Here is a 144,179-nt window from a genome sequence, read left to right on the forward strand (position 1 = left end):
TAGCACGACTTCACCGAGAAACGTTCCTAGTCAGTGAACACTCACTGACAATGGCAATAAACTACTTCTGATTCTGATCTGATTCTGAAAACAGCCTGCAGGTTATTAATTCTGCTACACTTCAGCTAACCTGAACATGGGCTATGAATGATCAATTATGGCCCTTTAATTTTCAAAGTTTGCATCATGTTGATGAGTATTGGTGCTAAAGCTAAATTGAAATGCTAAGGCATTGCAGTAAAAGCCCAGTTTTAATTAGAAACTTTTAGACGTGCCTTTTTCCAAATTAGAATTCAACTTAAATTTAGCTCTTTATTAATGCTGCTTGGATAATTCATTTTTTACACTACCATTAGTTCAAATCATCGCACACATTGTTCTGAAATGCATGCATATACAGTGAAAAGCTGTCTGAGCCTCATATATTTGGTGACATAAATAGACAAAGGTTCAGTTCCTTGCCCAAAGGCACCTCAACAATGGTCAGGAGATGAAATTATGCCTCTCCAGCCACCGGCATAGTTCCACAACCAGTTATTGTGGTCATGGCATTGTGCTGTTGTGATATTTGAATGGTATACGGACCCTCAATAATGATGCTTACAATTACTGGTGCAGTACTTGCTGCAAAAAGTCCTAATGTTTTCTATTACCTGTGATAGTTTAGATGCTTTATAGGTTTTGTGATTAACAAGCAATACTAAATCGATAGTGTACCAATAGACATCTGGCCCAGCATGTTGTAGAACAGACTTCACATAGCTTCTGTACCATGTATGTGTGCATACATAACTGTCCGAGGAAGAGAGATGGGGAGTCTCATAAGGCCCGTGAGTTTATTCAGTGGGCAGTGCCGATAGAAAATCACATTATGACAGGAGGTACCGTCAAAAAGCTCTGCCTCGTGGTCAGATAGAAAGATAGACTATTAGTTAAAATAAATTACAATCAGAAAACCTTATTGATGGATTATTACTGTGACTCGATGTCCCATCATGGTACACTCGAGACATGGTGTACTACTACTACTATACTTGCGTCTTGTCCCATGAGGGGTTGCCACAGCATATCAATCTTCACCCCGTCCTCCCCAACACCAGCCACTCTCATGTCCTTTAGTGAAAAGGTGTATCTAGCTTAAAACGGGTGGCATGAGTGGTCAGCGTCCGCCACTGGTAGCAGGTTACTTCAGGTGGAGCAGCCTGTGACTGTGTGGTTATTGACTTTCAGTATTGAAATACAATACTTAGCAGTTCAGTTACACCGTCAAAGGTGCCTCGCGCTCGGTTCCCTCTGGACAAACAGCTTGCACTCTTATACCACCTACTTTTCTCTCTTGCTCTCGCTCTTGCCACTCAACCGGTCAAGCCATATGGCTGCCCACCATGAGTCTTGGGTTCTACTCAAGGTTTCTGCCTGTTTCTGCCACCTTTGTTCCGTAAGAGCAGATCTCTCCCTGCTCTACCTGGAAAGTGTCTCAAGTTAACATTTTGTTGTAGGATCTGGTGCTATAAAAATACAATTTAATCTAATTGAACTATACTCTTCATCTCCTTACTAAGAGAGAGAGAGAGAGAGAGAGTAATTAGCAAGGGCTGCAATATGCCCATGACTGTCTAATGATGTAATCTTGTCAGTTCCATCAGTGCTTCACCTAAATGTATTTTGCTACAGAAACAAGACTCCACTCATATTGCTGCCCTTGTTCAATGAAGGGTGAAAAACGTGGCCCAGTGATGAACTAGCAACTTGACCAGGATGTACCGCGCCCACTGCCCATAGTCAGGTGGGACGGGCTCCAGCGCATCCTGTGACCCAGATTTGGATAAGCGGCTGAAGATGAGACGATTACTATCTCCTCATCTTCAATTAGATAAGTGAATGAATGAAACGCACTCCGCTGCTTATTGAAGCACTGCTCGATAGCTCACTGTAAATAGGTAACAAACCACAAGGACCACTCTGTGGCCAGTTTGTGACACCAAGCTCATTGGTTTGTGCCACTGACTGGAGGATGTATGGGAGAGCTTCTTAGTTTCAAGTGTAAGCTGTCACAGAAGTTGATCGAACATTCATTCCTTCTCGTGAACTGCAGGGGCTTACACCAGATTGCATATTTATAAGCTAATGAGAAAATTCTTTTTCTACTTTTTGAACCTAGTAAGGTTGTCAATTACACATAAACTGCATAATCTGTAAGGATGAGGCATGCGCCATGAGCAGAAGAATGAAATGTTAGAGTGGATCTGAGTCAATGAGAGAATCAGTCCATTGTAGTCACTTCTTTTATCAGTGCAAGATTTATTAATTATTTTTTTTAGATTAATCAATATTTATATGAAACATAAACATATTAAAATAGTGGGTTAGGTGTCAGTGTAAGCAGATCATTTTTGGATTGGGTCCTTCATTTGTTTCTTTCCCTCTCACTGAGAACTGAACATTTGGATGATGATTACATCAAGGTTGAGCATTGTACATGCACAGCCCTTTGGTCCAATGTTCCTTTCAAATATTTTTGGAACAGCTTTAAGCAGGGCACAACATTTTCCAAACCATTCAAAGGCCACAATTTCACAACAAAAATACTCAGTAAATAAGCGAGTGCTTGCGGGTCAGCAGCCATGAACAGCCTTGGATTCTCTATTTCCAAATACACTCTGTCCTTCAAAATTTTTGTTCTTTCGTCCCGCAGCAAAAGACTGGAGTGAATCCTGAAAATGCGATTTCATCATAGTTTTAAAGAATACTGCCGCAATTCATTACTATCATAACTTACTTATCATCCAGCAAGTATTTCATTCATATGCAGAATGGACACCTCAGGGTAACATTTCAGTCTTATTATATGATAAGAGTCTTGTGGTTTGCAATGCCTGAAATGATTCAGGCCCAAGAGCATCGTGGGAAGAAGCAGAAACGGGAGGGATTGTGAAAATGCTCTTTCTTCCATCTCCCTGTCCTCCTGGTGCATCAGTTTCCAGGAACGTTCTTTCACAGAGGATATGCCATGGCTTGAAAACCTGTGCTCTGATTTAACATGCCTCCCTCCTTCTTTCCGTGTGGGGAAGGGCAGGTACTGCACAGCAAGAGCCCCGACACCAAAGCAGCAGCTCAGCATCGGGCATCAGAGGTAGCAACCTCTATTTCATGTCCCCATCTTCGTGGAATAAAATGTGCAAATGGGAACCATTCACACCAAACCAGTGTATTCAGCTTCAGTTGAGCCAGGCACAGGTGTGGTGCACACTATTGACACATGATCTATTCTCTGCACCAGGGGAACGGATTCTCTGCTGTTTCAGAACATCTATTTTTAATAAAATCCGGTTTCCTTGAGTTCTGTATTTTCCTCTCCTGTCAGTCTCCAGTTGTCTGCCCTCTTATTGATCTTTCACATTGAGCCTGCTAAGTTGTCCTCATTCCTGTCAGTTATGGATTTCTTACAAGTTTTGTTTTTATTTTTTTTAATTGAAAAATATCACTCAGTAGGATCTTAATGGCTTGAACAAAAGAAGTGACTGCAGTATCCCGGCGGTCTCCCGGCCCCCTAAATATGACTTCCCTTAAAATGAAATAAAAGAAAAAAAAAATACAACATCTGCACAACGTGTGTTATGGGAATACGTCAGTATCAATACGCTTAGAGGAGACAGAGATGCAGTATTGTACAGAGACCAAGCAGTAAAGTTAATGGAGTCTGGGGTTTCACACTTTTTCTTGATTAAATCACATATCACCCACCACAACTACCTCGTCAGCGTCTGTTCTGACTTTTCTCCTCCTTTGAATGGCATTAATGGAAATGCTATGTGCGCTTTGGTGAACGTCAAGCAATGCATTAAGAAATCAGTGTTTTTACCAGTAAAAGAAATTGATATTTCAGAAATGAAAAGTATGAAATGTCTTGCAAGGAATGCAGAGAATGTGGCTTCTGGAATCCTTTATGTAGGAATAAAAAGGATATTTGTAAAATGTTCTTTAACACTTATGATGGCTGAGAAGATGGAATCTTCAATTTTTTTTATATCTAGCTACTAGTTAATGCCCTGTTGGATGCATCATCTGAATAATGGAACAAGAATAATACTGTGCCACTGAATTCTGCTTCTCTCATCCATCCACCATCTGGATGTGCTTCATTATCTCTTAAGGTTATATGAATGGTCAAGATGCCTTGTTGTTTTTCTAGTGCTTTTTTTGAGAATCACTATGTAATATATTCACCCTCCAAATGTGACTCTCGGGACTGCATTGGTCCATAAAAGGCTAATTAGAATTGAGTGCACTCAGTCTTCAATACAGTAGCCATTGATGCATTTGAAGCAGTCGGTAAGCATTTTATCCTGCCTGACTTGTAACTTGCTTTAAATGGGGAACATGCTGTTTTATAATGTCAAGATCTTTGTTGAACACATTTGGAATATGAAACTACATTTGAAATATAGTATCAGTCTTTTGTTTCTGAACTTTAAACCCACGTTCATCAGCATGCATATTTTATTCATCCATTCATTGTATATTGTCCTTGCCAGTATATGCTACATAAACCACATCTGAAACGTGTATTATAAGAGCAACTTATTCTAATAATTTTTACCTCTACTGATGCAAATGTTGGTGTTCAGTTCCAAACACATGGTGGTATAGTCTAATAAACGCATATATCAGTTTTATTAAATGGAAACGTACATTAAAGAATATAAATTGATATGACAAATTGAAGATCAATACTGAGATTTTACATTTTACACTTGAGAAACACTCAGACATACAGCACGTTGTAAGCTATCATTTTCATTTTAATGAATAAACCAAAACTAAACACACTTTTCATAATTCTGAACATACTGTTGTGGACTTTTGCTGCTGTGTTGTGATTACAAGGAGTAAAAGTCACCACCTGAGGTGCAAGTCAAAATGTTCTTTCCTCTGGTATCGGCTGCAAGTATTTAAGGCCACGTGGATAAACTGCTGCTGCTATGAAGAGCAGTGCACCTTGTGACATGGATGGAGCATTGTTCTTACTAAGCTGATGGCAGAGTGGCTGAGGCACCCGCATGGGCTAAGCTCAGTGAGGGTTTAGAGATTTAGAATGTGGTCATGAGATGACTTGGGCAGAGCGATTAGTCTCAGAGATCCGTAACTCACTCACTTTAAGTTTGAGAAAGTTTTATGTTTAGTTCACCATTTTGTCGTAGGCTGCAGTTGAATTCACTATCGACTGTCCTGCACGTTTATATTTCAGCTCTTTATTGTAATTAATATAATTTTATCAAGGTAATTATAATATTGCTTTTTTTTTTAATGACTGCAGATAATTTAGGTACTAACTTATATTGAGTGCTCTCTCATCTGTTGTCTGTTTGGTCAAATTGTTTTCTTATATATTCTGGTAAACAAAAATATCAACATTTTGACGAAGTTGATGGTTCACCCCACTGCTACTTTTTCATTTCATCTCATCTTTTTCCACAGTTAGAGCTTCACTTCCTGCAGTTATCACTTTTTTATGCTGGATAATAAAAGCCAACAGCCCATCACTGCCTATCACTCATCCTGCTCTTTTATTTATATCTAACAGCCTGTATCAAACATAATATGTGAACGCTGTTCCCTTCATATGGGAGCTCTAACTTAACCTTATATCTGTATTCTAAAATGCAGTCCCAAGTTGAATTGTCTTGTGCTGTGGTTGCAGAGAGAAGTACAGGCCTATGCAGAAACAAAATGCAGCAAAATAAAAAATGAAATGAACAAATAAACAAAACGGTGTTCTTGGTTCCTTTGTCTGGCTTAATGCATATGGTTGTATTAATAACAAGATAGAATTTGTGTCTCCATGTTCAGTTATCAGTTCTTTTGTGGCCTCTAACTGGAATCCCTGTGGTGATGACGTTGTCATTGTTATTTCTGCATTGTTGTCTCATGTGTCTTTTGTGCTTCTGCTGTTGTGATGCAGCTGTAGAAATTGGTACTTGCTTGTCAAAAAGGTAGTAAAGCTTTGCCAGCAATGCCTTTGTTCAATAAAAATATTGTATATTACACAATGTAGATATTTTGCAGGCATTTGTTAAACTCATAATTTTCAATCTTTGCAAAGTAGAAGATTAAAGTCGGGCAGCAATAGTTGACTTGTCTGTTACACAAATATCAGATGTATTCTATACTGTTCTTCATTATAGTATAATATATTTATTAAGTGTTTCATAATCATTAATGTTTATCGGCTCTTTATATCAGCAGATGTCCAAGTGTCAAAGCATATACTGGAGCCTTATTTTCTCTTTCCTCTCATTTCTATTTCAAACAAATATATTTTAGCCTTCAAAAAGTACATCACATAAACAGGTGTGTACGGTTATCATGTTCAAACCATCCTCACCCATCACAATAATCATGAGAGCACTTCAGGCCTGCATTAAATCTTTCATTTGCTGCCAGCAACACTGCAAAAGGAGATAATGGTGTTTATGAATTTTCCCATTAGGGCCAGCCTTTCCAGGCGAAATACCCAGACTACCATCCCTACCTTCATGATGCATGTTTAGCATTGATGCCAGTCAGCTCTGCTCTCTTCCCCGCGGAGATTATGATATAAACAACAAGATGGGATTAAAATAATGAAAAAGGGTCATAATTAGAGAAACCAATTGAAAAATAATGGTGCAATAGTTTTTCCATTTCTGTGTCAAGTGGACATTAAGATTTCACGGCCACCCCCACGCACACAAAGAGTTCTCATTTAGGAATCACTCGGGTTATAATTGTTGTCACACTCATATCGCCCTACAAAATAAAGTAGTTTGGATTTAAAGGCAATTCAAAATTTAAGAGCAATCCTTTGGTTGTTTACTTAATTTACCATTACCAAAACTGTCAATGTAAATACATTTTATATTGTTAATGTAAATAAGGATTGCATTTTCAGCTTCAGATAGATGTTTCATCACAAACAGTGGGGTGCATGTTATATATAGCAACTCAGCCTGAAAACACTCGGTCTATGTAATGGAGCAGTTCAGGCCAGAATAAAATGGGAAATGTGAAAAATTGTAAATCAGTTGAGCCTTATTTGTTAAGATACTTACACTTACGCTTTGCATGTCAATTGTTTTTTTTTTTTTAACATCATGTTCTCTTTAGCTCCAGGTCATCATCAATGATTCTTGACTCATAATAGCAGCATCACAACATAAGTCCTGATCAAATATCATATATAATTCTGTTGGTGCAATGCCTGATATGATTTCAGATACCGGTACATAGTTTAGTATATTTGATAGCTGAGCTTATTCTGGTTGTTGGCCCAACCCCTTTTCTCTGTTCCCCTGTTCAATTCTGTGATGAGACTATAGCGTAAAGAATACAACAAGTCTATTATAGAATTCAGTTGTAGTATTTAGGTTCAGTGTACCACCCTAAAACTTTCTGTGGCCCTCTATCACAACGCAGTAGAAAACAGGCTATTACTGGTGTCCAAGGGCCACTAATATAAAAGAAACAAACATGCAATTTGTTAATATAATAATTCATTCTAATTAATATAATTCTCAGGCTGCACCAGACCTCTTCCTCAGTTCATTTTCTGAATACATTAAGTTAATTTATTCATTAAGATGATTTAATTCATTCATAACATGCTCATAATTTAATTGATGATCACTGCCTAATAGTAATCAGTTAATGAAATGTATTCCTCTCTTAGGTGAGGGGCTAATGCAGACAAGGACAGAAATGAGGGTTTAGTACCGTATAAGCTGTTGGCTGGATGCTTCATTTCATTCATTTCGGTATTTCAGTAGCATCTAGCATCGCTTAGCATCTCCTCAGTCAAGCCTCTCGCTGCTGATTTCCCAGTTTCCCTGGTAATGAATTACAGTGCACTGCCCTAGTAATATATTATATATAATATAATAAATATTATTCATTCCCTAGTTTTGAGTTGCATATTAAAGTTGAGCAGCGAGTCTTCCGTTGCCGTGAAAGGCAGATTACATGCTTATGGGGCTACCAAGTTAGAATGAACTTGCAGTCTCAGGTAAGATGTTAGTGTGAGGTAAACCTGTGAGACTTTTTTGTTGTTGTTTAATCTAATGAGTGACGCAAAATAACATTGGTATTTCGGGTTGATGATTTTGCTCTGTGTGGTACTGGCAGCTTGATGTTGTTGTTTATGCCAAGCTCAAAGCCTGCCAAAGCTTTTTTCAGCGATATTTTACGAGTCCCATGTTGATAAAAAAGCAAAACAAAAGCGTACAGCGTTGCAGCATCATCATGTTTAACTAAAAAAACACCATCTGCTGAGAACAAGAATTTATTTTCCAGGTTATCGGAACATGAATCTCTTCTCTTGTGATTCACCAACTCACTTCTGAACAGCTGGGGGTTGATAGATGTTGTGCAGCTGTGGTCACATGAAATGTGATTTCTTTTGTAATTTCTTCAGCAATGTCTTGGATATATGTGTAATAAATGCAACCCTTGTGGACAGAGGATGTTTTTGTGTTGACCAAATTTTCCTAGCCATAGACCTCAAAGTGGTTTTAGAGTTATATTTCCACTTACTCTTATTCTTATTTATGTCATTGTCCTTGTGTAAAATTTAGAATCTAGCTGCAAGAATCCACAGAACTAGCACGTGTGTGTTCACATTCACACTTAAAATAGAAATATAGATGCAGCCTCCCCCCCCAACTGAGCTCACCAGAGCTGTGGGCCTTTGGCTGTATGAAGTATACACCTAGAAAGAGACACACGCGGTTAAATATGCAAACTACACAAAAGGGGTCAGTTTTCTTGCTGTGGGAAATGATCGAGTGCCAATCCTCTGCCAATCAAATGAGTTTCTTCTCTTAAAATAATTCTAAGACCATGCAGTTTATTTCCTTTTTGTTTTGATTCATTATCCATTCAAGGTCTCTCAAATCATTTAAGATGATCAGTATGGGATACCTAAAGTGCAGCTTATTTTCAATCAAGCATTGACAGCTACTCATTGTTCTCTTTGTTCCTGAAAAAGGGGCCACGTTGTCTCCTGGTGTTTTAAGTATAAGCAAAAGTCGACCGTATTGTGGAAAGACAGCATCTCCTAATATTTAATTTGTGAACCCATGTCCTTCTAGCATCGAAAAGGTTTTACACTTTAGATCTTCACGTGGTTTATAGTGTTTTTAATTTGCTTCTTTTATCAATTGGATGACACTGTATGGCTCAGTAATTTCATTGAGTTCACAGTTTTCATTAGCAGCACTGCAGATAGGATTTTGGCGGGCGACAATGGCGAAGCCAATGAGAGATGACTGTCGTCTCTGTGAATGAGGCGCTTTGTTGTTCGGCTGTTAGCCTTAGTTGATTATTCCAATAAATTCAGTGACACCAACCACTTTCCACAACCTATATCCAAAACAAAATGTGTGATAAATAGGCTCTGTCAGTTTGTGTTTTTGGGTTGAGTGTATAAGATTTTCTCTAAAGATGTTGAAGACTTCGCCCTAAAAATAACTGTCATTCTAAATTCTCATTTGATTAACTGCTTCCAACGTTCATAGTGACAAATTATAGTGATTTTCATATCTGACAAATTGTTTCACTTCATTAATAAATAGCTTTTTTTAACAGAATTATGTATTATACAGGAGGTATTAGTGATATTATCCTCTCTTGTACCACATCTGTAAAATAATCCAGTTCTGGGTTAGGATTTGTAATCCATCCATCCACAGTCCTTTGCTTTAAGCATCATTTTGGTAGATTCTTTGTGTGATTTGTACTGTCCTTTATAAATATAGGGAATTGATTTCAAGCAGATATGACTCAAAGTCTGGCTTTCATGAAATCTGAAACATTCAGGATAAGAGATTGTTGAACTGGTACATCCGTCAGATTATGTCAGTGAATCTTTGTTTTTCTGCTTCAAGCCCTTTTCGTTCTGCTTCAGTGGGTTGACGGCGCTATTGCATTTTTAAAACACAGTGTTTTTATGCTGACCCAGTCAGAATTTTTCTACTGCCAGCTGTCAAAGAAAAGCCTAATCCACACCTCCACTTAACATTTAACTTCATCGCTTGAGTGGTTACAGTCTCAGATTCATATCCAATTTCGGCTGCATTTCTGAAGTGAAGAGATGCATTTTGACACAAAGCAAGATAATTAACAGGGAAAAAACCCACAATGCTACACAGTAGCAGACAGCCTTGACATGAAAACTATCCATGCAAATATTTGTAGTTCATCGATATTTACATTCAGAGTGCTTTTACTATGCATCACGTGTTTTGTTTTGTTCTTCTCCCTTAAACCATTTTCAAATGTGTTCAACAAAAAAAGTCATGTCTCAATTTAAAAGCATTCATAACAATATAAAAAACAGCTAAATCCTGAGCGTAATTTTTTTTATCACATTTCTAATTTCAAATTGTGAGTTAAAGGTTTTCGCCTCACACATGACAGCCCATCAACATCCATAATCTTCTTTTTATTAGCCTTGTGAATCGTGAGCTGGAGTTTTCTTACCTCTTTAAACAATAAATTCCAATAAAAATGTACATAATGTTTTTCAGCCTCGGGAAACAATGTTACTCCTGAGTGGGATGTTGATGCGATACATGTCTCTCTTGTTCTATGTGCTGCGAGCCATACACTACTGGTCATATTATTTGTTCATTGTGATTGTTTGGTACTTTGTAACTGTGAAATTAATAACTCAACCAAGTATTAAATTACTTTTATTTTCTAATTTCCATTTTGCAAAGAGCAGTAAATTATTAAGACACAATCATTTTACCTTTGGCCTCATAAACAGTTCTCTTTATTCTGACATGTCTGTCCGTCAACAACAACACACAAAGAGGACCAGAGGGAACGAGACATTGATACTGGATGAGAGATGAACAAAGTAATGCAGAGAAAGGGAGATAAGCTATAGGGAGCACTTAAGGGATAAATAACTGCATCTTCACTCTGTATAATCCATAAATGTTATTGCCTCGTTCGCCCCCTCACCTTACCCAATACCCCACGCCATAATTCACTTTTTCCCCTCACACCAAGGTGATGTAATGGCAAAGGGATGCTGTACAAATACACTTTATAGAACTGAACTGCTCAACTTCGAAGGAGTTGGGCTTAAATTGCTTTTACATTATATGCAGTAAGATAGAGCAGAGTGTTTCAGAACTGTTGACCTCAGACTTTCATCAAGGCGGTGCCTTCTTTTGCTGAAAGTACCGACGTCTGCTCGCGGTGTGACTCATGGAACACCACGAGAGGACTGAACGAGCGTTGGGTGTGTTGGATACATTTCTCTTTGTGTGCTTTTTGGCTAGCAGGCTGCTCAGTTCCTTGCCTCATTATTTTCTCAGGGACTCCGCTGTTAGCCTATGCAAATGTGACGCAGTCTTCCCAAGTCAACCAGGATGAGATATGGAGTCGGCAGTGGACGGAAATAATTTTACTCTTCATGGAGTTTTCAGATGTGAAAGGGATCAGAGTGGTCTCACCCTGCCCTCTTAAGACGTACGAATGTGGGGAATCAAATCTTTCGTCACATGTGAACACCACTGAGAGTCAGATGGCGAGGGAAGAGAGATAATAGGAGACCAGTGTGAAATCTTTCTTCAATGACAAAAGAATGCAGCTGTCTGTTGTTTGGATTCAATGACGTAACGGCTGTTTGGGTGTGTGTCTGCACAGTTTCCTAAGAAAGCAAACGTGCACACTGTGTGTGATAAAGACACTAACAGACGAAATAAAGGAAATCAGTCCTGGAAGTGTAGAAATGCCCACAATAATATTTTGAGTTTGCCAAGCAAGCTGTGATATGACTGCTGATGCTAGTGTGAGCTGTCTCCGTTAGCATATTCAATAAAACACGATTTCACGGCTTATCGCCTCTGATTGTCGGCTCGTGAAGAGGTGTGACATCAAATAGGGACGGAGTGAAGCCAGGAACCTTTTTATTCCATGCACTGACCCCTTCCTTTCCTTGAGCTCAAATTGAGGCTGTCATGGTGGAACCCACGAGCACGGCAACATGTGCAAATCACATATTGAGCCACGTTATGTATAAAACAGTCCAAAGCCTGAATGGCAGCAGCTACCATACGATCTGCTAGGTTATGACGCATCAGTGTGTGATTTTGCCATGTTTTGCTAAACGGAACTGAAATTGAATGACCAAATAGGCAGATCATTCTCTCATTTTGAAGTGCTGCTTAACCAAGTTAGAACAAATGTCAACTTGATATTAACACATTTTCATCAAAGCTGCTGTACGGTAACCATGTACCAGGAAAACGTTCGAAAAACGCCATGGTGGCAGGATTAGAAGGATTTGCAATGTTATTGGCAAAACAACCAAGCGAGCAAGGATAGATCCCATCTCAATGCCTACAGCTGAAATGGCAAAAAATGAGCAGCACATTTAATGTTGAACATGCAGCGTCCTCTGGTGTCAGGGTTAGAAGGTTGGCAGGGGTTTGCTGCGTTATTAACGAAACAAACAAGCAATCAAGGGACCAATGATAGATCCCATTTCAATGCTGTAGGCTAAAATGCAAAAATGGATTCTCCCTCTTATTCCCGTCCCGATTTCACATGAAGTAAAATTCCCAGCCACAAATTCAATATAAAAATATTGTAAAAATGGTCAAGAAAACATTGTCAAATTACATAATTGCTGTAATCCCATTTAAATCCAAGTGTGGAAAATCGAATCATTGTTGCATTTCAATTTTTGTGAGTAATCCATAATTAACTCTACATTTCCAAATGATTCATATAATCCAGTGGATTATGTTATTCTCTGTAAAAACAGTTGGCTTGTAAGAACAATGTGTTTTTGAAAAATATCAACCTAATTGTGTGTGTGTGTGTGTGTGTTTTACACAGCTGTGCATATGGGTTTGCTGTAGGCTTACTGAGAAATGAGTGAACAATCTTCTCTCTTGCTTTGTTTTTTTTTTGGTCCAGGTGGGCAGGCCATAACGCTTGACTGAAGATGCAGCGGGGGTGGTGGCTCGTCAGGTGGCTGGGAACTGGAATGGCACTCCTGTCTTTGCTCACACACGGCTGGGGCCAGGCCACAGAAGGTATGAGCAGCAGCACTGAGGTGAACCCCATCAGGCCTTCCTTTCTTCACTGAACTCTAGCTGCCTGCCCGGAGGAAACGTGTAATGTGTGAGGCTGTTTCTCCCCAGTGTCAGAAAACCTCAAATATCATTGATCAATACTGATATTATCAAAATCTATTGATTTGTGTTTGTTTGTAAACTTGGTTTGATGAGGGGCTCGGTGCCACACCCCTCATCTCCAAACCAACCTTGTTCTGCCCACCTTGAGGCACGCCTTGACTTTTGGCTCTGTCAGTGCTGTTTGTTTATTTCCATCCATCAAATGAAAATAGCAACTGCAAATATTTAGATGGCACTGTGCTGTGGAATAAATTTCCAGGTGGCATCTGAGCATTATTTAAACCATTATTTAATTTGTAGAGCGATAACAAATCCCAGCTCCTTAACTAATGACGATGTGAAAGCAGGACTGACAATGACAAACATTATTGGATTGTCTGTATTTAATTGAATAAATAGTGTTGAATTATTCATTTATTGTTCCACCATTTGAATGCATTCATGCAGGTCTCTTAAAATGTATTATTTATGAAAGCAAAAGGTCTATAATTTACTAATCTGTGTCTGTTTATCGAATAACTGACTGTTAAGCATTTCAAAAGGAAAACAAACCCACTGATATTTATTTCTAGTATGTAAATGATGAATTTGAGCAACCATTTAATACATTTAAGGACTGTTTTTGCATGTCTACGCTCTTGTATTTGATCCCAGGATTTCCTTCACAATACACTTAAATTAATTTGATAATGTTTATTCTCTTTTCCATGTGCCAGTTCATGCTCTCCTCCCCAACAGGGATCTTCTGACCGTTACTGTGACTGTATGTGACGTCTCTTCTAACGGGGATTCTTTTTTAACTGCACATATGCACTTCTGTTGAGCTCGTGAAGTCCGCCAATGCTGGGGGGGGGGGGGGGGGGTGTAGACTATTGTGCTTAGCAGAGTGAACAGACGTAAACTATCCACACACACCCACACACAAACATGCTCATCTGTATTTGTGTGTAAGTTAGGGATTATCTGGTATGCTGTAGATCCCTTTGCCATGTGGCATCTGCATACCCCTCTTTCTCTCAGGATTTCTGCACAATTGTTTGTCTATTTCTGGGATTGTCCGATTAGAGGCCAGATGTGCAGACTGTGTCTGGCTGCATCAGAAGCCTGCGGAGTGTGGGAATAGTGTGATGGGGGAAGGAATTTTAATCTGCCCTCCAGCAGACTGTAATCAGGCAGCTCAAGATCATCCAGGGGCACTTTTGGTAAAATTGGTCCCAGTGCCGCCTGGAGTCCTGACCAACAGGCCCATGATGGAGCCAGGTGCATGATCACGTGGGTGCTGAACTGTTCACCACCAGCGTGATTGCAAAGTCTTCCCTACCTGCCTGTGTGGTTAACCTCACACTGAGACAAAAGACTCCTTTGCACAGCCGGGTCAAAATGCAACATCGCTCTTCTGAATGAAAGTAGTAGTTTGCATCTAATTCGAAGCAGAAAATAAACTGAATTGGTTTTCAAGTTAGAGTGACATCACAGGTCAGAGAGATCTCCAGGCTATGGCCAGAAGCTTAGATCAACCAACTAAACCTCACACTCGACGCCGACCTCGCTGTGTCAAGCCTCTTTGCTTGTGGAATTCCAGCACACTGTCGAAATGTACTTCTAAATTACAGTACTATGCTGTTGTGTTAGTTTGTTCATTGTAGAATAATCTAAGGCTGCAGAGACACTTTCCTTTTTTACTCCTTTGCTTCCTTTTGGTTTGAGATTTGGTGAGGAGCAGATAGGAGGCAGAGGCAGTGACCAAACATCAACACAAATCAGGAAGCACACAAAATTGTCTGCCTCCACACAGCTTTATGTGCTCAGGTGAGGAAGTGTTGGATGGCAGGATGTGTACATGCAGGGTTATCGTTCTTCAATATTTGACAGTCCCATTCCCAAGTGCTGTTTTACAGAGAGTTGTGTTTCACTTCTTGGATTGTTTGGTGGCATGATCCTTATTGGTTAATAGTTGCATCAGATGTGTTGTCTTGAGGCAGAGCTGTGGCACGAGATAAAAGCTGCAACAATTCCATAGAGAAAAAATAAATTAATCATAGCTAGAGATACTTAGTTTCAGACTTTTTTGCAAATTAGGAAATGCATATTGTTACACAACTGTGTATTAGACTAAAGTACCTGACAATAATGCATTCGATTATGTCTGAATGGGTTTAAATAAATTGCCCATTTCTCAACTCATAATTATGTATATGTATGTATTGAACTTTGATGACTTCTCAATGCAAGTGTGGGTTTTTAGCCAAATTTATTTACAATGCTTCTAAAATGCCCGAAGCATGTCGTTGTACTCCTAAAGCCTGAAACTCTCTTCAATGGTTGTCTAGTTTTTGGACAACTGTTTGTGACTATCTGAATTTCTTTGTGTTAACAAAGGCCATCGATAACTAATATTCTGGTTGAATATCATGGCTCATGCACAATTTAATTCTGTATTTGTGGCTCACTGACGATCAATAAAGTCTGCTCAAAGCAAATTGCTGTTGCTTTTAAGGAGTTGGAATTTGAATGTGAATGTGAATTCACTAGATATATATATATATAGTATATCGTGCAGCCTTGGACCAGGAGGTAGAGCGAGCTATCCAATAACCAGAGGGTTGGCGATTTGAATCCTGTCCAGTCCCAGAGATTCTGTGCCCTTTTGTCCTTGGGCAAGACACCTCACCCACCATGCCTGCAGTGTCACTCACGCTGGTTTATGAATGTGTATGAATGTGTTTGTTGGTGGTCAGGGAGGCTTTTGGAGAGGATTGGCAGCCACGTTTCCGTCCATCTGCCCTTGGGCAGCTTTGGCTGCGGATATAGTTTACCGTCAGTGTGACTGTGGCGTGAATGATTAATGGATTCAGTGTAAGCACTTTGAATTGCTATTAAAATAAAAAAAGAAGAAATTACATTTTAAAAAAGGACATGCAAATTCCTCACAGAAAGGCCCCAGGTAGAATCGAACCAAGGACCTTCTTGCTGCATGCAATAGGAGAACATTATAATAACATTATTATTATTATAAATCCATAGAAACGTCAAAAACCAAAGCACTAGCAGGAAGTGAGACTGGACAGCTGCCTTTTGACTCTCATCATCATTTGCCTGGCCAGACTGAGCTGCCCCAGAATGCCCCCATACCCCACTTGACATGGCGTCATGCAAAGTAACCTATCAATCCAACAGGGAAATGAGAACACCGGCCAGGTTTGCTTCATCACTGTTCATCCCTGTCTCAGCCTTCCGGCCAGCCTGGAGATTAGTCATGAAGACAACCTTTGCCCTTAAACCTTTTTAAGTAAATGTACATCAAACATAGGTCAGCAGACATGCCTCTGGATATCTAAAGCTACAAATCCTGTCCATGATATTTCTTATCATTGCATAGGGCCTGATGCTGTACATACAGACGGAAAGGGCAGAACAATTTATGATTGGATCTGGAAATATAGTTCGATGTGATTTATGCTAACAGAAGCCTTGAGGTGGCGTTTTGCCATCCATCTAAGGGATTAGGAATGACTTCCTACTTCATTGCTTTTGCAAAATTCAGGCCATTCTTTCACTTTCGATCTGTTTTTATTTGTGGAGAGGACATATGATCTGATACCGTGTTGATCTAAATAATTTACCGATGATTCTGAACCATTGCTTGTTAGAGTAGTGGTCCTTTCTTGGAGACAAGTTCAGAGAGGCCAGACTTCCATGGTTTGGACATCTCCAGAGGAGAGACAGGGACTATATCGGTAGAAGGATGCTGAGGATGGAGCTGCCAGGGAACAGGACTAGAGGTCGACCTCGGAGAAGATACATGGACGTAGTGAAGGAGGACATGAGAGTAGCTGGTGTTGGGGAGGACGATGCAAAGGACAGGGTGAAGTGGAGGAGGTTGGTTTGCTGTGGTGACCCCCGATGTGACAAGTAAAAAGTACAGTAGTAGTAATAGAAGCCTTATTCATCCCATGAGCAAAATACTAAATAATTTTAAAACAAAATAAAAAGTACAGTAGTAGTAGAGTAGTGGTCCTTTCAGTTTTTCTTTTTAAATCTCCAAATGCAGGATGTCAGTTCAATTAATTTGTTGCTTAAAAGGTGCTTCTGTCGACGTTGCCACAGCAACGGATGGATTGTTAAATCGAGTGGCAGGTAAAAGTGCTTTTTAAGTATTATAGTGGTCAGGTCTTTGAAACACTTGAATTTCTGAACCGCTGGTCTGGATCTCAGATGGTGCCATTATTAATAGAATAAAATAACATAGATACAGTGGAGTGTATAGTTTATCTGTATTCTGTAGAACGGAGTTTATTAAATTATTATTACCAAAAAAAAAAATATCCCAGGACACTGTTTTCTACTCACTGGTTTATAATCACTATTTACTTGGAAAAAACCTTTTGTAAAACGTAATGTCTTTGCAATGAAAAATGCTGTGCGTGTGATTGAAGTTGGCTTGCATTTATTCTCCACCTGCTTTGTGAAATAAGCAGCAATTATTTGGGGATGGAGGTTTCACAGCTACAAGGGAAAGTTGTTGTGTTGTTCAGGGATAAGATCTCAAAGTAAAGGCAAATTAGGGCAAAATTAGAATATTGTGTTGATGTTTCACTTCTTTAAAAACCCATTTCCATGTGAAGTCAGCTTGACGTATGCCTTCAATGCTCCTGCTCTGAGAGATTAAAATATATATATAATTTTTAGCTTCTAAGTCTTATTCCCTTATATTTTGTGAAGTAACACAAATATATTTCAGGTTTAGGATTATGGTTGGCTTCTATTCTATTATTTGTCCAGGGAATGTCATAAAAGTCTTGCTTCTGCTTATTTATGATGTCATAAAATCTGCACCGTGATTTGGCCCAGGATTAGGTTATTCTTTTTTTATTTTTTAAGGATAAAGTTATTCTGTTGTCATAATCACAGAGAGATTATAGGTTTGCTCTGTAAAACAGCCAGTCATACAGCTCAGACACTCCTCGGGCTGCTTGTTAAGATTCCAGTCAATGATCCTAGAGCTCTTTTACTCATACAAATGTGTGCAGTAATTTGTGCAAATTTAATGATCAAAGAGAATTGACACCCCATTAACTATGATAGCTCCTGTTTTTGGAAGCAGTGATTAGTTATCAAACTGAGCTACATGTTGCACGGCTCATGTATAAAGTACACATGTTAGTTCTCTGCACGCAGCTAGTGATAAAATGCAATGTTATTGGAAATTTAACTGTGAAAATATTGTCAATTTTCTATAGTTTTCTTTGATTATCTGTTGACTCATCATATTGAACTTCATAGTTAATCAGGCCAAGTAATGCACATTGTTTGATGAACATTATTTAATGGCATCACCACAGTATGTGAGCTTGCAGTTCTTTCTGTAAATCAGTCCTTGGATAGCACTTAAGTGCTATTTTGAGAGCTATGCATCTGTGGATGTCTTCAGGTTTCACCCTGCTTTGCTATCTTGAGTAATGTAGGAGGGTGATTAGTGACATGAAAGCTATATGATATGTTGCAAAATTTCAGCTGTTGCTCAAAGGTTTAAATTTGGCAAGAGGTAGGCATCGTTTCACTTCCTTTAAGACTGTAACGGAGGAGATTCAGTGTGTGTGTGTGACTTATTGTATATGCATCTGTATCGTTACCCGACTTCAATGTGTCTGCGCTCTGACCGGACTAAAGAAACTTTAGCCAGATGCTGGTATTATTCTTTATCTTCAGATGCGACTCTTTACACCATTCTCTTGCTCCGAGTGCGACAGCGACAACTCCTCAAACTTGAAGACACAAAGACATGCACATGTAGACATATCCGCAAATGTGCATGTGCACAGTCTGTAATCCCTTAAAAAGTGTCTTAAAATGAGCAGAAGTTACTTTAATTATGCTCTCTCTCTCTCTCTCTCTCTCTCTCTTTCTCTCTCTCACACACACACAAACCATTTCTTCTTCAGAGTATATTCTCTCAGAGCACATTTGCATATTTATTTTGATGTTTCTTCATGTTTATGTCTCCAATTGTGAAGTATGACCTACTTGCTCTGTTCATTTTGCTGCTATTAGAGGAAACCCTCATCCTGCTATTTCTTTGGCAGATGGGTACAGGTTTTTCTAATTGCTTCAAAATCACAGAACTATTAGCAGTGCATGCTAAGCATGTGTTGATAATTATTCCACAGGGATTTTAGATTAGGGAAGGTTGTCAGGGCTTCGCAGCTCATCAGAGAGTGCATTTCCATGCATTCGGTCACATATGGTGAAATATGAGTTGTCATTATTACACATGCATCTGAACTCCATATATGTTTTATATAAACTCTTTATAAATGACAACTTAAACCAAAAGACAGAAGGAGAGGAAACTTATTTAAAAATGACTGATTTGCATGAAATATTCCATATTTGCTATTTATTTATTGTGTTTATATCTCAACATTGTGAAGACATGAAGACAACCATGTCTTCATGTTTGTAGCAGTACCTTTGCAACGGCTTGCAGGCATACATATTTAATGAGAAAACAATCCCTTGTTGTTCCCTCAGTAACAGGTGAACAACAGAGGGTTGTGAAACCCTATAGCACTGACTACTCACACGGTGTCACTGACCATGTGCCTTTTTATTATGGCCATATATGATTACATGTAATGTAAGAGGACACCACATGACAGAACACTCCTTCAGATTTAATATTTTACAAGGTGGAGGTTGGGCGATTAACTATGGGGAGACAGAACGAGATGAATAACATGCATGTGTGTTGTAGTGAGCTTTCACACTGTGTTCCTTTTCCTGAACATTTAATATAGTGAGATAAAATGTTTTAGTTTTTAATTTGATTCATATTTGTAAAGCACTCGCTGCTTCTCTTATGGAATGAGGTCAGCTGCCAGAAACTGGTGGCAAGAAGATATTTTTCTGGCAAGATGTGTGTGTGTCTCACCAACAGACAAAATTTCCCTCGTGGAACCTTTTTTTGTTTTTTACCCCTGAATCTTTTTTTCTGCCTTTCTTAAACTGTATGTTCTTATTTATAAGTATGTTTTATCTCTTTTTCCTAACATCAGAACTGTTCCTCAACCTACTGTTTCATGCGTTTCTTTTCTTCCATGCTTCTTGTCCTCTTCCCTCTGGCTCCACTAACCCCTTCAGACTGGCAGTATGAGGGTAAGCGGGTAAACATCTGTTGTTTATTTATTTATTTTTACATTCCTATTTTCTCTTCTATTGTTTACATCTCCCTCCATCCCACTCTCTCCCTCTCACATCCCTCTTGTAAGACATTTAATCTTGAACCATCCACACATCAGCTGCGGACCATGTTGCCTTGCAGCACCTGTCCTCATGTCTTCTCAAGACCACCTCTCCTGCTGCCCCATCTGGTGTTGTCTGTCGAACTGCCAATACCTGCATCCCCTCTCCTCCAACCATCTAGCTGTTGTGACCTCCATCTGTGAAGCTGCTCTCGCCGGTGCTCTGCTTATGATGTTGCACATGCTTTTGACCACCCTGTTTGTCTGATGTCGGCATCGTGCAGGCCATTTATATTGATGTTTATGCAGTAGCAGTCCTTGATGCCACCTGCTATAAAAAGATGTGTCAATGTGATGGCTTATGGCATGACAGATAGACACTGCTGAATATTTTTTTTAGATTTATTCCCTGAAACTGATTAAATATTTACATAATCTTTTTGTTTGTTTTGTTGTTGCAGAATTGTTCTGAGCTATAGTCAGACGATAATGTAACAATCAATTATTCATTTAAAATTCTCTATAAATAAAAGTCAGGATGTATTAGCAGAGGAATGCATTTTAAATGACAGTGACCAGCCTGCTGAAAAAATTATTATCTATTAAGATAATAATACTGATGCATTACATACTGTAATGCATTTTATAGTTGAAGGTGATTGCTTTGAAACATCCCGAATGTGACAAGTTACCCCAAGTGCATTGTGTTAAAACTCTGTAGCAAATGCCAAAGGAATATTAATTATAATATTAAGAAGCATCAAATAAATTAATCAAGGTACAGCATGTTTAAATAACTCCGAATTTAAAATATTTTTAGTCTGGTATTTTTCTTTATTGTGAATATCAGACAGAAGAAGTGAAAGGAAATGTAGCAGAAATGCAGTGAAGGGTCACAAACAAAACAGAATCAACCTCAAAATACAGTATGTGGAGCATGATCTACAAATCAAGTTAAATATACCACCCAAAACATCTCAGAATTTAAATCAAATATTTTCCTTGAGCAAATATACTGTACTTTACTTATTTGCACCAGTGAAGCATATCATTGCATTGTATCTTCAGCGCCAACAGTTTTGCACATGAGCTCTATTGTACTCAACATGCAGTCATTTCCATAAGCTGCTATGACATAATATACTAGTAGGACTGCAAATTACATTATACAAGAAACAAAAACAAACTGATGATTTCACTTTATGTTGATGCTGTCTTTTTTTTCTTTTTTACATATGCAGAGTGCAAGTTGTCCCGACCGGGCCCCCCTGCAACCATAGTGACCATAGATGAAGAGAGCCCCAACGGTATGTAACTGCTGCTCATCTATTTTTGATCCACTTCACTCCGTATTTAATTTTGTTAAATGTTCCTGCACTCCAGTGGTTTGGATCACACTGTTAGGATTGACAGTGAATGTCGCTTTTGCAATGCACAATGCGTCTCCCCCCCCTAACCCCCTCCCATTGCCAGGATTGTTCATTGTTGAAGTGTAGCAGCTGAGTACGGTATTCTTGAGACGGGATGGTTCTGGTTCTTGGAAGATGTTTTGCCACATTTATTGAATTTTGAATACGGTTGTATTTTAAATGAAAGATAAGCTCAATACAGTTGTTGGTGTGTGCATTTTCTGCTCTCAGAAACTCAGAAAGAGGTGCGTGTGCGTGTGTGTGTCACAGTGAGTGACTACAGATGGTGTTTGGCATTCAGGCATGACATGGGGCTTCATTAATGAGTAGTCTGCTCCCTACACAGGTTGTCTTCACTGTGATATGCATCAGTGACTCCCATACAGCAGTCACTGATGCGTGGAGCACACACTTGAGTCTGGTGAAGCTATTCTACTCCTCCATTCCTCTTTCCTTTTTCTTCTTCCTCCATCACCTGCACCTCTTTCTGATTCCTCTCTCTTTTTCTGCTACGGTTCTTGGCTGGGTTTTGCTGTACGTGCCTTGTCGATGTGTGCTTGTGCATAAGCATGTACCGGTAATAGGATGTGCTGACTGCTGCTTGGGAGAATGAGTCATGCATTTCCCTAAATGAAGCAGGTGTGTGTTTTCCTCGCCGAATTCTCCCTGCAGATATTTGCACCGCACTTAAATAGCATTTAATAAGCAGCTCTCACTGAAGATAGGCTCCACAATCCACATATGCATAGACCTTAAGGGTATATTTGTATCCCAACAATATGATTGGTTTGTTCTTTGTCAGATGGCGCCATTGTTTATCAGTGCAATGGCATTCCATCCAAACTGCAATGCTGTCTCATCTACTTCTTCCTCTCTGTGTGTGCTGCTGGGATTTGGGGTGATGAGGCCGGGGGAGTGTGCAAGATGGAGATAGCCTAGCCTGCATCCGGAAGCCTCCCTTGCCCCACATGTGCAAATGCTCTCCCTGTGTAGATTTGTGCTAATCTTTCTCATAAAGCATTGATATACCTGGGATATGGGTCTCTTCTGGCTTCACCAACCTTTTATTTATCTCTCCTTGATGGAACAGCCCATAGTCTCCTTTCCCCATAATGGCATGTAAAACTGGCAACCCCATTTATTGACCAAAGCTATTATCCTTCTAAAAGTGTCACACGGAAACCATGCAAATGGCACTTAATAAGATTCCATATATTGTGTGCATTGGCCTTTATATTCATTTATGTCATTGAATGACAGAACAAACAACATAATCACCCATCTGTCTTGCTTTGTTTGGTCGAGGTCAAAAAGGATAGACAAACAAATGCATGTATAATTCCGTTTCCAACCGGCTCTTCAGCAGAACAAATGTAACACTTCTCAGAGGAGCACAGAGAGTGTATGGTTCCCTCTGGAAGAGGTGCATCATTGAGAAACGTGATGACATTTGCAACTGTCAAGGCTCTAATAAAGAGCCCATTCTTTGAGAGTGGGATCTAATTTGACTCAGTCAAGACAGAAAGCATTGACATTTTTATTCTTCTTTTGTTTAGTTTAAGCTTATATTTTATTTCTGGATGTTTTTGAAGGCCATGAGGGAATAGTAACCGAGTGGCTCAAATGAACATGCTTAATTTTTCCAAGCTGCTGCTTCTGCAGACCCATTGACAGGTGCCAGATGCAACAAATAAGGTCTCACTACACTACCATATGTTATTATATAGATGTCTTAGCTTTGAAAGGTATACAAGACAGCGGTGAGGCCAGCCATGATGTGTGGCTTAGAGACTGTGGCTCTGAGGAAAAGATGGGAGGCAGAACTAGAAGTGGAGGAGATGAAGATGCTGAGGTTCTCCTTGGGAGTGACCAGGTTGGATAGGATTAGAAATGAGTCAATGAGAGGGACAGTGAAGGTTAGAGATTTTGGAGACAAGGTCAGAGAGACCAGACTTTGATGGTTTGGACATGTCCAGAGGAGAGACGGGGACTATATCGGGAAGGATGCTGAGGATGGAACTGCCACGGAACAGGACTAGAGGTCGACCCAGGAGAAGATGCATGGACGTAGTGAGGGAGGACATGAGAGTAGCTGGTGTTGGGGAGGACGATGCAAAGGACAGGGTGAAGTGGAGAAGGTTGGTTTGCTGTGGCGACCCCTGATGGGACAAGCGGAAAGTAATAGATGCCTTATTCATCCCATGAGCAAAATAAAAAATAATTTGACCTCATGGGATAGGGGCAGATAGAGAGGTTACGCTTTATAATGTGACTTAAAGCATCCTGCTACATTGGTGGGAAATGCATGTGTCTGCAAATGAAGAGGTTGTCGCCTAGCTTTTATCTTGCCTCGTCAAATTCATAATGCACATCAACCGTTTGGAATGTAAGGATCCTCTCATCCTGTGCAACAGAAAATCATAAACCAGTGTAGCATTCTTCCATGTGGTGAATCTGCCGAGGTCGATTCACTCTCAGTGCTGATAAACCAATGTGTCTCGAGGAAGACTGACGTCCGTTTGAATGAGACAATCCAAGCAAAAAAACATCTACAGACTGATGATGCAAATAATGAAATACATGCTTGACTGCAAACAGTATGCTATGAAGTGAATGTCCAAAGCTTTGATTAACACTGATGCTCTGGAAGGAAGAGACAAATGTAGCTGCTTGCCAATTGAATTGCCTCTAGTTCATTTTTATTCATATTCCACATTTCATTTTTGAAGGAAACTTGCTGTTAATTCTAGTTGTCATTTGAATGTCCCTCGCCACTGAGGTTTGGGTGCATTTCAAGTTATGGCACGGACAGCCGTCAAGCTCCAACTTAAAGCCACTACAAGATATCTAGATCAAAATGATGCACCTCCAAACACAGCATTAAATCTGCCTGAAAGAAAGGTGATCTAAAACCGTGTGTTCCCTCTGCAAGGTGGTTAGATCATGACCCAGTGGATATCCTGCTGACTATTATCTCTATCTCCAGACGCTCTCGTTTGACATGTGAGCCCTGCTGATGTCTCAAGAGACACACTACTTCATATATTTTCTCAGCAGATTCATGAACTTGCAGAAAATTTAGAGCTTGTTTGCCTGGTGGAAAATGAAGTGAAAACTGTGTCTGTATGAAGATGAAGAAAAAATACTTCAAACTTCTGCAGCGTTTTAGCTGTTTTCTCTTATCTGTTGTTGACTCCTTGTTTTCTTTGTCTTGTTTGCATGCCATGTTTCGACTCTGTGCTTCTGTTTATCGAACCGAGTTAACCGGCTAAAGAAGGCAGCCTTGATAGAGCAGCAAAAAGATTTGACGGTGAATTTTGAGTGCAGGAGTTAATGCACATTGAGTCTTTCATGAAATCTTGAAGACTTGTCATGTGATCCATGATGAACGATGCAGGCTATACTTGTGAACTTAAAAACAAGTCCATGTGTCTTCCAGTTTGGACCCAGCATCCACAGTGCTTGAAGTCAGGTCTAGAACGTGTAAAATGTGTTTGCAGGTTTAACCACCAGTCTCCACAGTGAATTTAGCATCTGGCCTTTATTTGTTTGTTTGTTTTTTGCTCTGCAGCATTCGAATCTAAGATGAGAAAGAAAAAAAGCTCAATGTGGATGCCGTTAAATGACACCTGATAAGCAACAATGTGTTGCGACAAATTAAATAAAATGTTATGTCCACATTGTAGCTTCTTTGCGTTCAACATCTTACAAAATTCGAAGTTGAAATGCATCCTGGAACCTATCCCATCTCGATGTGGTATATCATGGACAAATTGCCAGTTCATCAGAGCCAACAACTATAGAAGAACCAACCATTTACATTCACATTTCTGAAAAAATATTATGTTGGTAAGGGAGGGCTCTGATTTTGTAAAAGTTTGAGTTGGAAAAAAAAAAGGTTTAAAAAGCATTAAATAAGCATTTTTTTTTATGCTTGGCTGGCTTTAATTTTGCTGATCAAGACCTTGGGTATTGTGGTTCTGACTCATAATTACATCTTAATAGGAGGGGGGAAACATCTGGGCAAATAATGTGGAGCCACCCAAGTGGCCAATTTAATTTTGTGGTGCTGTGAATATTTTACTCATTTTATTCAACAGAGCATTTTACACTTGCTTTTATTTAAATGTAGTTACTGTGTGTGTGTGTGTGTGTGTGTGTTAATACGTGTAAATGTAAGATACATGTAACAGGAGATGTGATAACAGAGGCGGCTCAGCCTTGCAGTGAGCTACACCATAATGTATTTGAGTTTCATATGGGTTGTGCAAAGACATTTTTATGCAACTTGATATATTTCTGAAGGATTTTCTTTTCAGTTTATAGAATTTAAAGTTGCTTGCAGCATTCTCTTCCTACTCGCTCACTCATCTCTAATTGCACTACCTGTTATATTGATGCTATTGATTTTCTTTGGCAGTTTATTTAAGTGTTGGATGTGCAAGTAAAAGCAGCGATTAAACAATATTGTAGAGTTAAAGCCACAATAATTACCTACATCCCTGTTGCAAATTACTGTATTTATCGTCACCATAAGAGAGCCTTTTCTTGTGCTACACTGCTCTATGTAATTACTTGCATGAATAAAGGTTTTACATATCAGTATGAAATTCTCAATCTCTGAAAATTGATCTCCAAGCAAAGCCGCTTCATCTGTCTTGCTTATCTCGACGCGTTACAGAAGAAAGGGAAAGTATAGGATTCATCAATTAAGGTGCTTTCATTAGATGGGAAAAAGAAAGTGATTAAAATGAATGCTTTTTAAAATATATGATGGCCATGCTGTGAGCACACAGACTTCACCGGATTATACAGATGGATTTCCCCAAAGTATACTGAGACTGACATCTTAAAGTGTCATCGTAGGATCTGTTTTTTCACATCTCTCTGAGATGATCCCACTGTTCTTTCACTGCAGCATCTTCTCCTTATGTACGTGAAGAGAATATAGAGCAGAATGACTGTTACTAGTTTTCCACACCACTGGCACGGATGAGTGGGAAAATCCCTTTACGTTACGAATCTATAACCAGCACTGCAATAAAATGCCTTCCATGAAGCAAAATTGAGTTTTAAAAAGAAAATCTCTTGTTAGGAGCTTTTACTTCCTTTAAAGCAGCAGAGGTATCGCCGCATCAGAAGAGTTATCCCGAAGCTGATGCACTGAAACAGTGATGCCAGGTTTGTGGATACCTCCTTGGGAAATATTCTCCGCCTATTATTACAGTGAAACGCCCGCAGTGAGGATGTATGATGTTCAAAAGCCTCGGATAACCTAATGACACCAGCTAACATCACTGATGATGTGTCTTGGCTTAGTATCTGCAAGATGTGTCTTCATCATCACCTCCGCCAAGAGGGAGGTTATGTAATCATTTGTTTGTCCGTCCGATAGCAAGATAACTCAAAAAGTTCTGGGCGGATCTTGATTAAATTTAGAGGATATGATGGGAATGTTTTCAGGAATAGATGATTACATTTCGGTGACGATCAGTTTTAAAATTATAATTTATCCGTGTCATGCTTGGAAATAAATATGTTGAGAGAATCCATGTTATAGTGATACGAACAGTTGTGTTTGCTGCTGTGACGTAGTTAAGGTGCTTAAAATCTTCAACACAAGAATCAATGTGTGAGTAGAAATCCACACAATCTCTTGCACCAAAACAGCCATGTATTTCTGTATTTAGACAGAGGGGTGTTTAAAAAATCCATTTGTGCACATTGTTGGTAGGACTGTAAGAGACATTGCTGCAGTCATTCCTTGTTTCTGTTTAGAGAAGGATGCATGAACTCATAAGACTCCTATTTCCAAACTTCTAAACGTATAACATTGAAAACCACCCCAGATCCTGATTTAATGCTGCTTATTAAATTCTAACTTTCTGCTATGCCATGAGATTTTGCTTGATTTTCACACGAAGCTTTTGCTGGTGGATGCTTAAAAGCAAAGAACCTGTATGCCTTTAACTCTGTTTGTGTATGCACTCATTTGATATTCTGAATTGAATATTTTGAGTCATTTTGAAGTGCCTGTCATTCACACTTGATAGTCTTTTCTCCAGCTCATATGGGAACATGCAATCAAAGTTTCTATAGCGCCTCAAAAAATGTCACAATGAGAAAACTCACATAGTAAATGTCATTTTATGAGTTTTAATACTAACCTTGGCTGTTCTAAACTTGGCTGTTGTCGGTACATGCTGGAGCTAGTTGCAGAGTTCTCCGATATTACAATACCATGATTGGTGTTGCAGCATCATATATTTGACATGTCATTTCGACAAATACATATTTCCCTCAGCAAAGGGCTGCTGTGCTCTCTCTCTCTTTCTCTCTCCCTCGTCTGTCATTACATATTTCAAATTACTTTTTACCATTCTAATATGCTAAACTAAGGATCTGTGTGTACAAACAATATACTTAGTTTTCATTGACACTAGCATTTGGCTCACACCTCGGCTACTTGCTACTTAAGATGTGCACAGTGTGCCAGATTTTCTGCTTTGGCAGTTGATCTCAGTGAGTTGATTTTAGCAGGTATTCAGACTAAAAAGGTGTTGTTGTAAAAATACAGGCCAGACTCAGGTGCCGGAAATGAAACGTGATAAAAACAGTCCAGTTTGAGTTTATTAACAGGTCCCATGAGCATGCTGTATTAAATCAGTCCAGCATGTTATTGGGTTGACACTAATTGTGTTTAGCCCACTTCTTGGTGTCCCAGTTAACAGTTTTTTTTATTTTTATTCTGCTCTTCAGATATGTTTTTCATGTCAAAATATTTCAAAGTAATTAGATGTTTTTAAAAACATCAAGGGCTAAGATGCAGTGATTTTATATATAATTTTTCTGACCTCATTAAGTGGTGTTTTTTTATTTTATTTTTTAAAGCTGTACTAATGTGTGCTGCATAATGAGAGCTGTGAGAGCAGCTATAACGGTATGGCAGTTTTATAGCACACCTACCGCACCCCTTTGTGCACTCAGGCACTGCTGCTTTCTTATGCTGGGGGAGGAAGGACCAATGCGCCACTGAATTATACATCAGTCTCTGATTTTTTTTCTAATCAAAGATTTGACGACAAAAAAAAAAGTTAGATGGTCACACCCATCTGACCATTGAGAACAAGAAATGCATTGTGTGAATGAGATTGAGAGAGAAAGAGAGAGAGTTCTTTGTACAGTGTGAGTACTGGCTGTCACAGAGAAAAATATGATGTTAAATTACATTGACAGAAAAGAGGCTCCCTGTGCCATCTCTTGTAATATTATCAGCGGCGCAATTTACGACCTAAGCGTTCTAAAAAGATGAAGCTTACTGAGGCAGATTTATTTGTAAATGGCCGTGTTTGAGATTAATGAAGCAGCAACAGGGGCGTCTTCTGACTTTTAAATTGAATTCCTAGAAGATCCATTTTTCATATGGGGTTTTGCCAAAGTGAGGGAGATAATTACAGGTCCTAGTGATTACAACACACAGATACATCGAACCCTGACAGCTGCAAACAGAAAGCACAGCCATTAATATCAGCATAAACATGCAGCAGTAGATATTATAATTATGAGGCAAAAGCCTCCATCACACCGTCTGTGCTCCTTCATAGGTGAGAGTCTCAGTCACTCTGCAAAATGGATACATCTGCCTTACGAAGGGATAAAACACAAGATGATATACTTGGCAATTAAAGAGACCATTAAAATATTACAACCCTCAGCTGGTATATTGGCCAGACATGTCAAGTGCTTTAAGTATTTGCATCATCTCAACTTCAATGAAAGTTGACTTTGGTTATCTTGAATCTACAGTCACTTTTGGATGGAAACCTTACTTTGCTAAAATGTTGTTCCCTTTAAACTATCTCTGCCTCCTTTTTACACAGTATCTGTAATAACAGATACTAATTTGTTTGTTTGTCTGTCTGTCTGTCTGTTTGTTTGTCTGTCCGAGCGCATAAGTCAAAAACTAGTAACCCAATCAACTTGAAAATGTTACACAAGCAAGGTTCTGTCCGTGGCTCGGTCCTCCCGGAGAATGGCGTTGATCCGGATCTGGATCCAGATTCTAGAATTATTTTTACATCTGGAATCGTGCCTGTGCTGTAAACTGCCACTTTAAGAGGGAGGGACACGAATGGCATGATGGGAAAAAGAGTCCAGAAGGAGTCTTGTAGTACGTTCCGGAGCAGCAAGCTAGAGCAGGTTTGGCCCCTCTGATCCGGAAGCCCTGTTTACTGTCTCACAAGATCGAATAGTCTGTTGGAGGCGAGGGTCTGCAATCTCTGATTGTCGTTTTCTAGTTTTACATAGTGTTTTAGACTTTTGTATAAGCTGTGCCTTCAACAGCCTAATTGCATGTGTGTAATGTTTGAAACTGTGTTGTGGGGATTCTCCGAGTAGGTGTATCATTAAATCCTTTTTGCAATGCTGTTCTCAAATATAATATATGACCTCTTCTCTTTCTAGATTTTGACTTTATTCTTCTCCGAATCTAGGCTTTCATTCAATAAATCAGAGTAAATTGGAAAAAAGAAATTGTGTGAATGCCCTTTGACAAGATTTACATGCATCAATAGAGATTTCTCTGGCCTCACAGGTACTGTTTTGGTGGAAAATATGCAGATAAATGGCCGTGCCCAGAATCCAGGTAGAACTATTTCACTGACGTTGCTGGACAACTATGATTACTGGGTGATACTGGAACCAACACGACAGAGGCTCTATCTCAACAGCACTGGACGCCTTCTGGACAGGGATGTAAGTACAAGTCGGATGTTGATCTACAGTGACAAATAACGGGGTGCACTTTGGACACGTTTCTGTTCATCTCACACGGCCACATGAAGGACAAACAATCATTGGCACCCACATTTACGCCTACGTCCTATTCAGAGTCACCAATATTGTATGTTTGTGGTGGTGGGAGTATTTCAGAGAACACAGAGAGAACCCGCAAATTGGGAGAACATACACAGTCTGAGTTTCTCAGGTGTATTTGAGCCCAGCACCTTCTTCCTGTGAGGCAACAGTGCTTCCCACTGCTCCACTGTGCTGCCCCCCCGCATTAATCAGTTTTATATTTTTTACGAGAGCTGTTTGAATTAAATTGATTAATTACATTATACTGTTTCAGGCATAAGGCCATTCAAGTTATGTAGAAATAAAGCATCTTCATAATTGACATTAATTGGTTATTGAAGGAGCCTCGTTTTAGTGGTTATTACTACATGCAAATACATATTTCCTGGAGACAGTACCTGGAGCTTCAAAACCAGCTCATTAATATTCCTGTATACATTGTGATTGTCCAGGTTGCTGACTTTGCATCTTAATTCGTCATTGCTTTAGTCAAGCATTGACACAACTGAGTTATCTTAGCATTTGAAAGTCAAGCCATTTTACCGAGATTTTCCTAACAATCCATCGTTCCTGCTGTCTCTAAAACCAGAAATGAATATATATATATATATATATATATATATGAGTATAAATGGTATACTATATGATTTAAGATATTAAGTCTAGGGGTTAGTGCTGCCTTCAAATCACTGTGACTGCAGGGAAGGTTTGTGCTTAGATTATGAACTACAGGGAAATCAGATGATGCTTCAGAAGCAGCAGTGGGAATGACTCAATCTGCTTTTTTTTCCCAGTGTACATTAGAAGGGAACATTGCCAAAGGCCTGCAGCTCTTCTGTGATTGGACATTTCAATAATTTATGATGTATAATATTCAAAAAGGCTACACAGACAAACTGAAAATACAATAACAATGGTTTGTTTATTCTTATTCTGGGCTTGCAACAATAGCTCATTTTTGTTTTTTTAAATTCCAGGTTATCTCCTCTCTAGCTTTATTCAGTGCAACACATTGTATAGAAGGAAATACTCTAGTTGCTTATTGATGTTGCAAATGTAGAATGAGATCATAGAAAGCAACCTCCATTACAATAGTTCAATGGTGTCTTTATTTTCTCTCTCTCTCTCAGCCTCCCAACTACATCACAACCATCGTGGTGCAGGTCCAGTGCACAAACGAGCTGGTCGGCACCGTCATTTTGCATGAAGTACGGATTGTTGTTCGGGACAAGAATGACAACACTCCTCGCTTTCAGCAGCCACGCTACTACGTAGCAGTGAACGAGGTAAAGAAGCAACTGCCGTTCTTTCCTTCTGCAAAATGTTCAAATCCCAGCTCTATGTGCATAATTGTAATATTGTTGTAGCTTTGAAATCAGTCCATTATGTTTTGTTTTTTGAAGAAAAGAGATAATGTAGTTGTGCGAGGGGATAACTAGGCATGCAGTGGTTCCAACAAAGTCCCAAAATCAGCATAGTCTGCTTGCATTGTACGTGTGTGGTGCAAATCGACAGTCATTGGCTCCGAAGTTCAATAAATCAGTGTTATTTTTGAGCAATTTAACCATTTAACAGTGACTGTCCTCGTGGATCTGAACCCACTTAACTTATGGACTGTTCTAAAGAGTTTAGGAACATATTTATTGAGATTACAATGAAATTTCCAGTTGAATTCAGGTCAGCTGTTGTTGCCTCTTGTACATTATGTGCTGAGATGCATGTCACTGTGTTATTGTAGCCAGTATAGTGACTTTACTCGAGGTTGCTGCCAACGTCTCTCTTGAATGAACTCCTGTTCTCCACCTTGTCCTTTAGAATTTGTTCAGGTCTCTGGGAAACAGCTGTGATTCTATACTTATTTTTTTGTTCTTCTGTCAGCACTGCACGTTGCAGTCAGCAGCATTCTGACTGCTGCTGACTGCAACATTTCCCCTTTGGGGTTTTTTTTTCTTGCTTTATACTAATGGGCCAGAGTGGCAGCAATATTGGCTGCATGCATGAGCTCTCAATTGGAATGAGATGCACTTGAAGGGCTGTTTGACTTTTTCCCCACTTTTGTGTAGCTCACACCAGTTGGAACAACGGTTTTCACTGGATTCTCAGGAAATAACGGCGCTACTGACATTGATGATGGGCCCAATGGACATATAGAATACAGCATCCTTTATAACCCAAATGATCCGGTATGTAGACAAGTCAGACCATGATTAGAACCCGCTGTATCATTGGATGTTTTTTCAACAACTGTCTTATTGCTTTGTCTGTCTTGGCATATCAATTCTCTCATTTCCAGGAATCTAACGGAACAGTGAGTGTTGCTAACACCCTTTCAGGACACATTACCCTTGCAGAGAGGCTAAACTATGAGGAGATAACCCGCTACCTGGTCGTGGTCCAAGCCAGTGTAAGTCAGTTTATGTGCAAAAGTACCTAACAACAAAGTACTTGGCATGTATAATACATTGTAGCTGATTTGTTTATTTTATTTACCATGACCGTCACCTCACCACTGACCTTGAACATTAATGTTGCAACACCAATTTCTCAAGATGTGTTTTGTACTTTATTTCAGCAGCTCTATTCAAAAAATTCCCTTTAGAGATTAAGCTCGTGATTTATTTATTTTTTCTTTTCTTTGCATTTCAATACATTATCTCCATTCTGGAATATCCTTTTCAGGCACAATCTGGTGTACCAACCACTAAACCATTTCATTTCCATTCTTACCATTCATAAGAGATGTTGGTAAGTTATTTTGATGAGTAAGATTTCTATGTAAAAGCACACATAATGAGCATTAACTGACAGGTTGCAGTGTTCTGTGGCTCTTATCGAACTCTACACACAAGTACTGATGCACCCACCTCCTCCCTAATGGCTTGCCTGCCCTCTCAGACTCTGTTCTGTACTGCAACCCCCCACCCCAGGTCCCAGCTTCCCAGGACTGGCCAGCATCCTTATCGTAATGGAGAAAATCAGTAACATAATCAGTATTTGTCTTCATAGCCTCACGTAAAAGGGAGCATTAAGTATATGTGAAAAATGAGGCATCATGATCAGGTCACTATCGTGGAATTTTAGGGTTAGGGTTAGAATTTTCAAATATATGCCAGGATAAGTAATGAAGATTTGGAATTCTTCAAATACAAAATGCTTAACGCTCTATGATGAGTCACTCACTGCAGAAAGAACAGAGGACAATAAAAAAAAAAAAAGTTAAAAAAGTCTGAACCCACTGTGTAATTTAAAATGAGCTTCATATTGAAATAACTGCTTTATGAGTCTAGATTGAAGGCTCTATATTTCAGGAAATGGCACTTTCAAGTCTTAATTAAATGATAATTTTCCTACCTCACTTCGCCTGTCACTAATCTTACATCCCCACTTCTCAATAAAACTAGGCAACCATGACAGGTGTCACGATTCCTATCATTAGAATCACTTCTCAGTCACTGATTATATAATCCCTCACTGTTGGGTCATTTTCACACTTGACCAAACGGGCTCGGTTCAATTGGGGAGCTGAAAGTCACAGCGTTGTTTCATTTATCACTTGTTTCGGTTCTGCATTCACAAAGCGAACCAAACCTTCTCAGCAGCATCACTTGGTCGGAAGGTGCGCTCGTCGATTGGACATTGTAGGAGGGGAAATCCCTCCCTCTCCCATGTTTGTTTTAGTTTGGAGTGTGCACTCTACTTCCTCTACCCTAGATGCACTGTGTATAGCATTACTACGTACATTTGGTCCTGTGTTTGGTCCGGTGAGCTTTCAAACTGCATACGGACCAAACCAGGGTTCATTTGCAAGTGACCCAAGACTCATGTTTTCAAGTGGACAAGAGTTCGCTTGTTTGATCCACACCAGAATTCAGATGAGCTCTCACACTTGCCCAAACGAAGCGGACTATCCAAGGAAACAAACTCTGGTCCGTTTAAAATGGACCAAACAGCCTAACGTGAAACTACAGGACAGATAATCATTTAGGAGTCAACCCAGGATACATATTGTCTTCATTTCCTGCATGAGCGAGTAAAAGACTCAACCCTTTAGCCTGGCAAGCGGTCCTCTTGGGCAATTTCATTTTCTACTGCAAGGCGATGACAGAGTAGGCAAAGAAAAGAAAAGACATATTTACTGGAACTCTGCACTTCTGGTGTCAAGAGTTAATTTGCACTGACATTGTGCATCTTTTAAGTGCCGGGCTGCCCATGTCTGAGAGTACTACTCTGGTAAGCACAGTACCTAAAGTGAATCTGTAACGATAATGAAAATAAAGATATATGTTATTTTCTCATCTTACAGGATCGTGCTCCATACCCCCCCAACAGAAGGACAGCAACCACAACTTTGACTGTGGATGTTCTCGATGGAGACGACCTGGGACCCATGTTCCTGCCTTGTGTTTTAGTGAACAACACCAGTGACTGCAACCCCCTCACGTACCGCGTTGCCATCCCTGAATTCACTGAACTGGTAAGAATCAGGTGGACAGGCTAGTGTGAACACGCTGTTGCAGAATCCCTCCTGCTGATAGTATGTGCATATTTGTTATTTCAAGCACTCAGGCCTGCAGCCTTGTCCTGTGTGTCTATGTGCATTGTGTCACATCGATTTGTGTTATAATTGCCTTGCAGTTGTGCGTTGTTGTTGAGTATTGTTACTGTTCCACACCTTGTAAATAGCTTGATTATCATCTTGCATTTATTTTTTGCCTCCATGCTTGGAGGAAGACTCGGTAATGCTGTTTTGCCTCAGCATCATAATCCCAGGGGAATTTTCTGGTCTGTTGGACCAGTGATTAGCTTTGAAGGCTGCGTTGACCTTAGGTGACAACTAAGCACCCCTGGAGTTCATAAAAGCAAGAAAAACACCTTAGTTGCGCTAAAACAAATCCTGAGGTTTGTTTCCCGGTTGTTCTTTTCCAAAGCTTACAGAATATGTCACAATTTCTCAATCCTGTTTGTAGAAAGTCAACCTTGACAATACACCCTTTAAAAAAATCTCATCTCCAGGACAAGAAGTGCTTCCTTTATGTTTTCATCAGTATTCTAGTCTAGATTTGGACTAAATTAAATTACATTGCATGGTAATTGATTGATTTATGGAACTAGATTGTCGGCATCTGTGATTAAGCACTTGACAACAATCTCGTTTGTTAAATCTGTCTTTTGAATTACATCATACTTTACACTCATTAACATTCATTAATCTGTAATAATATTATTAATAATTGGAATTTCAACAAGTATTTGCCAGCGTACTAACGTTTTGTTGTATACAAATGTATTGCCATCTCAAGCATGATGAAATTATAGGATTGAGAATATTGCTTTGAAGCAGTTTTGGGAACTGACTACATCCAGTGTAAATTAAATAGCCTATATTGAACTGAGTGAGATTCAATAACACAAGAGTCTGCAATGCAAAATGACACAGTGGGGGCTATACTGAATAAGAAAATCCAAAAGTATAGATTTTACTACATGAGTGTGCATGTGCCGAAACGCATAGCTGCCTGCAACCGCAGGTCTGACTCAGCTTTTTGTTTTAAGTTATTTTTTAAGTATTTTTTTTTCTTTCTTATTTAATTATTTCTTTTCTCTTTTTCTTACTACTACACTTTATATTGATATTCATGCTCTATGTGCATACTGTCAAATTCTTATCCCTGAGTTTTGTTTAGTGGAGCAATGTTGCTGATGGAATTTCCCTGTGGAATTAATAAAGTATTCTGACTCTGATTCTGATGTACATGCATCTGTAGCTATGGCTGAGTCACAGCAGTCATTGACTCACTACTGTTTGTGCAGACTTCCCATTTAAAGTGTTTCCCTTGTAATATACTGTATAATTTATGATAAAAGGGTTGCAGACTGCCATGTATGCGGGACCCGGAAACACTGGCTATTTAATTTTCTCCCCATCGTTCTGCTTGTTTTGCTCTGAACACATTATAGACATTCAATTTTTTTGGTCTAAAAAATGCATTTTCCATAAAGAATTTACTGGAAAGGAAATGTCTAGATTTGCACTGATGTTGTCGCTTGTTTTTTTTTTGCTGGTCACTGATTTTCCTCCATTCAACATCACAAACAATTATGCAAACATATTCCTCCTTGGGGACACTTCTGCCTTCTCGTAATTGATGAATGTATTGTAATTAATAACAATGGTGCGATAGGCATTATTAACCTGATCCGTATTTATTCTTTCCCTTGGGGCAATATAATGTGGGGCTCTTGAGTCCCCTGGATAATGACTGTTGGAGGAGGGTATTATGGCTAATCATCATTGTGCAGCGCTAGTGGGATTTGATTTAGTACACCTCCAGACACTGTAAAAGCGAGAAGGCTGGTAAGGGAGGGGCGTAAGGATTACTCTAGAGCTGAGGGATATAAATATAGCCCTCAGGGAGGGATTCTTCCTGCCGGAGCGCTTTTAGCCATGTCCCTATCTGTTCTAAGGAAGGTTAGCACATTCCTCTTAGCACGTATACACATACTTAATGAGCCATATGGTGGCTTTGCTCATGAGGACGTATTCATAATCTGATGTGCTAAACATTTTGCCACTTAGCCATATGCCGGTGCAAAAGTGGGCATCATCAACACAAATTGGTCAGCGCTAAGAGTGCTCGAGGAGGAAACGTAGCGTACAGCACAACAAACAGATAATGCTTGATTGGAAACTCTGTTGGGCATATTCTGAGGTATACTCTTGAGAATTAGAGTTTACATTTTTTGAATGAAAATAAAGTAAATGGCCAAGTGTATATTGTTTGCAACTGCTCAGGCATTGAACTATAGTGCTACTTGGAATAATTTTATGGAAACCATGTGCAAGCCCAACGGGTGCAGCTTTGGAGTCCAGAGTTGTGAGTGTAAGCAGATTTACCAAACGTTATTCAGAGAAACGGAGAAATATAGCGTGGTGTTTGAAAAACCTATCACAACAGCTCCCCTCAGTCTCGCTCTTGTGTCCTATTTAATGTATTTCATAATACAATTTGATTGTTGTAAAAACAATTTAATTTGCATCTGATCACCTTGCAGAGTAAACTGAACCCACTGAATGTGACCCCTCCAATCCGGGCCGTGGACATGGACAGAAACATTCAACCTCCATCAGACAGACCTGGCATTTTTTACTACATTTTGGTTGGTATGTTCTCACTATGTCTGCATCGATTTGACTAATTCCACGTGCGATTTCTTGGTCAATATGCCGTAAACTGTCTGACTATTTAGTCCTGACGCACTTAAATCTATGATCACTGCAGGTCATCCAGTCACACATCGAGAGTACTTTTCCCTGAACCGAAGTACTGCAGAGCTGCGTGTTCTGCAGCCAATCAGCAGAGATTTGCATCAGAGGTTCACACTCATCATCAAGGTATCTTCTGTACTCATTTGCATTATCAGAACCAGTGCTAGTTTCATTGTAATTAAGGTTACAAGATGCTACTTACTGATTAATTTTTACTATACTTTATTGATCCCAGGGGGAAATTCTATAATATAATATATTCAGTATATGTATAATATACTACATTCACACTACGTTCACAAAACGTAAAAAAAATATATATTCCCGAGATTAAATTTGCACATCGCTTACAAACATCTTGAGTATTAGAACATGGACTTAATCTATAGATTCTGTTCAATGCATTTTACTATTTTTTTAATTTGCTTGAGGTGTATCATGTTGAATTTATTTTGCGATGACATAAGCATGCACCCTTACCTACCTCACCTTCATAACACGCTTGAAGGCCATTAACCTCATATTTAGCAGCATTGGACATGGGACTGAAAAAGATATTGGGCATCTTGTGGGTTTATCAGTCCGGATGGGCTGCGCTGCTCTCATAAATACTAATTCAGAGATGCTGGTGAGGAGCAGCAGTGCAGTTGAACTTTACAACCACCCATCACCAACCCCCAGACCCCTCCGGGCCACTGCATGACCTGATGCTTACTGGGATAGCTGGGTGGCATTGAGGTGAGGGGATGAACTGATTTCCACAAGAGGTAGAAGGCATTTTGAGAGTGAGAATTTTAGAGATAGGAGCCATTGCTCTAGGGCTCAAAGCTCCAGAGAAGTAAGGATACTTTTTTTGAGAGCTCTGCAGACATGGGACTGAGCGAGAGCATCAAATGCACATTTCAGTGAAACACGTCCGTTCTTTGGATGTCGTGATGGATGCTAATCGGCTCATATCTACTAAGATGACCAGGATGAAATAAAGATAATTATCAAAGGCAGGTGGAGAGACATGGGGTTAAATAGATAAGATTGTGATATTATGTAACACTTTGGGGATATAATGTTTTCAGGAGATGACAAGTAATAATGATTGATTAGCAATGACCTTTGGTAGCTGTGACTCTCCTGCACACCCATGTGTTGTTACGTTGAAGTGGAAGTCATTTACCACAACATCTCAGAAATAAGGGCACCGCTCAAGATCGAATACACCAGGGAACACTATGATCCCATTCCACTTTGTTCTTTCCTGTGTGAGTGTGTGTGTGTGTGTGTGTGTGTGTGTGTGTGCGTGCACATCCACATACATGCTTTTCTGTCACTGACGGGACTTTTCTCTCAGGGGTTTGTGTGAGCAGATTGGATCTTTGGGTCAGTGCAGTGTGGGCGTTCTTTATTATCAATCAGACAAGGGAAGAAGGAAGACGATTTTCAGGAATAATAGTCTAGCATAACAGTTCAATGGGGAAAAAAGGGGTGCAGTTTGACTGGAGGGAAGCTAATCTGAACGTGCCAAAGTGCTGGCTGTTTTATTAGAATTGATTTTAAGATTTTGCTAATTACATTCGAAGCCCTTGGTGAACTGGCTGCTGTGTTTTATTCTTGACGTTGCACTTCATTCTTCCATTGGTGTATTTCAAATCATCTGCTGTATTTACACTTTATTTTTATTTTTTTACAGCTTTAATTGTCCATGGTTTTGGGTTTTATTTAGAAGATGTGTTATTGGCCATCTTTAGCGATAAACACAAGACAATAAACATGAAATGAAAGCTTTGTGACCCCAGCACTTGAACATTTAACAGTAACTGCAATTGGCTCTCTGCAATATAAGCCCAGTGAAATTGAGTCAATGCCCAGGATCAGTTCAAGGTCATCGCTAACACTGATGTCGTCTTGCTGCCCAGCTCCATCTGCGCTTTCAAGGCCTTAATGTTTCTGAAGCATCCTGGTGATGGAACCTACAGCGACATACATGCTTAGGAAGGGAAAGCTTGACCAGCCCTCTCATTGGGTTTGGTCTCACTGGTTGGAGTCAGACGCAAGTCCAGTTTGTGTGATGGTTGATTTCCAAAACTCTCTTGATTTCATTCAGTACAAAAGGGTCCATATTATACACTATATCATTTGGCGTTATATTGGTGCTGCATTTCTGTTTTAAGAGATGAATGTCAAACTATTTGTTTCAGGTTTCAGGAAAAACATTTAAAACCAGTTACAAATAAAAAGAGTCATAAATCAGTTAAGTGTGCAGCAGCTAATGAGATGGGCCAATCTGGAAATGACTGCGGGTAAAACCAATTTTCTACTAGTTAATTGGTTATTTCTTGCACACACTTACCAAGCAATATTTCCATTTAGCCTCCTCTTAGCATTGTTTACTCATTTGACAGAGTAACAAGAACCAGTAATTACTGTTTCTCCTCTATAAATGGTTGCATTTGCATTTAGTGCCCTGATAATTACTGAGCCTTAATCACTAAATGGATCCCTAATTAACCGCTTATTAATGTAATCAATATATGGTATTGTGATCGAGCTGGCATTTAGAGAAACGGCTCCTTTCCGTGAGGCGAGAGCAGGAACCGCATTGCTCTTGAATGATTCACACTCATCATGCAACTCATTATTATTAGTTGCCAGCACATTGTTTCAAGTCCTCCTTAAAGGCTGAATGATATTTGAGACAATGACCTTTCCTTTTTCGCAGGCCGAACAGGACAATGGCCATCCCCTTCCAGCCTATGCTGACCTCATTATTGAGATCCTGGATGAAAACAACCAGGCACCGTATTTCCAGTTTGCCACCTATCAGGGTTATGTGAGTGAGTCCTCGCCAGTGGGTACGACTATCTCAGTCAGTGTCAACCTCACTGCCCCACTGGGAATCATCGCCCTGGATAATGACATTGAAGAGGTAGAACGAAAGCACCGATATCAGCCTACGCTCACTGTTGCCAGAAGTTTACCTGTGCCCACGCATGTATAAGTGCACACAAACATATTGAACTAATGCATTAAGCATTAAGCAAATATTAGTCCTTTTTACACGGCCACACTATTTATCACACGACAGGACTGCAATGAGCTTTTACATACTATGTGTCAAGCAGCGCTTTCTACACTGTAGAGTAAACAACAAAATAACATAGCAATGAAATCATTTAATCCCTGCCACATAGAAGGTGATCTCGCCCTGCAGACTTGGTAATGTCCTCTTAATTCGGAGAGGATTTTGGTTCATGTTCAGGTTCTGAATTCTCGCTCCATTTGTAACTTCACATTGTGGACCAAAGTCATATAACATCGTAAATGTGCCACACCCATGTATTTTCTCACTATCTTTCCTATTTGCACAGATATAACTGTCGGCTCAAAGGCAGAAAAAAAAGACCCCTCATTATACCTTTGTAACATTCATGAATTTGATGTTGGGGAGCAAAAAATATTATATTTGCAACATTCCCAGCTTGAATAGAATGTGTGAAAATGGGCTGGTTTCACACTTACTAATGTATTTATTTGATTGGCACAGTTCACATTAATGAACAGACATGGCAATGTGTTTATGTTATTTATTTGCAGAAACATGTTCATGACATATTTTCCCGCTGTATTTGTTCCCTTGGTGTAGCTGGCTCCTGATGATATACCTGTAGGTAAAGGGGTTGCTTTTAGATGCAGTGTCACACACACACACACACACACACACTGACACTAAATCTAGGGATGTCCTAATCATTTTTGTTTCTGTAAAGGCCAATATGAGACAGCTTAATACTGACTTTGTACCAAGATTTGCACCATGATTAATCCTTTTATGCTGCTCTGGTAATGGCTTGAAACAGACCTGCATATATCAGTAATGCCGGTGAATTTAAGGGGTTTGACTGATAATCAGCTCTGCATTAAGCCTGTATCACAGCTTTATTTGCATTCATACACTATTTTAAGTGTTTTTTGCAATATATTTCCAGAAAACACTGTATGGAGCTGCTTTGATGGCAACATTTGGACAGGATTTAGACGATTAACGGTTTATTTAGTCCTATTTGCTTGCCTGTTAAAATGGCACAACATAGATATCACGAATCAAAACAATGAATTACAGGCTTTTACATCATCAATAGTGATCTATTACAAAATTCTTGATCTCATACTGCAAAGTGATCCGGGATGTCCCTGTATTTACTGCACATTCTTACAGAAAAACAAACTGAGAATATTCCTCGCTGCTGGAGACAAATACTAAAATTGTACGCTTTCAACTATGTTCACAACAACAGAAATATTTTCTGTTACAATACATTTTTAGAGCCATTGAATTAAACACAAAGCTTCTCTCTGGTATTGACGGATGTGCTCTGTTTCCTAATGGAGTGTTTTGCTGTGCTGTTTTCTCTTTCTCTATATAAAGATTGATGTTTTGGCCTGCTTTCTGCACTTGATTGCATCACAACAGATCCCAACCTACCTACAGTTGGATTAAAAGAATATTTTGGCATATGCCTTTGCGTAATTACCATCAAAGTGTGATTGCTCAGGCACATGTTGGAGTGTATATTCCCACTAGAGTGGAGAGTGCTGTTTGCGCCTTTTCACCTCTCAGAGATTTGCGCTCGAATGGGTGAAAGCACAAATGTGCACCCACAAACAAAGCAAGTAGCAAATGTCTTTTATTCACCTTTGAAAGTATTTTATTCTCAATCTTTAGAGAAGATTCATGAATCAAGTCAAGTTGAAACAGCGATACTAAAATCAATAAACCACCCAGTCTTAATGTTTATCAAACCCTCTTAAGAGGACTCATTGATGGATGTGAAATCAAAGCTAACTCACAGCAATGGGCCACAACATGCTTTATTTTTTTCCCCAGCACAGACGTGCTAATTTGTTTTTTCAAGCATCTGGAAATCCTGAACAACGAGTTACAGAAGCACATTTTTTAAAGCCACTTAATGTAGTCCGTATTTTACTTTTACTTTTGAGGAAACCGGGGGCGTTAAGGGGTTTAGGTTGCTTTGGCAGACGTTACATCCCCTCTCCTTTTCTTTATTGTTAAAAGCATGTCTTGCTATCTTGTTCCGTTGTTCACCACCGCTGTTTCCTGTTTCCTGTTTCCAGATGAGAGACCAGCCAGCCGATTACATTTTCATCTCTTTCACAGATCAAAATGTAGTGCTTGATAGGTTTTCTTAGCACCGCTGCTGCGGCCTTGGAATAAAATGATGAAACACTCGTGACATCATGGTAACTTCTCTTTTTGTATCTTATTCTGTTGGAAGATGAAAGACCCCATGTTGAAGATTACCCTCGATGACTACGCCGCGATCTTTGGCCCGACCCAGACTGGGATAATTCGTTACCTGAGGCTCCTCAAACCCGTGGATCGGGAGAAGCAGATGGTCTACACTTTCACAGTAAGCATTGGAGTAGGCATAGGAGTCTGAAAGACCGTACCAAACCCAGTAACCTTACCTCTTTTCTTCTGTGTATGATCATAGATGTCATAGGTTGTCTTTATACCAAGAGCCACTTGCAGACACAAACATGACATATAAATTTATATCTATGTATGTGTGCTCAGTTGATAAAAAAAGGAGTCTCCAACCACCGGTCCTGGTTCAGTGAACAAATTCCAAGGTGCTCAGTTTGGAGTGCTATTTCTATATTTTACTTTTAATAATGATTACAGTGACATTTGTGGCTGCAATAAATTCAATAACACATGCTTACAGCTGACTGCACAGGATGCATTTGAGCTGTAAGGATGGCCTTTATCTGAATGGTGTTCCACTTCACGCACCTAACGTCAATGATTGTGCACTTGGCTCTGAGTGGGGACAATGCTGGCCAAAACACCGTTGACCAGCAGGACTGAATGCATCCTGTATTGCTCCTGACCAAAGACTGAAGCTTTTGCTCACAGCCTGCTTTCACTACGCAGCTCATGCAGGCATAGAGTAAGAATAAGAATAATAAATCTCACCCCTCATGTCGCTTTTATGTACAAAATCTGAAATAATATTTCGCAATCCTGCCAATCCTGTGTCTACAATTGAACTGACAAACTGAATAAATAGGTGTGGCAACTGCTGCATTTCATAAGCAGGATGTTGTTGTTGTTTTTTTTACTGTAAAACTGGAGGCATCACGATATCAATGTCAATGTCAATTTTGTATTTCTGATTTTGTTAATTTTTTGTTAAATCGGATTTCCCCATTGTCTGCCAATACGTCTGGCATCTCTCTGCTGGGCCTGGTTGGAAGGGGAAGCAGGCAAAATCGCATGACAACGTATACGACAGCCGCTACATTCTGTGAAACACATCTGCTGCACATTTCTAACAGCTATTTAAGACATCCTTCTGATTTTTAGTGTACAGTACAAGCATGGAGATGACTCATTTTTGTTTTTAGTCCATTTTCTTTCTCCTTTGCCAGGTGTGTCAGAGCTGTCTGGGACAACTAAACATGATATTTGCTGAGCTATTCAAAAACTCTGTGGTTTCATCTCTGCATAGGCTTTTCTGAAGTTAAAAGAAAGGAAAAATTACTATATGGGAAGGGAAAGTGTTTCATTGTGACCGTACGGACGTGGCGGGTTCCGACACTCCAAAAGATTGTGATTTATTTAGAAAGCGTTTTGCTTCTATCAAGTCTCTAAAGCAACAGCAGCGTCTCTTTATCATCTTTACAGATGGTGGCATCAGATGGCGTCCAGCAGAGTAGCCCAGTAACTATCAATATCCTGGTCATTGACGCCAATGACAATACGCCCACATTTGCTGAAGTCTCCTACAGTGTTGAAGTCTTCACAGACATGCAGCCCGGGGAGACAGTGATACAGGTAATCAATCCAACGATCACCCCTCTGTTATCCTACTCTTCTATTCCTCTTGCTCTGGCACTCAGTTCTTCATCACAAGAAGTCTTTCTTACACATTTTATTTCATTCCCAAAGCAGATATCCGTAACAATCCGCTGTGTTGACAGGCAAGCCCCGGAAATGGTTCCCTTTGCTTCATCTGCAGTCACGGGACGCAAGCCAGACACAATATTTGTCTCCAAGCTTAGTGAACAAGCCTGAGAAATATTTTACTCAAATCGCTGTGAGAACTGAAGTGAATTTATTTTGCTTTGCTAAAATATGTTATACATTTTGATTAATTTTATATAGTCAGCAGTTTTTAATTTGTGATTTTGTGGGTATAAAATACTCATGCTCCGTTCTCTCTTATTTGGTAGTCTGATTGTGAGCTTTTTGTCTTTCAATTGATTTGTTTTCTCAGCACCGGCGCTCCAAAAAAAATGTCAGACAAGGAAAAGGTCATGTTTAAGCTGCCTTAAAAACCCAGCCATTTCACCCTCCCCAAAATGAGTCCAGGGGTCACATGTCTGGTATGACCGCTTAAAAGATTTTTATAAGCAGTATATGAGAGCTGTGTGCCTCCTGAGGATTCCGCCGCCTATTTGATTCCGCAGCTTTAACTTCCTTTGTCAGAAGCATGAGAGAGGAGGAGGAGGGCAGTGTGGTTTAAGCAACACATTGAGCACTCATGAGTGGAAGTAACAGGATGCCTGAAATAACTGGCTTCAAGGCAACATTGGCCGCTTAATTCAGAGAGCAAGAAATCATATCTAAATGATTTTCTTCATCATGCTTCTCCAACAGTGTCAGACAACTGTCTGGTGATGTGTAATGCATCAATCATTTTTTAGATGAATGATTTTTTTGAAAACAAAATTCAATCGCCAGGAGTGAGGAGAAAATCGCCATGTCCAGAGCAAACTTTCTTTTAAATGTCATTTTTAATTTTTTTTTATTTTGTACATGAAACAAAGGTCAAGTTTCTATTAAATGATAACAGGGCACAACAATGAACTTGCTGCAGGTGCCCCCCCCCCTTCACACATGATTATGATGCACATTTTTGTCTGTCCTCTCTTTTTTTCCCAGTTAACCGCAGCAGATGCCGATGAAGGCCTGAATGGTCTGCTGACCTATGAGATACTGGCGGGTGCTCAGGGAGACTTTGTTATCAGTAATCGGACTGGACGCATCACTGTGGCGCCTGGTGTCGCTTTAACTGTAGGACGATCTTATGCACTGACTGTCAAGGCCTCTGACAATGCACCAGAAATCCAGAGAAGGTAGACACACACATGGCAGTACTCGTAATATGCATCAATGCATTGAATGGCTTGTTGTTGTTTTATTATTATCACTTTATTTCATTATGATTCCTAAATAGCATAATTATTGCAAAGTTCTGTCAGGGAAAATGCTGGAATGCCTGCTACCCCAGTGGGATCATAAGTTCTATACAAATAATGCCAACAATGTTTATTTTTACAATTTCCATCCATCAACAACCGAAGTAAACACGAATGATGCTTATTATCATATAAACTAGTCTTCCCCCCCACTGACTGGCGGAAATGTGACCTCTGGAGAATCACAACGCGGATTGTGTTTAGCGTTTGTGTCACAGCATGGATATGGATAGGTCAATTTGATTTTGCATTATTCGTGCCACGAAGTGTGAATTTGACCCTTCTTGCTTCTGCTTGTGACTTTGCATTGACATTGTATATAATCGTGCTCAAGGAACATTTTCATCACTTTCAGTAAGCTTCAGGCAAACACTGTAGAGCCGAGTGAAAGGATTTGGTAATTTTCTGCACACATATTATGTGGGGTCTGTTTTGTCTTTTCTCATGGCTGCTGAGAAGCTACTAGTGTGTGTTTATTCTATTGTGTGCATTATTTAACTGGAAATCTATTCATAGTGATTCACATGTTGCTGAAAATAATGGAAAGTCTTTCGAAAGAAATGCTAACAATGACATTTCTGCCTTGCGATTGATTGCGGACCCCAGATGGCCTTGTTGTTCGTTATTGCCGTTCTCTTGTGATTTGAGAGTAATTCAGTAATTCTGCAAAGGAAGCTGCTGTAAATGTGAACAAAATGGAATAAACTCAATGAGTAGGCTGATTTTAATCAAGCTGATCAAATCATGAAACAAAACATGGCATCAGTGTAAACCAAATTAGGGCCCCATTGTACAGAAATATGACTCAAACCCGTGAACTTGTTCTTTCCAACAGACAACCTCCTTACAAGAGGGCTTTGATGTGAGGATGCAATATGAATAGGTTCCAGTGATGCATCCTCTTTATTCTGCAGGAGCTCCATCACTACAGTGTACATTGAGGTTTTGCCGCCGAATAACCAGAGCCCCCCACGCTTCCCTCTCCTCACCTACAGTGTGGAAATCAGTGAGGCCATGAGAATAGGAGCTATTCTCCTCAATATGCAGGTGGGTCATCTATAAATAAGAGGTGGGCAGTCTGGCTAAACAACAAATATCATAGTTTATTGAATTAGTCACCATCTATGATGCAATTTGCTATCTTTGTTTTTATGTTTTCAAGGAGGGTTAATCCTTGTTTTGTCAATATGTAAAATTTCAGCATGACAACACAGTGGTGGAATTTGGTTTGACTGTCCGCTCCATATGTTTTTCTCATACTTCCCTTTCTACTATACAGTAGGCTCACGCTCAATCCAGTCAAGCATCTTTGTTCCTCAGCTGTCATATTTCATAGCCTCTCACTCCTGTGATACTGTATGATCTTCAAGAAGCTGCCTTTTCCTTCCTTCAGGCCACGGACAGAGAGAACGACCCAATCGCATACCGCATTTTGAGCGGGGATGTCCAGATGGTCTTCAATCTTTCTGAAACGTGAGTTCATATGATGCTTTTTCCATGTTCAGTACAACCAGGCCCCACAACGTATGTCGGCCAAGGCCTGCTGTAGATTAAATATTGATATCAATAGATGGAATACATTAAAAAAAAAAAGATTGAAAAATGAAGAAAAACTGGATAATAGTGACTTTTATGGTTCTCACTCAAAGCAAGGGAACTGCAGGCTATACATAGCGTATTGGTGATATTCTCTTCTCATAAATGTTGAACAGGATAAGCAGGTATGAAATATCAAAGGGTGCAAAGTGATGTGCAAATTTAGGCTCCCGAGAATCCATGCTCATTCTGCAGGGGCACTTTTTAAAGGTTGGCGCATGTTTGGTGAGTTCGCTGAGGCTGCTGAGCAACAGGGCAAAGCTGGCTGAGTTATCAGAAGCGATATTTCATGGATGGAGAGTAGTAATGCACTAAAACCCTGTTTTCTCTTGGCTGTGATGTGCGTCGAAGGTAAGCAAGCTAAGCCACAAGTCGATGGAGGAATGAGCGAATAAAGAGAGTGAAGGTGGCACAGTTGTGGTGATCGTGGGATGAGATGCTGCTGATGAGAATTGGTGCTGGCCTCAGTTTATTTTAGATAGCTGATCATTTAGATTTTTGTCCGTGGACAACATTAGAACACTCAACCAAGTTAAACTGCACACACATTTCCACTCAATGGCGGTAATTTTTGAAAATTGATTCATTCGCTCAAATTTTACATTTGTGTTGCCCAATTGTGAATGAAATGGTTTTACTCCTAAGATTTTTGATTTGGACAGGAAACAACTCGCCTTAAAAAGCATGCGGCCCATTTTCTCTGCCTGTTCCCTGAGCATTTCTTAGGCCTACTGCTGTCTGAGAGAGGAAGGCAGTGTACTGTATTGGAAGATGAGAGCCCCAACATCTTACCTTATATTTCATAATCAACAGCAGCATTTAAAACAACAACAACAACAACTTCCATGCTCAGCCGCTAGTAGAAAGCAAGGCATTAAATATTAAAGTGGTCTCTGCTTTTTTTTAATTTTTTTACCTTCCCTTAAATAAACAAATAAATATGGAGAGAAGAGACGTGGAGCGACTGAAAATGCAGGACTCTGCCAGAAACAGTTCTTATTCATTGATTTAGGCTTCTTGTCTACAACCTCCATCTCTTATCTAAGCAAGAGAAAGCTGTGTTGCATCCCTGCCAGTTGTTTGCTCCTAATCTGCGCTGTCATGTTAAACTTGTTTTTATGAAGTGACGCTTAATTGTTAATTAACTGCAGTCAAAATATGACCAAGTGATCTGAATTCTAAAGAGAAACTGCTGCTGCTGTTGCTGATGGCACTCTTCTCGTTTAACCCAAATGTTACCGAAATCTTGCTGAAATCGACACGTGCATTCTCATTTGGCACATTTTTTGAGTAGCAGAAATATCACAATCCCATCGCAAGCTCTCGTACAGAATAACGTTGAAGCAGGTGCTGATAATAGCATGTGATAAATCACAGAATGATTCGCTGGCATGCTTGATATAGCCCTCATCACGCTTGATGAAAGCCCCGCTTCACACTCTTTCCATGCTTCGGAATTCCAATGTGATTCGTTGAGGAGATTTTTGCATTGCATTTTCAGAGTTGTGCAGCACATGGGGCTGCTTCAGTTCAGCTATTATGAATAACGAGCTCTCTAGTCTATAACTCCTTATAAATGGTGCAGGTTACCCTGAGGGGGGCTTCAGAGTCACTCATCATTTCTGGTATTGAGCAGGACGCAGCCTTGAAATCACTGATTTGGAGTCCATCAGCCGCCAGGCGCCATCGCCAGCGGTAACCATTCAGTAAAGATATGCTGACTGGAGAATGCAGGGAGCACATTTTAACACATAAACAATTCTAATGTCGAAGTTGTAGGTGAGACTTCTGAAGACATTTCTACAGCATTGTTAAATCTGTTCCCCCTGAACAACCACAAAAAAACATTTCAACCAGACCAATATCTCAGCTGTCAGCAGCGTTTCTCTGATATTCTGGCATTTACATTTGAGTCATTTCAAGGGCTTATTTCTCAGGATGTAGCATGAAAGAACAAGTTAATTTCAACATCTCATGTGGCCTACAGATAGCATCTGTCAAAATCTCTAATGTTACTAAAATAAAGTTGATGTAGTGTTTCCAAGTGGGAGTGTGAGGTTATTTTTTAATTTAGTCTGTAATGAAGACATGAAGGCAGATAAAAAATGGCACCAGGGGGTACTGGATCGCCGCTCCGCCGTCATTTCCCCAGGTGATTTCATTCCTGCTGGCAGCCGCGTTGCAATGAGAAAGAAAGTTTTATTTTGCAGCCATTTACTTCTTGATAATACATTAACCTTAATCCTACGGACGAGAATATGCATTATACACATATATACAATATATAGGCTATTGCATCTTTGGTCACAATAATCGCAAGCAATAATTACATCATATACTTGTTTTCATTGTTGATTTATGGATGGACAGATTCAACACAAGTATTTTAAAGAATGCAATTCAGGAAGAGCTTTAGAGCACAAATATGTATTTAAATCTGCTGTTGTAAACACGTATTTATTTCAATAATTGTATGTGAGTTAAGATATTTGTGCCACCTTGAGCTAGCATCTTCTACATAAGGTCTTACTTGCCATCAGACATCTGAGCTGAATAGAATATTAACGGACTGTGGTGACTGAGATAGATAGCCTTTCATCTGCACCATCGCAGCGCCGTAATATACTGCCTGCAGCATCCTGTCTGTCTGACAGCATCTTTTCATTTGTGTTGGCTGGGGGGGCAGACGGCTGGACGATATCGCACACGATCAGTGAACCTCTTAGCTGCTCAAGTGCAGTTCAGAAGGAGCCAGGAGAAAACTCCCCACGCAGATGCTCTTTATCAAGAGCATCATTATCACAGCAATTACGTTAGTTCTCTGTATGTCTTCATTATCACATTGACATGACAGTGTGTTGTACCTTTAGCCTCACTGAGCACAAACAGCATTGATTGGTGTGTATAAATAAACATGGCCGCAGCAGCCAGTAAAGAATAGCAGTGCATTTTCATGGGGTTTATCGGAAACTTGTATTTGGCCACATATCATCGTGTGCTTTAGAGTTTGTTCACCTTACTCAGGGAAGTGATGAGAGAAATGGAAATTGTTAATCCAAGTTTAGAGGCAGGGAGGCAGGAAAGAGGAAGTCTTTAGGTTCTGCTTGGACGCTTGGCCAAAAGCGCTTTAAATTAGAGATTTGAAGGAGCAAAGGGACGGCTGGGAATGATGATGGGCATTAATCTAGCGGTGTGTTCAAATGCATTCATCTTTGCTTGCACTTGGTTTTGCAGGCGGGCCTCTCCCAAGTGTGGCAATGAAATTGTTTTGTGCATGCTGCGTAGTGTGTGTGTGTGCTTGGCTTTGCGTCCCTGCACTCAAAGACTCGCATGTTTTGTGTGTCTGTGTGTGCAAACAAAAATAATTCAGCGTTCCACTTGGGAATAGAGCCACACGTTGCGTTTGGAATGAACGAGTGCCAAATTATACACTGAATGAGGAGGAGGGCCAGTTTGTTCGTCACTGGAAAGAGAACGCGGCTCTGCCTTTCTGCCGTCTGATGCTTTTGTAAAGCATTTAAAACCCAATTGTTTTCCTCCCTGAACTGATCCTTCTCTTTCACCAACTATGTTTCATAAATCTGTCCCACCTGGTAGTAAATAAACTCTGAAGCACAGGCTTCTCCATCACCCTCTCCTGCATCACCGATAAAGCATTGAAAGCTGTTGTCGTTGATGTGACAAATAGCCGGTGCCACATTATCTCTACACAAAGCCCTATACTGTGTCCTTTGCAAGGCTGTTTTATTAATGTCTGTCATTTTTCTGTAATAGTAAAACCAGCATCTTCTCTTTCCCCTGCAGGATTGGCCTACTTCTGCTGGGGAAGCCTCTGGACAGAGAGACCACAGACCAGTATCGTCTGATAGTCACAGCCTCCGACGGCAACCCTGGAGGGGTGAGGCAAAACGCTACTTTATATTATTGGCCTGACACCTCAGGGTCGAAGATCCAAATACAGTTTGAACGCACTAAGCTTAAGAGGATCCCCTCATACAAACATATTCACTCATATATGAGGCTCAAGTGTCTCATTAGCCTGGAAAATCTAATTGTGCTTTTGAAAGCTGATAGTTTAATGCATTTATTCAATCTGTGCAGCATTAGGAGTCAGTTGCATCAAGGATACCGGTAAATGATAATTTTGGGACACTGTTGAGTTCCTTTGATTTGTATTCATTTTAGCCACTGATTAATAAAAGCTAAATAAGTGCCTCATTACTTTGCTATTGCAATATGATGCATGCCGAGTGTTTCTTCTGGCATCACTGTTTGTTGTGGAAGTTTGCTCCTGATGTTAAAGTGACATTTGACATTTTTTTATGTGTGCATTAGCTGTAAAATCAAAGCTTCGCTATCGTCATCCAACGAGGGTGTGCTGAGGATCAGTCTGATTTACTTGCAAATAACTTGCTGAGATTATTGTAAAATATGTGCAAACCAAATAGTTCCTGCCTGTTGCCTGATTGCCCACTTCGAGAAGCACCCACACAACGCAATCATGACTTTTTGCATTTTGACATTTGTCTCCTTAACTCTGGCTGAAGAAACAGCTGACGGCATAACTGAAAGTGAACGCTGGCTGCTTCACGTCGCATCGAAAGCTGCTAATCATATAAACAGTCTTAATTTAATTAGACTTCACCTCGGCTGGCTCAGTATTTGTGGGTGTGTCTGCTCCAGACAGAAGTGAAATGTGGATTCCATTTTACGATGCTGTGCGCGATGGGTAATGAACATTAGCTGATGAGCTATGGCAAGACTGATGTTAATTGCGCCCCATCACACCTGAGCACACATAAACGCCGAACGGCAGCAGCTTATCATCTGTTGGTAGACTCTACGCGTTGGTTAGGTGAAGCTATATGGAAGAGGCACTTGTTTCCGGCAGTGTTTCCCACTGTTGTTGATTGTGCCAGAATTGTACGAGTGCAAATGGGGAACAAAGTGTAGCAGTTTATGTGGGAGGGGAAGAGAGATGCACAGCGACAGGCTCAGAGCGAAAAGACCAACTAGTGTGTGAGAAGGGACTGCACCTCACACAGCGAAGCGACTCCAAGCCAGCCGCTTTTTTGTCTTTCTATTGGACCGACACCCAATGTAGTGTGTGTGTCTGTGTGTTGTCCACCGGGTGAATCACTGGCTGACTGGAATGTACTCAGTGTCACAGCTCAGAAGTGATGCTGCCTCTAAAGCAAGACATTGAATGAGAGTGAAGGGTAAAGGGCTGCAGAGGGGGGGGGGGGGGGGGGGTCGGAGACTACCTGCTGCAAGGGAGGAGACCAACAGGGTAAATGTGCAAAGGGGAAGATAGGACAGATAGGACAAAGAAAAAGAGGAGAGGGACCCCAGCTGTGTGGAGCTGTAATTTGCATTTGGTAACTATGGGAATGTGAAACAAGCCACCTTACCTCTGGCCGCTTGTCTTTGATTATAGTCTTATCTGCACAATTGAATTTGAGCTCTTACATCTTCTACTGTGCACAAAACAATCTGTGCTCACCTGTGTCATCAATTGACAGTTCGTATTCTCAGTAGAGCATGTTGTATTTGTGGTGATCACGCATCCCAAAAACTCATTCAGCGATCCCGGATTTAGGCATCTTTTTCTTGCTCTCCGAGGAGGCCTTTATGAGGCAGCCGGATCGCATTGGTCCCTGTAACATGGCCTCTGATCAGAGCTTCCACTTGAAAGACGATGCTCTTTCATCCACGTCTGGGGCCTTAATTTGGTGAGGACACAAAGCAAGACATCACACCTCTCCATCGTGTTTGTGTTAAATAAGTAATAGCAGCTCATTAATCACACTTGTAGCCGTGGAGGTAGGATTCTCAGCTTTGATCAGACACTTGATGCTAGTTGGCTCTGGGCTTGCTCTGAAATGAATAAGTAGATTCCATCACTGCGCTGAGCCATCTTACTTGTATTATCCAAAGAATGAGCAGGAGACCCACTAACTGGGTCATTTCTTTCATGACGCGCTGCCGACTGTGTCAAGTTGCAGGGTGACTTTGAGTAGATGTCTTCTGGGGAGAATTATTTTCTAGAAAAAGGCCAACTCCTCCCCAAAGAGCACATTTATATTAGTATTTGCATCCTGTGTCATCCCAGCGCACGACGACTTTATGGATTAAGCATATTTTAACATTTCCCTGTGTTCATTTGTAGGAGTCTTGTAGGTGAATGTGCCCCGTCATTGTTTGAAGGTTGCTAGTATTGAATTGGTGCATGTTGACCTGGAGGGAATCGACTGTAAATTTAAGTATGACCACTTTTAATGCTGTTAAAGCTGCTTGTGTTTGTCCAGTAACTGAATTTCACATCTTTGTAATGCTGAATGTTTGACAGGAGAATGTTTTTGTGCTACAATGTTTACCAGTTAGCGGTTCATAATTGCAGTGAATAAAACACTCACAACCATACGTCTTCTGGAAGGCGTAGCACGCCGTCAATAAATGTTTTCAGCTAAGCACAGCTGGAGCATTGTGGTTGTATGGAATTGCTTATTGCCATTTTCCTGCTCAATTGTAATGCGTTGTCATATTTTGAGTCAGATTGCGACTCAGTTTCTGTTGTCGGTTGTCATTTATATTCTATACATCGACAAAACTAAGATTAACCCTCAGGTGTGGCTCAGAAGTAATTTAGCGAGGACACGCTTTGGGCTCAGTAAACGTTTAACTAGAACATCTTATAATTGATTGCCTCTGCCAGGGAGGTTGTGTTTGCAATCTAGTTGTCTGTTTTTCTGCAGCATTTTTGGAAAAGCAACTGGCCTGACTTTCAAGAGAAGCATGGTGAAGCACAGGACAAGAACATATCCACAAGATGTTGTTGTCCAATTGCAAATCAAAGGGATTTGAAGGATTAGTTTTTTCATCCTCAATGAACAGAATTCAGTGGTTGGTCCCGCCTCCCCATCTTGAGAGAGCATCTGTGAGCATGCAAGCAAGACACAGAATAGAAGAGAGAGAGGTGTAAAATCACGTTCAGATTTTTGTTTCACAGCAGTTATCGTTTTTCAACACGCCCTCACCTCACGTTGCTGGACTTCAGGGGAATTCATTTGACATACATGTCACACACATGCACATAAACAGCATCAGGGGAGAGATTTTTAACAACGTGACTTGGTTTCTATCAGCTACCCAAGAGCTGACACGCAGAAGCATCACCAACACGGCGAAATAATACAAAGAATAGAAAGTACACACAGAATTGCTGCAGATAATGCCACATACTTCTCATCTGTCATAAGTACTACTTTAGAGGTGATAGTGGCGCTTCAGCGACGCATAAACACATCATGGCATAGTTCCAATGCATTTGGATACAGATTCAGGCATATCGTGGCTGTGATTGTAGATTTTCATTTCTTAGAAGACTGAACTGATTACCTTGGCAGAGGTTTGCATTTTCTATTTGGCCTTCTGGTTTAGTTATTTCTCCAGCAGTGAATCTTGAAGTGATGGAGATCGTGATCTGTTTGCCAAGGCTGTGCAGCACACAAGTCCGAGAATTAGGTTAACAATTGTTGTTATTATTATTAACTGGAAAGAGTGGCGAGGCAGGTAGTGAACAAACGACTTTGTTGAGTCTGAGGCAGGCAGGCAGGTTCTAGGCCTAAGGTTTTGTCACAAAATTCCAAAAACATCTAGAATGTACAATCCTAGAGGCCGCTGTTGGTTGAGGTAATGATGAGGACTGGGCAGGCAGCAGAGCCCCAGCGGTGACACAGACACACCCACAGTCAGACAGGAAGAAACGAGCAGGACACAGGAGGGATGGGAAACAAAGAGCCCCCAGGGAAGAATTGGAGTCGCAGCTGTGGCTATAATAGATTGAGGTAAAATATGCATAAGTCAGTGTCAGCAAACACAACCAAATAAACATGCCTGCAGTATTCCAACTACACGTTTCAAAGAATTTAGGATGCTTTGTAACACTACAAAGAGCATACAATGATTTGCAAATCACCAAGAGCCTTTGTGTACAACTGACATCATTTCAAATGCTGAACAAGAAATGTTGAATTGTCATTCATTCTTTTTCCAACCGCTTTGCCGGTTTTCGGGTCACGGGCCAAGTTGGAGCCTATCTTAGCAGTCATTGGGCGAGAGGCAGGGTACACCCTGGACAAGCCGCCAGTTCATCGTAGGGCACCACAGAGACAGACACTGATTCACACACACACACAGATACACACACCTACGGGCAATTTAGTGTCACCAATCGACCTAAGCTGCATGTTTTTGGTGGTGGGAGGAAGCCGGAGAATCCGGAGAGAACCCACACGGACACGGGGAGAACATGCAAACTCCTCACAGAAAGGCCACAAGTCGGAGTCTAACCCGCGGCCTCCTTGCTGTGAGGCAACAGCGCTCACCACTGCGCCACCGGGCTGCCAATGTTGCATTGTTTCTTGAAAATTATCTCATTTTAAATTTGATGCCAGCAACAAGTTTCAGAGAAGTTGGGCTAGGTTTAAATGTACCAATATGTTTGGGTACCGAGGAGACAAATTGCTGCCATTTTGGAAGGAGATTGTTATCTTGTCCGTCGCGAATGTAGATTTAAAGACAGCAAATTCCAGATCTTTATAAATGTCAATGGAAAATTCTACCTCATCTATCAAGCCTGTCTTTGTGACATCTTAAAAGCATTCTAGTAGTCTGACGTTTGAAAACATTTCTTTCTTTCTATTTATTTATTTACATCCCTTCAGTCTTTGCAGGCTTTGCTGCGGCGTATATGTCATTTGCCTCGTGTGTAATTAACTACTGCTTATCACCACTACTTTCCAATGTCCTGGGGAAAACTGCTTTGCTCAGTAGTAATACCTCCTATTGCTTCACTTGAGTACTTAAATAAATCCCTTCAATTAGCCTGACGGTTAATGGCATTTTCACTGCAGTTTTTGCCTTTCGTCTGTCCTGATCAGGCATTTTTTCTGTTTAGCATTTGGCCCTCTGAAAGCATAGCTGCTGATATCTGCTGGTTTGCTACAGCATCCAATGGTTTTCTTTTTTGTCAGAATTATTTCTGGGCAATGTCGCATTTTTTCATCAGTAAATTTAGTCAGACTAATTAAACCTTAAAGCTGTGCCCACTTGCTGTTGTATAAATGTATTACTTTGCTCTGGTTTTTTGGTGATAATGTTTTTTTGTGTTTGAATCATAAATGCTACATATCAAGAGACGATAATAGAAATAACCGATCTTTATTGTGTGTTTTTTTTTTCTTTAGACATCCACCACCACAGTGAATATTGTTGTCACTGATGTCAATGACAATGACCCAGAGTTTGACTTCGCCACACCGACTAATTTCACCGTCAGAGAAGAAGAGGCCAATTTATTTGTAGGACAAATCAGGGTAAGCATGACTTCTGTATGGCGTCTGTGCTGTGGGACAGACTTGTCTGTCAGCACTGTATCCCTTCGACTGGCTCCATCCAGCACCACTGAGCAGTCAGATGTTCTAATTATTTAACATAATTTGTGCTGATGACTAGCATGCATATTTGCAATAATGCTGATGAGGCAGTACAGATCAGTTGTTTTGATTGTTAATTTCCACAATTTTTTTCCCACAAATTCATCCCCTCATTTTGGAGAACCAAATCCTCTCAATACAATTACAAATTTACAAAATCATGCTCTGTCTTTTTGCTAAATTTCACATCATTCACTATCAGAAAATTAAATTGTGTAATGCAACAATGTTTTTGTGTGTTAGATGATTAGATATCTGATATTTTTAGATTTTTCTTTCTCTCATTTGAACTTTGTACAAAAGGTTTAGGCATCAAAACCTCTGAAAATATTCTGTAATCTCTTCAGGAAACTCACCTGGTATGGCTTTATTACACTTATATCAGTTAATTGAGTCACCTTTCAGGATATACAGTTTTAACATTAAATACTAAATACTTTTTATTGATTTGTACCTCAGAGGGCAATTTGGTTTACAGAAGTTACACTTTCTAACTGTAGTCTGCTGCTGGTCGCCAAGGCAATGTGGGTGAAGTGTCTTGCCTAAGGACACAACGACAGTGCACACATGATCGAACCGCCAACCTCTCGATCATAGGCCGATCCTCTCAACCACCTGCGCCACCATCGCCCATTAGAGATCGCTTTATATATTTCAAGGGGTACTAAAATGTCCAACCAGAGTTTATGAATTGTGAAATAAGACAAAAGGGTGACATGAAGGAAGTTGGTAGTCGTGCGAGGTAAAGTCTCATTCTGTTTCCTCACAAATGCATCTGACAGCTAGATTAGGGCTCAAGCCACCTCTCTCTCTCTCTCTCTCTCTCTCTCTCTCTGCTGCATCAAAGGATTTTCTCAGCTGGCACCTTGCCAAATCGAGCTGAGTTTTGCCTTTTTATCTGAGGGAAAGGCTCAACACAATCCTGCTCTCCATGCACATGGACGAGCTGCAGTTTAGCCTGCTACAGCTGATCAAGAAGTCATGGATTAAATTTTTCCCATGCAGTATATTTTTCATTATGGAAACAATATAATCTATATAACACATTCTTGGCACAAATGAATCAATGTGATTATTAGCTATTTTTAGATGCACATCATTTGAAACTTTTTGTCACATTTCACTGTTTTGCTTTTTTTGCTCTGTCTGATTTATTTACTTATTTACTCTGTTCGTGGTAAAGACAGTAATATTCTTAATTTTAGCCTTACAGACAGCAACCAGATTACGATTTGCTCACCTTAAGACTTGTATAAGTGACTGTGGCTTTGTCAGTTACAAAAGGACAAAACACAGATGCCGTGAGTGCTACGGTTTCTGATATGGTTGAAAATAAACCCAGTAAGTCTTACATCATATGTGACGCTGAATTCAGCTTGTATTCTGCACAAATGTTTAATGTTTCCCAACTTTTGCACCTCAACTTGAATCTAACTGTAAAATAATTTTGTCTTAAATCAATATATATTTCATTCATTGTATTTATTTCTTTTTCACTGTCACAATTTCTTTTTTTCCAATAAGTCACCCCCCCCTCCCCCCATTTTGTTAAATACTCTGAATTGCCCACATCAAGACGTACAATAGAAAAGAGTATGTTTTAATTAATAACATAATAATTTCAGACATTCATAAAAACAAGAACACTTTACATATAGGAGGTGTACAGTGGAGCCTCTTTGTCTCCTTCTTTTAATTATTTTTAATTGTCGTGGGACATGTAAGCATGTCCACTGTTTTTCACGCTCATTATAAAGGAGGAACAGAAAAGTGAGAATGTTGTGAAGCCTGAACATTGTCGCTTAAACAACACTGCTGAAAAATGTCTGTCCATTTCATCATCTTTGCTGATGTCTGACTGTAAAATGTTCTCAAACTACCAACTATGTATCCTCAATAACATCTAATCATGTTATAATGAGCTTTGTGCACAAGTGTGTTGCAAGTTAGTCTTATTTTGATCCTGCCCACAGCTCCCTGTCATATGACACACTAAGTAAAAGTGAAGTGACAGATGGAGGAATGGATGAGATGAAGACTGCTGCTTGAATTAATCTGCTAATTGTGTTTACTCAATTATGTCACATTCAAAAGTGATGCGTTACTGTAAAATCAGTTAATCTGTTCCTGTAGTGCTGTCGATTTACCTGCAGAGAGAGAGAGTAATAACCCAGCCATCCTCCAGGCTTTAGGCTTTTGTTAACGCAGGAGATTACTGCCGCATAAATGCATAATGCTATTAAGTATCTTACCATTGGCCCTAAAGCATGTTGGATTATCGTTACGGTAATTGGAACTGAATCCCACCTGCTCTTATGTTGCACACATGCAGACTGGAGGCGACTGACTTGGTTATCACAATCAACAGTATTGCCGATTGAGCTAATAGAATAATTTGTTCTGTGACTGACAACTCCTTCACCATGCTAGGCCATTCTGTTTGCTCGTAGCAGGGAGCCACATTGAGTTCAGATGTCCAGAGGACAAGCAATTTGTGTCAGACATCTGTGTGTTTTTGCAAAGCAGATTCTGCTGCAGTTGCTGTGGCATATGTAGACCGGTCTGACACGCACTAAGAGCTTGGAGGCTACAACAACGTGCACATTTGTTAGTTGATTTTATTTACTGTGAATTGGATTACCACAATTGGATGGCAAGAGGCGGGGGCATGTTGCGATCCATAGGCACGCAGTGTATTGACATGAGGTGCTTTCATCTGTTTTGCAAAGGCTGAAGAAGAGGTCCAAATATTAGCCTTGGCTTTGAATATCTTTCAGGCATGTAAAACAAATTAAGGTCAGATTATACGGGCTGCATGTGTGTCCTGCTTATTCTGCAGCTGTTCTGCATATGGTCTTTCCCCCCCCCCCTCTCTTGTCCTTTCTTGTACTGAGGTTGGGAACATATTGCCAACCAGATGGTTAAACTGTGGCTTGTTCTTCCTCTGTTATTTGTTTTCTGTCCATCCTCTTTGAATCTGTCATATTGAAATGACAAAATGACCACAAGAGAAACTGTTGTTATAAAAACACACATAAATACCAAATAATGATTCTGTATGGGAATTATTTGCGTAAAGTTGCCTACTTATTCTAGTCCTGCCTGATTTAACATTGCAGACCATCTTCTGTCACATTTGTACTCCATTAAACTTAAAGACTAATTGGATATTTAAATTATTTTTCTCAACTCACAAAACTGCAAGATTAAGTTTTTACTCTTCCACAAAATGCAGAACAATAAACTAAAGACATGCATGTTTTAGCTTTGCTATATGGATTTTATCCCTGATTCATCTGTATGCATGAACGGTGTTACGATAAAGAAAGGGCATAGTGCTTCAGGTTGTTGTATTACATCAAATTCACAGCAGCTGTTTGCATAGATGTAAATACCACTGTGCTTGATTTTAAAATGTGTTATTCACTGGCTGCACAGTACTGAATATCCATCCGTCCATCCATCCGTCCATCGATTTACAGTATGTACTGCATTCAATGGTGAATCTGTGAACACTGCATCAACACTGTCAGATGTCAGCTCTCTCCAACTCAAGTCAAATAAAATACTTGCATTAGAAACAACAATATAGGAGTTTATTCATGTACCCACAATGGAATTATTTTATATCTCCCCAGGCCACAGATCCAGACGCTGGAGTTAATGGCCAAGTACACTACCGGATTGTAAATCACCCTGACTTGTTTGTGATCAGCTCGAATGGCAGCATCTACACAAGCGTGCCTCTTGATCGGGAACTTAGGAGTCAATATGACCTGGTGGTGGAGGCCTCAGATGGGGCAGTGGATCCAAGAAGGACCACCTTCACACTCGCTATCCAGGTCACCGACATCGATGACAACAGCCCCATCTTCTCCCAGGAGACGTATGTGGTGAATGTACCCGAGAACAGTCCCGTAGGAACTGTGGTCCTGAAGCTAAGAGTGAGTATGTGTATGTGCTATCCCTGTATAGCTCCCCTTTCATAATGCAGCATGGCCGCTGAAACACGTTCTAGTACCAGGCTTGTAGCATCTTCTATATCAAGTGCGAGGAATTCACTGTTTCACTGTTGTGTCAAAATGCTTCCAGAGGGGGAAACATGGGCACATGCAGAAATATAAACAGGCTTCTATACACTGAAAAAAGAAACCTGCAACAACAGCTCTTTGAGCAGTGTTGGTCCAAAGGATAAGATTTTTCAAGTCCTATCCAGCTTTTTACAGATACTGAGCATCACTGATCTTGACTAACATCAATGTAATACTTAGCAAATTATGAAATCCACGTCACGCTCTTGATTTTGAATGTTGTCTCATGTTGCACTTCTTTGCACTAAAAGCAAAGTGCAGGGCAAGTGATTGGTGGCAAACTGTGAGCAGTATCATCCTTAGAAGGATGAAGCAGGAAAGGAGTTTTAGAGATGTGAAGTAATGGGGGGGGGGGGGGGGGGTGGTTAGGGTGAGGAGTGTGAGACAGACACTGTCACTGTGACACCATTAATCTCCCAGACAACATCACCTCAACACAGAATGGATGACAGCGACTGGAAAGGCACCTAGAGAGGAGAAGTGAGATAGTGAGGAAGACTGAGATGAGTTGTGTGGTTGGAATTTTCTTTCTCATGTCTGAATGTCGTTAAAAAAAAGGTTATTACCTCCATACAGTAGATTGTATATGTCTCTGTCTGTCATGTGTATCTGCATCCATTTCATTGATAACCTCCCATTGCTGAAGCGTTTAAAGTTGTACTTTCCTTAATGGACTAATTTGATCGGGATGCATCAGTGATCGATTTCAATAGCCCCTGCAGCATCGAGACGGAGGCTTAAAATAGAGCTAGCAATAATCGTGTCCGTGACCACAGTAGCTGTGCATGTATCGTTTCAAAACTCTAAGTGCCTCTTCCACTTTTGCTTTATATCACTCTACTTTTTCATTTGCATGTCTTTAATGGACTGTAATTGTTTTTCCATTCAATTCCTTCCGCTTCCTTCCCATAGGCGTCAGACTCGGACCTCTTCTCCAATGTCACGTATCGTCTCAAGACTGAATCGGCAGGACAGCTGTTTTCTCTGAACGCCATCACCGGGGAGCTGGCTGTGCTGCAGACCTTGGACTTTGAGGACCTGGCCCCTATGGGAATGGGAGCGTCTTATACTTTCCAAGTAGAAGCTGTCGTCCAAGGATCGGTCATGCCCCCAGGACTGGCTACTGTTACAGTCCGCATCACGGTAAGAGCTTTCAGACGGTGCATCTTAACATCTCGCTGGTCTTTTCTCTTTCCAGCTCTGCTTAATGTCCCTCAGGAGCTGCATCACTGTCAGGGAATAGGTGGTGAGTCATTACCAGAGTTTATAGCTTGCCACACTCTAAAGGTGAAGTACATTGCTTTACTAAGACACATTCTTAGTAAAGCCTGCTCATCCTCATATAGCAGCACCAGGACAAAGACAATCTGAGTGACAGATGTCTTCACTTCACTTTCTCATTAGCTTCATTTAGATTTAAGGGTCTACATTCAAACACTTTTGCTGAAACGTTCACAAGGCAATATTTTCGACATTTCTGTAAACACAGATTAAGAAAAGGGGATGGCAGCAATGTAATGCGCATGCCATGGCAATTGTTAGCATTGCACCCTTTCTAAATCAACACCTTACAAAACGGTAACGTCAAATCTACAACTGGAGGATTGTTTATAACCACAACAGTCTGCAGCCCAAAAACCATACAGTCTGACGCTGCCATGTGTTCTTCTTTCCATAGCAGGCAGTGTGCATATCTGAATAAATCACATTGCTCATCATTTTGTAAACAAATGGCCAAAACACAACATCTTTTTTTTTTGTCAAAGCAGTTGTGTCAAAAGCTAATAGTTGTTGATGAAAACATCCTTTGTGTTGTGAAATCATAAGCATCAAAATCTGTCCACGAACATGCGTGCCCGAAAGTCTGCAGTTCTCTTCATTATGTGAAAGGAAGAAAACGTTTTACGCTGATTGATGCAGCCTCGCCGTGTGCTCTGCCAACCTGTGGAGTGAATTTGATAAGGATGCTCTTTGATGCCATCGCTAAGGAGCGAGGATAAGTCAACTTACAGCCACTGATATCAAACCAATGTCTGCTTGTTTGAAATGGCAAACATTGGAGAGACTCGTGCAGCTTCTCGGGGACTAGAGATGGAGCTGATTCCGCTTTCTTCTTCATACAACACCTCCACAGGGATGTTTTGAAGCTGCTTGTGTTTTATTTCCCCTTGTATTGTTCTGTTGGTGTCTCTTTCATCGGATGCCTTTCGGTGATTGATTGAGTGCCCTGCATTGTCTTGTTCCGAATGATTCTCACAGACGCTTTCTTTTATTCCTGTGCTACCGAATGTGTGTTTGTCTGTTGGAATGCGTGCAGTGGTGGAGAGATTAAATGTTGTGTTTTGGTGCACATATTGTACGTGCCGTGCAAAAGTCGGGTTTATTTGTAAAAAGAAAGAGGGGTATTCCCAGTTGCCTGCTGGGAAGTAGTAAACCAGGTGTACTGGAAATGACACTGCCCTCATTTCCAGTACACCCCTACTTTGCTATGTGAGGTTGGAAGAAGGTCATTAAAAACAGATCCAATGTTTTGGAGGACAATACTAATGAAGCCCACCAAAAAAAAGCAGAGACAAAATGAGACACAAGGGTGCCCGTTGCGATGTTTCGGTCTTGCATTTTTAAGGACCAGCATAACAAATAAATAAAAATCCAACTGTTGGTCCTAAAAAATGCAAGACTTCAACAAAAGCACTTGTTCTGTGACATGAAACTGAAGGAATTTTATTTCCAGAACATTGAAATGCTTATAGTCAGAAACCCACTTCCCTGCATTAAACATGCAGAGAGCATCAGCAGATGCATTCGCAGAAGTGCGCTGAAGTCAGCCTTGTTCAAAGTAGCCACAATATGTAACTGATACAACTATATTCATTTTCCTTCTTCTTTTTAGGACATGAACGACTACTCCCCGGTGTTTAGCCAAGGACTTTATAAGGGAATGGTGGCGCCCAATGCAGAGAAAGGAACCAGGATCACAACTGTTTTTGCTGAGGACCAAGATCCTCCGGTGAGTTAAAAAATACATCAGTCAAAATGTATATTCGGTACATGCTTTGTGTACGACATTGGTGATAAGAATTCAAAGAACATGAAACATGTTGCCCGTGTCTTTATTAATAAAGGCGGAGGAGATAAAAGCCTGGGGTAGTGATATTTAGCTCCTCTACCCGTTGCTGTTGAGAACATGGTGATTTTAAAAGTGCTTTCCAGACTCAGATGCTCTCATTAGAGCCACGGTGCTGCTCATATTTATCGAGCGAGAGTCTTGTTTAGCATCTCCTCTTGTGTGAGTCATCTGCCAGTTTCCTCACAGTCCTTTACCTCATCTCTATCTGAGCCGGTTCTCCTGGGATTTGAGCTATGAAGATTTTAAGCATTTTTTTCATTCTGTTGGGGTGGGACAAAATTACACAATGCAGAAGAAAGGTTGTGACAACCTGTTAAGACTACAGCTGATATGAGAGCAGCCTACAGTGATATTAGAAAATGTTATTACCTCCGCTGAGCAGCTTATGTTTTCGCTTGCATTGGTTTGTCTGTCTGTCTCTCTCTGTTTGTTTGTCTGTTAGCAAGATAACTCAAAAAGCTCTGGATGGATCTTAATTTTCAGGAACTCTTGGGAATGTTACCAGGAACAGATGATTACATTTTGGTAACGGTCCTGGATTCCCCAATGCATGAAGCAACGGGAGTGACGCCACCAAGCCTTTTGACAGACAGTGGGATTAGATTTCCTAACAGGAACCGATTATCCCAGTCTCTCATTGACCTGGATTTGGGAGCTGAAAGCATTTTATTGACAGGGTGCCTGTCATAGACACCTCTGAGTGAACAGAGCTTAGCTTGCTAAAAATGCATGCAGACGTTCTCTTTCGCTCTTACTCAGGCTCATAAAAACCTGCACACACACAAAGAGAGGAAGAGACTTGAGCTGTTTCATAGTCTCAATGTGACAAACATGAGCCGTGCATATTTTGGTTATAACGGTGGAGACTTCTCCTGCTCCTATTCTTATTTTTGTGTGCACATCTCGGAAATAAGGCATGATAATATAATAAGGAATAATACCTATCCAACGAGGGAGAAGTGACACAAATGGCTTAAAAAAGGGACTGTATTTTTGACAGTGCCACTCAGCCCCACGGAGTCACTGTTAATATTGGCCAAAATGAGAAATAAGACGAGCAAGGAGTCAAATCATCCAGCAAGAATTTTTTATTCAACCCGAGAGTTAGTCCAATACATGTGGCAGGAAAATAAAAGGCTTACTCCTCTGTCAGCAGAGTTCACAGCAGAGAAAGTTTATTGCTGAAATTAGTCATTAATCCTTCCACAACGCCAGATTAGGTTTTAATCTGGCGTTGACTCTGCTGTTTGCTCTCACAGTTCAAACCTTGCTGCTGTTGTGTTCATGAGCTTGTTCTTAAAATCATGAACTGACAATGTAAATAAAACCATATTTAATATCAGAAATGAAATGAAGCCCAAACAAATGGTGCACTTCAAACTAAATTTAATTAAGGAACCTTGAATGCTGAACCTGAATCAACTGGGTTTCTGTTTAAGGGTTGAAGGCATCACCCCTCTCATCCAAAAGGCTTCTTCAGTGCTGACTGCTGTGGAGTCCAGATATTTAAACTAGTCTGAGTTCACCGATATAGAACAGTCATTACGGTCCCACAGACTCGAAAGCATCTTGATTCATTGTATGAATGGTGGAGGGCGGTTAAGCTTATAGTTTACTTGTGCTGAGCCTGCTTTGTAGATGTGCTTTGTATTCCACTATTTTCCCATATGGGTATGCTAGTGAGCAGTAAGAGTCACTGTCATGATACCATCGATTGATCCGGTGCATATTCCGGCTTTTGGTCCGTGTTGTGACTTTGGATGTGATGTAACGTACTTCCCTCCAAAGGGTCTTTCCCAATATCGTTGCCGACTGAGTCGATGCTGCCGATAATGGGCTGGAGTGTGTATTTTTTTTATTCTGTACATACGTGAAACCGAGGTTCATGCATCAGGAAACGGTACTCGAAATGAAAACCAGCGTTATGAGCAATGAATCTGTGTCATTATTGTATTTTCTGTCACTTTTGTGTGTCCAAGTGACACATAGGCAGACTACCTGCTGCTACTAATGTTCGACCTGAGCAGTTTTAGCCATCCCTACTACGATATCGTGGAGAGGCACCACGGCATTAGATTTTTCTCTGGGGGGCGTTTTTAATTAATGTTCCTGTCCTGGCATCTTTTCCATTACATCTTAGAAAACAAGTTAAAAAGCTTTAAAACAAAGTAGGCCCTTTTTCTGAGAATCCCCTCAGTGAATTCCCTCAGATAGTTTTTGCAACCACTTTTAGACACATTTATGTGAGTTAGCTTCCCCAGGGAAGCAGTGCTGGCACTAGTTTTATCCTGCTGGAGCCCCGGGCTTTTGCCCTGGCCCAGGAGAGCAAAAATCAGCTCGCGCAAGGGAGCACAGCTTTAAAGAAAAAAAAGCTTATTAATAGCTACACTGAATTTGAGCGGAGATAAGATAAACTTCAGAGATGATTAGTAATCAGGAACCATGATTTATTTTAATCAGTGGGTCATATGAAAGTCCAGGCTCTCTCATATAAGTGTGTGTTACCCTGGAGAAAAGATGGTGAGTGGAATGGGGGATGTTTGTTTCTTTTTTTTCAAAATAAAAGGGTAACAGCCTAAATCAATAAATGACAGTGAATTTATATTTGCTTGTCTGATGAGGGGGGGGGGGTGTATATTAGGAATGTTTTCAGATTGCACGGAGAAAGCACTTTGGTTGAATGCACATTAATTGTTATCTCATGGTCGCTAGTAGTAGTAGTATTAGGATTAAACCTCCGGGGCCACCAGTCGATGAAAGCGTCTCCGCGTTGACGTGGTTCATGCCCTTTGTTCTCCTTCCTCCAGGGCACTCCAGCCAGTTTTGTCCGCTACCGAGTGGACCTGGACAGGTCTCCCTATAGCGGAAGCATCTTTGATGTGGAGGAGGACACTGGCATCATCAACACTAAGGTCAACCTCAATGAAGAGCCCAGTGTCACCTTTAAGGTGAGTTGTGGTGATTAATGTTGAGCTACTGCTTACTGTTATTCATTCAGCCAGGCACACTTTGAGTCAAGGAGCTTTTAGGGAATTTGCACGAACCCCCCCCCCTCCCTAAATGAACACAGATGGCAATTAAATGAACAATAGCATGAATATGACAGGCTACATGGGGGTTGGTAGTGGTGGGGATTGTGACTGGTTGTTATGGCTCTTCTGTCGAACTGCATAATTATTATTGGACATTCTGGCCTCAAAGGGGCAAGGATGAAAGATGTGATGTGGATCAGCTAATGTAAACATGGCTTCAGGGCGCTGCTCGCCTAATAAAGCCCTAATTTACTTGGTAAATGTTAAACTGTTTTTTCTAATTAAAGGCTGGAGTCAGAGTGTGTGCCTCCGTGATCGGTGGCACTAGCTTCAATATTTGACGTGTAGATTTGTTTTACACCACAGAGACACTATCTACTCGTCATTGTTGATGTTGACGCCTCTGCTTCACATGTTTTAATGTAAATTAAGGTGCAGTGAAGATCAGCAGGTTCTATATGTGCATATTGCCTTTTTAAAAACACTTTTATGGCATTGTTACTGTCTTTTCTGAAATGTCTCATTGATCATGTCTTTCTGTCTTTGGGCAGAGTTAATCAATTTTCTCATTACTTAAACAGAGTCACTCTGTGGTACTGACATAAATCCTTTCCCCCTGACTTGAAGGGACCTTGCATTAAAACACATGTGCAGGTCTCATTCTCCACTGTTATTGACTGCCGATCAATACATTTATACTCGCCATTGCTCTCTCTGGGGGCTTTGCACTTGCTCTTTTCAATTAACCCTGTAATGCCAAAGGTATCGCATTTAATACATGATTTTTTGAGAGCTCTACATCATAAATTTGATAATCAGACATTTGCATTTTGCATGCATAAAAAATGACAGATGTAATAAAAAAGTATACAAATTAATAGATATGTAAATTCATATATATTTATTTTATATACATTTTTATTTGTCAAAAGGTTCAATTAACAATTTAGTTTCAAATAAATAGAAATTTATGGAAATTATTTCACAGTTCAGGCTTTACTCGTTTAAAATGCCTAATATATTTACAAAAAGGCCTGGGAATGTCTAACAGGTACATGTTTGTGTACAGTACAATCCTGTTTACCCCTAATCAAAGAAAGGTGGGTTCTTTTGGACATTGAGCATATTTTGAGACTGAAAAGCCTATTCCATATTACCACCACATCACAGGGTTGGAATAAATTAGGAAACCTATATTGTAACGTGTTCGGAAATTTGTTAGAGTATTCTTGAAAAAATTGCAGATTACTTCATAATGAGGTAAGGTTTAAATTTTAAGTTTCATGTTTTGCAATGCCTCCTCATCTGGTTATCGATCTCCGTGAAGCAATAAATACAGGAAATACTATGATTGTTTTGTTGAGATGTACAGACCCACTTGAACTCCTTCTCATATGATTGTATATCCTTGATTTTGTACTTTTGAAGCAGCTTCAAACAAATCTAAGTCTTTTCTCGTCCTGATTTTGCTTGCCGTCGCCATCTTGAATATTTTGATGAACTTCCTCTAACAGCTTCATGCAAGTTTTCGCTGACCGTTTGTTGATTATGGCTGAATTAAGTTCGGAATAATCTGACATTGCCGATTGTATGATAGAAAATCGGAATGAGGTCAGTTTTTCGCGTGTGAAAAAAAGATATTGGCCAAAAAATAACAAATAATTTGGGGAAAGCAAAAAGTGTTTTATGTCTTTCAGATGCTTATCTATGCTTGACTTTGACAATGTGTTGCTCGTCTATGTTCTCATCCGCTGCAGCTGTTTGTGATAGCCTTTGATGATGGGGAGCCGGTGAAGTCGAACAGCACTTTGGTGGAGATCACTGTCCTTCAGCCGTCACGCATTCCAATCTTCACCCAGGAGGAATACAGGTGTGTCTCCTTTAAGCTGCTCTGAACGCAGTAGCCTCAGTGTGTAAACACATAAATATCTGCTGCTTTGTTTATCGCACCATACCACAAGATGTAACGAGAAAAGCTTCAGGAAAGAGAAATTGTATCGTAAGAAGACCATGACTTACACTTGTGATGACATCTCAAAATGACTGATTAATATTGAAACCCAAGTTACCCCAGTTTGGATTCTGAATTTGTCAGGCTCTTTGTTTTTCTTTACAAGGCAGATAAAGGAGATTTGAGTGTTAACATGCATCGGGCTTCAGGATAGATGCAGCAAGACATCATCACTCCTGTAAACTACATTGGTTTCTTACCAAGGCCTATGCAATATGTTTCTTTATGAAATATCTCTTTTGACCAGGATAAGTGACTAAACAGCAGAGCGAGAGAGAGATGCAGGAAGTAAAGGCTTATTTGCTGTGGCGACCCCTCAGGGGACAAGCCAAAAGTGCAGTAGTAGATTTACTGCCTTATATGTCAGTCAAATTAAAGAATGTTGGTTACAACAATGTTGCCTTGCGCAAACAGGTGCATAACATTCAAAACCTTCCAACATATTGTTTGAGACTTGTTTGAACAAAAGTATGACTTTTTGTCAGATGTTCTGAAAGTCTATTGGATGGACTGTCAGTCTTAATATGTGGACATTTGTGGTTATCCTTGCACTCATATTCTCTCTTATCCAACAGCGTGTCTGCTTCCATTCCCCCATTGCTCACCTTTATTCAATGATTGATACACACAACAGCACACGTGTTAAAAATCCATTGATTAATGCTCTGAGTGCCCTGCCAGAGTGGAACACAGAGAAAGTCAGGGCCATAGGCAGCGGCGACTATATGGTGTTACAGTGCTAAACATACCCAGTGGCAGGCCCACTCTAAATTGTGATTCGTTTGAAAGCATGAGCCAGGTGTTCAACTCCAGCAAAGAGTCCAATCTGCTTGCTCTATGATGAACTATCTCCTCATTCCTCGTCTCTCCCTGAGGAGCACAAATCACTCTTTGAATGTCCACAGAAGATATTGTCTGTCTGCAAAGGCAGTTAGTTATAGCAGCAATCAGGTAAACTATGCCTGCAGCTCCAGAGCACACAACTAAAACAACTCTGTAGGCCTTCTGCTGACTTAATGATTTTTGCTCCTGCTTTATGGCTGGTCCCTTCCATCTGTCATAAGGAAATCTGGGGTTCCCTCTCATTGTTGGTCAAAATGACTTATCCTATAGGTGCTACTCTAGCAGCATGCTGCCAGCTGCCAATATTATGATTGTGTTTTGTATTTATTTATTTAGAACTTGTATCAAGAAATGTTGTTGGTATTAATACCAATGCAAACAATAATAGTTTGGGATAAACCTTCTACACAATACTGCATGTATTCATGCTACTATATATATTACAATACCTGTCAAGGAATATATGTCAAATAAAGTATTAAAAAACACAAGTCGTATGGCTTGAAAGAGGCTTAATATGTATTACTTTCACTGAGTGTAGGGCTGCAGCAATTGTTTTTAACAAATGCGACATTATTGCGTAAGAAGCTTTTAAATGAATGCATGTGTTACAGCACAAATTTTGGAGCCATGAGTTTATTTTCCTGTGCATGTTTGAGGACACTGTTAATTTGATGGTCTCCTTGGTCTGAGTCACAAATTGATGTACAGTACCTGAAATAGAAATATGTCCATGAGCCAGCCACACTAGACATCTCAACCATTAGTTACTAACAAAAAAAACCAAACAAGAGATTAACAGAAAATGCATTCAAAAAAATAATAACTACCGCTTAAGATTAATGAACAGGGAGACAACAGCTCAACCCTGCTCTGTTCATCAAATACACCAAACGTCTGGTGGAGTATTTTTTTCATAGCACACAGCTTTCTTATTGAATGCCCTTCTGCAGCAGTTGTTTTGTTAGGCATGTTTAAGTTATAGAGCTGCTCATAGCTGACTCTTATATGCTCATCTCCTTGCGGTTAAATGATATGCTGTCAAGTCCGCTCCCACTCACTGTCTAACTTGCATAGCCGTTAAAAAATAAAAAATAAAAACAACCTTCTACATCCATCGAACTACATGTCTACTCTATTCTGCTCATCTTCCTCCTCCAATTCATTGGTAGGAAGGTTTTCACATCTCTGAAGGGCATGATTGATTTTCAATCGCAGGTTTGAATCTGTTGCCTTGAGCTTTGAACCTCCAAACACCATGAGCGCACTGACCTTTCACATGTCTCTGCTAAGTAGGCAAGCATCACTTGGCTGTCTAACAGAAGACCGAGTCACAGTCATTGCACACATCCCAAATATCAGCTAAAGGTCAACGTGAAAAAGTAGCACAATCTATTATTAAACTAACTTTCCAAAATAATTATCAACATCCATAACGGTTTGTGTGGACTACCCAAAACTCATTAAAACGTATCAAAAGCATTGTGAGTTGTTGACTGATTATCTTATTTGGATTTAATTTCCAGCTAGAATGGTCAGCTGTAACAATATCCTTTTTTAATTACTGAGAGTGATGGCGCGACAGAAAGTACTGCATGAGCTGATCTGCAAGCTTTGACATAAACAAAGAAATCTTTTCTCAGATATACAATGTATGCTTGGTGACATTAAAACATGGATGACAAGGGACAGTTTATGGTGTTATTTAATGTAACGCTACTATGAACTGAGGTTCAGAACAGGATTTGACCAGTCAGTATTCATAAAGACTGAGATTAAAATGAATATTTCTATGTAATATATTTGCATTTGGCTAGACAATGAAAGCAACAGCGGATGCAAGGGAACACACTAAAGGAATCATAATTTACATAATTTAACTCACAATACTGCTTTGTTATTAATGATTTATGAATTTATTTATGTGCTGTATTCAGATTTAACACACCTTAACTTCAGTTTGAAGTTTCGTGTGCCTGTAAATGGCTGTTATGAAACTGTAAAATTATTACCAAGTAAACATCAAATGAAGTGGATGTAGGCGGCATCACTCAACCTACTGCTTGTTCATGTCACATCGGAGCAATATCACATCTTACTTACTTACTGAGTTTTGGATGGTGCTCAAGTCTGTATCCAAATTGTAATTACATCTGGGAAATTATTCGGATTTGGTGATTACTTATGTGGAACTGCCTGGAGAGAGAAAAGTAGACACATTTGCATACCTCACGTCAACCAGATGCTGTTTAGTGTAATTAAACGGAAACTTGTTTTGTTTTAATAATGTCAGAACACAACATTTTAATCTTCACATGACCTTGATGGTGTAAATGCTTGCGAGTTCAGAACATTGGAATCTCTGCTGTGTTTTCTATGCATGGAAGAAGTGGCTCATGGGACTGTGAATATTCAACAAATGTCTATATAATTAATTAAATAAGAATGAATTATTGCTATGAAGCATAGATCATTTAGGCAGGAGCTGGAATTTGGCAGCAAAATACGGAGGATGGCATTGGTACTTGCATGGCACGGTGCGATGTCGTATTGCATATCTCATTGCTGGTCCGGTTTGGACAGCCTTCATCCACCAGCATCCAAACATTCACCGGCCAAGTCTCCTCGTGTGCGCTAAATGACCCTGTGGAGGACGTGTGGGCTGTGGGCTGGTACAGAACGCTGCTACTGTCTGGCAGCACAGGAACTGCTGTTTCTTTAGCTACGCTAATGTTTTCCAGCTTGCCCCCCCAGAAGGTTTTTGATTGAAGACTTTTTCTTTCTTGCGAAAGTCAGGGAAATGGCTCACTGTGAATACAAAAGAACCACGAGGTCTGCTGTGGCAAGATAAGTGATGAGAGGAATAGCTCAGGGAGGAACATGATCCGGCGAGGGTTTGTAAACATTTTAGTTTTCTCCTGTGTGTGTTTTATTGAATGCAACACTTTGATGTGAATACTTGCTTAGTGTCTGTGGTGTTGGATGCTGAGATGCTTGCAAGCGCAGGATATTTATTTTATTTTTATTTTTTTGAAAAATCCTCTTAACTGTGAGTCAGCAGCTCATAAAAAGCCTGAGCTAATATCTGCTAATGTTGTTTTGCAAATGAAAGAGCATGAGGTGGAGGTCGAATTTCTCCTGAATTTGAGGAACCCTCCATAGATATTACAGTGTGTAATAATAGCTTGGGCTAATGTTGTTTTCAGAAGCTACATCCATCCATTTTCTTGTGAATGAGACGATTGTCTCATCTATAGCTATGTGCGGGTCACGGGTGTTGCTGGAGCCTATCCCAGCTTTTCTATGGGCGAGAGGAGAGGTACACTCCAGAAGTGTCGCCAGCGCATCGCGGGGTAAATATATTTTGACCGCACAAAATGTCGGCCAAGTTATCGTGCAGTGAGGGGTTTTGTTTAACGATTAAATCATTTAGCGACGGGTGTTCTGAACGTAACTCCGACCAGCTGTATTCATCATAATTGTGGCAAAATGTTTCATCACTCAGATCCCATTGTCTAAAACTATAATGTTCTAGTTAAATGGAATGAATACGTTTTCATTTGAATTTTTACTACTCATGAAATTTAAAAATATTTAATAAGACAAAGGTTAAAGGGCCACAGTAGCTCTCAATGCTGCATGACTTCATACCTCCAGTTATAATTCAAAACATGAGATATTCACAGCAGTGGTTTTCTCTTTTGTCTACTTATCTTTTTGTCATTCCTATCATTGCTGGGTGTTTTTAAGTTCAACGATCATATACAGTGGAACCTCGGTTCTCGAGCATAATTCGTTCAGTAATATTGTTCAAAAACCGATTTGTTTGAAAATCGAAAATATATTTCCCCTAAGAAATAATGGAAAGTAGATTGATCCGTTCCTCCGCACCAGATAAATTTACATGCCTACAGTTATATTAATATGCAACTAAGCGTATCTAAACAACAGATAACACATACAAGTGTAAATATAGTGTGAAAAACAAAAGCATACTAAAAGTACATTTAACACAAAACTGGATTATTTACATACCGTATTGCTTCGCTGTCATTGCTTGTAAGTTCCCTGGGTTTCCATTGGCCCTCGTTCACCACTTGTTGCGGTTCATGAATAAAGAGGGAATGTGAGGTAGCTGGTTGACTCGCTAAGAAGTGGCCCCTGTGGCACACGACAACGTGTACCCGCCTCTGCCTTGTCTCGTAACCATCACTCCACCAGTGGCCCTGGGACAATGTGCCTGCTGTCACCTGGGAGCCGCCTGTGCCTTTCACTGGTGTTCCATTCAACCTCTCGCATGTTGACACCAGGATTCTCTGCTGCCGCCTGTGGACATGTCTGCATCTTCCCCTTGCCTTCATATCAGCCTTTATCGCTCCGTCTCTCTGCCTGAATGAGAAGCAGCTTCAGCCCTGCTCGCCATGCCCATCGTGTTGAATTATGTTTAATGGACTCTTTGACTTTATGTTAGATTTGACTGTTCAACACACAAGTTATTTGCTTTCTCTAGTATCGTCGAGTATCAGTGTATCAGCCAACTCAAGAGGGTAGTGATTATTTCTCTATGACATTTCACCGTGGCGTCGGATGTACCTGCAATACACACCTCGCTATGTACCTGTCTGTTTCTGCCGTCACTATCCGATCTGTCAGCCCTTCTCTCTGCATGTGGATCCGCCTTTATCCTAATAGGCACATTTCCCAACCCCATTTGCCATTTCTTATACTTACAACCTGAGGCAGATCCATTTTTCCGGGGAAGTGATATCTCCCTCTTCTTGGTAACCATGCTGCAAACCCAGCTGGCATTCAAAGACCAACCAAAGGTTTACCTCATAAATGCTGGAAATTCATTGAAGACCAAATGAGACTCATTCGTTCTCACCTTCACATAAAATGGTGATCAGTACATGAAGGCACAGAAAGGCCCAGGTGGTAGTATTGAAATGAAAGAAAAACAAGAGAAGGCTTTTGAGGATTATTAGTCAACGCTGACAGGATAATAAACTTGTTGATCAGTGGTCTGCGTCATAAGTCACACTTCATCTGAATCTGTCCTCAGTAACAGGTGTCATGAACAGATGCTGTGTGTGAGAATGTATTAGAGTCTCCTCTAACCATTGACATCCACATATCTGGGATGTTAATATCCAGAAAAGATGGATTATGCTGAAAAGTGGAGGGCATGTCTATTTCATGAAATCCTGTTGTGTCACCCTTGGCTCTGAAGAATTGTGCCTTTATATAGCTGATAGACAGTCATATCTTTGGCAGGGCAGCACCTCGCTGTTATCACGTGTCAGCGTGTTTGTGAACCAAACACGTAATCTACTTATGTGACATCCACATTAATGAATCGGTTGCCATTGCTGTGGCGCACGGCATGCCTTCCTGCTCGCGGATGCCACAGTGACAAACATCAGTCACTAAAAGCGGAACAGTACACCTAGAAGGAAATTGAACCCAAGTCATTTGGTGTTATCATAAGAAGCCGTGTATTTTTCCACTCAAAGGCTTCACTCGTTTCATCCCAGCACATGCAGTAGTCAACAATAGAATCTCTCAGAATGGCACGCTGTATTGTCCTGTGCACACAGGAATGCATCCTATTTTCCAGAATAATTCTCACCAAGAGATGTCCTTGGCACTGGTTTGACTTCGGAGAAAGCAATTCTTGCGTCTATCATGGAGCGATTTATTTTATTTTTTTCTGTCGGTATCCTTCAAGGACCTCACCCTTTGAACCTTTTGTTTGCCAATGAAACTTTGACAGCGGTAAAAACATATTTTCTTATAGCTGCCCACGTATTTTACCCCAGTGAGCAGCAAATACTGTTATTTACTGTCAGAAGCAGTTGAGCAATCTTTTGTAAAATACCGTTCTCTGTTTGTGCGTAAATCAAATTCTTCCATCTTGTCGCACTGGCAAATTGGTTTAGCTTTCCTTGTTGAAACTCTTGCGGCTCTGCAATGTAGCCATCAAAACATGTTTCAGTCAAAAACATGTTAGACCTAAGGGGTTAAAAAGACAATAAACATGAACACATTAAATAAATCTTTTTCAGAAACCTGAACTGCGGCTGTCTAATTGTCAATGTTCTGAATCCGAAGAATAGCATCTCCCAAAAATGAAAAACCTTTTATCACCTAATTGACTACATTGTAGTTAATGTGCTGACTGATTATGGCATGAATATTACTTCTCTGAGTTGTCACAAATGTCTTCCCACTGCTGTGAATAACAGATTAAAAGGAAAACTGCAGAAGAAGGCACAGCCTTTTTGCATGTGCAAACACACACACACACACACTCCTCATATGCAGAGATGAGAGAATTGAGACGCTTCGCGAGAGGCAGAGGCAGATGATATTATTAGCTTAAATCAACCCTCACAAACACTACACCGAGACGGGGCTCCCGCCAATTTATACATGCTATACTTTTTGTGACAATCCCCTGCTGTATATAATTACCCACTTGTAGGTCTCAAGCATATAGTATAGTCATTAAGGGTTACTTTACCTCACTTATCAAGAGATAAACACACAAATCTGTTCACGTAGCAAATCTTGGTGTGTTTATGATGAAATCTTTAGTTTTTCTTAGTCGTATTTTTAACCCGATTTCATTTGTTATATTTTGGGTGGAAAGTTGTGCTCAAACCTGCTCAAGAAAAATGCAAACAATTTTCTGAATAAATAATGAAGTAAAAAATAATATCTTGTGAATTTCTGCTCCCACCACCATAAAAACAGCATTCCCCCCATATTTTCTCACTTTCCTATCCTACTTTAAGAGCGGTTTTATCCCATGCAAAGCGTCTCATCTTGGTGAAAACCCCAGCACTGAGGAAATGGAAGAATCGAGATCTTCCATAATATCGAAGGTCTGCCCCGATGTCTCCTCTCATTTATTTGTGTCGGTAAACCCTGCTGCGCTGGATACACCCAGGTCTCCTCGCAAAGAGCCGAAACAACCTCAGCTTACCCTGAGTACAAAGGAGCAGCGGCGTGCCAAATTCCTCGCTTTATCATTTTGAATGAAACCAGACACCCTACAGAGAAACCTCTGCTCAGCTGCTTGAATCCTGAGCCTCATTCTCTCATGGCCATAGTGGAGATTTGAACCAAATGCTTAGCAGAGAAATTCAATCTTTCTTTTATATGTCAGCGCCATCCTCACCAGCATGCTCAAAGGACAAAACACAGACTAACACGAACCCATCGTTTGTGTTCTATCTGTTCAGCAAAGCTATTATTGGGTATCTAGGGATATTTCCCATCGGTACAAGCAGCAGTATTATTTATGATAATTATCCCCCCAAATTACATTTTGTTCCCTTAGAGGATATAAAGCTAAAGTGAGCAGAATATCAACATAATGTACTTTTTTAAGGGCAACGATTTCACTCACAATATAAAATATTATTTTGTTGAATCCAGATGTTACTCAAATCAAACAGCAAGATCAGAAATATACAATTGTAGTTACTTTATGGCAACATTTTGTTTACCTGTTGGAATATCTAGCTTTAAGTCAAGTGGCTTCGTTGAGTCTAAATGCTGTTTGTGTTTACGGCTTTCCAGGTTTCCTCCGGTTAGTGAGCTGGCTCCACTTGGCACCCCGGTGGGGACGATTCTAGCTGCTGCTATCAACCAAACCATCTTCTACTCCATCGTAGCAGGAAATGAACGAGGTAATAAAGATTAAACGCATTTGGCTAGACAACTGTTAATTATCCTAAAGATGATGGATATTTGTTTTCAATTTCACTTACAATACAATAGAATGTTTTCATTTTGCACTTCTGTCAATCACTGTCAAGGTATGATGCATCGCTGTGTTTGAAGCACAAATCAATTCTTCCTTGTTTTCTAATCCAGTGATGAAAATTGAAAGAAAGGTTACTTTTAATGAGATAAGATTGTGTGCAATCAGATTTCATAATGTTTGTTAAAAAACACAATTGCATTGTCTTCAAAATTGTGAGCACATCACATATCCAAGGCATTTTTTTCATCCTCTCCTACGCCGACGCAAAAATCTAGAAGCGTGTAGATGTTTGTTCACAATGCTGATGCAAAGTGGTATCCAGTCATCACTGCACTTCACTTAATTATCAAATCTCCTTGAAGAGAAAATATCTTGCGAAGGAATTTAAATGAGTTCAATTGTACATGCAGGCGCATTTACATGTTGATATAAAGACATTTCAATTAGCAAGAGCGCAAACAAGCATAGGCGCTGTATAATTCGGTAGAAAATATTTTAATAAAAAAAAAAAGAGGCCTTTTAATATAACTTTTCGTGTTTGTTCATTTTAGGTGATTTTCGGGTGAACAACAAAACAGGTGTCATCTCCACAGCTAAACCTTTGGATTATGAAAATGTGACCACCTACGTCCTCCGGGTTCAGGCAGATTCCATCGTGGTTGTCATGTCCAACCTGCGTGTGCCTTCTAAAAGTAAGAACGATGGTGGTGATATTCCACCGTGCCTTAGGTGGAATATCAGCAGGCTTGTTTCCAGACATCTCAGTAACAAAGGTGTGCAAAAATGATGGATGAATCCTAACTGCCAGTTGGGTTCATACTTCACCCTCCATCCATTTGAGGTAACCGAGAAAAATAAATTACTCACTCCCTCTGCCTCGTCTTTTGTTATCATCTGTCTTAACTTGGAGGCTTGGAGTCTACTGTGTGTAGAGTGTTTAATGTTTATACGTGGGAACAAATAGGACAATCCAAAGTAAGATGTAATTTAACATAATGCAGCGTTGTAATGCATTCTCATAATAACTGTGATTTAGGGACAAACCCTTCTCGGTTAGACGCATGTCTTCCATGCATTTTTAGGAGTGATAAATAAGCAATGTTTATGCTGAAAAATGGTGCAGGGTGGCGCACGTCTTTTCTTAGACTGCTGTGTTGCAGTAATTTGTGCTCTGCATATTTATGCTACACTGTAGGTGTAATTTATAAATCAACCAATCCTCAATCAGTCAAGCTTCCATATGTAGTACCGTTCAAACATTTTGCACTTTGTTCAAAGTGCTTAACTAAAGAAAATTTTAAAAGCATTAAGAGACGAATGCACACCATTTATAGACTAAAACAACAGCATTAGTTGTTGGATTGGTAAAATAAAATAAAAAGAGTCATTATAAAAGATGATAGAAGCAAAAAAGATCTGGCAAGAATAATGACATCATGAGATATATACTGAGTAATTTCTAGAATAATGAAATAAACCCATTTAATTAAATAACAATAATCAAATTAATAAAAAGAGGAATTAAAAAACTGTCCTGGATCCTCTCAAAGTAAGGGACATGATAAAATCTTCTGACACCTCAAACATGGCCAGAAGACAGAGAAGATAGTCTGTCTCTTTCACAATTTCTTTCTCACAGCATTTTCTCTAACTCCAGGGATATTATCACTCCTTGATTATGGGATGTCTTTGAAACTACAATTCCTAATAATGTGACAATTGCTTGGCAATAAACATTTCAGTCTTTTATTGATGGCATTGTTCTGCACTTAGTTGTGATGAAAGCAAAGTTCTCACTAAAGATAATAATACTGCACTTGTAGAAAGTGTCTCATCATCATTTTAGTATTCAGAGCCCTCTTTCACTCAGTGTGTTTTATCACTAATTGGTTAATAAACAGAACGTAAGCGCTTTCAGTCGTACTTATCTAACGGGAGCAGAGAGTCATGTTTGCACTTCAAAATGCATTTTTTTCAGAATATGTGCTGCAATTTAAAGAAAATAAATTTCATTATTTCATTATTGACTCAATGTTTTCAGCTTCAGAACAATGAATGTTCTTAAATTATTGTTAATCAGATTTTAAAGCTAAGGTAAGTAAATTCATTTCTGCAGTTTCAACATAAATACATGAAACTGATTCAAAATCTGTAAACTAAGCCATCAGCAGATGACATAAATATTTTTTCTTTTTTAAATATGGTGATCTTCTCACTTATAATTCACCTTAAAAACGTTCTTGGATGTGATTTGAAGGTCTCGTTTTTAATTGTTTATTTAAATTTTTATTCATAAAAATTAAAATAAACAATTCATCATTGCCATTTCAGATAACTTCACACTTTTGGCCTTGAGTGTCCCAATTTATCGGGTACACATGAGTCCACAATCTGAAGTTAGACTAAAGTGGTGTCCTAACTCAGTCTTCTATAACAAATGCAGCACATATTGGATCTGCATTGTGTCTTTGCAGCTAACACAGCCAAGGTGTTCATTGATGTGGAAGATGAGAATGACCACCCTCCCATCTTCTCCAGGATGCTTTTCATTGGAGGTGTGACAGAGGACACAAAGATCTTCAGTTCGGTGCTAAAGATAGTGGTAAGTAAACATGATCTTCAACATGCCCCCAGGCCTCCAACGCTCAGCCTAAAAGCCGATCGGAGAATGTGTTTTAAAAGTGTTTACAAATGTAAGCAGTTGTGTGATTGGAGAGTCTTATGTGTGATTAACAGAATCTTAATAAGAGATTATAGCATAGCTGTATGTTTGATTTGAGTACATTTTACTAAAGAGTAAAGGAGGCTGTCATGTTAACTAACTTATTTGTGCTCATGAAATGTGTTCTGCAGATCAGGTGTCATTAATCTTCTATTCTTGTCATTATTAATAATAATATTGCATGACAGGAACAGTTCCTTGTTAAAATTATACCATCAGCTTTGAACAATAGCTAAACAAAAACAAGTGTGCAAAATAAAATAAAAAAACAATACAATGCGAGGTTCAAGGTTACTTTATTTATACCCGGAGGTAGACTTGTGATTATCTTGTGATAATCACAAGTCTACCTCCGGGTACAAATAATCCCCAAAACACCAAAAATGTTCATAATAAGTTCAAAATGTTTTCTATATTATTTGCACTCCACCCTAAGATGAACTGCCAGCATCCCAGTCAATATCAAGACCACATCGCATGTCTCCGAACCCTCACTCCTGCCTTTGTTTTATTTGTTCTCCAAAAATCCATTTAACCATTCCTGAAATTAAATGTATTTGTTTGTGTACAGCTTTCTTCTTTTTTTTTATCAATGAGGACATGGTTCAGGGGTTGCCAACTATGGGGAGCAGTCCCGTACCAAAGAACACAACTTCAACACCTTCATCCCTTCCAGGCATCACAAGTTTGAAACATTCACACTGATTTTATTTTATTTATTCTTTTATTTAACAGGGACAGCGCACATTAATAAACATTTCTGTAAATGTGCCAGAATTAGCCAAAAGGCTATTTTACATCTGTTGTCCCTGGACAGAGATTCCAAGGCACCCCAAATATATACACATATGAAATAAAAATAATAACTATACTTTTGTTTCTCAAAGTCTCTGGTGTCCTCAGAGCCAGCAGGCTGTCCTTCTCATCCTCTCGTCCTTCCACTGTCTCACAGCTTGAGAGACAGGCAGAGAGGGAAAGACACACTCGCGCTCATCATCCCTTTCGTCAGATAAATAATGGTCTTTGGCAAACCCTCTGGGAAGCACAGCCTCCTGCACTAGACTGAGCAGCAAGCCGGTAGATTTAATGTTGAGCAATTCAGCAAAGTGAGGACTTCATCATAAGAACCCAGCTTAACACAGCCAGCCTTTCTCAGTCTGGATCTCAGGCTGACAGAAGAGACAGACCCCTGATAGGTCTGTAGATATTTAGAGTCATCACTGCTTTCCAAGGAAATGGCACAATCTGCCATGCCTGTATACAGGCATGGCAGATACAGATATAGATACAGATGTAGGACAGCCTGTTAAGTTTTATAGTGGGACTGGGACTTAAGAAGGAACAAGAGTTTGTTTGTTTTTTCTTCCTTAACCCAAGCATCCGTACCCATTCAGGAGCAAACAGGCTATGTATATCTGTGGCAGGGAAAGCTGTAAAGTAGTCTTTGAGCTTTCCACACTGAAGGAATGACGCAGGCTGAAGGCAGAGATGCCGTCCATGTCCTCTCCTGCGCGTTGGCCAGTACAATACCAGTGCCAGCTAGCAATATCAATACCAGGAAATAGAACACCCCTGCCTAATACCTAGGCGAACCATCACTGAATGCTCAACCCACCGTCCACTTTCATGAAAAGTAAGGATTATAAGTAAATGAGAAAATACAGATTTTCTTTTTGTGTGTGTGTCCGGATTACTCTCAAAATTTAATGAGATCTAAATTAGACCAACACCCATCTTCAGATTCTGTTTCATCAAGATCCATCCAGTAGTTTTTTTTTTTCCATAATCTTGCAAACAAACAAACGGCAACAAAAACATAACCTCCTTGGCGGAGTGAATTAAAATCTAAGAAAACCGGATTGAAAGTGGGCGACACTTGTTAGAGCCGCAGCAGTATGAAGCAGAAGCCTGTTTTATGAGCCAGCTGCAGCTCGTTTCCTTTTTGTCAGCAGAACCTCAGCAGGGAGAAGAGTTATGAGGAAATATCTCAAACATGGGGAGGCATCACTTACAGGGGCTAGTCATTAACCACTTATGTTTAGACTTTCAAGCATATTGCTCTTTTGGCACAATTTAGAGGCGCGATATGCTTGGAACCATGCAGCCAGCTTTGTGATCAAGAGCTCAAGAAAAGCAATGCTCTTTCCAAGTTTAAATGCAGAATCCTTTTCCTTCATTACCTGTGTAATTATATATATATTGTTTTGTCTTTTTTTATGTATATTAAAGATTGATATGTCTTTCTCAATTTGTAGGCCACTGACAAGGACACAGGGAATTTTAGCGAGATGGCATATCGCCTGATTATCCCGCCCACACAGGAGGGCCAAGACAGCTTTGTCATTGAGACGTACACGGGTATCATCAAGTCAGCCATGATGTTTCGAAACATGCGCAGATCCTTCTTTGCATTTCAAGTTATTGCCACAGACGACTATGGAAAAGGTCTAAGCAGCAGTGCCGAAGTGGTGGTGAGTATCCAATATTGTGCTTTGTGTTGTTCACTTTTCTCAGAAAAGATAATTCAGCAAATATGGCCGTGCGATAGCAATAGGATTCAATGACAAAAGGAAGATATGAATAAATAAATAGACTCAGTGGCTGAATTCAGTTTGCTGCACACAGGAATAAGGATGTTTATCAATATATAATGTGATGATCAGCATGCATATTGCATGCATGCAAAGCTTTGTTTCTGAATTACATGTCACCCACACAAATGTATCGCACTGATTTGATTGTGCGCTGAACGCAGGCAGTCTCTGCAGACATACAAGCTTTGCGGTATGGAATTGGTTTGCAATGTCACCTCTCTAGAATTGATTGGCAGGAGAGAACCTTAATAAAGGGGCATTCCTCCAATTTTACAAGTCAAAGTCAATTTAGCTCTCATTTCTTACATCTTATTTGTTAAGAAATCTGAGTGCAGTCAATCACCTTTGTTTCCCAGAATTTAGAAGTTACAAACTGTGCATGCAAATTTTGAAAGAGTAGGTTTGGAGACTCAAACAAGAAACATATTCAACTTGCATTATTGGAAGCGTTTGTTAAGATTAACCATATTGGCAAGAGACAAAGGAAATATGGTCTCTGCTGCTCAGGTTTTTGCAATTCACCTTTCTCTTATAATTCACAATACTTTCGCGACAATTAAAAATCCCTGCTGTATCGCCATCATTTGTATAATTGTTGTTATTTTACTGATGACTCATAAGGCATTCCTGTTTGTTGCAAGAGCAATTGATGTGTGCAGAACAACCACAAACCGATTTTTACTTATTTGTACACTATTAGTCGAGATGTTTTTTGTTTATTCAGTACGAGTCCGTTTACCAGTAGGAAAAGGTAATACAGATTGTATTTTTCAGCCGTGTACATTAACGCTATCCATGTTACGAACGCATGTGTCTGTGTGCACGAGTGCGTATAGGTCTCGCTCTTTTTTTCCAAAATGAATTTCTTTTTCCTGAGAGCTCCCACTTTGATTGAGATCAATCATCCACTATTCAATGCTCATCACTCCTGACTCTGGGCTGGTTTATTTTTTTGTTCCAGTGAAATATGTCTGGGTAACAAGCCTTTAATGAGACAGAAGGAGGGTCTGGGACATTGCCTTCATATGCAAGAGTAGCGAGGGCTTTGCGGTGGTGCTCGTTAATTTTCAAGGGAAACATACTTTAACAGGAGCCGCATGGGAGGTTTTGTTCTGGAAAACAGGAGCTGTTTATGAATTCAGCTGTGGCATCAGGACCTGTTACATTTCCTGCAGGCACCAATACATGCAGGCAATTAAGAGCTTCTACTCGGTCCGTTGAAAGTAGCATTTTAATTAGACGACCAAACTCACAGGCGTGACCTATATCAATAACATGTTCTGTTTTCATCTTGACCTTTCTGCTCTTTCAGGTTTCTGTGGTCAATGCGCTGGACATGCAAGTTGTTGTGTCCACTGTCCCACCCACTTTAGTGGAGGAGAATAAGGAGCAGCTGATTAAGTAAGACAGAATTTAATATGAAAATTAAACCAATTAAACTGTTGAATGAGGAACAAAACAATATTAGTCTGTGCATAATGCAAAGTGTAAATATGTAGCAGTAAACAGATTAGGGCCACTGCTGTCGACTGCTCTCTTCCATACATTTTTTATTGCATTTCTTTCCTATTGATCGTTAAGTGGCTTTAAAAACATAAGTTTAAAAAACTAATTTCATTGATGGTTAAGATTTAGTAGTGGCAAATGATTGAAAATAAATATTAAGTCATGTTCTACCCCATTTTCCACTTTGCGGGGGTCCCTATCCCAGCTTGCCATTGGCGAGAGGCGGGGTATAGCCCGGATGCGTCGCCAGCCTATCGCGGGGCCTTGAAAACATGGATTTCTAAATATTAAATGTTTTACAAACCTTTTAACTTTTGTTTGTCATTCAGGAGCAAGTAACCTATCAATGAAATAGCTAAGGAGTTCATCCTCCACAGTCACTTTCATTAGTGACTGAAATCCAGAATGCCCCCTTCCGCAGCCTTTGGGTTGCACTGTTAAAGGCAAATGGACATTAAGAGTGGTTTTTCGAGAGCTTCCTGACTCCTGTCCTCAGGAGTGACACTTGAGGCTGAAAAACATACGCATTAGTCATGTTAAGCTCTTTGCAGTTTGAGAGGTCCACAATTTGTACTGGGGATGATCCAGGGCCATTTTACCTGAGTGCTCAAACTGTTTATCCACCTTGGAAAAGACAGACAGCAAGGCTTTCCTTTATGGGCTGTAATTTGCAGTGTGGATTTCTCCCTGCCTGAGAGGGATTATCGCAGCTTTGCTTTTGCCGAGATCTCAGTTTTGAGAAGAAGACCGCTACTCAGGGTAAAATCATTCCCAGAGTCGAGTACTTAAGAATGGTGGCTCTATCCTTTTGATAGCAGATTTGCCAGAAATGGTTTGACCTAATGTTAACTTTTTGTTGTCTCCTCAAAGTTTTGAGGAGTCCATAGTTTTTTTCTGTGCACCTTTTGTTTACCTAGTTTTAGTTGGTATTTATGTTCATTTCAGTATTCTTGAGCGCCACATTCAGGACCAGATTCCAGGTGCCAAGGTGATTGTAGAGTCCATTGGGCCACGTCGTCATGGTGATGGCTTTGAACTAGAGGACTACACCAAGTCGGACCTGATGGTGTACGCCATTGATCCCCTCACAAACAGGGCTATTTCACCCAAGGAGCTTTTTAAGTGAGTGAATGACTGTATCCTAATGGCCCTGTTGCGTGTTTTTCACATATAGTACATGTTTTATTCATTACAGGTTCTCGCTTTATTTATCCACTTTTTATGGGTTGCTAGTGCTTAAGGTCTCTGAGAATGCATGTTCATTTACCTGGAAATGCAGCACAGAAACTATTGGCAAAAGAAGTTTACATCACATCAGAAGAAAAGGAGCCTCACGAGTACTTGAGGACAGTCTTGTTGTCTTACCTTATAAATGTCAGTATCAAAGAGACAATTTCATCAAAGCATGATATTTTGAAGCCAATAGGAATCAGCTCAATCTGAATGGCCACCTTCACTGTCTACCATTTTCTTTACTGCTTATCTCACAATGAGCTACTGTGTATCTGCCAGTATCTTCTGTCTTTATGTCTCTTCACTCGTGTTACTGCCAATTCGACTACGCGTGCGGCTCCAAAGAGACACTGTCCCTTCTATTTGAAATTAGAGTGTGACAGTTTCAGTTCATTTAAAAACGCTCCACTCAGATGACATTTAGAGGTGTGTCTAAGGAATTATTTTATATAATCTCAGTGTCCTTGACCATCAGTTGAGTGCCTCCACTATTATTTTAAGTGTGGTAATATGGCCAAAAAAAACTTCTGTCCAAAAAAAACATAAACAGATTTAATTGGGGGTTTTTATTAACCAAAAATAGTACCAATCTGTTATGGCAAGTAACAGCTTTTGGAGAACGAAAAGCTAATTGAAATCAGGCCTGCTATAGCTCTGATTTATTATGAATATTCATTCTTATATAGTGATACTGTTGTGAAAATTATTCAGATGAGGAGAGGACATGTAGTATATGTCTGATGGTGCTGCATTTAAAACATCTGCTGTTAGTAGATAGAGAAAGCCCAGAATGAGCCACCTTGAATATGTCATTAACTGAGTATAGTGTATATTGCCAGACAGGCCCCTGCATAACCTTCTTCTCCACTCATTTATATGAGCATAAATGTCAGTAATTGGATGTGGCAGTGTTGCAACTCTGGTGATGCAGAATGTTTGAATGTCACTCTAACAATCATTGCATAACAACATTGCAGCAACAATGGATGCATGTTCAATTTACTGCAGATGCAAATGCAAATTGTGAGAAAAGAAAATTGCCATAGGTTTGTAATTGAAATATTCCTGAAATGAATAACATCACATTTTAAGTTGATATGACATGTTAGCGATCAGGTTGCTGTGGGAAATAGTGACAGAAATTGTCCAGAGTGTTCTTTTGGAGCTTTTTCACTCAAAATAGTTGCAAGCTGCACCCATCAAAGTCACAATGAGAGTGAACAAGAGCGGTCAATTTAAGGGTTGAACAATGAGCTGAAACTGGCCTTAAAGCCGAGTCGCAGACACAGAGGAGATCTCTGTCGGTTTATCACTGTGGCCACGCTGTTGACAGAATCCTCACATTGTCATTATATTCTATATTGTTCATGATAGACACGCTTAAAATAAATACCCCAGTTTGCAAGGCAAGATTGATCAATAACTCTGAGAGATCCATCTATTTTCCCCGTACTAATTATGTGGCAAATCATCACTATTAATTATTAATATCATTAATAATAATTGTTATCATGTGACATAAATGGCAGATTTCTTGATGGCAACGTGCTGGAAATCAACAAGGAGTTTCAGCCCTACCTGGGTGAAGGTGGCCGCATCCTCGAGATCCGTTCTCCAGACATCGTGGCCAGTGTGAAGAAGGCAGCTCAGGCTGTGGGCTACACCGAGGGAGCACTCCTGGCCCTCGCTATAATTATCATCCTCTGCTGCATCCCTGCCATCCTCATTGTCATGGTCACCTACAAACAGTGAGTACTCCCGCCTCAGTTATAATCACTGGCTTCTGAAATTCAATGATTATAGTTAATTGGTTATTAGGGCCATTCTGAGGAAAGTGTATTTAATTAAAGAGGCTATTATCATGGGTGATATTGTTTGTACGCAAGGCTGTAGCTCAAAGGTTAGCCCCTTACAGACAATTTGGGTGTTTCATGTTTGATTGTAAAACCTATACTCTGTGATCTGTCTGATTAGTGCCGGCAAAAAATAACAAACAGCATTGTTGAAGTGTTCTTTTCCAGTATGGAAGATAAACCAAGAGCTCAGTTGCCATATGTTAGTGAGTCTATCTCTCTCTGTCATCAGCCATGCTCACTGCGCTCTCTGCTGGGCTTATCTCCCTGCTCATTCTCCGTGAAAGCAGATAAATTAACACTTATTTGTGACAAACATCTGCAACCAGTTGCGACCGTCACAGTGATGCACCTAGAATAAACCGTGTTCTATGCTCTGTCACACTCAGAATGTACATTTTATAAAAAAAAATATATACTGCCTTTCTTTCAAGAATTATTGAGCTTATTGAACTCTTCTTTGGTAGGAGTAATGCTTTCATCATCTCTAATCATTGCTACAATATTAATTGAAAGTGATATATGGGGTATAGTTAACTCCCAGCAGATGGATTGAGTGTTTATTTTTATGCACTGACTAAACATGTTTTGTTAAAAAGATAAACATTGTATATTATTTAAAATATTTTTCTCTCTCCCTCCTTCCCTCCCACCCCCCCTGTCCCGTCCCGTCCTGTGAATGAAAACTTGCCACCAGGTTCAAAGAGTAAGTAATTATTATTTTTGTTTTTAAGTGAGTGCTCTTGTGTGTGCGTGTGTGTGATGCATATGTTCTCTCATCTTCATCCTTTAGTTAATTACATTTATGTGCCACTGAAGAGCACATGCCTTTTAATGCCACCTTTTTCGAATGAAACAAAAATCACGGCTGATTCATCGAGGCAGTGGCAGAATGAATGATTCCCAAAAGGAAAACCAACCCAAAGTCAAGAAGATTCACAGATCTGCCCTAATAGCCTCCAATATGATGGAAAACCTTTCCCCATCACTTCTATGGCTTCTTTTGCTTACATTAAATATGTATTAAAGCTAGACCATCTATTTAAAATATATAATTATGCTCGCTGGAACTGAAAATAAATGAATACCTACTTTTTAATCCTCAGGCCTCACTCGTTTTCTCACAGAAATATGTTGGTTTAAAAAATCTTAATCACACAACAACATTTTCGCAATCTAAAAAATGTGTTTTGTCTTGGCATTACCATGAAGCAATCCTACCTGTCCTTCATCCCGTTGTGTCGTTGTAGCTTCTTTTCCCAAACGCCAACACCTGAATACAGCATCTTTACTTTCATCACAGTAGCCATATCGGCCGCTCTTCTGCAAAAATGCCTGTGAAAGCACATGGTTCATTTATGTAAGAGGCCTCATGCATTAGTGATGCGTCTGCTTACTTCTGTTTTTAAACACATTGTGAAAAAAGCAAAAATGCTGTTTGGGTGGATTTTTCAGTTTTTTTGTTGATTTACTTTCTTTTCTTTTTTTTAATACTATGACTGTTTATGCTATCACAGGCGACAGGCAGAGTGTGCAAAAACTGCCAGGATTCAAATGGCTTTACCTCCAGGAGGGAAAACCCCCACAGCGGCTCCGCCCACTACAAACCTGTATGAAGAGCTGGGCGACAGCAGCATGTGAGTCAACTGTGACCTTTTATTATCTGTCTCCCCATTCCACCACTATGACAAGCAGCTGTCATGTTGTGCCCTTCAGATTCCTTTCTTAAAATGTCAGGTACAGTCACAGAAGATATGCTTTTAGGTAGAATAGCTGGCTTTTCAAACCAGCCCTTGTCTAGCATTTAAAACCACACCCTCCTCGGTGCGATGATGACAACTGGCAGTCCTGCATTCTGACCTAATACACACAAATGCTGCTTCAGTTGGATTAGCAGCTACATAATTGGATCTCCTTGCTGGTTGGCTTCCTGATCATCCAATTCACATGTCTGCAAACCACGTTGTTTACCGTAGCTGGTGATTAGTCGCTAGTTTACTATTTATGTTTCTGATTTGAATTAAAATTTTTGCTAGAGCCTCAATTGCAATCAGTTGACATTTTGACCGACAGCTTGTTAAAGCAGTCCTGCTGCTGACAGCACAATTGTTATTCAAATAATAGTTAAGAAAAGGGAAAAGGAGATTCAATAGTAAACCGTAAACAATGCTGTTGACCAACACTCAGCGTAATGTAGCGTAGTGGCTTTGTTTTTTGTGGTAGAAGCTTCCATGCTTTAGTGGGGACTCTTTTTGTAAGCAATGTTTCATACTAGGTTCTAGGAACGACATTAAAAAGCACTTTGAGAAAGGTGTGTGTGTTTGTGCGTGTGTGTGTGTGAGAGAGAGAGAGTGTGTGTGTGGATATGTGTGCCTTGTGTTTGTACCAATAGTCATGTTTACACAGAGATGCACTCAGCAAATAGATCAGTACAATATTTAAAAAAAAATACAAATGGCCAACCTTTGAGCTCACACGTCATCCTCACCCCTCACGTTGCTAGGCTTTTTTTTTTTACCATCTGTCTGTGTTTCTATACTCTGCATCATTTCTATTCTCCTTCCTCTCTGGATTCAGACTGCAGTAAGTAATCACAAATATATCAGTAGTATTTATAGCTGCTCCTTTAGCTTTAGACCTTGTATTGCTTTATTTGATATCCTTCAGGTATTTAATCAATAATACCTGAAGGATTTTTTTTAGCCACACCAAAGCTTGTTTTATCATTTGAGAAATGAGAGCAAATGAAAATTCGTAGCAAACTTAATCAAAAATATTTATTTCTGTGTACCATCGTCAGAGGGCTCCCCTTTTAGATGTTAGATCATGTCCTTGTGTTTCGAGGTTCAGCACTTTACTAAAAATCAATTAAGTTGGATCCTCTCCTCACTTATTCCATGTGTTTTGTGTACCGCCGCTCTGTCAATCACTTCTTAGAGTATTGTAACTGATTCAAATCATGCATGCAAAATAGCTTTAAGTTGAATATTTGTATTATTATTTGACGAAACCAGCACAATGGCATCATTTTATTATTATAACGGCATCAAATTTTAAGTCTTTTCCGTAACCTCAGTTGATTTTTCTTTTTTATGTTATTCGCCTCAAAATACTGACATGTATTTGTTGGTATCTTCACTTGAATTGACCAAATGAAAAATGAATCAAATACAAGTATGAAGCTATTTTTATTTAAAAAAATGAATTGTCACAATACAAATAGTTCTAATCAGCATAGAGTAGATGCAGAAACAAAGTATGGCATTGTTGCTTTTTTCATCCCTTTTTTCTTTGCTTCGCTTGCCCTTTTATCATCAGCCTGTCCTTGTTTCAAGTCTTTTTTCTTGTTCACTTCCACCTTTTACTGGAACAGGGCTCAAAAGTTGGTCATTAAGGATTCCAGCCACCAGAGGATTCTTGGCACCTTTGCCTGTCGCACCTCTCCACGATGTGGCAACGGAGCATTGCATGGCCGTTTTCCCAAGTCGGAAAGCAACGTGACCTTCCTTTCTGATTACAACCCTCTCACCACTCACAACCCCGTCTATGATGACAGTCCCCTCAATAGTCCTCATGCATTTCCACAGGGGAGTCCGTTCGAAAAGCGATTCCCCTTTTCTCCCTCCCACTCAGGAGGGTCGGGGTACATCTGGTCAATGCCTGCTCGCATTCATGGGGGGCTGCAGGGTTGCGAGGAGGCAAGGAGACAAGCTCTTATGGATCCGGAAGATTGGAAGCTGCAGATATTCCAGGCAGCCACAAGAGAAACTCAAAGCCAAGAGCGTTGGGACATGCGTCTGCTGAGTGGCAGCACAGATACCAAGTTGTCGGTCCGTGAGCAGGCCAGGCAGTTTGAGCAACAGGCCCTCCAGGAACAAACCCTCAGGCAAAACGACACTAAAGGCTCCCTCTCTTCAATTCTTCTCAGGGACAGTAACAGTGATGACATGTTAGAACTGACCCCGGAAACATTACTGTCCATCATGGATTATTCCTACAGCCCACCGTCTGTGGGTCGAGACCTGCCCCCCAGTGTTATTGGTCCTCAAGGAGATGAGTCATTGCCTCTGTCTTATCAGAGACCAACTTCACCTGTCCTCAGGAGGCTCAGCACCAGCATCTCCAGCTGCATGGCAGTTCAGCCATGTCAGATCAGAGTGGAGATGATACCAGATCCGCCAGAAATTCCACCACCTCCTCCACCTCAACGGCGGCCACCTCCCCCTCCCCCGTCACCTCCCCTGTCACCTCCCCCACCCCCACCCCCACCCCCACCCGCATCTCCTCCCTCGAGTCTACTTTTCCCCCCACCTTCACCCTCTTACTTTCATAAACCGCAAAATGACCTTCAGCCTCCTCCTGTTTCTCCTCCCATCACTCGAAATGTTGCTCCCCCACCTCCTCCACCTCTGCCTCCTCCACCCTCACCTGCTAGCGATCAGTTGCACCCAGTAGTCCAGTTTATTCCAGCCTCTTTGCCACCCGTGTCTTCGCTTCGCCCTGTTTCAGAACGGAAATTACCACCTCCTCCTGACTCATCACATCTGAGCACCGGGAAAAAGAAAGAGCTCAAAGGGATCCTGAAAAACATCCAGAATCTAGCCGAGATAGAGAAGTCTGTTGCCAACCTCTACAGCCAAGTCGACAAAAATCGCAAGGCACCCAAGTTTAGCAAGAAGCGGGAGAGCGACGAGTTAGAGGGTGCTGATAAACTGCAAAGCTCTGATCCCTGGGATAAGCAGAGCATGCCAAAAACCGCCGCTTCCAGCTCTGTAGTCCAAATCACACCAACAACTCGTATGAACTCCACTGACAATGAAACGGAGCGACTGAACATGGCAGCAGAGGTTCAGGAAACCAGCCAGTTGAGCACAGACAGCCCGGACACTGATGAGCTCAGTGAACAGTTTTCCACAGTGTTCTGAAATGATCTTGTTGCTTCCAAACTTCTTTCCTTTATTCTTCTGTTTTTCCTGCTGTTTGTCCATATTTTTCCACAGTTTTTAGTATTTTATATAAGATGCAGATGTTTGACTATGTGAGTTTTCCAAAGACAAAATGCTATAGTTGTGGTTTTTTTTTTTATTCAATGCTTTGTATGGAAATAAAATTTTACTGTCTCCTGCCAAGAACTGTTCTCAGTTCTGCCGTACTCACAGGCTTGCACTATAGGATGCAAAGATTGCAAGTACATTATCAATTCATTTGAATAGTTTAGTTATCTGACATGCCATGAGATCTACGATAGTGTAATTATAGCTCAGAGTTAGCATATTTTAATAATTGATAATAAATGTATTATTACTTAACAGTAACGTTTCATTACCAAAGCTTACTTGATTAAAAGGTTTGACTCACCACAATGTAAAATCAAAACTCTGCAGTCCATTTCCTGTCTGCATGATGCCGAATTTTCATTTATTTATTTGTTTGCTTGTTGTTTTCACAAGATAACAGTATTGGGATACTTTTTGTGGAAAAAAAAAACGAAGTTTGACCAAGAGGTTATGTTTTCTTGCAGATATACATTTTATAGATGAACAAACTATAAGCTCATATAAAATATGGATTTATTCTTTAGGTGAAATGAACTTGAAACACATTCATAAATAATTGCGTGGGCACGGTGCTTCTTTTTAGAAATATTTTATGTTGGTTGAAGCATCGTCTATAAAATCCGTTACGACCCCGGCAGGTCTGTGTTGAAACCACTTGTGGAGAACGTGTTTCCATGCCTCCAGAAACCCTCCCACTATAGTGAGGTTGTTACTATAGTGATCAACTGCGTGCTAATTCGAGAACCAATCGATCATGAACCAGGGCTGCTGCCTGTGGGACTGTCAAACACTGTTACCCTCTCGTGTCCGCTTGACCTTCAGCATCTACCGTTTGTCTGTACTTCTCTCCTCCACTTACTCTCTAATACCTTCAATCCTTGGTCTTGTGGTTCTTATGAAATTCTATTACCTTCTTTATACTCATTGCTATGCAGCACTTCTCCCATTGTTTTTTTTTCTTTCCTCAGATTTTTCACTTCCACTCTTCCTCTCTCTTTCCCCCACATGCCCTTCATTTGTTTGTTTCCCCCTCTGCGCCCAAAGGTAGATGGTCTTAGCACCTCCACTCCTGAGAAATGTAATGTTTGATTCATCACACATTCCCCCGATGAACCGATCGGAGGCTTGCTAATTCTGTATTCAGTGTGTTGACTACATGAGATAATCTCTTTTGTAAAAGGCAAGCAGCTCACGTGCAGTTTTTTTTTCTACCTAGAGAGAGAAAGGTTAACTGGATGGTATTCTTTATGTTATATATATTTATTGGCATTGTCAGTGAAAATGATTCACAATATATATATATATATATATATATATTCACATAAAACAGACATAATGTGCTGTACAATTTTTACATAATAAACAATATGAATAATTAAGAAAAATTTGTCAAATCAAAAATTTGTTTCTTATTTAAATGTGTTGTAATGTGGACTCAGATTTAAACATCTAGCGAAGACAATATTTCTACTCACACACCTATTTGTTGAAAGGTGAATATGCGGTACTACATATCACACAAATTGCTGCTCAACATTCTAATTAAATAGTATCTCATGGGCAAAAATAAACTAAATAAAATATTGATGTACAATATGTTTTCTCTTAATAGGCACTCTGGGGGATCTCAGGACTCCTATCTCTGTTTCTAAATTTCTTAATCTCCCTTCCCCAAGTCTCCTGCTGTGCTAACTTCCTACGGATGCTGTTGGCTGGGCTATTTTACTTGATGTTATATGACACTGCAGTAGCCACTAGCCAAGCCACCAAGTCATCCATCACATCCCACTCCCATCATCCACTCTGCCCGGGGGGTGTGACCATATAGCTCTGCCCCGCCCCCTGGTCTGTGCACATAATAGCAGATCACAGCTCTCCAGAGGAAGCTCACATCATTGCTTGACGATATATCAGAGTGTGATATCGGTCATTATTTATATGCCGAGACAGCTTACAGTTGTGCGTTTGTGAACCTAGAGGTGTAACCCAGACTGCTCCGTTACTCCCATTTCTCATTTACCGCTGACTGGCCTGAGAAGGAACCCTGTTCTTTTGATGTGTCTGATTGAGGGAAATTCCTTCAGCATATTAAGGAAATACACAAAAGGTTTTTAACCTTCTTTGCATCACAATACATCTTCCCTTAATCAAAATATCCTTCTTATACATGTGAGGAGATCCTTCATATATCTCTACATATGTATAGAAATACAGATGTAAAAAAAAAATTCAATCTTCACAGCCATTTTGATATTTGCATTTATTTGTCGCTTTTATTTTTCCCTGTTTCGTTAATATTGCTTCAAGAGGCACAATTTTCTAAAATAAACTGATATCTTCATCTTTGTCATTTAAAACAATGAAACTACTGTATACGCAGTAAGTAAAGATTCTATTTTCTCACTAGTCAGCAGAATGTAGACACAGTCGTCCTGTAGCTTTATCATTTAATTACCATGCAAACGTTTGGAATGTTGCTGTTGATCCACATTCATTATTTGTCTTGTTTCCTCCATGCAGGAGGAGAGGCTACGGCCGACAGGTAAGCGTTCCTGCCCTGTGTTTGTGTCTTACTGTCATGCTAGCAGATTTTGAACCTTTCGAGGCAGCTTGAGGTGACTTGTATCCTATTATTCTTATCTACCACTCGACTTGATGGAAAACACTGAATGAGATTAAGATGAGATCTCACTGATAGGACTTTACGTTCTAGGTCGGACTGAAAAGTCTGTTGTATTCTTCAGTGTTCCCATCAAATAAGCATTTGGCTGACTTTTTTTTCCATTAAAAAATATTGTCAAATCAAAGTGCCTCAATTTAATATTGAAGTATTTTTATTTTGACCTCCAAATAAAAAAACTGTCGACAGCTGGAATATGCAGGATGCTGTGTTTTGGTGGCAATTTCTTACTTTTCCATTTTATTTGTTCCCTCATTTTCCTATTGATGTTTTATCAAATCCTCCTCTGTAGAAATCTATAATGTGGCAATAAACATAAAAGACCCCTCCATTTTCTTACTTTATATCTAAAGTTTGAAGAGTGAACTTTCCCTTGTGTTTGTGTCTCTCCTGGCAATCCCTTCCATCCCTTTCCTTGTCCTTCTTCTCAACTAACCTTTGTCAGCAACAGCAACTACTGAGGCCATCTCTTTTGAGACCTGAGGTAGAAACACTCCGGCTCCTATTCTCACCCTGTATGCTGCTGTTGCTATATTTTTTCCATCTTGATCCAAGGTATGCTGAATGGTTGTTTTTGTGTGTGTGTGTGTGTGTGTGTGTCTGAAATACAGGAAGTCTCCATGGAGTCGGGTATTGACCCAGGCCAGGATTACTACACACAAGACTACTATAATTATGACCAAGGGTGAGAATGCATTCCACTCGTATATCATCATTACATTTTGTCTTGCGGCATCCACGAAACTGATCTCCATTCATTACCTTTTCAAGTTAAACATTCAATTGTTATGGCATATTTATATTAACCGTCCCCTCCACCTCCTGATGCTTCAGTCCTGGTAGGAAAGAGAACATTTTAAAGAGGAATAAAATGAGGAGCATAACTAAGGATGCCCCTCCAGCAACACAACCCATCTGAGAGTTTTACCCTCTGTAGCACCTCAGCCTGTGGACATAGTGTGGGACTGTGTTGTACCCTAGTATAATGGATGGAGGGTGTTTTGGCTGTCGTATTATATTGCCCATATGGTCTAAAGCGGAAAAGCATGAAATTCAAAGCTGTAACAGCTGCTGAGAAATTGGCACATATTAAACGATCTATGGGATTAAACGATCAAGTGACTTGCAGGGCTGCAGGAAAATATGCTGCGAGTTGATTCAAGCAGGGATAAGTTTAAACGGGCTTAAAACACTAAAAATAAAATTGAACAAATTCTAAAAACTGTCCGTGTCAAAGGTGCATGTTGTAATTACCACTGTGATTACTCACTGACCGGCCTGTCACCTTTGCTAGTTCTAGCTCAGCTCACCGTGTCTGCATCACACCGGCCTTGATTCCCTACAAACTGTAATTATCTTTTAATGACATCTCACAAAGTTCTTTGTAAAAGTGTTAAACGGGATCAGCCTTACATAATGCAAGTGAATAATAGGAATATTAAAACAGATAATAATAATAAAAAGTTTGATGCAATGTTCTAAATTATAAAATAACTCTTAAAATATGTATCAATTGTAACTTTTAATTAACATGTTTCTTTTTGCCTTTTATCAGAACAAAATGCAAGTTTTAATTAATTAACTGTTTTGCTAATGCCATCTATTATATGAGTTAATAAAGCACAGGCAAATAGATAAGGTTTTATATCAAAATTCTAAACACTGTTTGTAATTTTATTCTTCAACTATTTCTCAGGTATGATCTTCCACAGTATGGCAGTCGAAGGAGGCTGATAACTCCAATGTATGATGAATATGGAGAGGTGATAATGGAGGACGATGGGTATTACTATGGCCCTGAGGTATTACCTTTCTTTATGTCAATATGATTATGTCAAACGTTTTTCAATTGTTGCCTAATATGTTGCTTCTGTTTTATTGTGACAACAGTATCTAACCTCTGTAACTTCCAACACTTTATCCTCACGAATGTTTGCTAAATTAAACGCGACTGTCTTAGGGCCAAAGCAGAGGAAGGGGGCGTGGTGGCATGCGAGGCAGAGGTCCACCAAAGAGAGTTGGATTTAGCGATGTGCCACCAGAGGATGAAATCGAACAAGCTGAGCCAGCAGACGGGGGTGAGCCTTCTAAGGCTGCCAAGAAACTGAAGTCTGTCATGAAACTCAGCAAACTCCTGGCAGCCCGCAAGGGAGGGGGCAAACCATCTGATGCTGGGCCCTCTGGCCCATCTGCATGGAGGAAAGCCAAGATGTTCAAGATGTTTGGTGCAGGAAAGAAGGACAAGGATTATGCCAAACTGATGTCAGCACGTCGTATTGACAGTCAGGAGAGTCTAACTGATGGGCCAGCACTTACAGGACCAATTGACAGCAAATCTGAAGCCCGCAGCCGACTTGGCAAAGTTTTGAAGAAAATCAACTTAGGCAAGAAGATACAACTTCGAAGGAAGTCACAGAGTAGTATTAGTCGTAGCTCAGCCACAGGCAGTGAGAGAGATGAGGAGGCCTCACAGGTAAACAGCGAAGATGAAAAGAAATCCAAAGTGTCCATTAGTGTGACAGAAAGTGAGCCAGAACCAGGTGCAAGTGGAAGTGCTAAGGAGAAAAGCTCAGATGAGGAATCCTCAGAGAAAAGCAGTGTTGACAGAGATTATTTGAAAGTAGATTTAGACCGGGATGATGCCAATGAAAGCACTGTGGACTCTGAGGAGGAGCCTGATGAGGAGCCAGGCGTTTCTGATGAGGAGTCCAAATCTGAAGGAGACGAAACTGAAATGGGATCTGTCAGTGAGAAAGAGTCTGGCACTGAAAGAGAGTCAGACACAGAGAAAGAGTCAGATTCAAAGAAATCCTCACCTACAGACAGAGATTCGGATTCGGAGAAAGACTCTGAATCTGATAAAGAGTCTGAGAGGGAAACAGGAACAGAGAAGGAAACCAGTACAGAAAAGGGTTCTGGAACAGAGCTAGGGTCTGATGTAGAGGAAGAAGAATCAGGGAGCACCAAAGAAAGTGCATCTTCAGCCCGCTCTTCCGTGAGATCATCAGCTACTGAGGCCAGCAGCGAGAGCGCCGCTTCAGGTGTGAGTGGCAGTGGCAGTGGCAGTGGCAGTATCAGCGGTAGTGGCAGTGGGACTAGAAGACTTAAAAGTGCAACTGACAGTGAGATCGGTAGTGCTAGTCATGCTACGTCATTATCAGACGCGAGTTTTAGATCATCACAAAGAACCATATCATCAGGAAGTGCATTAACCTCAGAAAAGACCAGTAAGGAAATAAGTGATGCCGAGTCTGGGACTGGGACGGCCAGCAAGTCAGAGTCAGAAAGTGAAGGCTCTTCTTCTCCTGAGTCCAGCCAGAGGAAAATGTCTGGGTCAGAGTCTAAAGGAGGACCTTCAAGCGACAGTCAAAGGACAGACCAGAGTTCCCTAGGAAGCAAACTGAGTTCAGCTAGTTCCCAGTCCACTAGTGGCAGCCGGCGTTCCCGGAAGTCCATCCGGAGCCTTGGATCTGAAGACACAATTACAGAGGAAAGTGAAGAAGAGGATGAGACTGACTCGCAGACGACTGAAGAGAGCAAAGAGTCAGCCAGCGAGTTTAGTGATGAAGCATCATCGAGAAGGAGCAGTGTGGCATCTGGTGACCCTGGTCCCTCTGCCCCCTACACTGCTCCCCCATACAGCTCTGAGATCAGAAGCATTGGTAGCACCTCTGTAGAGACATATGGAGGGCTGTCCCCAATCACTGAGGTAGATGAGGACGCCGTCTCTTCCGACAAATCCTCAGCCAGTGGCCCTGGATCAGAGACCGGTAGTGTGTCGAAGGACTCGAGACACACAGAAGTGACATCAGATGCTGATTCAGAGTCTGAAAGAGACTCGACTGCCCTCTAGAGAGACATATTGACCACCGTGAAGTAAGAATTAATAAAATCAATTACCCTTGCATGGGAGTGAAGAAATATTGCTCTTCTTTACTGAGTATTTCACATGAACACTTTATCATCCTGTCCCCTCAGCAAGAAAAACACTTTATTAATGGTTTCCTACTCCAAAATATCTCCCTTTGACTTCCTCTCTTTTATATCCTGTGTGTTTTTATGCCTTTAATTTGACCATTGCACTCTGCTCGTTTGTGATATGAGACTGTGTGTGTTGCAATACTATCTGCTTTGACTGAATAATTGTTTTTATGCAGATTTTTGATGGATAACTTTCTGGACATATTCAGTACAACTATTTATATATATATATAAAAAAAAGAAAAAAAATTGCTCAGCATAAATTTAGTACTAACATTAAAGTGATTTAAAACATTACCATAAAATCTAGCTATTTTTATTTCCTGAAGATATTCTTTCATTTTCAAAATGATAGCAAAATGAGAGACAAACAATTGTTGTGTTCTTAATGCAGTTTTGGGTACTTTTTCCATTATGGTACATAATAGCCTCAGTCCTCCAGTACACATGAGCATGTTGCAGACTCTGCTAAAACATAGAGCATTTTCCCTATGACAATAATTCCTTTTGAATGGCATGTACAGCGTTTGCAGTGTTTGGTTCTCTTAGAGACGCTTGCAAATAATAAATACCTTGTGTGGACTTACCTCTATCTGTCCTTTGCAGCCTGGGATAAAGAAGCGGATTAAGCTGGTGGTCGATCAAGAGAATGAGACCAGTTCCACGGGAGAGGAGAACACCACAGACACCCAGAGAAATAGGCAACACAACAGCCACGCCAACATCAATGGGAGCATATTCCTCACACAGAATGGCACTATTGTAAGAACGAGGCGGCCCCTCCACCCAAACAACTTCAAGGGGGGCTCCCCATGTCGGCTTGGTAAGCAGTTTAAAAAACTAGACAAATTGGGTGTGACTCATGAAGAGCCCCCTCCCAGTATTAGTACTGAGGGCACAGGAAAGGACACAGACATTGGAAGAGCTTCTATCGTTCCCTCTGATGTGGATGTCAACCTCAACACTCGGTCCTCGAGTGGGTCCCTAGCACCCACCGTCAAAGATTTTGGACGTTTTGGAAAACCCCATATTGCCAAGGCTTTGATTGACAGAAACAGCAGTGGGCCATGTGCCGGTGAGGATCAACAGACTTCGGTTGTGAACCACAAGGACATTGGGGAGATGCTGGAGTCCCACAGTGACCACACATTATCAGATGAGGAGGAGTTATGGATGGGACCCTGGAACAGTCTGCACATACCAATGACAAAACTCTGACTGGCCATGTGGAAAAGTAATTTCCTTTTTATGTTCCTTTCTTTATCAAATTGCTATCATTTTAAAAATGATCAGACGATTGTGTGCCTCAACTGGAATATCTTTGTTCTCTGACAGCAGATTGCACTTAAAGGTACATTTTATTTTACCTTGATTTATACAAACGTACTTATCTCTTCGTCACTGACAGGGCTATTACAGGTGGGGAGAGCTGCAAGGTGGTCTTGAATTTGTAAACAAAACAAGAATGAAAGGTTTTGTTAGACTTTTTATCCGAGTCTCTGATGATGGTTACATCACTGATCACTAACTGAATGTAAATAATCATTCAGTATTATTAATGCACCAGTTATACACTGGTGCACCAGGTTAATCTTGTCTGTTTCAAGCATGATAGTCAGACAACAAGTAAATGAGCAAAAACACGGAGAACATATCTGGAAGGCTGAATTCAGGAGAAACTCTTGACATGATAAATCTGATTTGAAATAAGTTAAGTTAACGTAAAATGACAAAATATATTGCTTTTGTCTCAACCAAATTGAATGAAACATTAAATATGGCCAGATGTCATTGAAAAGACTGAAATGTTGAGTTATATATAGCTATATTGTGAATACAAATGTTAATGATAACTAAGGACATTTTACACAGGACTAAGACGAGGTAAAAAATTAACACTACTGCAGGGCAATGAGTGCCTCAAAGAAAAGAAACACATCTTAAGGTCTGTGCTTGAGTTTATTTTTAACTTCATATTCAAGACAGAAGATGGGCATCTTTTTGTGAATTATTCTATGCTTTGCATTATTTTTAAAGTGTTTATTCTGAACTAGCTAAGAAGAGATTGGCAATCGTGTCAATATGATGTTACAGATATTTACAGAGAAATCATGATGAACAAAATAAATTATGATGAAATAGTCTATGACAAAGGGAAATTTATTTTGCTAATGGCATTATTTTATGTTGTGATGACTTTAAAATGTTTTTGAAAGTTTCTGGAAAAAAAATCAAATTATTTTTGTCTATTTTGTATCTAACAGAGATGAGGAATCTAACATATGGCACTAGAGACATAATGCCCACATGCCTGTTGTTGCTGTAAAACATGGCCGTATGATCGTAGTGTTTTTATATTGACATTTGTAAAAGCAGAATATGGTATGTCCAACATTTCTGTATCATTCAGGTTCACTCTATTCATGATCATTTATTAACTGACACATCAGTACCCCAAGCAGAGGGGGAAAGGCTACCAAAAAACAGTACCAGATTCCACAATAAAGTTCCTAACCTATTTTAACGTGTACCATGAAATACAATTGCTTGTCTATGACAATGTGAAGGATATTGTGGTCCAAGATGGAGGCGTTCAATATTATAACGGGAAAGATGGTTGACTATAAGGCATCCCACTGCTGAATAACTTAGCAGAAAAAATACAAAGTCTGCAGAGTGTTGTCTGTCAGAATGTGGTGGGCCTTCGCTCTGAAGAAGAGCAATGACAGGTGTTGTAACATTGTTATATCACATTGGATATGGATAGCTACTGAGAGGTTGCTGAGACTGACCCAACACTTTGACTTGTTAAGACAAACTGTGAATGAGCCAAAATAATGTATTTTGGATTATGGCGGGGATTCAGCAGAATGAAGTGGGGAAACGGTTCATTTATGTTCTGCTTTTTCAGGGATTGGCACATCTGGCACATTGAGAATGACATTTACAAAAATGTCCTGCAGTCAGTCGAACTTCGAGAATGCCAATAGAGTTCACAGAGTTCTTTTGAGATGTAAGTTCAGAAAGAAGCTGGAGCTGAATGCCAGAGAGAAGTAGCTTGAAAAACTCCTCAGAAAGTAGGTCGGGAGGGGCGGGGGGGGGACATTTTCCCACTAAAACAAGACTGGTATCCTAAAGGATCGAAACAAATCCATGTACAATGCTGACGGAAAATTAAAGCCAAGCCTGAATAAAAAGTAAAGATCAGATGATTTTAGTTGTCAGTTGTATCCTATTTTTAACCTGTTGAATGAGACATCAGGTTGCTCACGCGTTCACTGTGGATCAAGAGCCACCCACTCCAGTCTCGCAGGCAATAGGAGCTACTGCTACTGACAGGAAAACCGCACTGTAGAAACTCTGCTCAGTGCAGATCGGGTCCAATAGCACATGCAGTTTTTGGCAGTGTTCTCATAAATGTTAGGTCCTGACTTATGTTGATGGATTATTCATCAAAAATGTCCTTTTAGCAGTTTCATCACTTGTTTTCAGGTATAAATGTAGTATTGATGGAGATAGTCAAGTGTAATTTTATATGTATATTGTGGTTATGACCATTTGCTATAGTCACAAGACACTTAACACTACGTGATGGATTGCCATGAAATGAGGTCGACATTTGTGGATTGGAATGTGGCACCTTTGATCCAATGATGTCATCAGGTCAAACACTTTACTTGTTAAAGATTTATTACACTTACATTTGCCAGGAAAATTTCATCAGCCTCAGCTTTTGACATTTCTTAGTAAAATAAACATGAATACAGATGCATGAATTCAGATACCTTGTACAGAAGGTATAGTTATTCCAAACATGAAAAACTGATGTTATGACACTCCGTAGGTATGCGTAACATTTGCACCTGTTATAATTTATAAATTAATATTAACTTTGCCCTCACATCATGTCTGTAAATTACTAACAATCATCTGGGCCTTACACTAAACCAAATATGAAGAGACCCGACTTTACAGACTGATCAGACAGGTAGAAGGCAGTGTTTCTGTACCCCTGTATTATACAGAATAACCTTAGGGCTATTAAATATATTTATGCACCCTTCCAAACAGGTTTTGCCACATTTTATGTTTACGACAAGTCATTTTCTGCTGTCGTAATTCTGTAATAGACCTGTGGATATAAATCAGCATAAATACAGATGTAGTGACAGACCCATAAATAGTAAAGGTTTTATGGTGCAATTATTCATTCATGAGCGAGTCTGAAAAGTTTCTTGTGTGTGTGTGTGTGTGTGTGTGTGTGTGTATGCACAAAACAATTGTGCAGCATCGTGCTCCATCTTGACCAACGTATAAAAATGAACTCAGACTTTGCAGCCGTAACATCATATTCAACTGTCAGGCATGTGAATGTGATTGCTGAGGATGAGGCAGCAAACAGAGTAATGTGGCTTCTGATATGTTAACATTCAATTTTGAAATGCATCAGTGCTGCTTCATGATTCCTCGGCAAATACAGTTGTCAGACTCTTATCAAATGTAAATGCTGCATGTCATCAATGTTTGAAGAGATATTTGATCACTAAACCACAAACATTAATACCATTTCCAATCACTCAGGATCGCGTTGCCCGGATACAGGTGAGCTGTGTTCTCATTCCACGTCCACTGGAGAGGCTCCGAGTTTCACCTATTAGCATGGCCTTCATTTGATATCCTGGCCTACAGCAGGCAATGTGGTAATCTCTCCATGACTAAAGGAGATTATTACAAATCCCCAATGGAGGCAGGAGACTCTCCTCCTAATACCTTTCCATCACCATTGCTTATTGCATGTTCAGACCTGGAAGGCAGGACATTTAATTTCCGCCTAAACTGCGATATAACACGATGCATCTTGTTACCTCAGCCTTCAAATTAGAGGTGCATTTATGTTTATGAAATAATCTGCTGCCTGTCATGAATGCAGTGGATAGCGTAGGAAAGGAAAAATGTTAAGCAAATAAGTCATGCTACTACACATTTATGATTCTGAACCCAAATACAGAGGCTGGGAATTGCAGTGTGTGTTGTGTGAGCAAACAACACGGCTGGCTGGTGAAATCAGTGCCCATTCCATGCGCCCAGTGTGTTGTTATTGTTATTTAGTGAACTCTGGCTTTGAACTCATTGGAGCAGGTCTGACCTGCCACCGGCACCAGGACAGACGGAAAATAGTTCCGCGCTGCAGGGGAGAATGGGGCTGGTTGCACGCTGGTTGCAGGCTGGTTATTACAGTGAAGCCACATTAGAGGGTGCTGTGCAATGCTGTTTATACCAAATGCAGCATCTGGTGTTGGGGCTATTTCTTTGATAAACAGCAAAACAGTAAGGTTATCCCCCCCCCCCCCCCCCCATTATTTTTTGTCAAAATTAAACAAGGTGTATTTCTGTAGTTTTCCTGATTCTCAGGTTTGGTTGTACACACATCAGGTTGATACCGTTAAACCTGTAAATTCACTTCATTGTATAAATGATGCAGTAAAAACCTGATGATGGGATTTTAAGCAGCAAACCTATTCAAGTTATGAAGGATTTTTTAGATTTTTATGTCCTATGGTTTTGGTCCCACTTTGAGTATAGATTGTGTTTTGGAGTAGAGTGTTCAGTACTCTTTACGATTGTTATGGACAAATTTGAGACTCATTTGATCTGAACTTAAACAACTTCATAGGCATGTGTCCCCTGTGAGTTAAAGATGTTTAGATATAATCAACATGAGAATAGTCCCACCTATATTTCTGCTGTGCAGTGTAGGCGAAACCTGAATCGGAGTGATAGCAGAGGAAAAGCGGCTTTAGGAATCCATGCATGACCCTGTGAAATCATCCGACAGACTACAGACTACAGAAATAATAAATGGCAAGGACAATATTATGAGCTAGACAATGTCTTTTAAAGGAACACATTGTTTGCTGCAAAAACGCTACTCTCATGCAGGTCTTGTATCCCAGCAATCATTGTCCAGTATTTTCTCTGCTTTTGCTCCTCTTTAAGAGGAAAGTCATCATTGTGAAATGTAGCATGTCTCACAGTCTGCAAGTATAACCCCTAACCCATCATAAAATGGGGTGACTGCAGAGAGATGATAATGAAAGATTTCATGATCAAGAAATTAAATGACACTTTCTTCCAGGAGAGTCATCGTTGCATAAACTAGATGCATTTATGCAACTTTTTTCTCCACAATACATCTGTGAAAGAAAGAAGAAAATATCACAATTTTGACATAATTACACAAAGCATAGAAAGCATCGCCTTGTGTAAAAAACATTTTTCGCTCCCGCATGTGAATACGGATTTATGGCCACAAGATGGCACTTGAAACTCACAGCTGGCTTGACATCTGCCTGAGGAGGCAGGCAAAAGAAGGGAAGAAGGGATGCAAATGTAGAGACAGGGCAGACAGGCTGCATCTGAGAGATAGTATGTTTGATGTTTACTCTGATCAAGCCTGATGCGCTGGCTGCTTGTACATCTGTTTATTACTTCGCTGAGTGAGGACAAGCTGTAGAATGTGACAGTGGTGATCTTTGCTAAAATGGTAATGGGAAAATACAAATAACCAAATCTTTTTTCATTTAAACTTTCCATTTATCATTAATTATATTGACTCCTTTATATTTTCTTTGGTTTTTGCTGCAGCTCATTCAATATTGCTCAAATATTCATTCAATATTTGGCCAAAAAAAAGCTTTTACTCGCTATAAATATGGCCAGATAGCAGAGTTCACATTCATTTGTTGCTCCTCCTGCCTGCCCAATTAGTCCACATTTCTTTTAGTGATTTCTCTTTTCTGTCTTTCTAGCATATAGAGGACAACAGATCACTCCTATATTTGGAGAGCGGTGCTTAGGCAGTGGGCAGATTCAAGTCCATCATCATCTCCTCATTTCCTGCTGCTATATAAGACTGTGCCTCTCCGAAATAGGCGCCTGATGACCGCAGCCCAGAGCTATCTGGGGACCTGCTTTCAAGCTAATTCAAGGATATTAGGATGTCTCGAAATGTTTTGTTTTGACATTTCTATACCTTTGCCGGGCCGATGTGAAAGCGTGTGCCGTCTGACTTAATGCCATTTTAGAAGTCATCTCAGATGTTTTTAGGTTTCCATAACTATATATTGTACATCTTGAGTGCTTTATAATTTCTATGCTGCACATTGTTATTTTGGAAATGTACTCAAAACCCAAAGTAAGGTTTAGCTGACAGACAGGTCACACACACACACACGGTGCAGCTTAGAGAACGCAGGCCAATGACATCCCGCCCAAAGGTTATATTCTATCTGAAATGTTGGGTGTGTAGTAAAATACATGCTGCAAACTGTCTGGCTCTCCTAATGAAGGGGTGTATGACTGGTAGTCCTGTTTTTGTGCCATGTATCATGTGCAGCTCTATCACTGGATATATACAAGGTTATATCATATCTCCTTCTGCATCTACCAGCACTGCAATCATGCAATGAAAGCTTAGACTATTAGACGCTCTGGATAGATTGTTCAAGGGCACGGAGCTACTAAAACATTTCCTGATAGCACTTGAGGCGTAAAAGCCGAATTTAATCCATTTGCAGAATCCACTCTTCTGAACTCGTCCTCCTTAATTTAACAAACGCCGCAAAAAGGAGTTTGTTCTCGAAAAAGCCTCTCTTGTGTTACCCTCAGTCCGATGCAGATGTGCGTGGCCAAACATGTCAGACTGTGAGTTCCCAGCACCCACAGTGTTAATGTATATTGTCAACGCAGTTGGGAGGCTTGTTAAAAAGCAATTAAGCCAAAATGATTTAAAACATTGTGCGGCTTTGCCACTGGCGAGCCTCGAGGTACACACTATGTTGTTGTCTTAGAATGAGAATTTCACTGTCTGCTCACACTGAAAACCGCTATTTGTGAGTGTAGCTCCAACCACACTTTCCCACACCCGCCAAACCATACCGAACCACAGACTTAAGTATGTGCACCACACGCACACTCGCATAGACACACGCTCGCAAAGTGAAAGACACAGTATTCATATGAAGAGTAATTGAGGGGTTTGACTAGTTTTCGGCGCATTAAAACAGTAGCTGCTTTAAATGACAGGGGCTGAGACATACTTGCATTAATGTCTGTGAGGTTGGTAAAGATGGCTGATTACTCAAAGAGGACGTGGCATTCAGTAACTCGTATTATATTCCGCTTTATTCTGTGGTGTTTGACTGAATCGCTCCATTTAAGATGTCCCTGAAACTAATACATTCTTAATCTGTGGATTTCTTGTGTAATTTTCAGGTAAAAGCCTTCTTATTTTGAATCTTTTTCATCCTCAAAACTTTACTCCTGACAGTTGAAAGTATTCAATAGGCCCGTCAGAGCTATAAAGTTATTCGCTCTGTTTCCAGGGTGACAGCTCATCCCATATTCCATGTGATAATTACCCATAATGAGTGTGTCTCCCATTAAGTCTGCCAGAGTTACGTATGCAGCTTCAATTTTAGCTCCAGTGGCCGTTGTCATAGACAAAGATTAGTGCTAGACACAGTCAGACACATTTAGCTGTTGGCAGATTGTTAGCTTACACACTGTGTGCAAATGTGCTCATCACAGCCAGACTGCTTGGATGTGGTTTGGAACATTTGTGTGGTCCCCACTCCAGAAGAAGACAGACAGGGAAGAGACAGAGGGCTAGGAATGGGAGAGAGAGGGGGGGGGGGGACCCCAGGAGCTGCTTAGAAAGAAGCCCTCAGTTTTTCCATCACTGCTGTCGCCACCACCACGATGGTGGTGTTGCCCATGAGCAGAGCCAGAAGACAGCGTGAGACAGATCCAAAGTGTGTGCATAGGGGAGAGAGAGCGGGAGAAATGGTGGAGAGAGAGTAAGACGGGGACAAAGCGACTGTGTGGTGAGCCATAAGTCTGGCCGATGACTGATGAAGCTGAAGTTTGGGTCTGGAAATTCATGGAGCTGCTGGCGGGCGTGGGTAGAGGGGCGTTGAGAGGAGCCTTGGGCCAAGATTGCGGTCGGCTCCCCCACCACCAGCAGCAGCAGCACCACAGCCCAGCTCCCTGCCTGCATGCGTGTGGTGCTTATTTACGAGCCTATTTAACCACGGCGCGGTCCATGCGGTGGACTGACACAGGATGACAGCAGCCTAAATGTCTTGCCCTTTAAATTCAGCCTAATGGCCGCTTAGTGCTGTGGAGACAGGCACTGGGATAGGCGCCTGGGGTCTTTTCTTAGGGGCCCTCTGAGTAACACATCAGCTAACACATCTATGGGCCACCATCCAGAGCCTTATTACTACCTGCTTCTACAGCTGTGGCGCCACTGATTTAGCCATGGCTGTCTCTGAAGGCTAAAGCATGGGAATAGACACTACACACCTATCGCAGCCACTCAAACAATGATTTCCGCCCATTAATGTCTTCCTAATATCCGTGCACGTGGCCACGGGAGGGTTTCTATACAGAATTGAAAAGTAATACAACTTAACACTACGTTTGGGATGTCTAGTTTAAATTGTGGCTCTACTGTTTCATTTCTAGAGCAAAAAAATACGATTGTTTTTTTGTTGTTTTTTTTGCTTTCATTACCGCATTGCAGTCCAGCCTAGGACACAAAGAGTTAATCCCTTGTTTTGCCTGAAGTAGGTCTGTGGTGACTTAATAGCAGACGTGAGTGTTATTGGGCAAATTATATGCAATATGAGCGCAAACATACACTTGACATAAAAAAGACCCGCGTAAACACACCATTCATAACTGCATGCCATTCTGTGTGGGCTTGTCAGCCAATGCAATTAGACGCTTTCTGAGAGGAAGGAAAGATTACCCTCTCAAAACCTTGTGCCTTTCTCAATACGTGTGAGAAAGAAAAGAGCTGCTTACTTTGAGTACGATTCTGCCTGTCAATAATCCATAACAAATCTCGTTAAAGTCATTCTGATCACACCACTGGGATCTATGGGAGGAAATGGGCAAAGGGAAGAAAAGGTGGCCACAAATCCCATGAGAATCCATCTCTGCAGAAGCGTCTTCTCCTCAATCACCTGTTGGCTTCGCTCGCTGTTGTTGCCACAATCTGCAAGTTGTTCCTCAATGCGACATGTGAGTGTGCGTGTTGCATTGAGCAACAAGAATGCACGCACACACACACACACACAGATAAACACTTTGAGCTTCAATCTGCATGCTCTAGTCCTGTGCAAACACAGATCAGACTATACTCTTTGGGCTGTGTCTCTGGCACTCATCAAGCTGTTTGTTCTGCAATTTCCTCCCTGTTCTTATCCATGTTTTTGTCCACTGTCATTCCAGTGGGATTATAGCAGGCTTTCATCATGCAGGAATATCAACGGAGGCAGTGGGGGGAAAAGCAAAGGAGGCATGTTGTTTTACGCCTCTCATCACACGTGTTATCATCACATGCCATAATGAATGTGGCAGTCTGCAGTTATCCCCAGAGCTAATTATTATTTTTGCAACTTCTCTCCTGTCCATTTAGCATTAAAGCAAACTTGTGTTCCTTCCACCTCTTCCGACCTCTGCTTGTGTTACATGCACTGCACATACCACGTGACTCCCAGGAAAATGCATGTCCTGAAGCGCTCTGACAGTGTTGCTGAAGTAAGCAGATTGTAGGGATGGATCTATAAGAGGTTTTTGCTTTTTTTTTTCTCAAACATAACAGAGCAAATAAACCATCATTTGGTGTATTTTATTTTTTATTTTGATCCTTTTTCATTATAAATGGACAGTTTTCTCTCTTCGTAGGAAAGGAAAGGGTAAAATAATCAGAGATGGTTTGTGTTATACACAAACCTGTTATTAACCATTTGACAAGCACCGCATGTTACTGGAATGCAATTAAAGAAGACAGAACAATGGAATACTCCCATTATAGTGATGAGTCAACCGTAAAAATAGTTCTGATTTGAACCGGTTTTAAGGCATGTCACCTTCTCATGCTTTGTACTACTGGCTCTCAGTTCATTTCTACATTTCCTTCATGTCTTATTGCATTGTAAATAAGTGTGAATTCTACTTGTGTTACTTTGAGTGTATTCTGTCTCCTATACACCAGTGATGTCGAGATCCTCGTGTTCTAAAAGAAAAAAGTAATCACGCTAGATTAAGGCACCACATAGACTGGAATCATCTGTGGTCACCTTTGTGTTTTCTTTTCCTATTATCCAGGGATTTGGTGAGGTTAAGATTATCCAAAATCATTGGTCTGAGGCTTTGACCACTTGTGGCCCTAATCTGTGGGGGGACAGTTAAATTGATTCAGGCTTTGATGAGGTGCCCTCAGTCTCCAAAACTGATGAGCTGTTAGTCGTCACCACTGGCGGGGTCTTGATGTTCCTTCTATCCAAACATCCAACAGCCTCAGTCACTGCCAGACAAACAGACGTAGACGTTACAATTAAACACGGCTATTAAAGGACAGGCTACTGGCAGATTAACAGAGGAGAAATGAAGCAGCTCTTTGTGTTATTCCAAGCAGCCAACTCATTAAAGATGGAGTGAGAGAACTACTGTTTGTTGTTCATGACCGTAAATGTCCCTATTAGGAGGCCAGTGGGGATTGGTGCGCGGGTCATTCTCCTGAAAAATAGCCTGCCGGCTTAAGTTTTTCTCATTTAAAGTTTGTACCGCTTTCATTGCTTTGTATCTCAAGAGCAAATAAAAACAGGCCCGAGGAGAGCGCTAATGCTCAGTTTTTAAAGGGGCTTGAGACCCGAAGGATTAAGATTACGGGGGGGGGGTTCTTTTAAATGACTGATAGCGCAAAGTGTGAGAGGGAGCAAAGCAGGGTAGGGCAGGAGTCTGTGTGGCGGACCAGCAGCGACTTTACTCTTCAATCAGTGAGATGAAAATTGCCACCCATGTCAAAGCAGAGGTGTTTACTGAAGGAGAAGGGAGAAAAAGAACTAAAGACAGACCTCTTGAGAGGGAGAGTTGTGCAACTTGTATGGTCCAGGGTTCCCATGGAGCAGGGAATGCTAAATTTAGCCAAATACTGCTATAGTTGGCATCTCTCAAAGTATGTAGGCAAAGACGTTGAGCGATCGGATTGGATACAGTCCTGCAATGATTTATGTTGATACAAAACCAAATTGCACATTTTTGAATGGCGCTTCTACTGGCGGTTTTCTGGAATTGAATGTTGGGTGTCGGAATGTTGGAGAGCTGCAACAAATGCCGTAGATGTTTTACAACCTGCTGACAACATCATGAGCGATCCAATCAGAAATGGACAGCTCAAAGCACAGGTGTGAATGTATTCAAGCTGCATCGAGGAACGGGGCCACATATGGCCTTTATTTATTTTTTTACAATGCCATCATGTTGTTCCTTGCAAAACAACAAGAAGCCACAAAAGGGAAAAAAATTAGTTGTACATGTAACCTGCTATGGTAACACAGTGAGCTACAAATTATTCTACCATCGAAGTCGTAACCACAGCCTCCCTTAAAAATGTGCAACGTTGAGAGTTGCCGAGTCAGAAGAAACGTAATAACCTGTGTGAAACAGCTATGGAAAATTCTTGATAATTTTTCCATTACATTAAGTACTTTTCTTGTAAAAAGTGTCGTATGGTCATGAAACACTCCAGCCTGTTAGTCCTTGTTCAACGTGTGTCATGACTCCAAACATTAGCAGCTGTTTAAATACACCAGATACAATTATATACTGTATTACCAATGCAATGAATAGTAAACGACATGTGAGTCCTTTGACTCCCTACACCTACATTGTTTTTTCTTAACCGATTGGCCGTTCTTGTTCTTGCCGAATCAGCCATTGTTAATTGTTGATCATTAAGTTCTTTCTTTCTTTGTGTGAAGACATCGCATCCTTTCATCCCAACACGGCATGCATTTGCAGACGGAGAGTTAAAGTGACATCCGGTCACTGGAAAAGCAAGTGAAGAAGCATTTTTAATAAGATCCTCCAGAAGGTTACGCTATGCTATCAGGGAAAGTGAAGCCAAAATGAAACTTGGGAGAGACGGTTGATGTGTAAAACGTCACACATGAACTCAGCTCTGAATCATTTACAGGGGTTTGAGCATAAGTGATTTCCATTAGAAGTGCCCCCCCCCCCATGGGGTCTGGCCACATTATGGTCACAGCAGTGACTAATGGCACTGTAAGGCCTCATGGCTGTGTAGATTTCATTGATATGTGATGTGATGAGGACCTGCAGTCAGATGAGTCGTCGGCTTCTTCAGCAGTGATAGAAATTGGTTAAGCTCGATGACCTCTGCAGGCTTAGTTATTTCACTTGCAATCTTCTTTCAACATGAAGTTTTCTTTCAAACTCGACTGTCACTTTAAACAACCTAACAACACGGCCTCCATAATTCAAACCAATTTGCAAATTGATGTCACAAAGAAAGGCCTCCGAATGAATTCACTTGGCCGTTTACAGAATGCAAGACATATTTTGGTGGAGTGCGTTCTGACATCTTCATAAATCAGCCTAATCACATGATTGCGGTGCACCCCCGCCTTGTTTGTGTCTTTGTTAATCTTGCACATGTAACCAATGGCATTCTTGTATAGACAAGAGAGAGCCTTAGCAGTGGAGGCACTTAAATGCTTTCTGAAAATGACATTGTTTGGATGTTTGTCAGGTTTCAAAAAGGGACTGGCAGGCAAGAGGACCCAAAAGAGGCAAAGAAACGTTCAAAGTCTTTAATAATGTAAAACACAAAACTCTCTGCTGGGGGGGGGGGGGGGGGGGCTGGACATCTGAAAAATATTACACGAAATCACAGCCAACACAAAATCCAACTGAGAAAGACGGGAAGTACAAAACCAAAAATCACCATCAATAATTATCATCCAAGCTACAAAACTTTAGTTAGGCACAGCACAGGTGAGCAGTGGTTTAAAAGCAGTCAATAATGATGGGGAGTCGGGTCACAGGGATGCTCCGCTCTGCCAATCTGTCCTCCGCCACCCCCCACTGCCGGGAGGGAGAGAAAAGAATGAATGAAGAGAAATATCAGGCTTTGGCATCAAGCGCTGCTCACTACCATTAGGATGAAGTCCTTGGAGAAGTGAATATCAAAACTAAATAAATAGCTTTATTTAGTTGCAACATTCTTTTGATGCCATTTGAATGATGCCAGTCCATTTGCCTGACTGGTGGTATTGTGGGTTCCAGCTTTCTTGAGAAACATTCAATAATGCACCTGCTATAACATGCTGTATTACTATGTAATGCATGTTGGTGCAAAAGCTGACATTTACATCGCCTCCTTTAATTTGAGTTTACTACACTATCAGACACTCGCTCAAAAGAAACGGCTTAAAAAGCTAAACGCGACTAGTGTGGTGTTTCTGCCACATTGACAAAGTGATCCGGTGTTTTCACTCCAGAACTGGACCACGAAACAATAGAATGGAATGATTTGAGAGACACAATTAGTTCAAGGTGTTGATTTGGCCTCTAAATTCCTCAGATCCAAAGGAACATCTGTGGGATGTGCTGGACAAACAAGTCTGGTTCACGGGGGCCCCACCTAATAGCTTATGGGATTTAAAAGGATCTACTGCTGAAGTCTTGGTGCCAGACATCACAGCACACATTTAGAGGTCTTGTGGTAATGGGTCAAAATCTGACCCACTCAATATTAGAAATGTAGTTATAAGGTTATTGTCAATCGGTTCTGATGGAGCAGGTTCATCCCACCAACAGCCCATACCCCCAACCCACTGCCAGCCTCGGTTCTATTTCTGTTTCTCTTATCCAAAGATTGATCTCATTATATCCCCAGACTGCCGCCATCAGACACCGCATTTAAGTTAAAGCGATACACTCTGTGTAAAGTGGAGGCAGATTCCACTCAGATAGACGCTGATGAAGAGTGGAAAGCTTATCATGTTGTCGTCATAATGCACGATGTCATTTTGAAAACTCCACCTCGTGAGTCGACATTGTGTTCTACTGCTATAGCAGCTCTAATGCTACAGGATGTTGCTTTAAATATTTTTAAAGTACTGAGAAATGCTCTGGCCTGCATTTTTCCTATGAGAACTATCAGAATTTCTTATTGATTATTCTGCCAGGCATACTGGGGAGAGGTCTGTTGTGTAGAATGTTCCTCTGCAAACCCCCTGCCCCATTAATGTGAATGTTCCACTGTGCTCAAAACATGGAGCGGTTCTTTTATACCCAGAGCCTTTGCGACACAGGCGACAACAGCACAACTGGCTCTCTGTCAACGTTTCCACCAGTTGCTTGTAGTCTACGGCGAGCGCCGATCTGGTTGTGATTACTATAACGGAGACAGTAAATCGTTACACAGCGTGAGACTAATTTGTGGTAGTGAATAAAAGACCAGGCCCTTTTCTATACGGTTCTGCGAACTTAACAGCCAAAAGCACGCGGAAGAGAACATTTTAATGGTGGACAATCAAGAGAGAGGAGCAGCCACCAAAACAACAATCTGCTTTGTTTGGAATATTCTACAAATTAGTGACATGGAAAGGAAAACCTCAGATTTAGGTGTTGTGGTGCGAGCAGCGAGAACTGAATGAACACTTCTCTCTCTCGCTCTATCTCATTCTGCCAATTCGCAATCTTCTCATTCAGTGTTTCAGTGATGGGGGGGGGGGGGGGGAGGGCTGTGTAAAGCTCGACCATCAGATGTGTGTAAAGGAGCACCACCTCAAGACGACTACAACTACACACATTAGTTGTAGATTCAACAACATCAGGGTAGTCTGTGGGAGATGCCACACGAAGGAATGTGATTGGTCAGCATTTATGTGTTTATTCCTACAGTTCTCAGAGGCTGGAAGGAAAGACAAATGAGACAATAACACACCTCGCAATTTTGTGTCCTTTTGTTGTGCTTCCCCTCCCTTTTATTCCTTTCATGTGTGTGTGCGTGTGGGCCTTTGTAAGAGTGAGCCTGTTAACAACCAAGTAAGCGAGTGTCAAATTGTCCTGACTCACCACTTCACAAAATCTGCATTACAACAGAAAAACAGGTGAAATTCATTTCGGCTTTGTCAGCTCACCTGTGCGGATGATGTGCATTCAAATAAGAGACATTCTGTCTCTGCCGAAGATCTAACACTTTTAAATCAGTCAGCTGGAGGCCTTGTGAGTCGTCATCATCAAAAAAAATAAAATAAAAAATAATGCCCCGTTTAAGTCAAAATACGCTACAAACAGCAGGTAAATTAAGTTAGATTGCTTTGCACAAGATCTATAGCTCGTCTCAGATCGTTTTTATTTATTTATCATTATTACTGTAAATGTTTGACAAAATAAAAGAGGTTGCACATTTGTAACAAACAGGCTTTGTAAAGACTTAATTTTTCAAGTCTCCCATACATACACAAACAACGTTTCGAGACGGGCTTAGCCTGCCCCTTTATCTGTGGCTGTTGAGATGTTTTTGTCTCCACGACTCTGCTTTTCAGCTTTAACTCCTTTGAATCTACCTCTCCGGGTCAAATAATTCCTTGGCTTCACAGCAGTTCTGTGGTGGCTCCACTAATGGCGCTGTAATTTTGCATCTCTTTGAAGTTCTCCCCGACCGTTGTGTTACCTGAAGTCTGCGATTCTCTGAGGTTTTGGGATGGGGCAGGCGAGCTACCCTCTGCAGCCTAATTAAATGTAATTGCTCCATTTTGTAGTGGTGCCCGTGTGGAGAAGGGAAGCCTTGTAATAAGGGAGGTTGCGTGAAGGGTCCGAAGATCACAGACGCCAAGTAGGAGCCACGAGGAGACGATCTGAGACGCTTCCCCCTCTGTCGCCTCCTCTGTCCTGAGCAGACCTAGTCATTACCCCCTCCACTCTTCTCACTTTGGCTCTGTCTCTCCTTTCCTCTGTTACTCTCCCTTGCTCTCTCATCCCCTCTGTCATCATCACTCTGTGTTCGATTAACAGACATTCATCTGCACAACATCAGCAGTTTGGACAAAATTGCATTCAGAGACATGATTCACATGCAGTTACCTTGGCTTTTACCCTGACCTGAAATCTTGCCTTCCAGGCATGACACAGGGTTACGTTGATGGGTGAAAGATAAATACTAAGTGTGTACAGGAAGTGCTTAGTGTGATCTCTGTGACGTTCCCTCAGGTGGCGTCACAGTTCTGGATGCAAAAGCTGGAATTCACGGAATCCTTCAGGCACCACTGAACTCCGCAACTGAGTCAGACACCGAAATGGGCTGTTTAGCCCCTTGACACTGACTAGTGGAGCGACAGGAGACGCATTCTTTCTGGGAAAGAGGAGAGGGGGGGCAGGGGGGGGAGGAAATTACAGAGCAGGGGAGAGACAACATGACACACAGAAAGAGGGAGCGCCAGATTGACCATGACCCCTTGGGATGACAGGCTGACAGAGTGTGATGATGTGTGTGCTGTGGGTACAAAGGTGACTTAGATTGGGGGATGAGCGCCATTTTTCTCTTGTTGTCTTCTTTTTGGGAGGGTGCCAGATAATCTACCAGCGGGGATGATGATGCTCCCGCATCACTGTCTCTCTCATCTTCCTCCTAGTCCTCCACCTCCTCCTCCACCACCCGTCTTCTCCACTCTGTGGTGCCAGAGCGTCTGCCACGCGGCCGTTAAGGCTAATGTGACACAGGCTCCGGATCACATTTCAGCCCCTACTGCTTCATCCTACCCCCACCCCTGCACTCGCTCACCACCCACACCCCCCATTTCCTTTCTTCCAAGTTGACCAGGCCTAGCCCAGGAAGTGTACATTTGATCAGATAATGCAGACCAATAAAGGCACCGGAACCCACAACCACCGTCCAGCGTGCTTTCTCCGGGCAGCGAGAGCAGGAGACTATCGAGGAGATGCGATAAAAATGGAGGGGGACAACATCAAAAGTGTGGTGAGATCACACACGGTGCCGGGCCTGCTGGCTCTCTATCTCCTGGCCTCCCTGTCATGTGGCTTCCATGAGAGCCAATCATGCAGCCACAGTTGTTTCCATATAAAACCAAGCAGCTTTGGTGATCCAAATTTCCCTGTCTTCTTCTTCTTCTTTTTTTTTTTTTTAAATGACCGCAAAGCTAATTGTTTAGCCTTTTTGGCATAGCAGCTTTTTTTCTTTTTCTTTTTTTAGGCTCATCTTATGTGTGAACACACGGTGGCAGACTTTATTATTCTGATTTGTAAAACATCAGAGCTACCTGTGTCATTGTTTCACGGTGAGCCAAGTTCTCTCGCAATGTGGTCAGTCCCTCTGTCGTGTTTCTCTCGTGCTTCTTCTGGTAAGCATCGTTAAAAGATGCCTGAAGATATGCCTCATCAAGTTTGGAGTATGTGTGCAGCTGCTTCATAAATCAGCCAGCCTCACGCTCCCTGTTTAAACTAAGGGGCCTAACCAATTAACAAGGTCTACACAGTAATTCGCTGTCTGCATGTTAAAAAACCTCTCACTCCCAGTTCCCATTAGTGGCTTATAACTGCAGAGGTTCATAATGATACCATGAATTATATACATGCCTGATTCATAATTATACCATCTATATAATTACAGAGTCATATGTCTCCTGCAGCCTGTTTTGACTCATATTTTTTTAATTGTTGGAATCAAAGCTATCAGTGTGTAGATCTATATTATTGAGTCAGGGATAGCAGAAGATCTGCTGGTGAATGGTTCAGTTGTTACCAAACACTGGGTTAAAAGCTGTTTTGGTTTAAAGTGGAAATGACACAATCCATCCCTGTAAAGAAGAAGAAGGATACTTTGCTGCTGTAAGGAAGCCAAGTTAATACAGTTTCCCAAACTCTTGGTGAGTAATTGATGGAGCAGGAACTGACTTTAAAAAAATATTTTTTTTAAATGCACCTCCAAATGTTCTAAACACATTTAGTTTTGGTTCGTGCCTTGCTGCTCCATAATGCAGTCGGTGCAATGGAATGAAACAAACATCAAATAGCGTCCATTTATATCTGAATCAAGTCAAAGTGGAAGCATATTTTTATCAGCATGATTCAAATGTGAATGTCTTTCAGTTTGTTTGACAGCCTGAAAAAGAATTTTGTCTCCTGGAATTAGTGAAACACAAAGCAGGGTGAACATTTGACTGTAAATTATATTATATGTCCATTAGAGCTCAAAGTTCTATATCAAAGTGAAACTCTGGCTATTTTTTTATTTTTTTTTGCCGCATGTGTGAGAAAACTCTGGCGTGTTTTGAGTGCTGTAGAGATAATCTCTTCTTTGGATACACAACAGTAATGGCCTTCCTCTTCAGGTACACAGTAGGAAACACAGCCACACAGGTGAAGGATGGTGATGCAGCCAACGGACAAATAAAAGCACATAATGGGAAAACTCCAGATGTTCAGTGAGATGAAGCAAAACAGGAAGAATCTCTGTTGGAAATTGCCCCCAGGCTATGTGGGGTTGTAAATGTAACTTCATCAGGTTGCATTAGTGTTCATTTGTGTAAAGACAAAGAGCTGCTGTGTTGTTATGACAAGACGTCTTCTTGCTTTGAGACTGTGGTGAGTTGAACAGTGTTATCTGTATAGATAGCAAATGAAAACATGACATTTTAATTAATGGAAAACACTTGTAAATAAGTGTGATTTGTCGCTACTGATCAAAGGTGCAAACAAAGGTGCATGCATGGTGATAGGAGAGAATGGAGATACAAATCATGTTCTAACCCCATAATGAGACGGCATAAACATGTTTCTCTGAGAAGACTCATAAAGATCTGTTGTGTATCTTTCTCATGAAGTTCAAAAGGTAAAGCTCCAAAAGGTAGCTCAAAGGGTCAAAACCTGCATTAGTCCCTCTTTCACTTTAAAATATTTGCTGTGGAAATGATATAAGATTAACCATGACAGAAGAAATGTGTGTCAAATAAACTAGAGGAAACTTGCAACTGATTTGTTTCCCATTTCGCTGCATTTTATACAAAGATTGGCTGAATAAAGTCACAATTGTGGTTGTATTTAGGTACAGCAAGAACCCAAGATACCTGCAAAGGGGTCAAAAGGGCAACATCTCTGTATATATTTATAAACACACACACATTAGTAGCGCACCACAGGGACTTCCTGCATTAATAACTTCCATGGAGTTGGCTTTACTTTGTGTCCCAGCAGCAAGAGAGGAACACAACCCTTGAATACAATTACAGAACATCAGGAAAATGATGTCCGCTTAGATCCCATTAGCAACAATAATAATACTCAGACTGTGTGTGTGTGTGTGTGTGTGGCACGCTGGTATTTGCATGCATGAGGTATTTAAGTGTTCTTTAATGCGATACATTTTTGTTAATACATTTTAAATCTTGCTCCTTTGCTCACAGGAACGCTGCAGACTTTACAGACCTGTCAGTGTTGCACTTTAGTCAGCACAGGAAACACTGGTGCATTTAAAAGCTTGAGCAGTGCACCAACATCTGTTTGGTTGCTGCCATTGATAATCATCACAACTACCAGCTAATTGCTGCATCTTATCGTGGGCAATTACCAAAATACGGAACTTCTTAAACACCCTCCGGCTGTCTTTTCTCTTCCTGAAATTGTTTCTCTCTCTCTCTTTCTCTCTCTCTCTCTCTCTCTCAGACATCTGTAGCCTCAGGTCAGGGGATGACTCTTAAAGTTAATACCCATTGAAGGAAGCTATTTTGAGCAATGCCAGACCCATGGAGTTGCTTCATATCCTGTCAGATAACTGGCCACAAAGAGCTCTCATTTTTTTCCAACTTCCAAACCGGTCCTATAACATCTTAACATCCTCTCTTCCTCTCCTCCTCTCCTTCCCCTGTTGTTAGTCTGATAAAGAGCGTTGTGATGTCAGGAAGGAGGCACATTCCCCACGATGCACTCACAGATCTCTGAGGAGTAGGGCTAAGCTTCCTCACATTGAACATGACAGATCAGAGGACGGATGAAGAGAAGAAAATCGAAACTTAATACTATTACAATTAAAATAATAATCCTGAATTGTATTGCACCTGTCATTTAAGGGCAACACAGCTCCAAGTGCCTCAGATAATTTAAAAAAGCATCTTTATTACATGTTAATAATAAATTCACCACTTATTCGTGTTTTTCTTTTTTTAAGAGGTATCTAGCCGCTCTTATTCTCACTCTCTCTCTCTCTCTCTCTTTCTCTCGCTCTTTGGAAAAACCACAGCCCTGACCAAATTTGACCCCCAGCTGAATGAAATTCCTCACAACTGATGCACAAACTTCCAAAAATGTTAAACTGTTTAAGTTGATTACTTTGACAGTAAATTACATGCACAGCACAACAACAACTACAATAAAAAACAAAACAAAACACTCTGTCTCCAGTCAGCCAGCGTTTCAAAATTGCTCTTGTCTTTTGTGGCAACATTTGGACATCTTGCAAGTCGATTTGCTCCATGAAAAACAGGCTTGGTACTCAGCTCCAGACCATTAGTAGTTAGAGGGCAATTGACTTGGTACACAGACATTAATTGCCTTGTTGCCTGTAACATTTTTTGGAATCCAATTCTTTACTGCTGTTTTTGTAAACAAGGTTAATTCGAAAGGATTGTGAACACCTGTATTCTGGAAAATATTGTATGTGAGTGACCAGCTCACTTGGATCCAATAATTCTGGGCAAGCATGATGCTGCATGTGTTTTTGATCGCAGACCAATGATATGTTTCATCTCACAGAAATGCGTGCTACTAAGCCAGTTTTTTTTCATTCTTTAATCTGTCTGCATGAATATTAATGGTGTGTGCCAAGCTTGCAAAAAAAAAAAATTCTATTACATGCTGTTTGATCTTGTAGTAGATTTTTGTTAGAGTGAGTGTGTGCTCGAACTAATGTCTCTTATCAAAGATGATGTGATACATACTAAAAAAAAGCAATACTTTTTTTTTAAACGGTCCTAAGCATGGATAAATGCAAAGGGTTGCGGCAGGAATGGCATCCGGCATAAAGCTTTGCCAGAATTAAGCATGCCCACCAACTAGAAAGTTGATTTGCTGTGGCGACCTCTGACGGGACAAGTTGAAAGAGGAAGAAGAAGAACAATGAAGGACAGACACACAAATAGATCTGGTTAAGCCTCATGCATCAACCTATAGAGTCCCAAGGACCAATCACAGCAGACACTGGTGGGTGGGCTCAGTCAAATCTGAAGTTGTTCTCCAATTTAAGATATTTAATCACTTAATTATTATCTTTAATCTTTAGCCAATTATTTGGTTTTTTTTTTTCTTCTCTTCCTCTTTTCCAAACCTGAATCAAAGCTACTAAACTGTCACCGGATGCTTAACTTATTCCTGCTCGGCGTGGATTAAGATCCACGCTGGCCTGGAGGAGGAGTGGATTGTATCTGGCAATACTGCCTCAGCAAAACAAAAAAACATTTTTTTTACACTTCTTAATGTGTGTAAAATATTTATTTCAATTTGTTACAGCAGTTGCATCTAGTGACACGCCGTGACATGACATGTCGGAACAAAAGACAGGAGCAACGGTCAGAGTTATTTCATATCTGCACCAACTTGACTCCGAGCTAATGACCTAAACCAACCTGCTGATCTCCATTTTAATATATTGTATTGACAGATTTGTGAGGACGGTGCGGAGACGAAGACAGAGACGAGACAGTGCTTTCCAAGGTGCTGATCCAGCTTCTGGCAGCAGCGGACGGCCTCCAGTCTCTGTTTCTCCCACGGCCACACTGGGAACACATTGGCTCCATAAACAACCCGATTGTTCCAAACAGTGAACAAGCAGCATTTCATTAAAGCAATGAACTTGATCTCTTTCTGTCACTCTCAAACGATGTTTCTAAATGCTATAAAATATCACAATTACTTCTGACTCTTGTCATGCATTGAACCGCCTTCCCAAACCTATGATATTTTCTTGCAAAATTACCCTGTGGCTCAGGTGTAATATGAGCCACATGCTCTGAAAGAAAATTGGATGATAAATGTATTTTGGTCAGCTTTCAGTGAAACGTATGTCCATCATGGGGAAGATTATCTCCCATTACTCTCCCAGAACTCAAACAATAGTAACATTTAACACATTTGAGGTCTGGTCGTTCAAAACTACCCCCCGTTGTAAAGTTAGCAGCTCTTTGACATTCTTGGCTTATATCACATTTTCAGCAGCCGTGGGTTGGATACATTACATGATCAACACATTGCACTCGGTACAATCCTGCCAGCTCGCCTTATTAACCCTTTTACAGAGACATATATTTGGTTCTAAGATGGAACAACAATACCCCCAACTCTATCTTGGTACTTTAGAAATGAATTAAGAACACCAAGGCGGAAAGGCAACACCGAAGACAGGCTGTGTAAAACTTGCTATTTTTTTCTGAAAAATAACAAGAGGAATTGCATATGTTTCTCTATTTCTCAGGTCTTGAAAGTATGCATTTAATATTTCAGGTTTTCACTTTCACTCACTTTTTACGTCTTTCCATTCCTCCATAAGTAAACCTCAGCGCTTTCCCATTAGTTTTGCAATCCATAACATTTTACGATCTCTAACTGCCTTGAGTTTATATTTATTTTATTTGCACATTTTCAATTTGTCAACAAGAACTTTTTCAATTTAGTTGCTTCGCTGACGCTGCAGAAAACTCTGCTATGGGCAGCAGCAGCAGTGAAAACAGTGCTGCATGTGGAGTCTTTCCAGCTTGGCGCCTATCAAAATGGCTGAGATGTTTGTGGCTTTCTGATTTAGCTGCTGCAAACCACACAATTCAGGGACAGCGAAACCAACATCTAAACCAAAAAACCCAGATACAGGCAGTCTGGGCAACAACAGCGGCATATTAGTACTTACCCCAAGACAAAATGTCTCGTTATTTGTGTAACCCGCACTGAGGCAGTCCAGCTTCTCAGCAGATGGAATTAAGACGAGGAATCTTGAGGCACCCCTGGGAGGTTTGAGGCTGTATTATATATCCATTTGACAGCCCTGAATTGTTGGAGAAACTAAAATGACTTGTAACACTGACTTATGTGATTAATGTTGACATCATGATTTTTGCTATATGTGTCTAAAGTATTTTTTGATTTGTTCTCATCACCAATTTCTTTCATATTACTGGACAAATGCAGATGACACAGATGGCTGGAATTTAAAGTGGCCTACAACTGGATTTCAACAGCAGCAGCCATTGCTTCCCAGGTCCCTGTGAATCCTCTCTGACCAGCGGGACCTCTTCCAGAGGGGAAAATAGCCCATCTGTCTGGCAAATGTTTCCATATGGACACAAAGACCGGGGCACATTCTTGTGGAAATGAAAGCAGGTCCTTTAATCTGAGAGACATAATCAATAAATGATAAGGCCTGTTGCCGCAAGGCAAAGCTGCAGTTTGAAGATAACTTTGGACAAGATTGGTGATGGGACAACGGGGGTGATGGGGGGTGATTATTAAACATTATGCGTGGAACAGAGTTAGTTGCTTGGTAATCTCAGGTTCCTATCAGCTCTTTAGATCACTTCCTGCAAGCTTAGCTCAGTCGTATTCAAGCAATTATTGTTTTATCAGGAAGGAATGTTAATTAGAGTTGTAGAGAGAAGCCAACGCGTGCCAACAGCTTTAAAAAACAAAAACACTATGTGGTCAGTTTAAATGAGATGTTAGATGCCTTCACTACTACGGTGCAAAGGAGACAGTGAAGTGGCACTTCTGAATGCAAGTTTCGTCTAGCAAATATTTGCCAACGGGCAAAGTCAGAGGTAAGCGCTTAGGACACAGTCAGCATGCTTAGCATCAGAGCAAAGAAGCGTTGGAACATACGTTTAGTAACGGGGGCTGAGACTGACGCTTCTGATCCTGATTTTTCTCTTCCCTTTAACCCAGAAACTACTCTCATTCAGTGCATCAACGGCTCTCTTCAACAGATGCTCGAATATGTTGTGGTTTGTAGCAGCAGGGAATTCGAGAACAGCTGCTCGGAAAAGATGTCATGAACATTAAACTTAATTATCTGTCTCTGTCTCTGGTTATCAGTGGGAGTTTGAGTATCTCTGTGTGTGATCTATCACTTACACACACACACGGTTGTTTGCTGAGGCTATAGGGTGTTCCCAAGTATTTCCTCACCAACAACATAGATTGTTCATGGTATTAAGGTCCATCCTTCCTCGGGGCTCGGAAATATGTGAACAGCTCTAAGTCCATTAGTTCACACATTACACTGTAATCCATCTCCATCTGTGATCTCACATCCTTCCTCGAGATGTAGATTTTTAGCAGTGGGCCAAATGACACAATATCTTAATTTAATGTAGACCTATGACATCTGCTAAATTTACAAGTTGGTTGAAAAAATTACAACTTTTTCACAGACACCAAGTTTTCTCTTAAATCTGCAATCTAAAAAAAAGAGAAGAAATTCAAGGAAGCCTTGGGAAATTCCCAATGGATGACATAGAAATTACGATCTATAGTGATCACTGCTTACTAGTGCTATGTTAACTTTAAACAAAATATTCCGCTTTTTGTAAAGTTTTTGTAAATGATGAACTCAGTAAAGCTGCTTATCGGAGGGATGTTTGTCAGACGGAAGCAAATGGACTGTTATACTGATGCTGTGACAAACTGGCATTTCAAAATGAGGCATAAACAACTTAATGCCAGATTTACAAGAATTCAAACCATACTCATTATTTACCATAATTTGTTTTTAGCTTCTCCGGACTCAATTGTTCTTAAATTGTAATTCATTTTTAATTGTTGATTCTAGGGATATTGTGGTTTCTAGTTTAGTGGTGAAACAGACAATGTGTTGACAACCGTCTGCTGCTTACCTTCACAGTCAAACAAGCTCAAACACAGAATGTGAATGACATCAGACGGCATGTAATCCATTTTGCCTTTGTTGTGATTCTCAAAGGACACCAGTTAAGTCCGCGGTGATACAATGAGGCCAAGGACAAATTAGCGTACACATTGCTAAAAGAATGGAGTCGTGTGCAGTCGATTTCACATAGGAAGTAGACTTCAAGCTGAAAATCTCCGGTTTGGAATCAACATGCAGCGGCTTAAACTTCACCTGGGTCAGGTTTAACAACAAACGGCAGTGAAGAGGAGAAACCCACACACATATTTATGAAGAGGAATGAACTTGACACATCACACATTTACATTGATTGGGTGTGCTCTTTTGTCAGCTCATTTAGAGACCCTCAGATGTTGGCGTGAGCAAATCAACATTTAGATAGTGTACGAATGTGCCGCTGAGAAAACCCTCTGAAGACTGCCTTTGATATGATCCCCCGGGTCTCACACTGTCCCCAGCTTAGCCCCACCAGCTGGGTCAAGACAATCCAATCCATTTGCCCCCCGGTGAGATTGGAGCCCCGGCCTCCTCTCTTTCATTCTTTTACCAAGGACGCCACCTGTGTAAAATCCCCACACAAATGAGATTGAGCATCAGCAATTTTCTTTGGTGGGGTTAATGTAAGTGTTTCTGACAGGATGAAAAAACAAGCAAGGAACATGAAAGGGTTTTAAAGGTGATGGCTGGCCAGCGGTGGGGGGGGGGTATGGCATGAAAGGAGATGGCAAGAACCAGAAAGGCTCTGATTAAGGCCTGATGACTGTTAATGGGACAATGGTTAAACCCCTGAAACCATTAATGTGCCATTGTCTCACTGGATACTTCCCTGTTGGGTAAAGGCATGCCATTACAAAGCACCCTAGGCGTTTGACGTCACTGTTTAAGCACAGGGATATTCTTCCATGTCTCAGACAGACTTATCTCCTGTTGAGGATGTTTTATGGAAGGAACCGATGGCTCAGAAACATCTATTTCCTGCCCCTCACCAAAGTGCAGTCTGTCTGCTGTGAGCGTGACGGATTAGGCAACAATGCCTACTGCTGGCACGCACCCATACTGCCATAATCTAATCATTGGCTACGGCTCTCTTCAGAACTACAAAGTATTTTTCAAAGTATAATGTTTTTCTGGCTGCCTGGCTTCAATCAGCCATGCTAATTGCCAGCCACACTATAAGACTGTCATAAAGCTGAATATAACTGTATTTTTTACTTAATACCCACTCAGTCTGTGTTTTCCACTAACTCTCTCATACAGCAATATATTTGTTTTGACTTCTTTGAAATCTTTTTGCGAATAATGAGTAAATTATATGTGTGAAGAAGTCTTGTGCAATGTGGTTGTGGCTGAGACAGACTTAACAGAGCAGTCAGCAGCTGAGCCAGCTCTGGCCCTGGACCTGGACCTGGCCCTTGTCCGAGCCGCAGGCCCAGGCTGCCAACAGCAAGCTTGTGAACCGACCATAATGAAGAGTAGGACTTTTTACACCCAGTTATAACTCTGCCCCCACTCCATGTTCAACGGTTCACTCACTATAATGGCAGAGGAGGCAGATGTTGTGTATTGGTGTATTTGTATAAATAATTGGCTGAACTGGTCACAGCTGCGGGGTTTCTTGCACATGGAGGGGTTGGAGAGAGTGGAGGAATCCACCTGAAGGACACAGGTGCTGGAGCATCCACTTAAGAGCCAACCCTCAAGACCAGGCAGTTTGCTGAACAAGCCAATAGCCAATGGGAAAATAAACATGAGTCCAGAGGGCAACAAAGCATAACAAAACTCAGAACATTGTGGTCATCTCTTTACTTGAACTTTCGTGCAGCTTTTGGGCCAAAAACACTTAGCTGAAGTCAGAGCAACTGAGTTTCATGTGGTAAACTGGGAGTCAAGCATGGCATGACATCATCAGAGAGACCACAGTGGAGGTGTCAGCTGCAGATGTAAGGAACACCAGGATGGATCAAACCAGTCATTCATAGGCCTCCCCTGGTGAACTAAACCTCCGTCTTTAGGATTGCAGCAGAGATGGGGCGGGCCTCGTGCTCTCCGCATTGGAAAGCCCCGCCCACTGCTTTCCTGTTAACTGGAAATATCTCATGAGCCACATGCTGGTATTTTTGATTAATTATAATAAAGGAATTAGATTGTTTTTCCCCCATTAGCCTATCTAGACTGGGAACAAGTGAAGACAGATAGGTAAAGTGAATGTCTTACTGGTGCATAGATAGTGTATGGTGCTCAGACTGGAAGGGAGATCTCACGTGTTGTGTGCAGTTTCTGAAAGGAAGAGAGAGATTAACAACACAAGATAATATCATGAATAAAATAATAGATTGCATACACACTTTCACTATTTCCCAAAATATCAAACCATTGCTTCAAGTAGAGAGCTCAGACCAGGACCTATTAATCAATGTGATGTCATTCATTGACTAAAATAATAATACATTCATATAAAACTCGTGGGCTGCATTAACATTAAACTTTCTTATCATCCCACGGGTCGTAACTAACATAAATATGCTGGGAAAAAGGGGAAAGACAAGAAAATAAATGGTGATTTATCATGTAGCATGAGATCCAATCAAAGTGTAATAAAACATCACTTTGTTATATCAAAACCAGTCTGTTGTGTTTGCGTCACCCAGAAGTTAAATCAGTTAATCAAACCTGTCCTCCACCTGCATTCACACACACACACACACACACATGCATTGTTGCCGAATGAGTTGTCCTTTGTTTAATGTCATTTCACAAGGGCCGGGAATTTTTGCTTCCTTATTGCTCAATCAAGCAGATTGTCATCCCACGAGGATGAATAGTGAGCATTGTGCTTCTTTTCAGTGAAGTCATCGGTGCCAGCATCCACTTTGACATCTTGCCTGTGAAATTTGGTTTACAGATGAACTTGGTTTTGATCCAAATGTTTAATCCAGAAGTATGTCATTTCTTCAATCTGACAAAAAACAACAACATCAATTCTCTCTGTATCGACCGCCTCAGCTCTCGACCCTCTCATCTCTGATGGTTCACTTATGAGCCTGATATCTGGCAGTGATGCTAGAATAACAGCATGTATGACGGGTACCTGACCAGAGAAAAACTTACTTGTGTCTCTACTTGTGTTATTATGAGTTAGGGATTACGGTGAAGGAGTTGAAGGGGTGAGATAAGATTTTTAAGACTTTTAGAATAAACAAGAACGCTTTGGTTTTCATTGCCTCAACACATCACACCTTGATGAGTTATGCATAGAAAATATGCACAAATTGCAGTGGTATTAAAATCACTGGATTATCTGGAGCATTACTCACAAATTAAACATACCCCCCCCCCCACACACACACACTTAGACTCACTAAAGCAACAGAATTTGCATCAGATGAGGTTGCAAATTCTGATGCATTATTGATGACTCCTGTTTTGATGACTCATAGCATTCCTGTGTGTCGCTAAGGTAAAGGTTTGCCGGAGTTGCATGCTTCCCGTTTTTGTAAATATACAGTATTGTGAAAATCGATGGAAATGCTGAATCATTGTTTCGCTATGACAACACACAACGGTTTGGCTGCCGTTGTGTGGGCGAGGACACTTTTACTCCAAACGTCTCACACCCCAAGTTTAACTTATACGAGGGTTTGTAAGTGTTTTTGTTCATGTCTGAACATGTATACCAGTGTCACTGCTGCAAGGTGGCATGTGGGCGCAAGACTGTGGCTGCATGTCTGTTGCTTTGGATGTTAATGTTGTTGTTGTTTGTCTGAAGTTCACACACACACACACACACACACACACACACGGTACATGCTGGCCTTCCAGGAGCCTCATGCCTGTGGCTTGCGTTAGTCTGTGGTTGGAGTAATGATGACAGGCTCACACACAGTTTCCAGTACCCTCACAAACATGACTTGGCTGAACGTGCTTGGTGTATTGTACTGCGGACAATGCCTCCACTACGCTTAATTATTCTGAAGAATGGACCCTGAATTCTTTAAACGGAGTGTGTCTCAATGTGCGTCTGCATGAATGCAGGAATTAGAGCACGTGGGGGGGGGGGGTATCCAGATTACTTTAAATATAAGTAGCAATACTATGGTATAACAGTCCCAAAAACTTCAAGTATAAACAGAACCATCTCGAAATTTTGCATCGTGCTCATCATGAAGGTGGAATGTTGTTTTTGGTCTTGTGTTTCATGCAATTGTTAAACTACTACTTTTGTACAGTATATACAGCATATGCATATGCAAATGAACCTCAATGTACGTAAACTCATGAGTAGATTATCCTCTCAGTCAGATATCAGGAGTGTCTCGTGCTCTTTTTCAACTGTCATAAGGATCGAGCTGAAAGTACGGTAATTTTCGTGCAATCTTCTAATCTAAACTGGTCTAATTACAGGCACAAGGTGGATTCATTGCCTGCATATTAGAGCACATCCATTGTGCAAAAGCCAGGAAATGGGGTGTGCTGTGCAATTCAACAGTCTCGTGACTTTTTGTTAAAGCTGCATCACAAAATCTGCGTGCGCCTCCTTGCTGAATCCTTGTGCGGACTGAGTAAGATGAAGTAATTAGAGGCTTTAGTTTGGATAGCTATCTATCTGCTCTGGTGCACACGAAGGCAGAAGAGTTATAATTACAAACTAGCAAACTAGGGTCATGTGGCTCGGCAGGACATACAGTGCACACTTTGTTATTACCTCTTTGCAGTTATCATTTGATTTGGCAGCATCCTGTCCTGTTTTTAATGCTCATCTTGATGACATAACCCTGATGCAGCATCCTCTAGCAGGATGTGGCCTGTTGAGACGCCAGTAATGACTCATTTAAAATGTATGTTTGTTGTCGACCTTATTTATGTGCGTGTGACCCCTGCCCACATTGCAGCATTTGTGTGTAATGAGTCTGAAAAGCATATCGAGACCAAACCAGCCAATTGAAGCCTCTCAGCCTGCACAACGGCTTTGTAAAGACTAAACAGAACAGAGTGACGTTCAAATAACTCGTGTTTTATGGAATTCAGTAACTTTTTTTTCCCCAGAAGTCTTTCCCATCCCCACGAATGGAGATTTGTATCCTTGACATTTCCTTTTGTTTCTGTGCAACACAGTAGATGAGTGACAGCGAGGTATGAGGTTATCACATGATGTTTAATAAATCAAATAAAATGCTCGGATTTTGAACATATAGAACTATATAGAACATTTTCTTATAAAACAATATATATAACACATTTACAATGCATGCAGCACCATGTCTTATAATACTGGTGTTGACCAATTGCTCAATTAAGTGCCACCTCAAAGACAATATTTACAAAACAGTAATTTACTGCAATACCTGAGGCTCGAAGTTCCATAAAAAGAGAAACAAAACTGCTCTGCCATTACCGTCAACATGAAATTGACCTTCCCAAGACTTCTGACATGTCACTTCCTAACTTCCAACTCCTCATCTGTTGATGGGGAATTGGATCAGTCCATCTTGCACGGTTGCACCCCCCTGGGCGTATCACTTATCCAGGAATCATGTCTATCTCCCCGGGTGCTGTCTGCGTCAGCAGCTTTAGCAGGAAAGAATGTCTTAGGTGTTGAGTGTCGATGTGTTTGTCAGCGTCTCGGGTGTACGCAAGGCTGAAAAAGTGTTTGTCAGTGTTTGTGACCAACTAGTTGATTTTCTGGGGGGGGGGGGGGGGGGGTCTTGTGTATATCTGTCTTTGTGTCTCCATGCATTTATGTCAGCGTCTGTGGCATGTGTGTAGGTTCCGGGCGGCAGTCCTGCCGACGCTGTGGTCGCGCTGTCCCCTCTCTGGTCGGCAAGCCAGGCCATCGCCACAGTCGCACCGCTGGAAGAGCTCCAAGCTATGGGTGCCCTTCCTGCGGTGGCGCGTGCACACCTGGCCCTCCGTCAGCACAGGCTTGCAGATGCGGGACCAAAAGTGTCTGGCACAGCACAGTCCCTCTGAGCAGTCTGTGGATCTCAGGCAACTGTCCCCCTCCTGGCCTGGAGATGGAGAGTAGAGCGAGAGGAGAGGAAAATGAGTTCAATGGAACAGAGCTCATTTGAATGCGTTGTTACGCAACTCCGATAAAGGCTGACGATTCACACACTCACCTTTCACAGCATGAGGCTGATGACCGTGAGGAGTCGGGGGCTTTTTTGAATGAGGCTCCAAGGTGTTGTTGTGCTTGATCCAGCCGGTGATGGTGTATGCGTCTGTACCGTCCATGTCATTCACCTGGCATACACCTAAAATGACGGAAATATATTTAGGTCTACTGTTTTTACCAGTAATAAAATTAGAATCACTTTACAACATCATGCGCAAGGCAATCAATGGTTCGCAAAAAATCTACATTACAATTGTTCTTAATTCTCCGTATAGCATCAACTTCTAAATAAATAAATAAATGTCAGTATTCATTCCGATCGGATATTTATGCTTACCATTCCCGCAGCGGTTTCCTGCGCAACACATGGAATCCCGGGCGCATCGCTTTCGGCTCTTGCGGCAGGGCAGACAGGCGCCTCGGGCGTCGTTACAGAACTCATCACCGCCGCAGTCTTCATCGTCTGCGCAAACACCTGACTGCTGGAGTTTGATCGACAAAAGCGGCGCGTCAATGAAATATCAACATGTAAAACGCTGGAGGAAAAGCGCAGCTTCCTTCGTGACGCACAGACTTGACATTTACGCACGGGTTTTTTTTTTTTTTTACCTGCAAGGTGTCAACGAGAATCTTGTGCCCCATGCTGATGGAGGGAGAGGTGCGCGGACTCGGACTGACAGCGTCGGCGCCTTTGCCGCCCGCAACACCGGGCAGGTTTTTGATAGAATTCGCGTTCTTCAGAATTGTCCCCGCGGAAATGTCCCCAAAGTATCCAAACAGGGTGAGGTACACGGCCATGAGGCGACGCGCTGATGGCATCTGCATGATTCTCTCTGTAAACTCTGCTGCGGTGACAAACAAACAAACAAAAATCCTCCGATCAGCAGCTCAAATATGACTGAGAGACAGAGTCCAGAATCCTCAATCCCGAGATGGACAGAAAGTTTCTTCTCGGAGCTTTCGGAGCGTCCCGACGCACAGCGCTGGGATGATCTCTTTATACATGTGGACCTGTTTGTCTTCCCGCCCCCTCGCTGTGCACAACAAAGCCGGGGGGGGGGGGGGGGGGGGGGGGGGGGTTCAAAGAGAGCCCCACTGTACGGAAGCGGGTGCATATTCTCCCTGCGCTGAAGCGCGTTTCACAATGTTTGAGGGAATGATAATGACCCGCCATGTCTGTCTGCATGCCCGGCACTCCATGACGCAACTTGAAAGTACCCAAAGTCACGATTCACTGAACGTCGGTCGTATTTCTTATTATGTTTTTTTTTTTTTTTTTTTTACATGTATTTAAAAAAAAAACCTGAATACATCTTTACATGTTTTTCTTTAAATTAATTTCACACATTTCACAAATTGATGTGCTTTATGACGTTTCATCTCAATCTCACCGAAGTTATACAATTATAAACTCTTAATAGATATATCGGGGTGTAATGGTCACTGACACTGATATACATGCTCTATAATGAGATCATTTTGTCCAGCCAATAGAAACGATCACATCTTCTTTTACATGCTGCACAATGTTGCACTGTTTGGTTTTAAAACGCTCACGTATCCCGCACAGTGCGAGATCGCGTCCTTCCTTCGCCATAAACTGTTGGTCTTCTTCATGAAGCCGTTTGATTGTTCCAGTTCTCTTTGACGTTCAAGTCGCCCAACTGCCCTTTGGCTGTGAGAAGACAGCGATTGAAGTTACTTGCGTCGATTAACTACTTCATTTGATCCTTTTGATTGCAAAGGGTGCAATTATCCTCCAAAGTGTGCTTGATTACACCAGTGGCGGACATCAATGTAGGATATGCAGACCATTAAGGGGCGTGAAAAGTTTACCGAATTAATGGACTTCCGCGGCGAGGCTTTTCAGGCTCGACTGGCACTTCGAGATTAAAGGCAGGGTTCTGTGATCTGTCTCTCTATTGCGCGGAACGTCCACAGCCCAACAGACACAGAAATATTCAAATGAGGACCCCCCCCCTCCAAAAAAAAGTAAATGTATTATTTGCAATTGTCAGTTTTTATTTATTTATTATTAAATAATCAAATAGAGTGAAAATTAATTTGATTCAGAGAAAAGTTCACAGGTGCGTGACTGAAGAAAACCATTGCGGTAACTGTGACTGCATCTTGTCCACCGGACGTCGCCTCTGCTTTAGTGCATGCGCTCATGCGTGCGTGTACTATGAGAGCGTCAGACACCTGACAAACACACGGCAACACTTTGCGTGTTTGAATTGCTGCATATCTTTTGAAGTAGACCTTTTATCTCCACTTTACTAAATGTCAGTGCCGGTAAGGTAGGCCCCTTTGATGCACTCTGATCCTCTTTGATCTGGCAGAAGTGTCACCCTGTTGTTATGGCTGAAGACATTCCCCTGTCCCCATCAAAAAAAACAGATTTGTTGTGCGAATAACACTGAGACAAGAGAGGCTGAATCATCCGCAACCTTCAGCGGCTGCTTTACGGTTGGGAGGGGGGGTTGAGAGTTCTTCTCACTTGCCTGCAGCGCCCTCGTGCGGCCGCTACTGCAAACTGTAACAATAGCCACAGTGCACACTCAGACACAGGAGCAATTTTCAAATAACAAAGAGACAAACAGCACTCAAAAGTATTGTTTTTACTCTATAATTCAAAAAATATTACACGTGGCACTCCGCAAAATCCATTTACAGCATAATAAACAACGTTATAACACAAGGCAAACATCAGGTAACATTGCAGAAGACTGTCAATAGAAGACTCAAAACCAATGGGTTTTAAAGTTATGGTACACATAAGGCTTTGTGATCAACATAACCTGCCCTTAACACTGTAAAAGTATTTTGCCTATTTCAACTCATTTTTATCACTGCATAGGCTTTCTGTTGTTGTTTTTTCCCCCAATGATTTATGCAAGATAAATCTGTGTCTCAGTCTGGACTACAGGGAGGAGTTATTTTATTTATGTTATTATTTATTATGTTATTATTCTAAGCTTTTAAGCTTTCTTCAGATCAAAAAATTCTAGGATCAGGCCTTTAATAAAACGCTATTTTGAATGCTTTTTTTTTCTCTCATTTAGATTTTTCCTGATTCGTCACAATAATAATCTCCACTCATTCTCTCTTTGCACTGACAGTTATAAAGAATCACAGTTCATGTGGCTCAATAATGATGTATAATGATAACATAAAGGACACCCAGACAGCACAAACCTCCACCAAGGCTTAAAAGTTCACAAAAGAAAAAAAACAAAACTTTGCATCCATATCATTGCCCGGATAAATCAAAAATTCTAACAACCCATCTCCTTCCACAAGGTCAACCATTCCACATATTTTCATTGAGCTCTATCCAAAAGCTTTTGATTTATCCTGCTTCAAATGCACATAGACATAAGGAGGCAGTCACATGACCTCCCCCAACCCTCCATGGTGGAGGTAATAAAGCATCTATGATGTGAATGGATAACAGTTGAGGCTGCGGAGAGTCCAAATTTGACAACAGTTTATCAGCACACAAAAGGGAAATCCTCTGGACGTCCATTGTAGTGAATGCAAGTTTGTCATTTTGACTATGCGATCCTGACTGCCATACAATGTCTTACCTGAATCATGTGCTCTCTCTCTCTTCTCTCTCTCTCTCTCTCTCTCTCTCTCTGTGTGCCAACTTCAATCTGTTTTCTATGTCTCTCCCTCACGCTCCTGTCAAACAAAATGCTCACACTCAGATTCACACTTACAGGTCATTTAGAGTCGCCAACGCACATACACAGCTCGGTTGGTGACTGTTGGAGGAAGCTGTAGAACTCACACACACACACACACACTGAGGACATGCAACATCCAGACAGAAGGCCCCAGCATGTAGAGCCTAGCTGTTGTGAGGCAGCAGCGCTAACCACCATGCAACTATGCAGCCCACAAGAATTTAAATTCTAATAACTGACAGGGAGATGGATGGAGATCCACGGCAGTTTAGAGCATTATGCTAATTGAGATTGTCTTGCTGGGGGGGGGGCGGCTTCCTTTAGCTCAACATTGAACAATGGTTTCAGCGCTGCCAAACATTTATGCTACATCTTAAAGACAATAAAAGAGGATGAGAAAGAAAGGAGTAACAAGGAATATATATTATTCCCTTTCTTTTTGCTATCTTCCTCAGCTGAGCTAAAATGAATAAAGTGGACTAAAATTAGCCTCCGTAAATAACATAAATAAAATATCTTCTTTCAGGGAGTGAAAGTAACACAGGATAATTAGAATAATTCAGAGTCACCATTTGGAAGAGCGCTGAGATAAATTGAAAGTGTGCTTGAGCACCTCTAATGTCTAAAAAGCATCTAATATGTGGCCGATGATCGTGATGCATTACAATCGCTGGCATCGTCCTGTCAAAGATTGTCAACAGTCGTAAACAAGAAAACCGTTTCCATATTTATCAAATGCTAAGTCCCGCAAATCATTCTTGCCTTCTCTAAATCCTCACATTAACGATTTATTGATCACATTTTACCAGACTGGGAGGGCGAAAGAAAAGCATGTCATTGCAGTCACATGAGGTATGACAGATTCTTTGTTCCTTTTTTTCTGTTAGGAAATATGACTTATATACAGTTTTGTCTTCCATTCAATGACTAAACATCGTCTTTGCACGGTGACCAATGTATTTATTAGATATGACAAAGGATGAGAAGCAGCCATTTGAAGAGACATCCGTGTTTGAGGTGTAAATGTGTTCATGCAGCATCGAAAAGGACTTGTGATGTCAAATTTGTATGCCATTGATGTAAGGCACTTACATTTCTTCTGATTCAATGCTCTGACTTTGGGATATGAGGTGGTATGCTGGGTGAGAGATCAGTTTGCTAAATTGTGAGTTTCATAGAATATCATCATCTTCTTCTGTTCCATTAGACATCAAGGTAGACTTCAGGTAATGTGAATATGGTAACTTTTGCTTCCAAAGAAGAAGATGGTTATTCATACAGTAAGTATGAACATAATAGTTTAAAAATTGGTTTCAAATCTCGAGAATACCACTTAGCACGATGTACCACAGTGATATAAAACAAATACTCACTCAAGTTTACAAATCCACACAATTTTCTAACAAAAAGGTCAAGTACGTTACAAAGAAATCAACCACAAAAAAAAAATAAAAAAAATGTCACAATACAAAAACAATAGCCAGTACTGCCAATCTCACCGGCGCTTATCATAATTTATCAATAACAGCACCAAAGACATTGAAACCATCTTCACAGTTATCAGAACTATACAGGAGTGGATGGAGCGGATGAGGCATCAGGGCGGGATTTGGATAAAGAATTTATGTGTGTGATCAGAAGCTTTATGAAGAACAGAAAAACTGTGTGGCTTCATCTATCGCAGCTAAAGATGAGCTACGACTTGTTGACTTTCTCAGTTAATGGTCTTAAGTGCATAATGACACGTTTCACAGAAATACTAGACGTGTGTCATAAGTGATTCATTACTGGGCGCTTAAAGAGCCACATCACTTTCCACCATATGCAAAGTGATTGTGCTTTTCAAGGTATGTTGATCTTATTAAATGTACTAAGTATTATATTTTAGCCCACTTGTGTTCACGTGTGAGAGAATGCAGCTTGTAAATTCCAATCCCTAAGTGTCGTACATGCTGTGTGTCCTATGGATGTCAAATGAGAATGAAATCATCGACATTCAGGTTAGTCTTAAGCACTTGATGCCAGTTTTGCTTGGAAACCGGAATGTCTAGATCTCTGGGAAGCATCAGAGGTGGCAGCAAGCAGCTGCATGCCCAAAAACCAGGAAGCAACTGCAGGAACATGTTATACCCTTTCAAAGTCCACCAAATACTTGATCAAATAAGCATGAAGAAAATAATTAAATCATCAGCCGTCTCCTATTTTTGAGTGGCCCATTATCACATATTTCACATCCGTATCATCTCATCGAACCATCATCCACCCGTTAAACATCCTTCTGTGTCGGATGGCCCAGTGCCATTATCCGCTTTCGTTGTATTCCGTGTATTTGAATCATGAGTCCATGTGTGCATCCCTGCCCTATCTGTGCCTTTGCCTTTAGAGACGAGTATAAGACGACGCTGTGCTACAGCAGTCCCATTACAAATGTTTGATCCAGAGCCACAGTGAAATAAAGGCATATTGGTGACCCAGAGGGTTTGCCATCCATCCATTTATCTTCTTTTCCATATGCTCTTTCTTTTTTCTTTCTTGTTTGAAGCAGTTTTTTTTTTTTTTTTTACAACACAGCTGTGTCCTCGTGCTGACCTTGAAGATCCTTTTGGTTTTTAGAAAGAAAAAAAAAAATCTATTCAAAAATCAACGTCCCATCCGGAGTTGTCATCTGGAGGCGGGTCCTCATTGTCCTCTGGGAAGCTGTCAAAGTTACTTGTGTCCACTGCTGACGTGACCTAGTAGGGGATGAAACGATCGTTAACAGGGGGACAGGACATGCAGACGAGGAAGTGCTCTTGAGGATGAGACTGACTGCAAATGAAGATCAAGCTGAGCAGAGCTCTCGGCAGCGTGCACTTACATTAGGGATAATAGGAGGCGTCAAAGTCCCCTTCTTCAAGCCTTCCCAGTTAAAGCCCTCAAACCATCTAAAGGCAAACATCATCAGTAAGTCACTGCATATTTATGGAGATTTGCACAATCATATAAAGCAAACAATAGCACTCCTTTAAACATGCTTACTTGTGCTTTTGGATGTCTTTGACACCATTTTTCAAGTTTCCCAGTCGTTCGGAAGGATTGTCCCTGCAGAAGACACCAAAAAACGACTCATGATGTACCGACACGCAGATCCCTTCAATTAATTCAAACAGCTGGAAGCACTAACACTCACCTGCATAGCTTTTTGATTAAGTTGGCAGCATTTTTAGTGATTTTCTTTGGAAATTCGATCATGTCAATGCCTCTCAGGATAATGTTGTAAGTTTTCATAGGGTCAGGGCCAGAGAACGGAGGGCTGTGTAAGAGAGGCGCATCGTTTACAGCAGTGAAATTAATCAATCAATTGTTCAATGTGTGGTGCTGGACTGAACCGCCATGCTTAAATGTGCCGCTATTTTTATTTTTTGTAATGTGTGGCACCATGCATAGGCTGAGCAATCACTGGAATACTTCAGATAACAGCCCCACCTGCCAGTTAAGAGCTCAAACATGAGGATCCCTAGAGACCAGTAGTCTGCTGAGATGTCGTGGCCCTTGTTCAGAATAATCTCCGGTGCTACATACTCCGGCGTCCCGCAAAAGGTCCACGTCTTCTTTCCGAAACCTATCTTCTTGGCAAAGCCAAAGTCGACCTAAGGACGGGGAAAATAAAGAAATATTTTTTTTATTGAAATTCATTCATAATAACTTTAATTCATATCATATTTATTCATATGTATAGTCAACGCTTTGGTGATGACAGAAAGAGTTGAACAGCTAGTTGCTGCTCTGCCGAAAGCTTCAAACTCTTGCTGAAGAGAACGGAATGGCAGCATCCCAAATCCACAGAACTCAATTTCAATTATTCCTCTTCATTTACAGCATAAACAGTCTTTTAATTGCAGCTAGAACAAGGCGGGTATTAACATTTTATTTGATTCCTTACTTGCAGCTTCTGGATATAATCTCATTTCAATCACGGCAACAATTCTGAGCTTCAAGAAAATATGATTTCTGAACAATTTGAGGTTGCAATCCCTCGCTAATGCCTTACCAGTTTGGCGTAACCTCTGTGGTCCAATATAAGGTTCTCTGGCTTGAGGTCTCTGTAGATGATTCCTTTGGAATGCAAGTAAGCAAAGGCCTCCACCACACAAGCTGTGTAAAACCTGGTGGTCGAGTCCTCAAACGAGCCCCTATAAACACAGCAGGACAACCAAGCTGAAATATGAACTGCATGCGTGGCATCACTGGTAGTCCTGCAGGAACATCTTCTCCCAAACCAACCATGAGGCTTGATCTTTTCAGCATTCCAATGAAAACAAATGCATTAAGCCTTAAATACAGAGAAGAGTACTTTCAAGAAAATGATCTCTGGAAATCATCCCACTTGAGGCAGACGCTACAAATCAACTGATAATCTAACACACTGCTGCAGAGTTCACTGTTAAGAGACAAGCACGTGACCGATGCCAGCGATCGCCATGTTGGGCTCATGTAGACCACAGGCATTAGTGATGATTTGAAAACCCTGAAGGGAAAACAACAACTAAAAATAAAAAAAAATACAAAATCTTGCCAAAAAAAAAACATGTTTCAAATACTTGTGGTGGTTTTTATGGATGTAACCGTAACTACGTGGTTTGGTGTTTACCGTCTGAAACATGACACGGCAGTTCTACGAGATCCGACTCGGCGAACTAGGGCTTACCGGTCTCGAAGAATCGTCCACAGCTCTCCTCCTAAACAAGCTTCCATCAGCATGTACAGGTACTTGCTGTCCTTGAACGTCCTATAGAGTCTGGAAAATGCAAAGAAGTGGCGGTTTGAATGCAGGGCTGAAAGCCTTGTGAAATGACGACTGACATGTATACAGGCATTACAGGCAAATGAATGCAAGGGTCGCACCTGACGATGAAGTCGGAGTGCGCCTCCTGCATGATGAGCTTCTCCGAACGAATGTGCTCCTGCTGCCTGGTGTCAACTATGTGTCGCTTCTTCAGGATCTTCATGGCGAAGGTTTTGTTCTCGTCACTCTTGAGCTGAACCTGGATGAAAGGCGGGGAAGTAATTACACCGGGTCACCCCACACAGCCTGCGAGACAGTTGTAAAGATGTAAAACAGGAGTTCCATTCATGCTGCTGTCACAGAGTGCCCCCCCCCCACTCCCTACCAGCTCGACACGGCCAAAGCCACCGACCCCCAGAGTGTCAATGATGTTGAAGTCTCCCAGGTTGATACTGGAGAAAAATGCATTCTCTGCTTCATACCTGTGATGCAGGAGGGGAAAAAAAAGACAGAATGGTAACAGGATTAGAGATGAAAGAAAGAGATAATCCATTTTCAACAAAATTATCCTCATCAGCTAATTTGTTTGCATATATGAGAGGATTTAATGGCGAGTAATCAGAGGATGTGGAGAGTATAAATATAGACACGTGGACAGAATGTGGCTGAGCTTAAACCACTCTGAGCTGTCTTTGAACCCTGACTATCTGTCCCCATCCTGTCCCCATACTTAATAGGAAAGGACAAAGATTGCACATCTGACACTGGAGCTGCTCGCTACCCAACCGGCTCTACAGATTGCCGAACACCCCACCATTCCATTGGAGAGCTGTGCATGCTGGTGGTTAAGATTGTTTCCACGAGTGCACCCCCTTATCCCCAGATACCCGGTGTCTTCTCTGGTTATTGTTTGATTCAGACAGAGCTTCATCTGCTCAGGCTCTGGATCAGTGGGCTTAGGACAGAACTGAACCTTATCTGGGTCACTCAGAACAGAATATTCCCTCATCAGGTATTTGCACACACGTAAAGTCCATATGCCAATAACAGCAGCTATCAAAAACAATGCTCCTTAAAAAGACGTGTTTTAATAAATCTGCCTGTAGCATCAGGGATAGTGTGAAAAATGACAACAATTAATAAAATGGTAGCTTTTGATTTACGTCAAGCTGAGATTATTTCTCCATTTGAAACCAGGTAAAATCATTTCTCTCCATCAGATCCACAGATAAACAGTTACACTGCAAGCTGGAACAATACAACCTCCCCCCCGAGCTGCATACCTGTGGGCGCAAGTTGGCAGGTTGCAGCGCATGGACTTTCACAGAAACGCATCCTGTTACCAGAGTCAATGTTTATGTTTATTTGTGTGTGTATAGACACAGCAAGGAGCACAGATGATTCAGAGGTAGCACTTTCATCTGATGCTCCCCTCCCTTCATTTGGAAGCCAGCCCAGAAACACACTCCAAATCCCCAGAATGTTCCTCTGTTTGAGGAACGGAACCGAGAACACATTAATTACTGTGTGGCGGATGGGATCATTAATAATGTCAGGGTGACCGACATGTGTATTCATGGACGTATGCACACACACTGCACACACAGAATCAACGAAATGTGGTCCTATTAAAGAGGAGGGTCTTGCATTTCCATCAAAGGAATTAGTGGACCATTTTACAGCATGCAGATCCCTAAAAGTAATTGCAACATTTGTCCAGCAGGTGGCAGAGTTTCCCCATCAGAAGTCTTGGGGTGAGGAGAATAATACTGGCTGATGAAGTAAAACCAAGGCTGAACCACAAAAAGAGTTGTTGTTGTTGTTTTAAAGAGGGAAATGAATGGGAAGAATGAGCTCTACTACTTCAAGTAAATATAATAATGCAACCACCGCCGATTGAGTTCACTGCAATGAACTGAAATCAATTGTTTTCTTTCAGGAGAAACTCTTCCTGCTGCTCCATGTCTCAACCAGGAACGAAAAGGCTTTCTAGAAGTCACGGAAAGGTGGAGAGACTTTAACACAAATAAATGAGGCTTCAGATAGACAAGAGAAAAACACTTGGCTGAAACACTAAATGGACTACGATACGAGCAAGTAGACCTGATCGGAATCTTATATGTCGAAATAACGTGCTGCTCATTAGTGTCCTATCCATTAAAAGCCCTGCAATTCAAAATGTTCTTATGCAGGCCATGTAGCACCCTATAGGGTGATAATCTCCACCGTGAGAAGATGAGATAATAAAAATGAATGATGCAATCCCCTTGTGTCTAAGTGTGTGTGTGTGTGTGTGCATGACTGTGTGTGCTGTTAGCTTCATTTCCTATGCTCCAGTTGTGCTACCCTGTCGCACGGGAGAGCAGAGCACAGCTAATTTACAGCTACTTCACTTTAAATGCCTTTTTTATTTACCAATAACTTATTACGCTGCACCTCCTCAACAAACATTTGCCGTGCCAGATCATACTGGGCCACGGTTTTTTCTCATGCATCTTTGATCACGAAGAAATTAGTGCTTGTAAGATGGGCCATAAAAGTAGAAAGTAAGGTATTCATACTGAACGGAAAGTTTCACAAACATCTAGTTCAGACATTAAAACGCATGTATTCCTATGGCTTTATAATTCTTTCAAGGACAGTAAGCATTACAGAGGAGGGGACTGATGGGAGTTAGAGTTCAGTTCAGTCTCCAACTCAGAATGTACAGATAAGAGAAGGGTGGGAGCAATGAGCCATGGGCCGCCAGCAGATCAAACCAGGAGGTTTGAAAGGCTTCTAGTTCATATTTGTTTGTGCCGTATTCGCTCCTAATACTGAGCAGAATACTTTTAGTTCATGTTTTGTGCCTGCAGGCGGATGTGTTCAAAGTGAGCATACAAAAGGCTTGATCGGGAACAATATCGGCCGATAGCGAGCAGCCAGCCTTTGAAGAACAGACCTGTCAGCCACACAGAGATCAGCTGTTGCTTGTTGCACAGTTACAGGACCGGCGCATGGCTTTTACCCGCTGTGACCAATTAGAGATAGTTTCCGTCACCGTGGGACCCTGGCTAAGGCAATGTGCTCTGCTGGGTAGGGCAGCAGCAGGAGACCACATGACATGCAAATGTAAGGCCTTCATCAGGGTGAAAGCAGCTTTAACGTGAGAGAGCAAATAGGGGGGGGGGGGCTTCATATGTAGGTCATTCGCTTTAGAGTACAACTTGGAGACGTTTACAAATGGCGAAAAGGATCCGGCACCTCTTAAGAAGCAGACATGGGATAATGGGGTCGAGAATGCACACAGCAGGTCTATTTCTATCAGACACATCTGTTGGCAGAAGAGCCCTCACCGGTAGCGAGCAGCGAGGGCCGCACGGCCAGCGCTGATTACCAGAGGCGAGACCTGTACCCCTCCTCTTTGTCTCCCCAGTGCTGCTGTCCAACACGGTATTATCTTCTGCTCACTCAGCAAAGATGCCCGATGCTCGCAGTCACATCCAAATCACTTGGCAGAGGTTTTAGTCCGCCTTGTCTCCCATCTTGCTCGCTCATCTTCTCGCCTCACTCCGTCCGTGTATCTACACTTCTCCTTCCCCTTTTATGGCGGTGAGATTCCCCTGCTCACATGCCCCCCCTGTAATCTGTTCCTCCTCACCTCGACTCACAACGTAGCACGCAGCGAGTAAGGTATCAGATTTATGCCAGTGCGTAGCGGCCTGAGCTCCAAGAGGCCCTGCTCTGTGTACTATTTTCTTGTTTCCATAGCGACCATAAATAGAGTACATATTAATTCTTCTGGATATAGAGGCAGAGGTCATAGCCTCTGATTTCTCTCCGGTCACATGGGTTTTGTCTCTTTATGTAACCGACTTAAAGGCGGGACGCGCCAGCAACGGGCCGAGACCGTGTTCCTCTCTATAATGTTAATGCCGGTGGACGGGAATAATACGGCACTATTAACATTGCAGTTTGTCCAAA

General features: G+C 40.8%; 3 protein-coding genes across 3 annotated transcripts in view; 1 reads left to right on the plus strand and 2 right to left on the minus strand.

Annotated features, from left to right (window-relative positions):
- Window positions 1–13,000: 13,000 nt before the first annotated feature.
- Window positions 13,001–101,064, plus strand: LOC137896042 (protocadherin-15-like). Its single transcript, XM_068741572.1, has 37 exons — window positions 13,001–13,091; window positions 20,334–20,348; window positions 21,676–21,741; window positions 30,437–30,597; window positions 31,830–31,985; window positions 32,763–32,882; window positions 32,993–33,103; window positions 35,003–35,173; window positions 37,753–37,861; window positions 37,980–38,092; window positions 40,680–40,886; window positions 43,255–43,389; window positions 44,670–44,819; window positions 45,930–46,123; window positions 47,161–47,293; window positions 47,640–47,719; window positions 51,647–51,740; window positions 57,091–57,219; window positions 60,978–61,283; window positions 62,343–62,573; window positions 64,324–64,440; window positions 67,368–67,508; window positions 69,350–69,462; window positions 78,034–78,143; window positions 78,772–78,912; window positions 80,695–80,822; window positions 83,198–83,413; window positions 84,849–84,937; window positions 85,988–86,164; window positions 87,805–88,023; window positions 88,826–88,834; window positions 89,646–89,765; window positions 95,706–95,727; window positions 96,311–96,349; window positions 96,477–96,550; window positions 97,562–97,667; window positions 100,453–101,064. The coding sequence occupies exons 1-37, from the start codon at window positions 13,001–13,003 to the stop codon at window positions 101,062–101,064; spliced, it is 5,205 nt and encodes a 1,734-aa protein (XP_068597673.1).
- Window positions 101,065–131,386: 30,322 nt separating this feature from the next.
- LOC137895952 (dickkopf-related protein 1-like) lies at window positions 131,387–132,584 on the minus strand. The gene is made up of 4 exons (XM_068741481.1): window positions 132,369–132,584; window positions 132,097–132,241; window positions 131,764–131,898; window positions 131,387–131,652 (listed from the first exon to the last, which is right to left on the minus strand). Exons 1-4 carry the CDS (start codon window positions 132,582–132,584, stop codon window positions 131,387–131,389), a joined length of 762 nt encoding a protein of 253 aa, XP_068597582.1.
- Window positions 132,585–138,084: 5,500 nt separating this feature from the next.
- LOC137895483 (cGMP-dependent protein kinase 1-like) overlaps window positions 138,085–144,179 on the minus strand; it is a 61,551-nt gene continuing 55,456 nt past the window's right edge. Inside the window, exons 10-18 of the mRNA XM_068740957.1 lie at window positions 140,602–140,698; window positions 140,336–140,475; window positions 140,139–140,228; window positions 139,482–139,623; window positions 138,917–139,080; window positions 138,621–138,743; window positions 138,470–138,532; window positions 138,309–138,375; window positions 138,085–138,183 (exon numbers count right to left, since the gene is read on the minus strand). Of these exons, the coding sequence (XP_068597058.1) occupies window positions 138,085–138,183; window positions 138,309–138,375; window positions 138,470–138,532; window positions 138,621–138,743; window positions 138,917–139,080; window positions 139,482–139,623; window positions 140,139–140,228; window positions 140,336–140,475; window positions 140,602–140,698 (985 nt within the window). The remainder of the gene's footprint in view (window positions 138,184–138,308; window positions 138,376–138,469; window positions 138,533–138,620; window positions 138,744–138,916; window positions 139,081–139,481; window positions 139,624–140,138; window positions 140,229–140,335; window positions 140,476–140,601; window positions 140,699–144,179) is intronic.

The sequence above is a fragment of the Brachionichthys hirsutus genome, chromosome 7, assembly GCF_040956055.1.
Source record: "Brachionichthys hirsutus isolate HB-005 chromosome 7, CSIRO-AGI_Bhir_v1, whole genome shotgun sequence".
NCBI lineage: Eukaryota > Metazoa > Chordata > Actinopteri > Lophiiformes > Brachionichthyidae > Brachionichthys > Brachionichthys hirsutus.

What these genes read in the sequence shown, in the direction of transcription:
- LOC137895952 (XM_068741481.1), bottom strand. Translation starts at nt 132,584, where the DNA reads ATGCAGATGCCATCAGCGCGTCGCCTCATGGCCGTGTACCTCACCCTG. An exon ending in AGGAAACCGCTGCGGGAATG is followed by an intron (nt 131,899 to 132,096) that starts GTAAGCATAAAT and finishes CCGTCATTTTAG; the next exon opens with GTGTATGCCAGGTGAATGAC. An exon ending in TCAGCCTCATGCTGTGAAAG is followed by an intron (nt 131,653 to 131,763) that starts GTGAGTGTGTGA and finishes CTCCATCTCCAG; the next exon opens with GCCAGGAGGGGGACAGTTGC.
- LOC137896042 (XM_068741572.1), top strand. Translation starts at nt 13,001, where the DNA reads ATGCAGCGGGGGTGGTGGCTCGTCAGGTGGCTGGGAACTGGAATGGCA. An exon ending in TGGTCGTGGTCCAAGCCAGT is followed by an intron (nt 33,104 to 35,002) that starts GTAAGTCAGTTT and finishes CTCATCTTACAG; the next exon opens with GATCGTGCTCCATACCCCCC. An exon ending in TGGATAATGACATTGAAGAG is followed by an intron (nt 40,887 to 43,254) that starts GTAGAACGAAAG and finishes TTCTGTTGGAAG; the next exon opens with ATGAAAGACCCCATGTTGAA.